This window comes from Lissotriton vulgaris, chromosome 4_1, assembly GCF_964263255.1.
Source record: "Lissotriton vulgaris chromosome 4_1, aLisVul1.2, whole genome shotgun sequence".
NCBI classification, from domain to species: domain Eukaryota; kingdom Metazoa; phylum Chordata; class Amphibia; order Caudata; family Salamandridae; genus Lissotriton; species Lissotriton vulgaris.
The window spans coordinates 1,405,735,950-1,405,857,845 of record NC_141691.1 but is presented as its reverse complement, the minus strand read 5'-3'; the positions used below and the strand labels follow the sequence as shown (position 1 = coordinate 1,405,857,845).

General features: G+C 40.8%; 1 protein-coding gene across 1 annotated transcript; it reads right to left on the bottom strand.

Annotated features, from left to right (window-relative positions):
• Positions 1-2,042: 2,042 nt before the first annotated feature.
• On the bottom strand, positions 2,043-84,073 carry LOC147724056 (histamine H3 receptor-like). Its single transcript, XM_086917983.1, has 4 exons — positions 83,812-84,073; positions 58,276-58,445; positions 8,857-9,232; positions 2,043-2,209 (listed from the first exon to the last, which is right to left on the bottom strand). The coding sequence occupies exons 1-4, from the start codon at positions 84,071-84,073 to the stop codon at positions 2,043-2,045; spliced, it is 975 nt and encodes a 324-aa protein (XP_086774109.1).
• Positions 84,074-121,896: the final 37,823 nt, after the last annotated feature.

The window sequence follows — 121,896 nt, the reverse complement described above, 5'->3', positions numbered from 1 at the left end:
GGCTTGCCTGCACGCGAGTCTCAGGAATGAGCAACCAATGCGTCACTTGTGAGTAAGTGAATCAGTCCTTATTTAGAAAAGAATAGTGAGTCTTAATCTGGTCAAAGAGGATGAGACCATCTTGGTCGAAGAGGTTACCCATTCTCTTGCAACCACCTGGGGATCCAATGCTTGGTGATACCTGGAGTCTTGCCCGGAGGGAAATCTGGGTTTGTGAACAGGGGCTTCATGGGAGAAGGGAAGTATGAGAGCCCTGCTGTCACAGCCACTGTATCCCACACCTTCATCACTAAGCTCGTCATGGGGTGAGTAGAGCCATCATTCACGATGAGTGCAAGGGAGCCAGGCTTCACTCCAGATGTGTGTATCCGCCACCATCTGGTCCATGAAGACCCAGTGTTTCTCCCACATATGGCGATTCCATTCAACCAGGTAGCGCAACTGTGCCACCTGATAATAACATAATACATTAGGCACCGAAGGCTCCCCTCCTGCTTTGAGCGCTGCAACAACAGTTTTTGCCATCTTGGCTTCGTTTTCCTCCAAATAACACAATCTATTTCCCTTTGGAGGGTGCCTAGAAGCCTAGACGGTGGAGCAAGGGGAGTTGTCTAAAACATGTACAGGGGATGGGAGAAGATATTCATTTTAACTGCAGCTATTGTACCCAGCGAGAAAAGGGATAATCTTTGCCAGTAGGCCAGATCTTTGCGAATTAGAGCTATTAGGTTAGAGTAGTTAGTCTGGGCAGTTTTAGGAAGGTTCTGTGCTGGAGCGAGTCCTAAGTAAGGGATGTTCATCTCAACCCATTAGAAGTCGAAATGTGATCCTAGTGTTTGCTCTGTGTTTGGTGTCATAGTAAGATTTAGGATTTGAGACTTCTGTAAGTTCACTTGGAAGCCTGATGGGGCCCCAAAGTCGTGTAGTTCTGCGATGATGGCTGCGAGAGAAGACCGGCGATCCGTGATAGAGTAAACAATACCATCTGCGTAGAGGCTGATTAAGTGCCGATCTGCTCCGAAAGGGATATTTGATGCATTAGCATTATCTCTTATTTTCTGCAGGAAAGGCTCGATGTACAGTGCAAAGAGGAGGAGTGGAGAGAGTGGGCAGCTTTGCCTAGTGCCTTGCTCAATGATGAAACTGCATGAGCTAATCCCATTCACCCGAACCGCAGCACTGGGGGAGCTGTACATGCTTTTGATCCACTTCTCAAACCGCCGCCCACCCCAAACTGTTCTAGGGTTGCAAATAAATAAGGCCAGTGAACCCGATCAAATGCATCCCGCGAGAGGCGCACTTTTTCAATTATGGCAAATGCTCTTGGTGTTATCTCAACACTGACGGGAGGGGATAAATCCAGCTGTTCCAGGTCATCGAGGCCTGGCATCTAAGGGTTGAGGCGTAGTGATAGGATGCCAGCAAACAGCCTTGCGTCCACATTTAGGATGGAGGCATTATGAGCTACACATTTTGGTATCCTGCCCTTGCTTAGGTATTACTGAGAATGTAGCCAGTAAAATGGATGCTGTAAGAGTGCGCTTTTCTCAAAGGAGGTAAGGAGGTAAAGAGGCGGGTTAGAAATGGGGCCAGCTCCACACAGAACGTTTTAGAAAAATTGCGCTAAACCTATCCGGGCCAGGTGATTTCAAAGGTTTCAGTCTTGCGATTGCTGATACCACTTCTTCTATTCAGATAGGTTGGTCTAGTCCCTCTGCTTCGGCAATGGGAAGAGAAGTGACCACTGCCGCCCAGATGTAAAGCTGAGGGTTTGGCTCCAGGTAGGGGTCCCTTGCACATAGCTCGGCATATTACGCCTGACATTTCTTGGCTATGCTAATGGCACTGGACACCTCGGGCCCAAAAGCAGCCCCCAACCTCATTTTTTGATAGTGGTTTGGACATGTTTTGTTTCTGTGCACAAATTCAGAACATGGTATTGTTTTATTTTCTGTGCTAATAAGGAGACAACTGTCCCGCTTTTAGTATATTTAAAACAATGTCTTGCAGCTTTGATACAGTGTGATTAGCTTGCTGCTTTGTTATTTAAACCGAGTCCAAGCTGAAGTTGATGAGAGTTTCACTTTCTCTGGAGTCATCACAGAATGCTGCTTAATGCAGTCCTGCTGTCCATCCGTCACAGAATGCTGCTTAATGCAGTCCATCCTTAATCCTGAAATGAAAGATAGCTGTACACTCAGAGGTCCATCTGTGGATGAACAGAGTCAGGTTTACTGACATATAGCAACAAGGTACAGGGTTAGGTCATTCAAACAGACCTGATAGACAGGGTACTCCCAATTTTAATTATCCTGCATGGAGACTATTAAAAGATAGGAGTAACTGCAGCAACATTATGATCAATTGGGAAATGGCCTTTACAATGTAGGTGAGCCACTTGTGTCATTTTCCTGCCAGCATAACTACGCTTGCCTGAACTATGAATCTGCCTCAACCACGCATCTGCCTCAACCACACATATGTGGTGTTAAGGCAGATAGTGGTTTAGTGTCCAGACGGGCTTGAAAATGAAGCTTCAGGACAGGAAGCTCCGGACGTGAACAAGTAAGTGGGGCTGGGGCCATGTTTGGGGGTATTTTTCATGGATGGGGCGGGGTAGTTTTTGGTATGGAGCTGGGATTTGTGGCTCAGGGCCGGGTGGTTTTAAGTCTAGGGCGGATTTGGGGGGTAGTTTTTAGGGGTGGATTGGTTTCAGCATTCAGGGCAGGGGGCTCAGACAGTCTTGAAAAGAGGGCAGGGTTTTAGGGATTAGGGTGGGGGGTTGTGGTAATTATAAGAGCTGGGGTTGGGATTGGAGGGGTTTAGAATTGAAGGTCAATTTTAGGGCTCATTGCAGGGTGGTCAGGGTAGTTTCCTTTAAAAGGGGCTTGTTTTTAGGCCTGTTTTTAGGCCTAGGGAGGGGAAGGGGTAGTTTTAAGGGCAGCGCAGGAGTACGTTTTAGGTCTCAGGGCGGAGGGGCGGAGGGGCTGGGTGCAAGGTAGGTATTGGTAGGGGGCAAGGTTTTAGGCCTCAAGACGGGGAGGGGAAGGGGTAGTTTTAATGGTAGGGCGGGTCAGATTTAGGGCTCAGGGTGGGTAGAGGTGAGGTAGGGGGATATGATTTTAGGGCTTATGGGGGGATAGGAAGATATAGTGGTAATTTACCATGCATATCCCTTCAGCAAACATGTCTTTACAATGAAATGCATTGCAAAGGCATGCATGGTTAAGATGCATTTGTGGTTGGGACCTCGTTGAAGAGGCACGCATGGTTCAGCCATGTGTGCTTCTATCAAACAACCTGATCAATTACCATGATTTGATTGTTTTTGTTTTTCACTATTCTAGTAATGCTTATTGTAAAAATATGTCTCCTTTTTCTTACAGCTACAGTTCATGTTTTACTCACTAACATTAGAGATTTTCAATAAATGTTTGAATATGCAATATTATGTATTTTCTTTGTGAACACTTTGGGCGTGTAAAACTGACAAATAAAAGGGTAGATCTGTTATCGTGATTTACTTGGAAATCAAAGAGTCTTGATCTAGGTTACTGACAACATCCATAACTCTGTAGATTTAGGAGTTTGGATGCAGTATTGTGAGGTAGCCAAAAAGACCAACATTTACTGATAATAAAAAGAAGACATTGGGCCTGATTACAAGTTTGTTGATAAGGGTACAACCGTTGAAACAGTGTCAGATGCCCCACCGACCAGTCGAGGTCCACCCACCCTATTACGATGCATGTGGTTCCATAGATGAAAGATAGGTGCGGGAAAAATTCCTAGGACATCTAGGTGTGTGAGTGGACAAATAGGTCAGACCAGTTATCAAGAAGGAACAGTTGAGAAAGGTTGTCAAAGTTATATAAAAAGTATATTTTTATTCAGTATGTTTAAAAATCATATTAGAAATGACCAGAAGGCCAAACAATATGATGGGTATTAAAATTTCTTGTCAAAATTACATACAGTTACAATAAAAAATTAACATAAAACTCATACTCCACAAAGTAAAAGAATATATCGACAAAAACATAGAAATAATCACAAAAATAATGAAACAAGCATAAAAACTCGACGCGCGTTTCGGCAGAGGACCGCCTTCTTCAGGAGACACAGTTTAATTCCTGAAACATAGTTATAAAAGAATATACATGTTATCTAAACGTTCATAAATTTGTATCAGCATATTAACCAAAATATAGTAGAATAGCGAAAAAACCTTTTTATTTGTTATTACTAACATATTCAGAACATTATTCCTAACTTAAAGACTGACCATGACTATTAATTTGAACACTCAAAGCCATTGATGAGCAAGGTAGCGTCTGGCGATTGTACAGTATCTGACTCAGAGAAAGATCATTGTGAATGAGTCATAGAGGGCAACCCCCTACATTAATGAGGCACACAATCGAGCTTCTATATTTAAGCTAAAGTTGAATCACTTCTCAGTACATAAAATTAAGACTGTATCTTTTGAAATGAAAGAGCATGATAAACATACATTGGTCACATGATTTCTTACTATTTGTTGGAATAGGGTCATAATGGACCTTAGCAATGTGCACAATTTACAATGGTATACTTACAACAGTGGAAGCTCTATCCATGTAGCAAAGACACTGAAGGTGAACTCTTCATGCAGTAGTTATGCGTGAAAGTATAATTATTGGATGAAGGGGATCCTATTAATAAAATTAACATTAGTAAATGGATGGACACATAAAGTTATTCATCTGCATTTAAACACAATGGCTCAAACGTCCTGCACACAGCATGTGGATAACACTGCAGTTATAGTTAGAGTCATAGTGGCGGTGGGCAAGAAATTCAAATGCTCAAACAAATATAGCCACCCTATGACCTCATCGTTATATACTGGTTATGTCACGGATGCATAACTATATTAGGCCCCCAAGGATCCCAAGCAATTTCTACCAACTTCTAGGTGAATTCCACCGACTACTGGAGGAATGAAGACGTTGAGAAAACGGGAAGGGGGGGGGAAAGGGGTAAGCGCTAACTATACTAGAAGATAGACTGATATTGTATAGCACAAGTCATAGAAATGATAGTGCCATCTCTGTACCTGAGGTTTCCACACAGTACGTGTGAATAATGTTGATGAAGGTTATTCTTTATACAGACATTGATGGCCGTGATGTGGATGTCCCATATCAATAGGTAAAATAAATGAACTAAAAGATAAACGGAAACAAAATATAGGCTTACTCATCATATAATGTGGCTATTGTCACAGCGTTGGTCTAAGATTTAGTCAGCTAATGATAGAAGATAGATATATTAATTACCTTAAATTGAAATACTATGGCGGTTGATGGACTTGACGCTGGAACCAGGTTAACTGATGATGGCGCCTTATTGTAAGAATTAAAAATGGGCTCTGAAAATAGGGTCATAATAGCGAATTAATATCATGAAGTCTCAATATTAATTAATAGCGAGACAGTCTGAAAAAATCTGGGCCTGTTTAGGTATGATAGCATGCCCCACATAACGGAACAGTTGAAATTACCTTGATGTGAAATAAAGTAGCGCTTGTGCTATACACACTTCAAGCAGGTCGACTCGGGATAGCGCCTTGTCATGGAGAAAAAAATAATAAACTCTGAAAATAGAGTCAAAATACCAATTTAGTCTGGTATAGTCTCAATATTGGTAAATAGTGGGACAATATTAAATCTGTTGGCGTCTTGGTGTGCTCAATATGCGCACCATAGCGGGGTTCTTACCGGAAATCGAGTAGTTGGGGACAGACAGCAAGATGTTGCTGCTCCGTGCTCCGTCGTGTGGGGACTCGTCCTCCGCGAAGATAGAAGATAGCCAGCGAGCGAATACTTCCGTATTTAAGGAGAAATTTTGGCGCGGAAAACCCCCGGTCACATTAATGGTGCTAGTGTGATCGAAGTAGGACTAATGAATCGGAAGCGATCCCGTTTCAAAATGGCGCTCGAAAGTGCGCGAGAATGATCGATCGCAGAAGGCTTACGGCGCATATCGTTATGGATAGAACGTGTGATGTATTCATCACCGTATTCGTGATAATCCCGCTCTGCTCAGACAAGGAGGGATTTTTTTAGGATATTGATTATGAACAGTGTAGCTATATCAGACACTGTTCAGTGCAAACTAGATCAGTATTAGGCATTGACCCTAAGAATGTGTGTATATAAAATATACTGCTTATGTAGAGGGGTGAACAATACGTAATATTATAATGGTGATATACTACATAATTCATAATATTAGAAGTTCTCTTTAGAGGTAGAACTAATTCGGTCTCGAAGTTTCAGCATTCATCCCATTTAGGTATCGTGCATATAATGATCAATTCCATAAGTTGTTCCAAAATCAAGTTGGTCCTTGTAAATACAGTACACATATGTATTCCTAATCTAGGAGGCATCAAAAATAATATCAATCATAGGGCATATATATGGTTTAGTATTTATTCATCGGAGAGTTCTAGTAGTTTATAATAATTGCTAAGTACTCCATAGATGAAAGACATCCACAGCAGCACCACCATTGCCAAGAACTTTTGACTGCGGTGGCAGAATAGGCCAATGTGTCTATCTGAGGGCAGACTACCAGTTTTTCCTTACTGTTAATGTACCTTCCCACCAACGTGACTGTGGTGGTCAAACCACCACATCGGAGCTGACCAAATGGCACGTAATGAGGCACAAACTCACAATTACTCACCTTCACACTTCTTGTTTCACCATGGAGCTGATCCTGCATGTCCTGCCTCTGCTGCTGCTGCTGGTTGAAAACGATGCCACAATTAAAGGTAACTCACTCTATTACCTGTCACCTGTCCACTTGGGTGTTAACATTATCTCTGGACTCATGCTATTTAAATCACTTACACAAGCAATAGCATTTCAATGCGAAATGCATATGTCTCTAATGTTGCTGGTTACAAAAAATTAAAGTAACAGAACTGTACAACCACATTGTGTCTCTAACTTTGGTGCTAGCTGCCATTAAAATAAGACACACTTACACAACAATTGTGAAAAAAATCTAAAACTAAAAGCTCAATAATGGACATCAGGTATCAAGGCAACTGTTATGGTGCTTTGCTGTGAGCGTACTGCAGTGGCCTACCGCCGTTGGGGAAGCGTTCTAATCGATCGGCGGAAGCCGCAGCCCTAATGGCGACAGAGTATGCATCGCCAACATTGCAGTCCGCTACGTCTGAGCAGGACACACTCCATTGAGGAGGCCGGAGGTCCAGGCTGCATGCATCATAATAGGGAGGGTAGAAGACTGCTGGCTCCGTAGTCTTCTGGGGACTTGGTATGGCGGTAAGACTGCCAAGCTCATAATCGAACTCCTAGAGCCATTTTCACAAAAGGTAATGTGAGACAAAAGTCTAACTTAATGCCTTTTGGCATACTCCTAAATGCCCTTTGTGAATACCAAAAGTTGAACTTTATGACTTTTGGTATTCACCAAGGTCATTTACGAGTAGTAAATGCTAGTGTGAATAGCAAAAGTCCTAAAGTTAGACTTTTGTCTCAATTTACCTTTGTGAATCTGGCCCCTTGTCTCTGTATTATGAAGTTTTGTTGTTACTAAATACATAGTCCTATTAAAGTCATGTCAATGTGAAATTAATACTAGTCAGCTTTGAGAATGAGACACAGAATACATTAAGTGAACAATGAAAGTGTAGCAAGTGGTTGTTTTTTTCCTGGAACTTTAAAAGGAAATGTAGCATTATATATTGCCATTGCTATAGTAACTACAGAACACAACGTAACAGCACACAAAGCAAAATAATAATAAAACATAAATAGTACATGGCACACCACAACAAAACTAAACAATTAAAACAGAATGCTGAGGCAGGAGTAAAACTGTTTAATGGAAGGACATGGGAAAAGGAACATTTACAAAATGTGGGCTTTATAAATGAAGTGATTTGTTCTTTCTCTCTCTCGCTCTCACTATTTTCAGGTAAAAAACAATATGCGAAGGCATTTTTCATTCACACTTTTTCCATTTCACAATTATGCATGTGCCACTACATTTTCAAACATTATCGGAAAGTCACAAGCATTTCATGGACTACTCCTGGAAGCCTGTGATTTCCAGGGTTCCTGGAGCACGGCCACCATGCAGGAGTGGAAACAAGGGCAGTCTCTTTTGCGAAAAGGCCAAATTAGGTACAGTATCTAGAGATGAGAAAGTGCCATGCAACTTGCAAATTTCCTTCTGCCATGCAAGAGTGAAATGTGGATTTGCTGTTCTATGAACCAGGTCCGTTGTCGCAGGATAAAGAAGTGCTGTTCTGATTACAAAATATCTTCTGCCATTTCTCACTACATTTGAAATTACTTCCATGATCGTGACGGTTGAGCGACACTTCTATTTCTTTCATTCATTCGTTGGCTTATGAATTTCGATTCAGACAAAGTAGTTTTGAAAATGCCTTTCTAAAACATGGGTGACACAGGGGATATAAGAAGGGGTTAATTAAAGAATTTAACCAGAGAAGCCAATTTGTTATATCATACCAGACCAAAGGAATGCTGGCATGCCCAAAAATTTCCCGGATGACCATGAGCCCAAAGAATGGAATCCAGCAGATAGTAAAAATGCACACAACAATGGACAAAGACTTGGCTATGTTTTTATCTGCAGCTAGCCGTGAATTTGCGAGTTTGCTGTGTGATATTGCGAATACGTTTTCTGTAGTCTTCTTAGAATGCAATGAAAAACACGTCAATCGTATTTTTCTGATTGATGAATTAATAAAGTTCTGTTTTAATTGATTTTTGCACTTGTCATATTCTGGCAGTACAGGTGCACTACCATATGTGTAATGATCTTTTTCTCCTTGAGTAATATTTGATTTTGTTTCTCTGTTTGTGTAGGAACTGTTTGCACAGGAAGCTGCTGCATGCTGAGCTTTGTTCCTGGTGCGAGCTCTTATGTTGCAGTAGATGCTCAAATCAAAATATACGATTGCAGTAAATGGTATGAAGACGTCAACAGCAACAGTACCAAGTCTATAGTATCTAATGTAGAAGAACTCAGGATTACATTCGCCATCCGGGACATTGGTGTAGCCAGCTATGTACTCCCAGCACGTAATCGTCGGTACGTAGAGAAGAAAAGCTAAAGACCACACAGCCACCATCCTAATAATGGCAGGTTTAGTTCTGTTCTGTTCAGCTCGATATAAAGCCTAAAAATCAAAACAGAGGCCACTATTAATTATTGAAATTATTCTACATGGAAAGTATTTTACAATTATTTTTCATTGCGTATTTGAGTAAATGCATCAACCATGCACATCAAGAAAGAACTTGTCTACATATGTAAACACACTTTACATTGGGTTCAAATATTCAAAATTAGGGCCTCATTAAGATCTTGGCAGTCGTACTGTCGTCCTGCTGCGGTGGTGGTCCCAAATACTCCATCCAGTCGACGGTCTCCCGCACACCTTATTTAAATGTATACGCTGTACAGAGAAGACCATGGCAGTCTTCTGCTTTGGTGATGGTCCTGCCACCACTGTTTTGGTGGCGGGGTACCGGCCGAGCTAATTTGAATGATCCAGATGGTATAGCTGTGTCCTGCGGCAAAGTACTGACGGGGGGAGACCACACCATCGGTAAACAGGTACATAATTTTTTTAATACGTAAAGCACATTATGTTGTGTCTGTGTCCATTAGTAAATGTATGATATGTGTAGAGAGCATTATGTGTTCATTCGGCTGTGCACCCCACCAACATATAGACACCATGTAATGTATACCAGCATATATCACGGACGCCTAACTTCGAGTCCATTAATACGAGGTGCTGGTCCATCACTGTCAAGGTGCAGCAGGATGGGAGGTACCTGGACGAAGGAGAAGACGACAAAACAACATCCTGTACCCAGAAAAAAGGTGAGTTTACACCACTTTTTGTCCCGTTCCACTAACTTGAAGTGGGAGGGATATCTGCTGCAATTTCCTTTGAAAAATCCCACATCCATATACCGATAGCGGGAGTCCTAGCTGGAGTCTTGCCGCCACCGCCTGCAGGGCATCCCACTTTCAGGGCAGGTAACAAAGTCCTGGCCGTGTCGGCAGGACTGCAGTGGTCTTTTTTCCTATATGAATCCAGCATCATAATTGAGTGGGTGGTCCACCAGGTAGCCAGTCCCAAAAATATCTAAATCAGGCCCTTAGTCTAACAATACTACCAGTGTTACCAGTGTTGTGAAATTGCAAATAAATACAGCTGAGTAAGCCATTGAAAGGAGAGGGCCACTACTGAAAAAAACAGGGAATACACTAGGCAGCACCAGTAAAGGGATGGGTTTGGTGATATATAGTGGCTAACAATGTGGGCCACACAGCACATCTTTAATCGAGTTCTAATTCCATCCAAGATCCAAGTGTAAGAAACAATGGTCTTACTTGTGGGTCTGACCACAATTGAGATACTGCATGTTGTTCACTCACTTGAAGCAATGAAGGAAACATTTTGAAAGACCTAAGCAAAAGGAATTATTTTTATCAACTTACAAAAGGATAACTTCTGAAATGCACCAGTAATCAAACGTAGTAGCCCTGCCTCTGTAATCTGAAAACAGGAGGTATCCACCTTGAAAACAGGAGGTATCCACCTTGAAAACACATAGAACATGGACTCCTTCTTCCTGGCCCCCTGTAATGTAAGGCTATTGGTGGCTGAGAATTAAAAGGAGTTAGGATCAACTATTGTTTACAAATACTGTGTAACCCATTTGGTCACACAGTAAAACTCTGTGTCAATAGAAAAGATTAAGTATGGATTTATTACAAATTCAAAACCAAGCTGATACAAATCAGTTGAAGAAACATAGTATCCACATATAGAATCACTAAAGGATAGCAGAAATGACACACATAATGTATTCTCAATAACAAAATGCAAATGAGTAATTCTGTAGCAGTTATACAAAGAATGAGAAACAAATCCTGGTGAGAAGATTGAAAGTTTTGATCCTCGTGACTATACATAAGGTTGTTTAAGAAGATCTCCTAAACCCTATTCTAAACTAGAAATCAGGTAAATCATATTAGTCATGAAAGCAGAGAACGTTGTTAGAATAGTAGAATCTCTGTATATGTTCCCTAAAGGTAAATAATATTATATAGCATAAATCCACACAACATAGATGTCACAAAGAGGTCAGAAACTCTCAGAGTCTTAAAGTTATTTAAACAAAGTTAAAGTGTTATCCTTAATTATACCCTCAACAGAATCTTGAAAATCATATGTCACATGTCTCCTTAATGTTCACCTTGAAACAACATAACTTGCCAACTTCCTACAAGATTTCTTTCTTTGGTTCACAAATAAGAATGTCCTTAGATTCCTCCTGTATTCCTATTCTGCTTGGACAGTAGCGCTACCATCGTTAAAACCTCTTATCCTTGTCTAAAGATACTCCTTGCGAGCTTCACTATCTCTTTCACACAATGTGCATTCCTTTAACCATGAGCCATGCTACTGCAGAGAAGAGAAAACATTGCATCCATAAGCAAACATTCATGTTCAAGTTAAAACATTAACAAATCCCAGTGCTTAAGGCCTTTGGTCAATTTAGTGCAGCAATCATCTCAATACACATTTAAAGGCAGATACACATACAGTTACAAGATAAATGTTAAGCACAATTCGAATGGATACATTTTCAGTTAAGAAAATACATGGAGAAAATTATTTAAATGAATACGCAGATATAAAAAAATTAACAATATTATTGAAACACACAAATTTAGATATATGTGCGAAATGCAACTCATTGTCACTGTAAAGAAAATAATAAAATGCTGAGACCACATTGCACTTGTGTAACTGTTCAAGTGCACTATATCTGATTAGTGATGTTCCAAATCACACAAATACAATGGAAAAGCCAACATTTTGCTGCTCTAGCCCTCCTCTGATGGATGGTGAATCAAGACATCACAGATTACAATCTGAGATTATAACACAGGCCATCTATAACCTTGTGGTTTTAAGCATCTTTCGCCTGGAATCCTCTAGACGTTTTATGTCATAGTAATAACCACTCTGATTCTCCTCTGACTACACATCTGTTCTCTTCCTCTTCTCTCCCTGTATAATGTGTGCTTACCTGTATCCCTTAAAGATCATGAAAAGGAATATTACACACAGAGTAATTATCAAAAGGGGTTTCAAGATGGCACTAAAAATTCCACTTCCCAGATTTCTAAACAATTTGCCTACAGCAGACTATCCACTTCAAATGGCTTCTCACGCTCCTGTCACTTCTAACTCATTCAAATCTATGTCAGTCCAGATATATTCTGAATATATTTCTCCAAATCCTGACTTTCATCTTGGATATAAATAGAGGATTGCTGAATCATTATCATTCTTGAAGCGTCACCCTCCTTTGCGAGTTAAAGGACTAATGCAAGTTCATTTTGTAAAACAATAGACATTATCACAACCATCTCAGTATTTACAAGCAATAAAGAAATTGCAGTACTACTAGACAGTTTTTACACCATTGTAGACACTTTTCAAATGTTTAGATCATTAAAATGACACCTACAGATGGGACTATAGCGCCAAAAATATCTCCTACTGCTTTCGCTGCATTAACCCATCATCTAGTTGCAGATTTTGTTTCCCATACCAGATCATTGACATTTTCCACATGGTAAGTCTTCTGGAAATTTATACCAAGATGACATCTACCATGCAATCTATGGGCAATTTAAAATATGCATACTGTCTAAAATTAAAGGTCCATCCTGGAAACACAGGATCCAGTCTCTCCAAGAAAAGGTAATTTTTCATTTTTGCCTCAAGAATATGTTCACAGTAACTCTGTTCTAAAAATAACAGGTCTATATAACTTTGAACAACATGGATCCACAGCTTTCCTTTATGTTGCCAATCTAAGGTCAAGGCAGGCCTATTACCATTCACCTGATGTTCAATTTCTTCACTACTCCACATGTGGTGTTTCTGAGGATCTATTCTCTATCAGTTTCAGATTGGGACTCTAGATCTCTCCTCCTATGTTCCACAAATTCAAAAATGTCTTCTCCACATCAGATATTAAACAAGTAAAAAAATATTTGCCTGCAATCTCTGCACCTTTGAAATAAGGATTCTTATTCAAATGTTTGAACATAGGGACTTCTGAAAGGACTAAATCATAGTTTAAAAAATAATATTGAAAAATACAATAGAATAGACTCAGTACAAGACTACAATAAATTCCATAGGTCTAAGGGATATGATGGTACATTACACCCTCTGCAACAGACGCAGACAACTGAGTGCACACTTAACAATCTCTCACATTCATAGTGTCAATGTATTCACAAAGCAATCTAAACTAAGCATTTGAAGCATAATCTCCCTCTGATAGATCTGTGTGTAGTTTCGTAACCCCCCCCGCATAACTATAGGCTAGTATGATCTGGTTGTGGTGTAGTATGAGCAACAATAGGCTAAACTACTACTGACTTTTATGTAGCTGGATATAACCCTATAGGCTCGATGATTAATACAACAACTACAGCAATTAGTGTGCCTGCTATAATATATCTACGCCTATTAGTATTAGAATTGTCTTCCATTTCTTCATTAGAATCCAAACTGTTGGGTGGAGTGTTACAGCTACAGAGTCTACTCTGTTGGTTCAAGGTCAAACGATGTTCAACAAAATGATGTAAAAAGTCTTCATGACTCTTCTTTCTTCCCTACAAAGTCTATTTAAATGTCTCTAATAATTAATGGTTCAAGTTCACTGACAATCAGTTCCAGAATGAAGTGTTTCAGTTCATCAACTAGGGAGAGGATGTGGCCTAATGACTAGAGTGGTTGACCTCGAAGATGGGCAACTGGGTTCACGTCTTTGCAGCGAAACTCAACATCCTGTGATTCTTGGCAAATCCCTTAATCTCTCAGTGCCCAACAAAATGAATGTGTCCATCTGTAAAACAACTGATGCTCATGTAAAGCGCTCTGGTACCTTCAGTCAAGTTTGCGCTAAAGGTAACTCCGACAACATTCCTGCTTCCCATGCCCCAACCTATTACAATAGTGGCACAGGTTTGAATTTTTCAATGTAGCTACATCAATTCCAGTACTCAGATCAATAAGCACACCAGACCCCTACCTTGTGACTGAAAACAAACTCCACTGTGCATGCAGGAGCTCAGTGCGGGTATACTCCATGCATAGGTGGTGCATTTCCTACAAAGGGAGTATTTTGCCTACACCTCTGAGCAGCTTTCATTTGAGCTGCCATGAGTTTTTCCATCAATTTCTTCTGCCTCATGTCAGTCTCATAATTGCAATACTTAGTGTACTGCAAAATCTCATAAACAGATTTATTCTGCCAACAAATCAACTGCTATTGAATCATCATGCTAATATCGGAGTTGAATCCTGTCACAAACCTAGACACATAATGTCTCATGTCCTTAGGCTTAAGGGTGGGTGGTAAACTCTGCTCTACAAGTGGAGCTCGCCGAGTTTTGCCAACTACACGCTCCACTTGGTGCGCGGAGTTCAGCAAAAACTCTAAATACCGCGAACAGAGCGGAGTTTACTGACATGCTCACCTTATTCCTGCAGGAGAGGGTGTCTGTTTTGTATACCAGTTGGAGTTTATTGGCAGCGAGGGGCCCTCAAACAGGCAATACTTTATTTTAGAGACAGCCTGACAGACAGTACTTAACGGGGTGGTCAGTATTGGAGCACAGAGGCTGGCTCCGGGCCCTCTCTGCAAGTACCTGTAAGGGCTGTTACCCCTGAAGCCAGCTGGCCGAGATGAGGAGGTCTCCAGATGTCACACCTACCCACCAACTGGAAGTACTTGAAGGCAGCAGGCCACATGACTCTCCCACCGTACCTCACACAATGAACACATCTGAAATCTGCAGTCCACTGCCTCATGTCAGCGTTTACTATTTTCAACCAAAACCTGAAACCTAGCTTTGGTGCATGTCTTCATATAATGTCACATGTGTAAGGAGCCAACGTACCAGGAGAAAAGTTTAACTTACCAGCGGGTACCAAGAGGTGCTGTAGCTTTCCGCTACCTCATGGCTCATGGATTTTGGGACACAGTAGAAGAATCAGGTGATTTTGTGCAGGGCCTTTTGAACATCATACCCAATTGCCATCACTACCCAGCAGTTTCACTATATAGGCACAGTCATAACCCAGTTGGTTGAGCATCAAGCTGCAGAGCTCAGGCAGGTGTCAGGTCCTAATCCTGGTGGATGCAAATCAGTATTTCATGCTTCCAAGATTAATGAACTGAGCATCATACAGATGACAATGGCTTAATATATAGCAACAATACTTGTCTAGGAGTAGAGGGACGGGGAGTGTGTGGCTGGCACCCTGTGTCATAATGTCTGTGCAGGGAGCCTCGCTGGCTCGGTACCAGCTGTCTCAGATACCCCTAGACACAAGACCCACCCCTCATGTCTCTGCATCCCCTCCTCCTGAGGCAATGTGTCTCCTTCTGCTGCTTCATTGGGCTGTATTAATAATAGACAATCTTGCGTCTGAAAGATGCAATCACATCTGAACTGTCCAAAAATAAAAATAACCGCCAACCCATTTCTTTAAGTCAGTAAAGAAGTTCAGCATGTTCATGCCCCTGCTGCAGGAATTTGTGAGCATACAACAGGTTCAAATACCAAATTCCTGTGGGGTGGGCACCGCTTTCCAGACATCTCTTGTTTTTCTAATTCAGATGTGAGTAACATTGTTTTTTGGTTTGTATTGTGGCTGTTGTTGTTTCCTTATCATGCAAGACTTTTCAGTACTAAGTAGTAATGATAAAGGTAGGGCAAAGAACTGGTCTAATCAAGATGTGTAGAAGCACTGTACAAAGGCAGGCATCACTGAATGGCACAACTGTTTCACAGAAGATTTTAAATGAAACTATGAAAGTGCTTTATCCAAGCCACTTTTTTGCTGAGAAAATGTGTCCCTTAGATTCTTTTGACTGAGATTCCATTCTTCAATTTTTTAAAGCAAATTTTTCTTTCATTTTCATTCCCTCACTCTACCAATTGTAAACATGCTATCTTCTTGATTGCGATGGAGAGGTCTGGGCCTCCCACGGCTGTCATTCAGTTGTGCAGGCCATTGTTTTGGTTGTTATGGCAGAGAGCACACAGTCCTCTCTCAGGTACAGCTACAGAGAAGTGGTTGGCAGGAGTTTTTCTTCTGTCCCACCGCAGTGGGCTCGGTCTGGCTTTCCAAGTTAGAAGGGTGGCCGGACCGGCATGGGACGTATACTCACTGCTCGGTAACCAATAGGGGCAATAAGGGCACTGAGCAGTTGGATGTAGCATCCCCAGGCCCAGGAGAGGGAGGCTAATTGCCTGTGCAGGAAGAGAAAGCAGGGCCAGGAGCAACAGTACCCATGCAAGAGTGACAGTGAGTACACAGGGAGCTGCTTGGCATTCTGTGGAGGTAAGCACACCAAAGTTTGTGAGCTTCTACTATGTATTCAATGCATTTAGTGAAGAACAATACAAATACTGGTCCACAAGAGATATGACCGTTATTGTAATGCGGGATCAGAGATCTGCTAGCCAGGACTAGGGGACCCAGCAGTGGCATTCCACTGCATGCGAAACTCCGTGAAATTTCATGGAGTTTCTAAAGAACTCAGCAGAATTCTGTGGAGTAGAACTCCTTGAGCTCTGCCCATGCCTATTAGGCTCCAACACTTTCATTCCACTACACTGTTTGAACACCTGCAACAGCCTCTCATAATATGTATGCATTATCTCTTTAGGTTCCTGGGTTGTACAATCAATCTTGATCCAGTCAACATCTTATTATTATTATTAGGCAGATTTATACCGTGCATAGCTGCCCCAGCAACAGGGCATCCCAGTGCAATCTCCGCATTACCCGTGCAGTGTAGCAACCAGGTAGAGAGAAGAGAATTACGCTGGGAAGAGCCAGGTCTTTATGGATTTTTGGAAAGCCAGATGATCTCTATGGCCTCTGATAGCCGTTCGGAGTGAATTCCAGAGTCTCGTCGCCTGAGCTTTCAAAGAACGTCCACCAGCTCTGGCTCTCACAACTCTAGGGGTACATGCCAAAGCTTGGTCCGCTGACCGTAGGCAGCGTCTTGGGACAAACTTCGGTAGCAGGTCAGATAAAACCGGGGGGCCTTTTCAGTTAGGATTTTATGGGCGACGCACAAGGTCTTAAAATGAATTCTTTTTCCCACTGGTAACCAGTGTTGTTTTGCCAGTGACCTAGACACAGAACTTGTTTTTGGCAGGGTCAATAGGGTGCGGGCTGCTGCGTTTTGTATTCTCTGGAGGTGCTGAATACAAGATTTTCTAGCACCCAGATAAAGGGAATTGCCATAATCCAATGTCGATAGGATTGTAGCCTGTATTTTAGTCTGCCGGACTTTTGACTCAAAGAGACCAAGTATGGGTTTTAGTCCTCTCAGGAGCCCAAAGCAGGTTGCTGCGACTACTTTGGATTGAGCATCAAAAGAAAGACCTCTATCAAACCAAAAGCCCAGGTTCTTAACTGCCTCCTTTGGCAGTGGTGCAGGTTTTAATTGATCTGGCCACCATTGTTCTGACCACATCTCACTATCACTTCCGAACAAAAGGATTTCTGATTTTCTGGCATTAAGCTCCAAGCATTTTGTTGTTAGCCAATTGGTGACTGCCAGCAGGTCCTCCTTAAATATGATAAGATTGTTTTTACAGTTCTTGGAGAAGGCGATGACTAATTGGGTATCTTTAGAATAGGAGACCAATGACAGCCCTCTACTTTTTGCCATCTCTGCCAAGGGTTGAACATAAATATTAAAGAGCACAGGGCTCAATGTAGATCGCTGTGGGACCCCAGGTCTCATTGCTGAAACCTGGGAGTGGTAAGGTGGGACAATGACCTGGAAGGTTCTGCGCTCTAAGAAGGAGCAAAACCAGTCCAGAGACAAGCCCTCAATCCCTATCGCCTGTAGCCTGCCTAGAAGTATTTCATGTGAGACAGTGTCAAAGGCAGCACTTAAATCCAGCAGGATTAAGGTCGCATGCTTTCCTTCATTAAGGTTGCTCCGGATTTCTTCCGTCACTGCTAGCAGGGCAGACTCCATACTTTGACGGGCTCTGAAACCATTACGCGAGGAATCCAGTATGGCATTTTCCTCTATGAACTTTGTCAAAATGGTATTGACATGGGATTTAGTAAAGTAACCTTGGCTAAGAAAGGAAGTTGGGAGATGGGGCGATAAATACACGGGTCAGATGGATCTAACGTTGCCTTTTTCAAAAGAGGTGTCACTTTATCATGCTTCCAAGCTAATGGAAGGCACACTGAGGTCAAAGATAAGTTAATCAGTTCCCTAGCCACTGGTAAAATGTGGTTGCGGAATAAACAGAATTGAGCTGGTCTCAGTGGATCAGCTAGGGAACCTGATTTAATTTTCCTGCAGAGGTGTTCGGTCTCTGTAAGGGATATTAAGGGAAAGGAGCACAGTGTGTTAATTGTTGTGAGACTATTCTCCTTATACCCACCCCTTTGGTCAATGTTAGTATTGATGGGTGAGATGTTCATATAGGTTTTTTCCACTTTTTCCACAAAATAACCGACAACTCCCTCGCACTGCTTCTTGGAAGTGACCGGCGAGTCTGTTTTTGAATTAGCACTTTTCATAATTTTAGGAAGGGAGAAGATTGTTTTGGGAGAATTATTGCTCACTGTGATTTTTTCGGCGATATACTCCACTCTTGCTCTCCGGACCAGCTCATGGTAGGCTTTTATGGATTTGTAATATATGATTTGTGCTTAAATGTCATACGCGTGCCTCCAAACCCACTCAAGTTGTTTACATTTTTTCTTGGCATTAATCAAGGATTCATCGAACCAAGGGTTCAACTGTTCTCTTTTTTGTTTAAAACACAATTTGGCCGGGATACAGCTGTCCAGGGCTAGGGTCAGCCAATCTTGGAAGCATGTATTCTCCAGCTCAACGTCTGATGCCAATTGAGGAGTGTGATTTGCCAGTGTATCTGAGAATTTTTGTACCTCTAATTTGTGCCAGGGTCGTGTCCACACTGGCAAGGAGCAGGTCGAGACTGGCTTACCTTGCCAGCAAAAACAGAACGGAACCAGAAAATGATCCAACCAGTCCATAGGAATAGGAGGGTCCGATGTTAGAGAGCCTAAGTTCGAAAATATGGGATCTAACAGATGCCCTGCTACATGTGTGATATTTGAGACCCCTTGAGATAACTGACATGCCTCCAGGTCAGCTAAGAAATTAGCAATGCCTGTCTTGCCACTGTCATCTAAGTGCAGGTTAAGATCTCCTAAGATAGTAAAGTTAGCTGCCCCATTCACAAACACAGCAGCTTTCTTTACTAAATCTTCTCTAAAAGCTTTTGATGGCCCTGGTGGTCGATAAATAAGAAATCCTGAGACCATAAGGTTATGATTAAGGAAAAATTTTGAAGAGTGCACTCTCACATTCTGCGATGTTCTCTCTAACTAGGCTACATGGGTATCGCTCCTTATGGATTATTGCAATTCCTCCACCTCTATTGCCGATTCTGTTCAGTTGTTTCATGACGTGGCCTCGAGGGAGTGCAGGCCAAGATTCCACTACGGAATCCTGCGTTTGCCAAGTCTCTGTCAGGAATAATCCATCTGGCGACTCTTCTGTTAGTAGATCGAATATCTCAGCATGATGCTTCGTCAGAGATCGGCAGTTCAGGCTAAGGAACCTGAACTTTATGTATTTAGAAGGGGTGTATTTACTGTAATGTCGGCCGACATTACAGTAATAGAAATTAGGGATGCCATCAAATCTTTAGCGATGGGCAAAGCTGTAGGGGAAGATCTTATTCCTCTGGAACTTTAACACCTTGGCTGCTAGAGCAATTTTCCTCCAGTGCTGAATTATTTAAAAGCCCCTTGTTCATGACGAGCTCAGCTCGTCATCAGCACAGCTCCACTGTGCCTCATGACGAGCTGAGCTCGTCATGAGCATCGAAGGGGTTATAAACACTGTATTGACGAACTGATACCATTATTTACTGACGTGATCTGTGCTATAGGTAAAGGGCAACAAGCACCCAGATCTTGGAATTTAACACAAATTATTTTCTTTTAAAAAAAAGGTAAGGTACCCCAAGAGAGAGGATCATACAGGCCAATTTCACTTATCAATAGTGATGCAAAAATTTTTGCCAAAATATTGGCTACTAGGTTAGCGCCATTCATGTCCCAGCTTGTTTCTCCCCAACAACACGGTTTTATTCCAAAGCGAGACACTACAGCGCATATCAATATGGCCATATCTGCCTTTGATGCTGCACGGACTAAACCCGCCCCACTCGGTATGATCTTATTAGATGCAGAAAAAGCATTTGACCAGGTGGGGTGGGGTTTCTTGTGGGCAGCTTTACAGGCATTTGGCATCAATGGTCAACTTTTACGATGGATTCAATCGATATACGATAACCCCATGGGTAAGATCTCGTATATGGGGAAATGCTCTACTATGTTTCCAATTAAAAGGGGGACAAGACAGGGGTGCCCTTTATCACCCCTGCTTTTTGCTTTAGGGATGGAACCTTTTTTAATCGCACTTCAACGCCAAGCTTTAATTTGTCCTTTTATTAATGGCTCAAATAAATTAGATATTACTGTATACGCGGACGACATTGCAGTTTTTTCCCCAGATGTTTCTAAAACCATGAAAGGAATTATAATAGAAGCAGGTATATACGGTTCTGTTTCTGGCTATAGACTTAATACTACAAAAACTCAAGTTGTTATGAATTATCAGTCAGCTGCCCCTATCTCTGGAACGTGTTGCGCTGCAACCTATCTCGGCGTTAAAATCTCTTCTGATATTGACTCTATTATAGCATTAAACTACGAACCTTTATTAAAAGAGACCGCTATGCAACTTAAGAAATGGCATAAATTGCCAATTAGCATGATTGGCCGAATAAATTTAAATAAAATGAAAATTCTGCCTAAGTTTTTATATTTGTTTCGAGCAATTCCCTTACGGGTTAACAATTCTTTTTTTCTTAGATTTGAAGGGATCATTAGCAGTTTTGTATGGGGATATAAAAAAAGCCCGACGCGCCGTATCATCACTTAAACTCCCCTTTAGCCAAGGGGGATTGGCGCTCCCGGACTTCAAATTCTATTATTGGTCAGCGTTTCTGATTCGGCTACGTAGTTTGACAGTCATTGATAAAAGTTTGTATTTTCATAGGTTCCTACTAGGACCGGATGCTAATATGTATCTTTATAGGCTGAATGACCCTAATTACTTCAAAAGGGTTAAATTCAAGACTATACGTGATACTGTGAGTATTTGGCGATCTATTATGGTTAAATGTAATACTTCTCCTCTACACTGTAAAACACCTTTATGGGGCAATCCTGGCTTTCCTTTAATTTTTCATGATCCAACCTGTCGATTATTTTTAGATTCTGGTATCAGATTTTTGGGAGATTTATATGACCATCAGGGTTTTATGGCATTTGATAAAATGAAACACTGTTATAATTTATCCGAACTGGCAAGGTTTAAATGTTATCAGATTAAAGACTTTTTGGTGAAGAAACTAGAACTCACTATGGTATTAGACTCCGAGTTATGGGACTGTATTTATAGAGATGTAGACAAATCAATGATTAGCTTAGGATACAAGCTTTTTTCTGACCTCAGGATTAGCGATGTCATAAATTTAACAGAGAAATGGAATAGAAAATTGGCTTTGACTGTACCAACTGATCTAATTACTACATCTCTTAAAAGTCTAAATTTATCTGTTCAATCTTCTAGTCTAAAACTGCAAATGTTTAAAACTGTTTGTCAATTATACCATACTCCTGAGAGGATCCTTAAATGGGCAACGAATAATAATTACTCTGATCGCACGAAATGCCCTAAATGTGACCTGAGTGACGCGGATATTACCCACATGTTTTTTTCTTGCCCACGCCTTAGTGAATATTGGGAAGGAATAATTAAGGTGATTGCTGATAGACTTGAGCAACCCATTTCATTTTCACATACTGATGTGTTGGTGGGCATCAATGGGGGTAATAGTTCGTTCAGAGATCTGCTGAATATTCTAATTACATGTGCAAGACTAACTATTGCTAGAGCCTGGATTCAAAAAAACCCACCAATAGTTTTGGAATGGTGGAGCCTAGTTAAGGAAACATATAATATGGAGACTGCTATTGCTGATTCAAGGGGTCTACAGGCTAAACGAAAAATTGATAGAATTTGGGGTTTATTTATGTCTTAATAATTTTCTTCTAAAAACTTATGTTTGTATGACCTTTTTATTTGCTATGGCCTATGCAATGTTTTATAATCGCTTATTGTAGTTATTGAAAATTTCTTTATTTCTTTTGTAAATCGAAATGTTTTATTTTTGACTTGTCTTGTGTGCCCATTCGATGCAAATAAAAAATTAAAAAAAAAAAAAAAAGAAGGGGTGTATTTGTCCCATGAGGTCTAAATTGAAATAAGCATTGTTTGCATTTGAATAGATCAACCGTTGAGGCCCAGGTGAATTTCATAGAAGTGGCGCATTTAGTATTATATGACAAAAGCTCAGCACGAGAATAGTGGCAACTATCTGCGGCGGTCCGTGCAGAATGTCTGGCATCTGGCGGCGGCCTGGCGTAGACAGGAGCAGATGGGCTTGCCTTTGGCACGCTGGCCGCGCCGGTCGCCTGGGCCGACGGCAAGCCATCTGTCTTAAGTGCCGATAACCCCCAGATGCGACACTGGCATGGGGAGGAGCTATGTCCCATCACTCAATCGACCCGAAAAGACCATGGTGGACCGGGGACCGTCTAAGCCCTAAAGTGGGATTCCGCTGAAGTTGACAGGTACATGCAAAATGTACAATCAGCAATTCATGATATTTAAAAGTTGCCCCAAACACAATAATTACAGTTTTAAAAAGATCGAAGTCTGTCCTTCCGGCACACAGCTGCTACCTCTCTTGGGTTGACACTTTGGACTTCAGCCACATCATCAATTAGTTGTATCTCCTCATTACTATTGGTGACGGGCCATTAGTCAAAAGATACCTCACTGGTTCTCTCTTGAGCCATTCTGAAGCTATCTTACATGCTATCCATAATTCACTTGGAACCTCAATATCAAATAGAGTATTCAAGTCATTCCACTAAACCTTCAAAATGTTCACAAACTGCTCAATTTGGTCATAGCATTCCACATGTTTCTCTCTTAGCCTAGCAAAATACTACTGCTGGACCTATCCGCGGCCTTCGACACGGTCGACCATGTCACCCTGGTCGATCGTGTCGAAAGCATGGGCGTTCTACGTAACGCCAAGAAACTTCTTGCTTCTTTTCTTGCGAACATGTCTCAGGTCGTCACTATTGGATCCTTTGAATCATCCCCCTTGTCACTGCCATGTGGAGTTCCCCAAGGCTCATCCCTTAGTCCGACACTATTTAACATTTACGTGTCGGACCTTGCCAAAGTCATCCGGGCACATGGGATGAGTCTTACATCCTACGCAGATGATACCCAGTTGGTCCTCGCCGTCAGGAATGATGGGCCTGAAATTGCCAACAATTTTAATCAAGGCATGCTGGCAATTGGGAGTTGGATGGCCTCAAACTGCCTGAAATTGAATTCCGACAAATCGGAAGTTATCATTTTTGGCAACTTATCCCCGGAATGGTCCTCCCTCTGGTGGCCGTTATCCATGGGCCAGCCCCCGACTCCGGTTAGCAAGGTGAGGAATTTAGGAGTCATGTTTGACAATCGCCTCAATTTTCTACCCCACGCAAATCAGATCTCCTCCTCAGCTTTCCACAAATTACGGCTCATAAAAAAAATCTTGCCATTTCTACCCGAGAATGCCGGAAAAACCCCGGTGAGCTCCCTGGTTTGGTCTACATTAGACTACTGTAATGCTCTGTTTTTGGGTGCCCAGGAGAGAGTGTTACAAAAAATGCAAATTATTCAAAATGCAGCTGCCAGGCTCCTTGGGCGCATTCCCAAACACCAATCTGTGTCAGAAACTATAAGACAGTTGCACTGGTTGCCGGTAAGAAAGAGAATTAAGTTCAAGTCCCTCTGCTTAGTATATAAGGCTCTACACAATGTCGGACCTGCATTTTTCACTCAAAATCTCATCCCCTATAGTCCCTCCAGACCGCTACGCTCATCCAGCTCACACGAACTGGTGGTACCACGCACTAAATCTGTCTCATGGGGAGACAGAAGATTCATTGTAGCCGCACCGAAACACTGGAACACCTTGCCACACTCGATTAAAACGAGTACCTCCCTCTGGTCTTTTCGCAAGCAACTCAAGACCTGGCTTTTTAATCAATAAACTCTAGCTCCCCTTGTTGGTTAAACATTGCAGAGACTTTCAGCGCCGAGATGCCCAAGGGCCTTCGTTCGCGCTTTATAAGTGTTTTAATAAATAAAAATAAATAAATAAAATCATTCGTGAATGAAGCAAGGTCACTCCAACTCCAAGCTACATGAACATAACATCCACTAGGTAACACTTGTAAAGATAAAATTGTGGCTCCCATTCCCCGCTCCCTTGAAGGAGATGGTTCCTCATGACCTTATAGGGCTTTTCCTCTCTAAATCTTGTTCATAAATACATAGTCAGTGGCTTTTCTGTAAAGCTTTTGTCTGCTGCAAATCTGCTTCATGTTTCTGAACTATTTCAGATAATTTATTATGAGCTTGCCTCGCATTCCTAGTAACATTCTTGTTCATAAACAGAAGATCATTTTTTGATAAGTGTCTATTTGAGCCAGTTCGAGACTTCCACCTATCATCTCATCTAATTCAAGTTTTAATTTAACTACATCCATCAAACTCACTTTTAATGATGACTTGATCATTCTTTGACCTGTTTCCGCGCTTTCATTTTCATTTGAGGTGGCCTTCAGACCATTCAGCCATTAGTTTAACTCCTGAGCATCAAGTTTATGTGAGTTCTCAGATGTTTTTGGTAATGGTCCTTCTTTTAGGGTGCTACTATGCACATTCAGGTGTAGCAACCAAGTGCGCAAACCCAAATCTGGCAACCTCCGAAATGACCTAAAAAGTCAACTCCTGTTTCATTTGCTGATGAGTGGGTAACACTCTCTGTGGAGCTGTGATTATATATGGGTCACTACATGGCCAATGGTGACCGGAACAGTGAAACCATTGGAAACACTCTCAGCTGTGGTAACATTTAGAACTGTGGAGAAGTTGGGGCCCAAATCCCCAAACTCCCCACGACAGAGGTTTAACTCATACTCACAGGGTCACAGATACTTGTGCTGTAGCAATTCCAGAATGTCAACTAGTATTAGCACTTCCAACTCATGTAGTTTGAGTCTCATTGTATGGAGGCAGACGCACTGACAACAACACATCTAAAAGACTATCACTAGTGTTGCTGTCACCATTTTCACCTCCTTCAGCTTACTCATTTGCTTCATTTTCTCTTTTTGTTCTCTTGTCTTCATTCTCAAACTTTTCACCAGGCATCGCCAGATAAAACTTATCTCCCTTTATCATGTCTGTATTGCACTTCTTCTGTTCTCCGTCCTACCTGGCATCAGCATGAGTGCAGACCGCCTTAGTAGCTCTCCCTTAATATTTCTCTTTCTCTCTGGCATGAGCCGCATGCTCCTAAGCATTCAGTGCTTCAAACTGTGTGGGTCTAGGCTGTGGTTACATTTAAAACTAAATCCTCTTCAAATTTTCAATGATTCTCACAATAAGTGTACCATAGCATGGAACCTTCATCCTCAGTCATTTTGTGCCATTGTTTAAGTTAGATACAAGTGTGCAGCCCTACATTTACTGCCATATAATGATCAGCGGTATATTTGGGTAACACGTCTTCTCCCTCCCTAACATGGCATGTCAAATCTTCCCTAATTAAATCTTGTATGACCTTAAAACAATCAATTTTTCAAGTAAAATGTCAATAGTCACAATTAGAATGGCTTATTTCATTACAAGCCCCGATAATTAACTCACAATTCTTATTCCAGATCGAAAACCAAAAAGAATGGGGCTTTACACCAACTGACCAATCCCAGCATGGCACACTGTGTCATCAGTCGCAATCCTTGCAGTGGTTTACCCTCCTTTACATTTTTCCACAAACTCACTCTCTTAAGCAATATGCATACAATCAAATACAATGCAATGGCAACAAATAACAATTGTCTGCTTCAGTAAAGAAATCGTCAGAATTTACTCACAGAAGAAATAATTCAGAACAACATGTTCTAATCGACTCTGACACACATTAGAATGAAACCTCAACCTACAGGGAATCACCCTGATCAGTATTGTTTTCATCTACACAAAAGGTTCACAAAACTGATCGTACCTCACTCTTACAGATAAAGATAAACATCCCTATCTAACTTATCAACGACGTCTCATGAAAGACCCCACAAAACTTTAGCACACAATTACAATACAGTGTCTTCTACACTTTTAATATCATCCCGGGATCCTAGGCCATGTGGTACTTGTTAACGACTTCAATTTCTTCATGTGAAACACCCCATTCACACAACAATCAAAATACTTTGCCAAGCATCATACAACTGTTACAGCACTGCATGGTAAACATAGGCCTTAACCATGCAACCCTTTTAATACTCACATCTCCACTGTTACCTCTCCACTACAAACCACTGGAGCTCTGACGATCCTCCAAATTGAACCATGGGCCCTGAAACTGGGACTCGGATTTTAAATATTCTCGTATAAAGTCTCCTAACTCCCTGTCTTAGAACTTAACAGTCCTCTGCTGAAAAATGAGAATGAATAGAACATGGACTCCTTCTTTCTGGCCTCCTACGATAGAAGGTGATATGTGCTTGGGAAATAAAAGGAGTTAAGATCAACTACAATATAAAAAATACAGTGTAACCCATTAAACATATAATTTCTCAATAATAGAAAACAAATGGGAAATTCTGTAACTGCTATACAAAGACTGAGGAACAAAACCTGGTGAGAAGATTGAAAGTCTCAATCCTCTTGCTTATGCATAAGGTTGTTTTAGAATATCTGCTAAATCCAATTAGTCAGGAAAGCAGAGAAGGTTCCGCATAGTAGACCCTTTGTAGACCTTCTCTAAAGGGAAAGAATATTGTATAGCATAAGGCCACTCAACAGAGATGTCACCAAGAGGTCTGTACCTCTAAGAGTCTTAAGGGAACCTGAACAATGCCAAAGTCTAATCCTCAGTTATACCTACAACAGAACTGTTGAGAATCGTATGTCAAACGTCTCCTTAATTTCCTGCTTCAAACAACAAACCTTGGCAACAACACTCGAGATTTATTTCCTTTGGTCCACAAGGTAGAACTTATTTTGATTCTTTCTGTCTCCCCAGTCGGCTCAGACAGTAGTTCTCTCTTCGTTTATTAAAACTTCTTATCATTGCCAAAAAATAATACTCCTTTAAAGCCTTACTATCTCTTTCACACAAAGTGACCTTCTTTAAACATGAGCTCATGCATTTGCACCTGCAGAGAAGAGAAAAAATTTGCATCCAAAGCAATCATTCATGTTAAAGTCAAAACATTAAGGAATCCCATTGCTGAAGTCCTTTAGTCAACTTAGTGCAGCAAGCATCTCAATGCACATTTAAATGCAGTTTCAAGATACATACATGGTTATAATATAGATGTAAAGCACTATCCACAATGATACATTTTCAGTTATAAAATATATGGAGAGTATTGTTTAAATGAATATGCAGATATATAAAAATTAGCAACATTATTCAAAGCACACAAATGTAGATATATGTGAGAAATGCTACTCGTTGTTACTGAAAATGTTAATATGCACATACAAGTGTTGAGATTACACAGTAGATGCACTTTCTGTAGCTGTTCAAATGGTCTACATTTCATTAATAATGTTACACATCACATAAATACAAAAGGCCGTACGTAAACATATATGTGACCTAGTCAAACATGAATGCGTGGGGCGAAAATTACACTGCTCCAACCTCTAAAAAGCTGGGCTGTTTTGGACCATGCAGAGTAGTGCATTGGTATCATGTGAGTCAGACTTACTTATGTTGTTTCCTCACATGTGTTGACTGTGCCAAACATTTTCTACACACATATTATGTTTCTGAACTCTCACTATGACTTAGAAGTGGTGTACGTTTATTAGTAAAATGGTTCAAATACCTACATGGTGGGGTGCGGTGTGCCTTGTGAGAAAGAGCAGATGTTTTTTTCTCCCTACTCTACTTACTCTTCTCTGAGTGGCCGAAAATTCTAACTCCTGGCATCCTGGCCTCCCATCACCTGAAAGGGACGGAGGTATGATGGAACCCTGCATGAATTTCGCATGCGTGCCTTTACACCACAGTCAGTATCCTGACTTGCGAGGTAAATGAACACATGCCAACGTGGCAGCTGTGGCAGTGACTGCGTTATAAAGGCATGTTGTGGTTCAGCATTTGTTGTAAAGGTTATTTCCTCAAAGGGACAGACATGTCATGTTTAAAGTTCATATGCATCTACATCCTTCAAAAGGTCGGTAGAGACAGGCCTGGGCTAGGCATGACTGTTATGTTTTTCATCCATCAAGGATATGGTGAGAAAGCGGATTATTAGTTGAGGTGTGCTCTAGCTCATCACAGGCAATAATGTCACTATTTTGTTATGTCCAGTACTAAAATATTTCAAAAACACATCACAATAAAAACTCAAATCCAATTTATAAAACCACAGAATAATTTAATGAACAAACTGACACCCAAAAAGAATTCTATTATGGGTAACCGAAGATATGAATATTTAAACGTTTAAATTAAAATAGAGTCCAAAAATACTAAGTATCAACCGCAGTTATGTTGTTATGGTATGGTATGTTTATTTAAGTTATAGGGTACATGAATCATCCCGGAAGGGGAATCTCAGCGCAGCAGTGACCTCGAACGAATAAGGCAGCATTAATTTAGAAATAGCTCGGTCTGAAGAAGCTTTCTAAATTGAAGGTAATCCATGCACTTTTATATGTGAGTGGGTAGTTTATTCTAGTAATAGAAAGCCATGTAGCCGAAATATCTACCCCCAGAGCGTGCTTTCCGAATGCGGGGAATAGTAAGAAATGATTTGCTCATGGATCTTAAAGGTCTGCCCTGCTGATAGGAGATAAGCTTCTCTGCCAGGTAACTAGGTCCTTTGCCATGCTGTGATTTATGCTCTATGCAACAGATCTTAAAATGTATTATTTTGCGCATGGGAAGCCAATGAAGTAAGCATAAAAGGGGAGTAGAGGCTCATTTGTGGTGGCTAAGGGCATTGCAGTAGTTAAGGCAGCTAATCACCAATGCTTCTATCAACGTTTTGCACCCCAAGAGTGCACATAGAGGAAAGACTGCGCGAAAGACTAAGCATATGAAATTTGAAGTTGATCTGTACCTACGTGGAAAGTACGACCTTCCACAATAGAGTGTGGGTCAGATACAGAACCTAGGTTTAATCCTGCTCAATAGTTGCACCTCCCAACTTAGGGTCTGATTTATACTTTGGCTCATGGGATATTCCATCACCTTTGCAATGGAGTATCCCAACCTCCAAAGTCTAAATTAGGCCCCTAGTCACTGAAATGAAATTCAAAAATTGTCTGCGGGCCAAGGCAGCAGGCTGTGCCAAGAAGGGTTCCACAAGGTTGGATAACCATCGGACGAGGTCCTGGTGAAAACCATTGACTATTGTCCAAACTCGAATTTTTAACCCTCCCCAGCCAGATTCTTTTGACGCCTTTGCCTGGTGAAGATTTCTATATTCAGTCTTAGCACCCGATTTATTTGTTTGAAGTAAGCATACTCTATCGCAATGACAATGGAGTATGCCTACCACCAACATAACAGTAGACGCATGCTCCGCTGTGATTAAACCTCTCCAACCTCCCTGTGGAGTAAGGGACAAGGGACGTTAGAGGCAGATCTCTAATTCTGCCTTCCTAATTTAGATGGGAGGAATTAGAGGTTAGTTTTCACTGTGTGTCACCACCAGGAAAACCCTTGTGGTAGCGGGCAGTGGAAACTGCGAAATGATCCCCCTGCCATGGAGAGGACTGCCATAGTAAGGGGAGAAGTACTGTTTTGTCATGAGTCTACTACTCCATGAGAACGTGAGAACGTAGGGGTCCCTTGCGCTCCCTTGCTGACTGTGAGGAATAAAGAGATTTACTGCCTTGCCCGGTACTCACATGTTCGAAGAGGCGGTAGGTTGGTTTTGCGTTTGCAATACTTACGAGTCTAAGAGGAGAATCCATCTTCGCTGCCCCTTACGCCGGCTCCGTTGGTTGTGCCGAGGTGCTGCCAAAAGCTCTTTTATACCGTTAGTGACTTGCCCATGATTGAATAATTGGTGATTGAGTTTACCGGATATGACCGTATTTGGTTTCCCGGTCATTGAGCACATCTCATCGCTCCTGCCTTGCCTACGCAAGCGCGGCCGTAGGGAAAAGGGGTGCGCATGCGTGTTTTGTTCAGAAGCGCTCTGATCAATCATGCATGCCTGGAATGGTTCGTGCTGACACTGATCTGACTGCCATTCGAAAAGAGTTCGTGCCAGCTGTCATGGTTCAATTTTGGTCCTGATATAATTCTGTTTTATCAGGTTTGTCTGATGTCAATCAAGTTGTTGCCACAGTTTTTCAATCAGGCATGTTAATGAAAAACGGGGAGGAGGTTGCTTATTGTTTAGTCTGGTAGGTCCATTAAAATCTTCCTGTTGACTAGATTTACTCGATTTGCTTTATAAGGACATATTCACTACGGAATGTTCTGGGATAGGGCTCAGCATTTTATTATTTTCTTTTTTATTTAAAATTAGTAATTAAAAATTAAAGAGGCAGTTTGTTCAAAAGGGACCCCATTTTTAGTTTATCAACATCAAATAAAGTATGGATTTCTTCTCCTATGTATGTGGTTCAAGTATTAAGTTGGCCCCAGGGAATGTTATCGTTCAGACCCGAGACGTGGGTCCCGAGGCGGAACACCCATCGTTGTTCTTTTACAAAGAGACCCTGTTCTGAGGGTAATTGTTCAGTTACCGTCCACTTGATGTCATTGACGCAGTGCTGCTTCTCTAGGAAATGAGCAGCCATCTTAGTGGTACTCTTTTTGCAGCGGATGTTACTCTTATGTTCATTGAGTCGTGTTTTCACGGCTCTGGTGGTCATGCCAATGTATTCGAGGTTGCAGGGGCACACAATCATGTAGATAACGTTCTTGCTGTTGCAATTCGTAAATTTATGTTGATCCCACTTTGTTCCATTGGCAAAAGTCAGTTGTTTGCTTTTTCTGGTCAAGTGACAGCTTGCACAGTTGCCACATGGAAAATGCCCTTGTACTCCATGTATTGAAAGTTATTGCTGTTGCTGGGAATTTGGGCGGGTGTGGACTAGTATGTCTTTAAGGTTTTTTCCGCGTTTGTGGGAAAACATTGGTTTTTCGATCTCCAGTGATCCACACGTCAAGATGCGCCAGTGTCTATTCACGATTTTTGACACTTCGTTTGAATGGGAGCTGTACGTAGTGACGCATATTGGTCTTGTTTGTTTGGCGATGGGTGTACTTCTGCCCTCGAGAAGGGCATCCCTATTATTGTTCCTAGCCCTTTTCATGGCTGCGTTGATGATCCTGTCCGGATACTGTCTTGCTTGCAGTTTGGTTTTGAGATCTTGGGCCTGTGATTTATAGTTGTCCACTTGGGTGCAATTTCTCCTCAGACTGAGAAATTGTCCGTATGGGAGGTTCATCCGTAAATGGCGTTGATGGAAACTGTTGTATCTGAGTAGACAGTTCCTTGCTGTCGGTCTGAAATGGGTAGTGGTTTCTAGTTTCCCATTCTGATGGAATATGTTGAGATCCAAAGAGACAAGTGTCTCGTTCGACACAGAGTGTGTAAATTTAAGAAAGCGGTCTTGGGTGTTGAGCCACTCCATGAACTTAATGACTGACTCGTGGTTTCCTTGCCAAATCACAAAGATATCATCGATGTATCTTTACCAGGTTAGTATGTGTTGTAGGTAGGGGTTGTTATGATGGAGAATTTTGTTTTATTTCCATATGGTGTACATACAGTCCAGCTAGACTAGGCGCAAATGTGCTTCCAATGCTTGTGCCATGGCTCTGCAGGTAGATGGTGTCATCAAATTAAAAAAAAAATGTTGTCAGGGCCAGAGCGATACATTCCATTACTACTCCTCTTGGTGTCTGGTATTGCCAGTGGGTGCTGTACAGGACTTCTTCGATTATTACTAATGTTTTGTCGTGTGGAAGGCTTGTATACAAGCTTTCTACATCTAGACTGAGTAGAAGTTGGTTCTGTGGATCGAAGGTGAGGTCCTTTAGCATTTGTAAAACCGATTTGGTATCTTTAAGATATGTGTCTGTCCCTTGGATCAGTGGGCGGAGAATGGCATCTGAAAACTTCGAGAGAGGTTCAAGGATGGAACCTATCCCAGAGACGATGGGTCTTCCTGGTGGACTGTCCAGGTTTTTGTGTATCTTTGAGATACAGTAGAAGTATGGTGTTCTAGGGCTTTTTGTATCAGGAACTCTGACTCCTTTTTGGAGAGCCAAATGTGTGCCAAAGCCTCTTCTACCATCCCCCAATGGTTATTCTCAGGGACTCAGTTGGTTCATCAGTCAGTATTGTGTTATTTTGTCTGTCTGACAACAGTCTTAGGCACTCCTGGTTGTATGCTGCTGTTGTTTGCACCACTGTGGCCCCGCCTTTGTCGGCGGGTTTTATGGTGATCTCTCGGTTGTTGGTTAGCTCACGGATGGCCTCTTGTTCCACTTTACTTGTATTGTGAAAGACCGTACGTGTAGATGGATCTAATCCTTTAAGAGCAGTCATTACTGCCTTCTTGAAAGCCAAAACCTTGATGGGTAGTGAAGCATCCGGTGGTGTAAAGGTCGACTTAAGTCTCAGTCCTGTGTCTGTCTCAGGGACACTATCTTTGATCTTGAAGAAGACCTGTAACTTGATTTTTCTCAAAAATTCTTGCATTTTGGTGTGGAGTTTGAAGGAGTCCAATTTATTAGTTGGAACAAAACTCAGGCCCTTATTGAGTACGGCCCTCTGGGTAGGAGTAAGTTCCCATGGTGTGATGTTTACCACTAGGTTCCCTTGCGGCCGGTTGATGGGTTGCTCTGCAAGGCTCCTGTCATGCTCCTGATGTTCATCCTGGGGTCTCCCTGGTTGGGGTCTTGCCACATCACTGTATTGCCTTTTCTGTTCCGTCATCTGCGCGTTCCTTGGCGTGTTCCTAATAAAGGCTGGTTGTTATAGAAGTTTGGGTCGAACTCTGAGCCCCAAGGTTGGTATATTGGCCCTGTTGGTGCTGGTCCAAAGGGGAATGGTGTGAAGGGTGTTGGTCCTGTGAATTGGGGAAAGTATGGTTGTGGTTGGTATCCTCGCCATCCTCATTGTCTTGGGTATTGTTGACCCTGTCTTCTTTGGTAACCCCTCTGTCGTTGATTGCACATGGCACCATTCATGGTGCCATGTGCAATGCGAAGTGTGTCTTGCATTGCAAATTTCACACAAACGTCACTATGTGGCTCTCATGTGCATCCTCGAGTTGGAAATCACCAGCAAATGACACCACATGGTTTGCATGGGCACGGCCATCATATTTTTCTACTATCTATTTTGGTGCTTAGCCTAATTTTCACATTCCTTCTTTAATCTCTTTAATCCCCCCCTTTAAAACGTATCTACCCCTCATTTTTATTTATTATATTAGTGTGTCTTTGAGTTTGTGTTTTTCTTTCTTTTTCCTTCTTTTCCACCCCACCGAGCACCATGACAGAGGATCGTCTTCATTGCGGGTGGCGCCGCTGCCCGGGTGTGAAGGCCCGGGATATCTTTAATGAGGAGGAGGTGAAGCACTTGTTTTTTTGTGCAGCGCTATCTTCCCTTCATGCTGGCAGCAGGCAGTAGGCCTGGCAGTGAATAAAACCCTACAGGAGCGTCGGCTGCACTGGGGGAGGGGTGCACCAGGGTGTTCAGTGCACCAGCCAGGTACGGCACACCATCCAGCAGCTGGCGCACCGCTCAGTGGATATGTTAGATCGGGATCAGGACCTGCTCAAACTGCTAAGTGTCAAGATTCCAGGGCTCTGTGAGTATTAATTATTTGTTGAGTTTGTGTACTGTAATGCTAAAAAAAAAATCTGAAGAATGCTGCTCACACTCGGAGGGAAGTTAAGATTAGCTTACGTTGGAAAATTATTATTATGTGATCCAGTTTCTAGTTTTTGCTAGGTAGGCGCGCAGCACCACCTAGTAGTGCTCATCATTGGCATACCGTTTGGCTGATTTATTAAGAAGCCATTGCAGACTGTTGTCCTGTCACTATAGTCAATCAATGATATCAGTGAGTAGTACGATCTTGCTGTGACTTTGTTTATGTTGGTTGTTCCAAGCTATTTCACAGCGATGAGTAGTATGTATCTATGCATTGCAAAAAAGGAAAAAAGAGGTGGTCCACCAAAGGGGTTGAGAAAAGAGAATAGAATCAAAGATCATTCACTGAAATGCATTGTTTGCACAGAGAATTATTTTCAATTTGTCTTTTTTCTTTTTGTTTTTATCAATATAGGTACTCCTGCTCGTCCTCCCTTTAGTACCCAACAGGCAGGAGATAGCAGCCTGTCTAGAGCAGCAGGGGCTGAAGTGTATCCTGCAAGAATACCTACAACTGGTGGTCCTATAAGAGGAGGAGGAGGAAATAAATACCTCTCAGACAGCCCTCAGTGCAGCCAGTCCCCCTCAGCCTCCTGGCTTACCCATCGCCGGCACAACGTAACATCAACTGCTGCCACCCAGCCACACTGACAACAACAAGCCATTTGTGCAGCGCATCCTAAAAAGGCTTGACACCATAGAGAGCCGGTTCACCACAATGGAGCAGAGCCTGGACCAACTCTGACCCAGATGCAGAATGCCCCTTTTTATCCCTTTTTTAAATTCCTTTTTTTTATGGGAGGGACATGTTGTGGCTGGGTGGTGAGGGTAGGACGAGAGTTGGGACTGTGGTTCTTTGGACATTACAGATTTTTGGACATCAGGGCTTGGACAGTTTTTTCGGGGAGAGGAGTGGGCATGTTGTGTGAGTGGAGAGTGTGGGTTTCTTTGTAAAAAAAATAAAGGAGAAACTGTATTTTATCGAACCTTATGCCTGAAGTAATTTGTTTTAGTTTTACTTTGCACAGCTTCCTTCAGTTTTTAATCAGTCTTATGTGCTTGTAAGAGATAGTGTACTGCTTAGTTATAGATTTATGCCTCTCTATCTTGACCAATAGGGAGGACGCTGCAATGACCTATATTGTCTACAACAATCTAGATAAACAACAATTACTTTGACTAGCAGTTAGTTACTTACTTACTAACTTGATTAGTTAACTTCACTCCATAGTTGTCTGACCTGAATATAGATGAAGCAATACAGGTAAGGCATCATAACTTCACAAGCGAAGTCCCACTTCCACCCAGGATTAATCAAATGGATTATCCATTTGGGGCAACTAAATGGAAATTAAAACACTACATTTGTGGGTTATATCAAAGCTTTACTGTAAATTGACACAAGACGACTAGATGATGACACAACAAAAATTTGTGATAGTTATCAAATAAGAAAAAATAGCAATAGTTGTAGTAGTTACTTGAGCAATGGGCAGCTACAAGTAGCTCATGAAATCCTCGAGTAAAAATAAATAAAAATAAAAGTCTGGGGTGGGCAAGCTTAGGTTAGGCATTTACAAGGCCTGAATGATGATGCTGACAATTTATATTCTTCGTTGTATATGTAAATTATAAATCAATTTTTATGCTTGGGTGGGTAAATGGGGCAAGTGTGTACTATTGCTTAAAAGATCTGTCCTACCAAGTGTTGGATCTACTGATCATGTAAATTAAGCCACACCTCAATAATTCACACAGCCCATGGAAAAGGGTTAGGGGTATGATGGATGGATATCAAAGAGGATTAGGGGAAAGTTTTTAAAAAGAAAAACACCACACAGGGACAACATTCATCTAGGCAATGAGTAGCACATCATTCGTCATCAATCCCTGGGTTGGAAGGAAACCAGGAATGAGAATAACACAGTACAGTTACAAATGCATTGCAAACAGTCCTTCTGCACCTGATACCCAAGTTATCAGTTATCTAATATTCTGTCTTCTAGGTTGGGAGTGAGCCCACCCACCCAGTTCTCCAAATTGTTGAAAGAAAAATTATACTATAGTGCAAAATTAGGTGGCACCTCTGCATTCTCCTAGGGAATGTCCATCACACTTGGGTGCCTGTCTGCACTGCTCCGATGGGTAAGCAGGAGTGTTGAGCTCAGCTTTTGGCTTTCCTTCATGTAGGAGACTAGAAGACCTGTGGATTGTAAAACAGAAACTATATTTTAGAGTCAAGGAGAAGGACAAGAGGAAGATAAGCTTCATGAGGAGCATATCATGAAGACCCTGAAGCAGGGCTCAAAAGAGAGGGGGACTCAGAGTTTTACTTTTACCACTAGTGCAAAATTCACAGCTGCATTTCACAAATCAACGCACTTTGCTCCATTCCACATACCTGAATACTAGGCCTCAGACTCATGGTTTAACTTTGAAATCGATAACTTATTGCTTCGAGCTGTTGATGAGATAGACCTGCGACTCCTAACCTGAGTTCTTCCATCCTCCTCCTCCTGACTCTGAGTAACTCCATCACAGACCAGTCATGACATGAGCAAAATAGGCGTGCAGAGCACTGCTTTGAAGTAGAAGTAGAGAAACAGAATTGCAGTATTTTGCATAGGTTTTTGTTTGTTAACTAAAGTGACTGTTCTTCTCTCTGAAGAACCAAAAAAAAAAAGAGAGGACTTCTAGGAAGTAGAGTTTATGCACAAACGCAGGTGGTTCATCCAGAAGTTGGTCAGCTACCACACTTGATTTTGACCAATCATCCTCCTCCTTCTCTGCTGTTTCAGTATTGACCTAATTGTTTCGTATGAAATATTGATTCATTTTGAATATAAGCAATCTATCCGCATTTAGAGGCAAGAGACTGGTCCTTCTCACTATACCAACCACACCAGCTGCACTGTACACATGCTCAGCAGACATACTGGTAAAAGGAGAAGCCATATACTATATTACCAGCCTGCTGAGCTCTGGCCATCTTCCCGTACCAATAGACACGTGGATTATGATCCAAATAAACTTCTGTTTAATCATCCAGATACTTCTGGAACATCCTGTAGATGGTCATTGTTGCTGCCACTTGCTCAACCTCTTTTGCTGTCGCCTCTGCACTGACCGTAAGCTCTGCCGATTGAAACCAATAGATTGACGGGGTTGGGTCAGGTCCTTTTGTTCCTGTTTTTGCTACTCTCTCTGGAAGTTGAAGCTGGCATCCCAGAACTGTAGGGTTTGACTTGAAGTTACAACCATTTTTCTTCCAGGTCTCTGGGTTGCTCTACATAAGCCACCTCTTGTATTTTGAAACATCCCCTTCAGAAAAAGGAATGAAAGTGGGCAGATTTGATTTTACTGTGGCTCAAGTCAAGCAAAGGGTGTAGCATCTGTGTGAGGCATTTGACTAGGCCCCATTTGTCTGCATCCATGGTCATAGTTTTCCCAACTGCGTCCCCTCCTCTTTGAATAACACAGTCATTGATCAGTTTGTACTGCCCAAACGGATGTTCCAACATGTAAAAGGTTGAGTTCCAACGTGTTGGTAACACCTGTATCAGCGTTTTAATTGGTGCTCTATTAGCATGCTGAATAATCTGCAACTTCTTCCAGGCTTTAAAAGAATGAGTGAAATGAGGACAGCTTCTTCTGCCGATGGTCAGTGTACTGCTGACTATGTCTTCTTTTTTAAGAAAATCGTGCACCCCCAGGTTGATGCAGAGGGCCAAACACAGGATTCTGAAATTGCAACCATCTGACATTACCATGACTTTGTTATTGCCATTGTCCGTGGCAACAAAACCAAGTCTGAGATCTCTAGGACACAGCCATTCATACACCTTGCTGTTAAATTTTTCCAAAATGATTATAGCTGTATGTGATTTCTCCATGGGGAAGGTGTCCACTGTTTCATACCGCTGACACAAAAGAGATCTAGTGTGCACATGTAACCAGTCGCCTGGCAACTGGTCCACATATATGTCAGCAGGTGGATAGCATGAGCAACACTCTGCTACAAAAGCAACGAACTGCAGCACATCATTATGCAGCGATTAAATAGCAGCTCTAGCAAAATAGGTCTGACTTGGTACCTTCCATTTTAGGCAGATGGCTGCCACTAATTCTAATATTCCCATTCCTTTCACAAACGAAAAAGGGAGGAGGTCCAGCACTAACATTTTTGCCAGCTTCCCATTGCGTTGGATGGTTCTGCTCATAGGGCCCCTCCTGCCTAAACATGCCCATTATAGTAGCCTGGATTTTCTATTTTCTGGGGCCACTGACACAGGTGTATTTCAAGAAGTAAATAGTGGTGGTTGACTCAATTTGCATTTTGGTGAGGCAATCACTTTATGCTGTGGTTTCTCTATCTCACTCCAATTCTTGAGTCATTGTGAAGTCGCAGAGGTGGGTCATTTTCCTGGCACACTGCTGGGGACAGTGATGCTTTGCGTGAGGATGTCACCTCTTCTTCTTCATTATCCCCTCCCATCATGATTAGACTTGTAGCTGATGTTCCCTGGCTCTCCTCGTCACTCCGACCATGTTCAGCATTTTTTTGAAGTTACTCCTCCTTCTTGATTGTGTGGTTATTTATATATAGGGCAATTGGCCTCCAGTATCAAAATTTGTACCAGGCTTACCTCAACAAACATTTGTGTTGCAAATGATGCATATTGCAATGTGCTCCCCCTCTTTGCTAACTGTAAAAAAGTTCCGAACTGGGGAGAAGTACTTTTTCACTGTGCAAATGCCAATGCCTGAAGAAGAACAGGAGGTAGGTGAGCATGTCGCTAATATCCTCTCTGTTTCTCCTGAGGTAGGGGTTGGTGCAGGTCACAGCTGGGGCTTTGAAAATATGGGAGCTAGCGGTGCTACCTGTGCCACACCCCTTGGAGGAGGTTGAATAGCAATGTCAGACTCCTCTGTATCACCTTCCACAATGACAGCCTTGGATGGGCTTGTAAATTTGTTTCCTTGCAGTACCTTTTGCTTGTACTTTCTTGCAGAGTTGGGACTTCATCCCTCAGCAAAAATAAGTGAAATAGGTGGCGGGCAATCCATGGTCATCGCTCTAAATGTGCTCAGTTGATCCAGTAGCGCGGGATGCCCTTACAACTTTGTTTCATTGCACGAACATTTGCCAGCATTTTCTCACTGGGGTGGGACTTTAATCTCCAACAAACACCAGTGAAACAGGAGGCCAGGAATCCCACGGTCTTTGAGCTAAAAGTGCTCAACTGATCTCACAGCACAGGACACGTGAGTCATGCCCTGTTGTGTGACCGGGCAAAGAGCAGACGAAGAGCAGGCCATCTGCACCCATCCGTGTTCGGGCGTCTTCTTTTGGCGCTATCATCTGAAACACCCATGTTAGGTACTGTGCAATTAGTAGGTGAAGATGTGTTCATGGCTAATGCAATCTGTCCTTACTCATTACGGATCTACTCTTAATGCCTTTATCGCCTGGGTCAGATTTTTTTTGTTAATTTTGTTAATTATGGGTAAGCGAAAAAATAACCCTTTCATTGTCCACCAGCACGGCTTTCGGTGCGTTTTTGCAGTGTGCCATGGGTGTTATAAGCAAAGAAATCGAATTGGCTGAGAGAAGACTATCTTTGTCCTCGCCCCCACCTTCTCATATGACTTTGATAAAGTAACTGGTGCCTAGTAATGCAGAAAACCGACGGGAGTGCCAATCAACAGTTGACTTGATTGACTTTTTTCATAACCCTTCAAAAATGCCCTCTCAAGCAAAACTTATTATTAGATTGGCTCATTCTTCAAGTCCATGTTTGCACCACCAGCAGTTTCCGAGTCAGCAGATATCATTGTGTTTTGTAAATGTTAGTGTATTGAGTCTCCAGCCATAATTCTATCGCACCTTTCTTATGAATCCACAATACAGATTTTGTCTTACCAGGTTTTGTTTGGGCACTGTGCATTTTTGAGTAGCTTTTCTGCAGCAATGCGGTTGGTCTGATAATCCTATTCCATGTCCATGAAATACTATGGCTAAACAAACTACCTTGCATTTTGTTTTGTTTTGCGCCCTATATCAGTTTTTGAAAGTAAAATTATTGTTCTCGTTATAAAGAGGGTTTTAGTTATTTGCTTTCACTGGATTCTATTGATATCTGTTCTGCTGGTTTACATTTTATAAGAGGAGCACTCGCAATCAGAAAACGGTATGGAAAAAGTTATATGAGGAGATTTTAGTATTCTCTGGTTTCAGAAATTTATATTTGCATATATATTTTAGATATATTAATAAGTGACATGTGATATTATAAAGTTTGTGTGAGTAATGATAAGAAATGACATGCAGGATCAGCATTTGGATTTTTTGCTTTTATGATTTGTGAACTGCACTGAATGCCTTTCTGTCGTCATCCTCCTCATCATCCCCTTCTATTAGTCTAAGTCTTTCAGGAACTTTTCTTTACCTTTGCCTCTCCTCTTCTCTCCTGGACTCTGCCAGGGTCCACTTCATGTCCCTATCATTACCATCAGAAGTGGTACTTGGAGAAGATGGTGGAGCAGTGCCATTCCTTTTCCTTGCAGGAGATCTGAAGACAATGATTCTGAAAGAGAAGGTTCTTGCTCCGAAGGAAGCTCAACCTCCTGTTCTGCTCCAACATCAGACTTAGGCTCTGTTTCCTGAAATGATTGTGTACTACTTTGTGATAAGGACACGTCCAATTCAACGTCTGTACTCTTAGGCGTTGACATGATTGTAGTGGCTGCCTCACTAACAGACATGGTCCTGGGATTAGGGTGGGGTGGTGCTGTTGATGCAGGAGTTCTGCTCTCAGCTTGCTCCCCGGAGTCAGGTGCAGCAGGCACACATTGTCAAATAAAGGTTTCAACCAACACTCCACTGATTTTCTGGGCAACAACTTTCGTGTGGGCCATCTTAAAACTCTCAGTTGGCAGTTTAACAAAGCTGCACAAGCGGAAGTGACTGGAGGACTGATGTGTGACTTCACAGGCCTTCTGTTTAGCAATACTGCAGGTAATGTTTTATGCAACTAAAACAAACAATCACAAAAACATTTGCGGCATGATTGTGACTTTTAGCAGTCCAAGAATGGGTGTCTCGCCACCACCATGCCCCCGCACCGCCAGAAGTTGTCGATGCCTACCAACTTACAAGTTTTTTGTAGTCAGGTCGGTGGCATTGTGGGATTGCCAGTACACATTCCTGCACAGGAAGAAATGCAACATGTTGCAAAAAGAATTGTGTAGGAACTGGGGGTGCAGAAATACAGGTGGACAAAACATGTGCCCCCTCCATGTACCCTCGTGCAAAGGGGCAAGAGGGATCCTGTAGGGTCCTATTTCTTTCCTCCCTACCAGCCTTTTCCTGGAAGAAGAACCTCCCTGACTGTGCTGGCAGTGAAGAAAGTCCTAATTTGCTTGGCAGTGCCTCAGGGCACCACCAAGCATATTGCGCTATCAGACCCCATGAGACCACCAGGGAATGGCAGTTCCCTGGCAGCTGTGGAGGTGCAATGGTAATCTGATCGCCGAAGTCCAAGAGCGTAAAACTTAAATAAAAAAGAAATTAAATAAAAAAAATACATATTTTTTACAATAAGTGAAATTATCCTCTAGCATATTAATAAACTGATATCTCTTCCTTCCATGCATGCCTATGGCAAAGAAACGCTAGCTGAATGCACAAAATGGCTGCCAGCCAATGCCTCAACACAGCTCAAGCGATGTAAAATGATCATACAGAGAAACAAGACCATATAAAATACATGATGCCATAAAAGAAATAAAGTGGGTAGACTGGTTAATGATGACTAAGCCTAAACCTGAAGGCAGATTTTATAAAGTTGAGCACGTAAAAAGGAGTGCTACCCAAGAGCATTTGTAGAAAAATAAAAGCTCAGCGCACTTGCCTAAAATTGGCCTTTTTAAGAATAGAAAAGACTTTCTGGGGGTATCATAAAAACAGCAAAACATTGTGAAGTGGACCATGTCCTGTGGAGATTGACTACCGCAGCCACAGGACGGCACACTTTGGCCCTTACCCTGACCCCTGGGGTGGGCAAAGAGGAGGTGAAAAAGTTCAAACCGGAACCTGGTCAACAAGAATCTATCATATAAGTTTATGAACCGCAGTAAATACAGCTCCGCCATCTGAGTGATCTTTTTTAAATTTTTTTATTATAAACAAAAAACTGTCACAGTTTGGAAATAGGTCCAAGGCAAATAGCATGAAAATCAATAATACATTACATACAGTACCATATTCTCATATACACATTTTACAGTGAACTTTGAAATGTTAGGGTGTTGACTCTTCTAGGGCATCCGAGTGGTTTTTAGCATGATGAAGTGACGTACACCGGATTTCAAAAGCTCCTTCTCTTCCCTTGCCATGGTCTGATGCACCAAAAAAGGCCACCTGTGTGAGGTTCGAATCTCTCTTGGTTGTCTAAAATGCCACGCTGGTTTGGGAAAGAGACAGGTTAGGTTATGTGATCAGGAGGAAGAGGAGGAAATGCCGCTAGGAAACATAAAAATAGTAGCAAATAACTCAGAGGTTGAACACTGGTGGGGAAACTGGAGTAAGGAGTCTGGCCAGACAGGACCCTCATTGAAAAATGTTAAAAACCGGGGGGAGGAAGGTTGGCGAGATGATATTGAATAGGAAAAAGGTATGCCACATAGCATAAGACTAGCCTCCTGGAATATAAATGGCCTAGGAAATGATCTGAAACAAAATAATATAAGGGAATTGGGAGAAAATATAAAGATCATGTGTATCCAGGAGACTTGGCTATGTGGCAAGACCCCGATTTATGATGGTTTCTACCAGCTAAATCGACCAGCAAAGAAATGTAGATTTGGGCAACCTGCTGGTGGAATAATGACCCTGGTATCGACTAAGATCATGAAGAAAATATTCGAAATAACTGTGAAATGTAAATGGCTGTTGGCCTGCAGAATACTGTTACCAGGGGGCATACAAATGGATACAATTTTGATGATAAATGTGTACATGCAATGGGCCACTACAGAGCAATATGCAGAGGAAATGGCTCTCTTCAAGGAGGATATGGATTATCTTTGTGAAAAATACTGCAGGGATATAATTATTTTAATGGGTGATTTTAATCAAAAACTACACCCCAAGAATGTAGACTGCTGGTTTCAAGATATATTGGAGGCCTATGAAATACCACAAGCTACCTTCCCTGAATGTATAACTAGTGCTAAGGACATGCAGCTGGGAAACCTCTTGGGAACTAAAAACCTGTTTTGTTTAAATGGAAGATGCCATTTCGATTGCCCGCCAAAAGAACATTTAAACTGGGCTCACAAATATGCTCTATGGATTATGCCTTTATCACACCCTGGAATTTCCAATCAATCTCCGGGTTTAAGATCTTGAATAGAGAAGGAAGTGATCATAATGTGGTACTTTTGGAGATCGCCGATGTGCAATTGGAATCTAGCCCACAGGTAATGGAACAAGAGGTGGACTTTCCAAGACGTTGCACAACTAGGCTTACGGAAGAATATGTTGCCAGATTAATAAAATTACAACAGAACCTAGACCTGAAGACAACAAGGGGTCAGAGCCTTGAATGGTACGTAAGACAAATTAAGGAAGCAGTCCAAACTCTTAGTAAAGGACTAAATAGGGGCAAAAACAAAAAAGTGAGAAGTCTAAAGACAGAGAAACTCACAGGCTGGTTCACAAGGGAACGCCAGGAGAAAAGAAGAGAAGTTAGTAGAATGACCCGCCGTAATCATTTAAAGAGAGACCATGGTAGTGTTAACACCCTAGTGGGCTTAAAAAGAGAATATAACATGCTTATTTGAAGGGCAAAAAGGGAATTTAAAGAGGGATGCTGGTTAAAATTACTTGAGGCAATTGAAACTAAGAACTTACGCCAATTCTGGAAGGTAGTTCACTCCGCAGCAGATCGCCAGCCAGGGGCAATGAATTGCATAGTAGAAGAGTCAGCATGGGAGGCTTATTTACAGGACCTGTATAGCCCAGGGAAAGACTGGGAAGAAAATCTGTACACAGACTGGAGCGGTCTGGTAGCAGATATAAAACCCATTTTTTCTGTCCAAGATAAAGGGTTTGAACCTCACAAGAGCGGCAGACGCGGATAACCTCCAGGCTCAGATAATTAAAACTCATGTAGACTGGTGGGCGGAATTTTTTGCTGACATGTTTTAAGTTATCCTAGACACTGGGAAACTCCCGAATAAGTGGAATGGGGCTATAATAAGGCCCATGCATAAGAAAGGGGAGATGAACAACTCCAAAAATTATAGATTAATTAATCTACTGGACATTGGGGAGAAGATATTTGCTAAAATAGTGCTAGGCAATTTAAAGAATTGGGTAGAAGAGAACTCAATTATCCCGGTGGAACAGGGGGGTTTTAAAGAAGGGCACTCCACTGTGGATCATTGTTATGCTCTCTGGGCTCTTGCCCGAAAGTCGATAGAACAAAAGGGGAACTTGATTTATTGTTTCATCGACTTCCGGGCAGTCTTTGATTCAGTGGATCGGGGGAAATTATGGGATTGCCTGATTAAATATGAAACCCGGTTTGCTTACTTGAAATCTTGAAGGAATTGCATAGAGGGAACTGGGCCCAAGTCATTGAAGACACACAAGGGGCATTGACGAGGAAAATAGAAATAGAGAACGGACTGAGACAGGGCTGCGTCCTAGCCCCCCTCCTCTTTTCAATATTTTTAGCTGACCTGCCTGCAGCACTAGAGGTGGAAAAGAGTGCCAGTCCTAGAATGAATGGTAGAAAGGTCTCATGCTTGCTGTACGCAGATGACCTTGTGGTTACTGCCCAGACGGAGCTCGGGCTACAGAGAAAATTAAACGCATTCAATGAATACTGTAAGGATAAACTGTTGATAGTAAACTTGGAAAAAACAAAGATCCTGTGCTTTGGAAAAGGGAGCAAGAGCTTTAGCTGTTATCTAGATAAAATAAAAGTAGAAACGGTAAAAGAATATAAATACCTTGGTCTATGGTTCGAATCCTCTTTAAAATGGGACATACACTTGGAACACCAAATCACAAAAGCATCTTCCTCCATTTGTGGTTTGAAAAAATTCAATAAAAACTATGGGGATATGTCACACAAACCCATGCTAAAAGTGTATGAGGCCATGATTCCGCCCCAAGTACTGTATGGTGCAGAGGTGCTCCTCTTAAGCGGTAAAGGAGGTTGGGATCGGGAGGAAGGTAAGGCCTTAAAAATGCTACTGTCATTGCCAAAGTCAGCAATGATACAGGCAATTAGACTGGAAAAAGGTATGATAGGATGGAATACCCAGGCAAAAATGGTGGTGGTAAGATTCTGGAAACGCCAATCCCAAGGGGAAGCCGAAAAGATCTCACATTGGTGTAGCAAAGAAATTCATCACAGAAACCTAAGGTGGGCGTTAGAGGCAAAAAGAAAAATAAAGGAAATAATTTGGAGTCTAAATGTGGGAGTAAATCAAAATTCTTTAGACGTGGAGTTCACGAAGAGTGCACTCAGGGCACAAGAAAGGGAGTTCTCCAGAAGGCAGGATATAGGATACCTGAGAAATAAAAAATTAGTCCAATATATGATATAAGCCTGGGAAAACGAGGCAGGGTATTCGTATTTAGAAACCCAGCCAAACTACGGATTTAGGTGGGAGATTCTGAAAATCCAAATTGGTACCATCCCTTGGCTAATGGGGGGGAGAGTTAAGGCAGAAATGTTATATCCGGATGGTACATGTAAGTGTGGCCTGGGGGTCAAGTGTGAAATGTTGCACATATGACTTGATTGCTTGACATGTCTAGAAGTGAGAAAACGGTTCTTACGACCTTTATTCACAAAATATGGCATGAGACAACACATTCAAGCAATGAGCCTACTGATAGGAACGGAACATCTGGATATAGCAATTGCACTCAGTAACTATCTGAAAGGGGTGAATCGCTTAGCGCAGGAACAGTTAAAGAAATTATACTGAGGAACCTACTTGTATTCCATTGCCAAAAATAATCAAATGTTAAAATGCGAGGGGCTGCAAGCTCATAAGATACTAATAGTACTGTAAGTAAATAATGAGAAACGTAATGAATTTGCCTCGTTTTAAAATGTAATAATCATCAGTTTTATTATGTATAGCTTGTTTTTTAAAATCCTTTTTAACGATTTTATATATTAGCTACCCATGGAATGTCTTTTTAATACAGTATAAGACATAGGGAGCGGCATAGAGAGTAACTGGCTGATTTTATAAACTTTGTATGGTTGTGATACTGATTAATTTTGTATAATGAGCAGCATTTTATTCGATCTCAAGGTTTAAAGACTACGGTCTAAATAAACAGAGTTTCTCTCTCTCTCTCTCTCTCTTGGTTGTCAAATCGGGGTTAGTGAAGTCTCAAGAACGTATTTTCCGTGACTTGAAGGTTATCTGTGGTAGTGTACCCCCAATTTACACTGCCATGTAGTGCTTTTGAAAGACGCTTGGCACTGTAAAGCTTTAGCGAGGCTCCCATTGGTCTTTTTCCCAATCTAGAAGCAAAGCTGAATATGGCTGCGGACACCCTTGTAAAGTCGTTTTTCTTATAAATAGGTTTACACCACCATTTCATTTTTATCATACATCAATATCCCCAGGTATGTGAAGATACTCTGCCTTGAGATAGGAGTAGACCCTATACCAAGGTAGAGTAATGATGGACTTAGAGTTGTTGACCTTCAGGTCCTGATCCCCCATTAATTAGACAAAAGAGTTTAAAACCTCTTGTAAACCCTGTTCAGTCTGAGCCACGAACACAGCATTGTCTGCGTACAGCAGAACTGGAAGACCATGCCGTCCTGCCTGAGGAATGTCCGCCTTGGTCACCAGAAGGGTCCTCTCCTGGTCATTGATATATACATTTAAAGGCCATCTTGTTTTAGGGCATAGAGGTTTGCTTTAATAGAAAAATCTATTATCAAATAAGAAAAAGTGTTGGAGACGAGGATAAAATCAATAAAAGAGCAACTGCCATGCTTTTTAAAAGTGGGAATGTTGTCCCTCTGAGCTGGGTCCAGTTTGTCCATCACTGATTGGAGGTCAAAGCTGCATAATAGGGTATTTAAGTGGTCCCCCTGCCCACAATGTTCGAAATGCATGCCAGAATGGCGAAGACAGGACGAACCCCCTACACCCTGTACACTTGGGTACAAACAAAGGTGAACATTGAAATCACCTAAAAAATAATGTCAGGGGGGTGGTGAGTAAAAGCATTTAAGCTATTCAAGAATGTACCCATATGCAATAAATTGTATACCTAGGGGAGGGATGAGACAGCATTATAGAAATTTAAAAGCAATAATCTACTGGACCCTCATGGAAAAAGCAAGGCCTGCAGTCAGTGATTATCCGTATTCAGCTCAACATTGCCACCTTCTATCCTAAGTGAAACATAGACCGCAAGTCCCCTCTTGGATCGGCCAGATCTCACGGGGCTTGCAAGCACCTTAAAAGACTTGTACCCTTCCACTAAAAGGGGTTGTCGATAGCCCAAGTCCCCTGCCGACAGATAATGTCAAACATTTGAGCAAAACTATCCCGCTCCGAAACTGAAAAGTTGCTTGCCAGGCGGCTATATTCCAAGAGATGACTTTGTGATAATGTATGTCCCTGAAGTCTGGGGTTGCCTTGGTCTGACTGGTGCATGGTGTCTGGTCGCAAAGAAGGGGACATCGGATCGTGGTCACGGGCCCTTCCAGTCAATCACAATTATCAAGGAGCCCCAGGGGAGCAAAGGCATTGGAAACAGACTGATGACGGGGCCTGATACCACTCGTGAAATGCTGTGCAGAAAGGTCTCCTGGATACCACACATTTTGTGATGGTAATGGAGACAAGGGTCTATAGAAATAGCCCAAAGTAAGGGCCGTGTTGGTAGGGACAGGGCCAATGGTAGTGTGAGAGCTGGCAGCATGAAGGATTCTCTCTACCAAATGTGGCCAATAAAATGGATTATTACGCAATCTCCATTACGGCTCTTTTTAAATCCTCCAATCCAGACCAACTCCGGACAATGATAATGTGCTTCTCCAGTCTGTATCCCTGGATTGTGTTGTTATTTAGCCAATGCAAAACTTTATTCTTTAACTGGAAAAAATCTTCGGTAGAGCCTGACTTTAACACTGGTACGTTGCCCAGAACCACAACATACGGTGTTTCTTCCAAAGGTAAATCGATTGTGTTTGGGCACAGGGGCTGCGTAACCGTCTCCCCAAATGACGAGTCATAGGCCTCTCCTCCTCCAGGCTCTCTCCCTATGGTCAGGTTGCTGCCTCGACTATGCTTTATCCTTGTAGGCTCCACCTGTAAACCTTCCTTTGCAGGTGAGCGAGAACAGGGCCGGGGCTTGGAGACAATAGGGGGAATGATGTTCTCTTGCGGGGAAGTACGAATTGTGCAAACCTCCCCAATTTCAAGTTGCAGGGCAAACTGGCCCTAGGCCTTGTTTCCACCACTGGTCGGATGGGCCATTTGGTCAGTGTTGGCTATATTGCTGGCCTTCTTGTTATGTTGGTACCAATAGGAGAGTTCCCTCCCAATTGTGGCATGACGTTGCTTAATTGGTTCCAGTTTGGAGTCCAGTTCATCCAAGAGGGAGCCCACACAAGCTTCCAGCATGGCTGCCATCTCGTCCTTTGAGGGGGATACTACGTCTGGATTAGTTAAGGTTAAGGAGTTTGCCTTATGTCGTTATGCACTGGCTTCCAGCATGGTGCATTTACACTTGGCCCTGGGTCCAGATCCCTCCAGAGCTCTCCCTCCTGGGCATTCAATCGATTTACTGCCACTGCTGGGTTGGTAACCATCGACCCACGACCAGGCACAAACCCAGGAGCTGGATGTGCCTTACTGGATCCCCCCAACTTCCTGGGTTTTGACATTCCTGCTTTGGCCTGGATCCTGACCAGAGAGAGGTGAAGGAAGTTCTGCCATTTGCACAATTTTCGTGGTGCATAACATAGGGGCCTGACCACTTACCTGACTAAAAGAGCGAGGGGACAGATGATTTACCGGTGAGCAATAGAGCTGCTGAGCCACCAACTCAATTTCCTTATAAAGGACTCCTGCTGCTCTCTGCAAGAAGCAGTTGTAGGAATGTAGGATCTGCTTCTTATGGTTACCCCCACTTTTTGCTTCATGTGAGACTGTTTTTGACTAGTCTGACTGAGATCCTGCTAATCAGGACCCCAGTGTTTCTCAGCTTTCTCCTTAAACTGTTATGTCATGTACTTAGGTTCCCTTCAGATTGGATAATGGGGAACCCTTATCAGTTCCTAATATATGGTACCCATGTACCCAGGGCATAGGGACCCTGGAGGCCTCCCATGGGCTTAAGCATGTATTATGCCACCCATGAGAGGCAATGCAAAATAGAACTACAGGTCTGCCATTACAGCCTGTGTAAGATGGTGCATGCACCTCTTACTTTAGATATAGGTTTCCTATAGCAAAGGGACACTGCACTTAAAACGTATAAGTCACCCCTATAGCAGGCCTTAACAATCCTGATGGCAGGGTGCTTGGTTCTAAGTGAGAGGTTACCCCTGCATGAGCATGACACCCCTGCAGCCTATGGAGTCCATTCTACGGGGTTGTGGTGTATCAGCCATTTATAACATATAGAGTGGCATTATGTGACTGTGCAATGACCAACACTAAAACAGCTGAAAGTAACCCTATCGTGTTTGGTGTCAAACACTGTTGATTCATACCCCACACCGGTAACCAGTTGGGAGTTATGATTCCAGCACTCAGAAGCAAGCTTTGTTGGGTCCCTGGTGTTCCTAATACCAGCATTTTGCGGCAACATTTTTCCTTATATATAATTCTCTTACCTCATTCGTATATCTATAATCAAGTGTGTTTACAGTTTACTTTTTCAATTAACTGTTTTCTAAATTAAAATAACTATTTGACTAACAATGTTTCGAAAATTCATGCAACATTTTATGTCTAATCGTCCCCTAGCTGTGTTTAGTTACCAGATCATTTATGAACTTGTTATTGTTTCTATAAAATGTGGGCATATATGGGGGGCGTGGCTTGCGCGCCGCTACGTGATGGCGGTCGGCGCTTGAGCTCCAGGGAGGCAGCGGCTATCGGGACGATTTTGGAGTCCCTTCCTGAGACCCCTTCTCTTCCGAACTCGGCATTTTCAGTCGGAGGGTGCAGGGAACGTGGTGGAATGTGCGGACTTCGCTAACGACGGCAGAAACGGCATTTTTCAGTGATCTGCAGCCCCTCTCACTGGATTTCACGAGCGGCCGCCATTTTCCTTCCTATGTGGCGTCGCTCGTGTTTTTCTACCTCAGGCACTATGGCGCATTCCTGGGGGCCGATCTTCGGAGGCTTTTGAGGTGACATTTAACATATTTATCATTTCTTCCCAAGTGGCTGTTTTTTTTCCCCCACCGTTTTCTTCACCTGCTGCTGTTTCCATGCCTCTCTTTGCCTGGTGGTTCCTCATATACAGCGTCAGTGGTCTCCCTCTGCTATTTTGATTCTGCCTTGTGGTTTTTTGACATGGGGTCCGTTCAACCTGATTGCGAGGTTGTCGGCTACCTGGAGTCTTGTTTTTCCACGACTCTCTGAGGTATATTCCATGTCTTTTCTTTCCACATATGATATCAATAGCCATTACAATTTTCCTACTACGGCCAGTGGTTTCTAATTTAACACTTCTCCTGCTGTCTCTCTGGGGAACTCTTGTGAATCGTCATTTTTTGCTATTTCTTTTTATTTTTCCTACACCTGCTTTGCTCACTTTGTCTCCGCATACTTATCCAGGGGCTTTTTTGACCTTTCAACGTAGGCGGCATTTATGGCGGACAACATGGGTCCTCCTGTTACTACTAAGGATTCCAAAGGTGCCCTTAAGAGGTCCAAACAACAATCTCCTACTCCAGAATCTTCTCAGAAGGACCCTACTACCACTCTGGATACCATTCTCTCGCGTCTCAATGCGGTTCATTATATCGCCCAATCTACTAAGACTAACACTGATCTCCTACAAGTTGAAGTAGCGGCTATTAGGAATGACTTTAAGGCGTTATCTGTTAGAGTCAGTGCTGCGGAGTCTCGGATTAGTGGTGTGGAGGATGTTGGCCATCAACATTCACGGTCTCTTCAACAGATGGAACGTTCTAAGGCTGCTCTACGGAGAGACCTCACGGAGCAGGAAGATCGTAACCGAAGAAGTAATCTACGAATTTTTGGTCTCCCTGAAGATGCAGAGAAGTCAGCTTCCTTGATGGTTGACTTTATTTCCCAATGGCTTCCTGCTACTCTACAGATTTCATTTTTGAGAGACTTTGAGATTGAGAGAGCTCATCGTGTTCCTTCCTTCAGGTCTAAATCCGCGACAAGTCCAAGAGCGGTAATTTTTAAACCGCTACGTCACCAGCTTTCGGAACAAATTCTGGCTCACATGAGGAAGGTCAAATCCGTGACTTGGGAGGGTCATCGCATCTCCATTTCTCAGGATTTTGCCAGAGATACTGTGATTCGTCGCAAGAGGTTTCTTAACCTGCGGAAACGTCTTTTAGACATGAACATCCCTTTCTCTTTTGCTGGACCTTCTAAATTTCGCATCACATTCAAAGGCCGCTCTAAGATTTTTGATGAACCTTTTGATCTTTCCACTTTTTTGGATAATCAGTCTGAATCGCAGATGGATTCTTCTTCTGTTCCTGGTCCTTCTGGTTCTTGATTCTGATTGCATCTTGTTCCTGTAACTTATTATATCTTTCCTTCCGATATGTGCCACTGTTTCAGTGTTACATGTTGTTTTTGGCTCTTCCCATCTCCTCAGATGTCGTGTTTTCTTATATCTTGACGTCTTGAGTCATGGTCTTTAGACACATATGTTGTCTTTTGTTACCTATCGTCCGTGTTGAACGTTTTCTCGTTTTATCTTCACTTTGCCGTGCTGTTAGCTGTTCTCTGCGTTTCTCTGTTTTACGTATTCTTTTCTTTTTCCTCACATTTGGTTTGTTCTATTTGCTCATTCAAATATGTCACTATTTTATCCTCGTGATTGTTTTCAGGTCGCTGCTCAACATGCTCTTTGTCTTTGGCAGCTCTTTGTGATGTTTCGTTTATAGGTGAATTCCTTGAGGTCTCTCTCATCTTCCTTTTCAGTTCTGTTGTTTTCGTCACTCGGAGGATGTTCTTTCCCTCCCTTGATTGATTCCTTGTTCTGTGGGTTCCGCTCATTATTTCTCTGTCTTTTCCTCATTTTCAATTGGTATTATGTGATTCTATTTTGTCTTTCTTGCCCATTGTCACTTTTTTGGATATTTTGTGTCTTTGCATTGTAGCATGGTATTGTTTGCTCTTTTTGTTTGTCTCGCTATTTTCTGTAAAGAGTTTTCATTTTTCATGTATATTCTAATGATCCTTTCATCATTCATGTGGTATATATAATGCATTATTGTTATTATTGTACTGCTTATTTAACTACAATTTTTACCTTGGTTGGTTATTTATACAAGTTATTAGGTATTATTCCATTTTTCATATGCTGTTACTGCTGACTTTGCTTCCTTTACTTGGTTTTTCCTTTCCATATTTATTTATATAGTTCTTATGTAATATATACCTCTGTTATTACAATTGATTGAGGATGATTCTTGTATTCTTTTTAGACACTTATTATTGCTCTTAGGCAGTTTTACTGTCTGATCCTTGAAAGGTGCTGTTTTATTTCTATTGGCAACCTACTATATTGTATGCTTCTTTGCCTTGTTCTTTATATTACACTTTTTGGGGGTTTCAAAGCTTCACCATGTGAGTTCTCCCGGTGGTCTCTTGCTTCCCTTCCCATGTTCCCCTTGGTATGAATTTGGTCTCTTCTAGACCTCCCCTGGTGGGTCTTCTTTTCTCTCTTTTCTTCTTCCCCTCTCTGCCTTTCTTCTCTTTCTCCTGGTTCTTCTGGGGGGGCTCTCCCTTCCTTCTTTTTCAGAGTTGGTCTTTGCCTGTTTGTTTTGTTCTATTATTTCTCCCTCTTTCACCCATTTTTACTGGATTTTATGTTGTTGCCCACTTATGCCTGATTTGAATGTTGTGTCCCTTAATGTTAAGGGATTAAATCACCCTGTAAAGAGATCAAAAATCTTGGATTATTGTAAATCTCTTTCTTCTGATTTGGTTTTGTTACAAGAAACAAAGATTTCCTACAAGGAGGCTTTGTGTCTGAGGAAGGAGTGGGTGCTTGATGTTACATGTTCTGATGCCTATGGTAAAAGAAATGGGGTGATTACATTGATCTCTAAAACTTCTGGATTATCAGTGATCTCTGCTGAACATGACTCTGAGGGCCGTTGGTTATTGTCTAGACTTTCTAATGGTACTAATGACTTATTTGTTTTCAATATTTATGCTCCGAATTCTGATGACCCGGTGTTCTGGCGCACGATAACGAAAAAGCTGGCAGATACTCCTCATCAGGGCAATTTAATTGTTGGTGGTGATTTCAATTTACCTATGGACCCTCTGTTGGATAGAAATTCTGCCTTTCAGTTTCGTTCTTCTAAAGCACATAAACAATTATTAAACATGTGTTCTATTCTTCAGCTTCAAGATCTTTGGCGGCTTCATAACCCTACTGGTAGTGATTTCTCTTTCTTTTCTTCTCCACACTCTAGCTTCTCTCGTATTGATTATCTCTTAGTTCATTCGTCTCTTGTTCAGACTTCATCTTCCCTACTCATTCATCCTATTCTTGTTTCTGATCATGCAGCTGTCTCCTTCTCTCTTTCCTCCTTTGGTACAAAAAAGGTCCTAGTTCTTGGAGATTAAACACAGAAATTCTTCATGATGAGTCCCAGGTGCTGGCGTTAATGACTGAAATTGAGGACTTCTTTGCTAATAATGATGGATCGGTTAGTTCTCCAATAGTTTTATGGGATGCGTTTAAATGCTCTCTTCAGGGTTCCATTATTCAATGCATGGCTAGAGGAATGCTGCTGCTAAAAAAGACCTAAAGGTTTTAGCTGACGAAATTAAACAACAGGAACTTCTCTTCCGTAGTTCTAAAGATAGAGGTCATCTGCAAATCATTAAGAATCTGAAATATTCCTACAACACCATTGTTACTAAGCGGGCTCACATTGGGGTTCAGGCCCAGAAATCCAAACGCTTATTGTTAAAGAACCGTGCAGGTAAACTATTGGCGGCAACATTGAAATATCAAGACTCTAATTTCAAATCATTGCAAATCTTCTCAATTAAAGATAGCTCCGGCACTACAAAATTCCAGACCAAGGAGATTCTTGATGTTTTTAGAGATTTCTACAGTAAATTATATATTCCCACCAATCAATCCTCTTTTGATCAATGCCAGGAGTTTCTTAAAACGATTCCTCTTCAATCGATCTCTACTGAAGATAGTCAGAAGTTAGGTGGTGCGATTTCCTCTGAGGAAATCATTTCTGCCATTAAAGCTACTCGGTCGGGGAAAGCTCCGGGGCCAGACGGTTTTCCTATCCTGTTTTATAAAACCTTTCTTTCTGCAGTTGTCCCTCGTCTTAAGGTGGTCTTTGATTCTTTTATTCAACAAGGGTCGGTCTCAGGTTCGGCAGCGGATGCCACCATTGTTGTAATCCCAAAAGAGGGCAAAGATCATTCAGACCCCAAAAATTTTCGTCCCATTTCTCTCCTTAATAAGGAAGCAAAAATCTTCCCCAAAATTTTGGCTAAGCGTTTAGAATCATTTATTCCTAAGATTGTTCACCCTTCTCAGACTGGTTTTGTTAAGGGCTTCTTAGCAAGGGACAATATTCGTACCTTTTGTCATATTCTGGGTGCTGCTAAACGCTCTTCCCTTCCAGCTGCGGCCTTAGCCTTAGACGCCGAGAAGGCTTTTGACAAGGTTTCATGGCCTTTTTTACATGCGATCCTTTGTGCACATAATTTTGGCGATTCGTTTGTTAATATGGTTATGTCTTTATATGCCCAGCCTAGGGCAAATATTAGAGTCAATGGCACCACTTCTTCTTTTTTCAATCTTCGCCAAGGCACCAGACAAGGCTGTCCCTTGTCCCCTCTTTTGTTTTTACTTTCTATTGATCCATTGCTTCGCTTGATTGACATCCATCCAGACATCAAAGGATTTACTTTTGGCTCACATCGTATTAAAACTGCTGCATATGCAGATGATGTTCTTATTTTTTCAGAAGATATTGAACGAGCCATTCCCGCGATTTCGGATACCATCTCCCTTTTTTCAGGTGTTTCTGGGTATACCCTTAATAAGGACAAAACGGAAATGTTTCCTTTAAACGCCTATTGTTTTCCGGCTCATATGGGCTCTGCAGGGTTTAAATGGCAATCTAAACAACTTAAATACTTGGGGATCTGGTTTTGCAGTACTCTTTATGATACTGTTGCGTACAATGAGGCTCAAACTATTACTAAAGTACGCCAACTCTTAGAGACTTGGTCTCCTAAACATATTTCATGGTGGGGCCGTTTTCAAACTATAAAAATGATGATTACCCCTATTATTAATTTTGTTTCTTCTATGCTCCCTGTGAAACTGTCCTTTTCTTTTTTTCATACGATGAATTCCCTCACTTCCAAGTTTCTTTGGAATGAGAAGAGGGCTCGAATTGCTCATAAATTTTTGAAGAAGCCTTATGAGTTGGGTGGTTGCAACTTTCCTGATTGGGAGAAGTATCAAACTGTTTGTTTGGCCTCGCAGGGGGCTCTTTGGCTTGCCTCGCTTCCTGACCATGTTCCTTCTTGGCTCCTAATTGAACAGAATATGGCTTCTCCCCTACCACTCTTATCTTTTTTAACTACATCTACTCTATCTTTCTCGCGCTCAATCATCTTAGATACCATTGCAGCGATCAAACAAGTTGATAAACGAGTTGTTATTCCTATTCATAAATCAAGATGGTCCTCGTTGTGGCACAATCCTCGTATTAAAATTCTTATTGACCCTGTGTTGATCGTGTATTGGGCTAACAAAGGGATAACTTTAGTGCGACATCTGTATGATTCTAATGGGGATCCACTTCCTTTTTCTACTTTATCTCAACAGTTCTCCCTCACTAATTTAGACTTCTACACTTTCCTGAAAATAAAGGTGGCGATAGCTAAAACTCGTCTGATTCCAAACTCTCCTACTATTAATTTATTTCAAGTGTGGCTTCGTTTAGGTCATGTGGCTTCCAAAATCTATAAATTTCTTTCTTTCGCTTCTTCTGCCGACTGTACTGTCACCCAACAGAAATGGATATCTCATTTTGAGCAGAATATGATTGCCCATATTTCTGAGGATGACTGGCGTTTGATTGGGACGCTTTCTCTCCGGCATAAGGTTGCTCCTTCTTTAATCCAATCTAAATTTTTCTCTATTAATTTGCTCCACTGGACTCCAGTACGTTTACACTCTCTTCAGTTGAAGGATGATGATCTATGTTGGAGTTGTGGTCTATGTGCAGGCGATTACTTACACATGTTTTTTGAATGTTCGCTTCTTAAACCCTTTTGGGATTTAATACACAAACATCTTCAATTGATTTTTAACCTCCGGTTCCAGCTTTCTTTCCCCATGATTTTGTTAGGCCCACTTGCGTCTCGGACTCCACTACCCTTAGATTCCTCGGACTCCCAATTACTAGATTTGTTACTAACTATTGCGGTGAAAGTAATTCTTATGGAATGGAAATCTTTTTCTTCAATTTCTTATCACACTTGGTAGGCATGGGTATCCTTTTTGAGAGGTGCACACACCTCAGTTGATAACGCTCATCTCTCCCCTTCAATTTCTACTGGTGTCTGGAGAACTTTAGATTCGTATATGGATTTAGCTTCTAAGGGTTTGGTTGCTCAATATCCTTTTGATTCGTTTGCGTGAGTGTTGTCCTTTTGTTCAGGAGTAGCTCCCCAGAAGATCCTTTACTTCCTTTCCTTCCTCTCCTTTCCCTTCTTTTCTTCCGCTCCCTATCTTCACCTTCCTTTTGTCTCTTCCTCCTTCCTTCCCACTCCTTTCTCTTTCTTTCTGCTCTCTTTTTTTCCTTCTCTTAAATCTCTCGTTTAACCCATGGTGATACCATTGTTCTGGGTCATGGTTTACTGGTTTCCATATTATATTTTATCTCAAGTAGTAATTCCTGCTGAATATGTATATTTTTTCCTCATATGTATCACCTATATGCTATTCAAGTTATTATATACTCTTGTAATCCTAATAAACTTATTGAACTAAAAAAAAAAAAATGTGGGCATATATTTTAAGACTCAAGAAATACCATGACCTGTTCTTGGTTCATAATTTTTTTCTTTCAATTGAAAGCACCCACATTTTAAAAGAAATACCTGTGAAAATAAGGCTACCTGCCTCGTTTAGTAGTTTACCGATTTACTTCTACGAGCGACTTCAGACCAATTAATAATGGCAATGTGTGGCAGCTACCCATAGATTTGCAACACCTGCTCTTCGTGCAAGAGTGTTAAACATATAGAGAAAGGTGTAAATACTACATTGAATGCAGCAGGGCAGCAGTCTGAACAGTTACAAGTTAAATGAAAAATGTTTGCCGATGTCAAACGAGTCACTCTAAGCTCATTTAAATGTAAAGCTGACTTATTCCATTCAGGGAATCCTCACTCAGTTCATTTTATTGAATTTGCATTCACGAAAGTCAGATTTTTCTTCAAAGAAACCTCTTCCCATAGCTGCAAAGGAAAGTTATTCAAATTCGTGCTTGACATCCGCAATATAAAGCAAAATAGGGCCATATTTTCAGAAAGACCTCAGCAGAGGCACAGTGTGTTCCATGATCTATCCAAGTTGACCCATTTTAACCTATAATTCATGCATGAAATCTGTATTTAAAGAGTGCACATTTATCTTGACTACTTACAGCTCTTGTTACAGCCAGGAAACGGTCATAACTGACCAAAACGATGCTGTATAATGACGATTGAGAAAAAACATAATCCATGGCTAACCACAGCTTGCAGGCAGTCCTGCCAAGAATCCATTTTCCATTCATGACATAGTTTACCATGTAGATTGGCAATGAAACAGTACCTGCGAATATAAGGTTTTAATTAGAAATGCATAATCTATAAGGTCTATTTTTGCTCATAGAATAACATATTTCTAACGATGGGCTCGAAAAGGAATTGAATAATAAGGCCTGAAACACATTTGTAGCTCATGCTGTTCTGAATTCATACAAAATAATGTCCTAAGTCAGTTGTGAAGAAACTATTGGGCACATGCATCAAAGGAAATTGCATTCGCAAACGGTGCGAATCGCAAAATTCGGTCGTTTGCGAATGCAATTCCCATTTTTGTGATGCAGTAACATTTTTGCAATTTGCGCAATTTAAGAAATCGCAAAAATGCGATTTCTTAAATTGCGATTGCATTTAAGGAATCTCAAATTGAGATTGCTTAAATGCAATGCATCAAACTTAAAAAATTTGCGAATTCACAAATAAGGGGAGCAAATTACCATGAAGTTGCATTTTTCAAAATTCCATTTTACACACACACATGCCCTTGGGGCATGTGAGTGTGCAAAATATACTTCTAAGCAGATTTCAGGGGTGTAGCAGGGTGTCCATTGGACACCCCTGCACCCTTGAAATTACATTCTTAATTTGCGAATTTCTAATGGTGAATTGCAAATTAAGAACGTCTTTCAATTCATTCCTATGGGCCTCTAGGCCCATAGTAATGAATGGGGAGGTATTCCTTAATTGCGATTCTCAATTGGAGAATCGCAATTAAGGAATTTTAAGAGATCGCTATTTTTATAGTGATTTCTTGATGCATTGCAGTTTGCGATTCCTTGTTTACGTTTACTTATTTTTCGCAATTAAGGAATCGCAAAATGCAATATTGATGCATGTGCCCGTATAACCCCAGAAAAGCTGAAGACAGACATCAAAACAAGAGCCACATATTACACCTGGAGTAGGGCACTGATCAGATGGACAAAGACTGCTTCTGGAGAACATTTGGTGACGGTTGTGAGCTTTTTATTTACAATAATCGCCTCATTAAATATTTGCATAGCCTCTGGATGTAAGAAATGTTGGGATCCTGTAGCATTAACAAACTTTTGGTGCAAGTGGAATTCACATAGAGTTTCTCATCACTTCTTTGAGAATGCACTGAGCATCTCCTTACTTTGTAGTTATTCCCCTTTTAGGCCCACTTTGGTTCTCCCTTAGTTTTGCACATTAGATGTTTTAGGCTCCCTTTGCTTGCCCTGCCACACATACTACATTTGTTTTTGTGACATTATTTTTTCAATACGCTGTACGTGTTGCTTGGTATTCAGCTATTCTTCCAGGATTCAGTCTGGACATTTCATATATGGTTGCCTAGAATACGTAACAACATTGTATACTGTTTTCTTTACTGGAGTCAGAAACAGCTCCTAATGTTTTAGACATAACACAGTAGCACAGCTAAAACGAGTAGTAATGTAGTTCGCAATAGAAATGAACTGTGTCAATTGCAAATTAAGATCTGTTTATTGGTATGTATGTGGGTTCATTAATTAGAGTCCTTTAAAAGTTTGGACTTGAGTAGAAATGTACTTCACAAATTAGTATATGTAAAACAACAGTGAACTTTGTGAATTAAGATGTGTCTCTATATGCTGCACAGGGGACTGGATTAAAGGGGGGAGTTGGGGTAAGTAGTAACAGTTATTGTATTGCTGTGTATGTTTTATTAAAATACCAATAAAATTATGTGTTCAACAAATAAAAACATGGGGGCACATGCATCAATGTAAGGAATAGTGATTCCTTAATAGCGATTTTTAGGGAATCGTTATTAGGGACTCGCAATTCCCTATGCATACAGGAATCGTTAAATAAATTGTGAATCCTACACATTCCCTATTAGCACATCGCAAATTATGATTTGCCATTAGGGAATGCCTTTTCTTGCCTTCCGATTCATACCTATGGGCCTATGGCCTAGAGGCCCATAGGAATAAACGGGAAACCACTCGCAATTTGCAATTAACAAAAAGGTAATCTCAAACTGATCATGCAAATTCAAGTGTGAAAGGGGGGTAAAAGTTCACCCTGATTCACCCCAAAACTGGCATGTATGTGCACCACAGAGCACTTAGAAAAATGCAATTACTAGCATTATCAAAGGAATTGCAGATTACCACGAACTTGGTGGTAATTTGAGATTCCTTAATGCTTATTTGCAATCTCAGATTGCTTCTTGCATTGCATTTAAAGAATTACGCAAATTGTAATTCTCTAAATGCATTCGCAACATTTTGTGATTACCTATTTGTGCTTGGGTTTGGGCTTGATGAATCCCAAATGGCTAATTACTGGTTGCAAAGGAGCCGATTTGCAGAAGACCGGTAATTAGCTTGATGCATGTTTCCCATAGTAGCACGGCAGCAGCTTTCCAACACTGTGGATCCTATATAAACTGTATCTCATCCCCTTGGGAACAGAGAAGGAAATTCTTGCAAAGACACTGACCCTGGAATGAATGCCTGCATGGCATGACATGCAGCCTTGGTTAACTGAGTTTACACTAGCGATGTGATCACCTAACTATATGCACCAGGAATGGGGTCTTTTTCCAATCCCAGAGAGCACTAATATAACCCTTTGCTCACATTTTCCATGATAGGAATGTTTCTTTTTTACATCCTGATAGTAATGCTACTTACTTTGTTTAGTTTCATCTGCCTAGTGATCACAGCACATTAGCTTCAAAATAGACCACAATAGTCTCAATAAAGGTATTGGAAACGTTGTGTCTTTCTTATGGTTACTAAGGGCATACATGAGTGCAAGATGGAAGGTGATTATCTGTTTCCACAATTTCCATGAGGACTAGAGGGTCATGTTCTAGATTTCCAAATTCACCTGCTACTCTGGGAAGGTTAGAAGTTCAGATGAGGCACTGTAAGCTAGCCAGGATTTGGGTCGACAGATATTGAATTTCAGTATCTCAGAAAAAGAAGGTTGCGTCCATTATGTCAAAGTATGACACAAACACTGGGAAATCTCCTTCTGAAAAGGAGGTGGGTGATGACTCTCCTTGACAGCATAGCAGAGGTCACTATAGTGTGCCAGTAGCTCCATGAGTTTTTGGCAGTGAAAGTAACTGATCAATATGCAACAGTTGAAACCCCAGAGAGGACTGTAGCCCCTCCAGACAGATTATCCCATCATTTTCTATGCTAGTCCCTGCTTGTATGCAGCAGAATGGGTCTTGTACAAGCCTGAGTTTTATATCACAATCTATACGTTGGGAAAAGGATTCTCCTTATCAGGTTATATCCTTAGGGTCACATCCATGAGTGCAACCACAATACTCAATAAAACAGGATGCTAAAGCTCATGTTAAAGAAATACTTTCACAGTTACAATACCAGGGAGTAATTGCACCCTGTGTCTCTCAAATGAACAGTTCCCTTTTTCCTGTTTTAAAACTGGATCAATAATATTGCAAAGTCTATGAGTATAGACATTTAAATAGTGATACACACACATTTACAATGCAAACATCACACTCTACAGCACTTATAAATAATATAGTTCGTAACAAATGTAAAAAAAATTGGATATTTCCCATTCTTTTTTCTGCCACAATACGGCCCCTGAAAACAGGGATTGTACTGCCTTTTTTGGTGCTAAACTTTTAACGTTGCTTTACTTGACTCAACATGGGATATAAGAACAGCCCAGGACTGTTTGCAGCCCACATTGTGTCAGTTCTGCATGATATTGACCCAGATGCATTGACCTATGGAGTATGGAGATGATATCTACCTGATGGGTGATGAGTTAAACACACATTGGGCCAGAGTGGATCGCATAATATAAGGATTTACTCAATCTGGCTACAAGTTTAACTTTCAGAAATCTAATATAGCATTTCTGAGTGTTCTATTTCTATAATGCAAACTTATCCATGAAGGACAAAAAGCCTTACACCACACTTCCTAGAAAAATAAGCTCTGTCACAACCAGCAAAAACCTTAAAGAGACTGCTATCCTTATCAGGATTTCTTAAAGTTTATACCTGAATATTCACAGCACATTAAATCATTACATGAATGAATTCATCCTGATTTTTCCAGTTCACATTGGACAACAAAAAGGTCTCTATGTTACAATTCCAGGGGTTGGTGATTGTTTGATTCCTGCACATGAAGGAGGTGCTTCTGCCCATGCAGGTGTGGAGGACACAATATTATTACCACTTCAGCCTTATTGTTGGCATGGCTTATATAAACAGGTCAAGAAGTATGACCTTTGTTGTGACATTTGTTACAGATTGTAAGTTGTACCTCAGACACACCTTTTGATCATCCACCAAAGACACACCTGTTGATTTCCCCCAAAAAACATTCTGCTGAATTTATTTGGACCATTGTGGCCCTCTTAGTTCAGTTGGAGAATTTAAATGTATCCTATGTACTGCTAATTCTTACTCAAGGTTCCTCTAGATGTTGCCAAAACATTCAACTGACACTCGCACTATTATTAAAGCTTTGAAAGTTTTTATTAAAACACCTGCATGCACTACATTCCAGTTTGACCAGGGCCCTCTTTTTGACTCTAAGACATACAGGAATACTATGGTTTTCCTGGGTGTAGAGGTGCATTACTCTTTCCCCTATCATCCTGAGGGAAATTCATCAGTTTAGAGGATGAACCGTGACGTAAAGCAATCCTTAACTAACACAGTATTAGGTTCAGGGCATGGCTGGATCCATCAACTATATGGGTTACAAAGAGAGCTTAATAATCTCCCTAATGATCTCTGGGTGGCCAGACACCATGCAATGTATTTTTGGGCATCAACATGTATGTTCCAGATGGTCAGAAATCATGGCAGCAGCTATGCCCTTTAATATAAATGATCATTTTGCGGTCCTACAGGATTTGCAACACTTCTGTGATGAAAATCAAATGTACGGTTCAAGACGTCTGCCTCTTCCGGAATCAAGGAGCAATCAGCACCTTCAGGATGGATTCCACAACCTGGAGAAAAAGTTGTGGTGAAAAAGGAATTTGGCCCATTATACTGTGCATTGGTGCCAGTCCTTGGCATTCAAGGTACAAGAACAGTAATATTGCCAATGCTTGCTAGTTATAAAGATAATTGTTTTGTCTCTATTTATCACACATTAAGCTATATCATGTGGCTTATTCTAAACAGTAGGCTACGAGGACTCTATGGTAGTTCCCTAACTCTGCTCGCTGCCATACAGGAAATTCCTCTACAGCTTGTGAGCAACATTGAAGCTGTTTTTCCTCTGCTGGGGAGTGTTGCAGAGAATTAACTTCAGTTAATTCCTAATGCTTATTCTAATGCCAGTCGTACGATGGAAGTGAGTACTGGACTTGCTGCTGAGTCTAATGCAGATGATGTCATTTTTACTGCTTCACCTCTTGTTGTAGCTTCCAGTTCTTTTGATACAGATGTAACTCCTCTTTTTCAACAAACTGCATCTGGTTATTATATGGGAACAGATGATTTTTTAACCAACTCTTTTGATAGTTCCACCATTCTAGAAACACAGGCCTGTGTTTTCCTTTCATAGTAGAAAAACAGTTATCCAGTCCCTCCTGGGCTACAGGGCTAGTATAGGTTCTGCAGCAGGGCGTAGGTTTTGCAGGGGTATGTTATCAAGGGAATGTGTGAGCCATTCATGGAAGCAGCTATTAGCTGCTTCAACATCATCACCCACTTGGGGTGTTTGGGAGCGCAGAGTGTCTACGAGAAGGTTGGCATCCAACTTATGCCAAGGGCATTTTAAGATGAGCCTAGGATAAGTGAGTGAGGGTGGCCAAAAAGTGCCATGGCAATGAGATAGTTGTTCATCCATGCCATAGGGAGGGAAAAAAGGACCTTAACAGGACGTATGTTAGAGAACACAGGATCGAGTAGGTGGCCGGCAAAGTGTGTTAAGCTGGGAACGGATTCTAGTAGTTGACAGGCTGCCAGGTCCACCAGAAAATTGGTAATCTCACCACCCTGGCTGTCTTTCAAGTGGAGGTTAAGATCCCCCACATTATTAAAATTAGAGGATATAGTTGCCAGAATGGTAATTTACTGGGTAAGCGCTTCTGTAAACATTTTTGATTGTCCGGGGGGGATAGAGGACCAGCCCTGTCAGAATGAAATTGTGATTCAGAGAGATTTTAAAGAGTCCACCATCACAATTCGAGATTAACTATTTAGTGACATGATAGGCATATTTAGTTTTTACAGATGATCACTATATCTCCTCCCGAGCCGTTCTCTCTATTCAGTTTCTTTATTGAATAGCCCTGAGGTAACACCATCTGGGGCTCAGCAACCGTTGCATGACGGAGGTAGGCCAAGTCTCAGTCAGAAATAGAACATCAGGTCCTTCCTCCTGAATCAGGTCAAACACATCAGTGTGGTGCTTTACTGAAGAGCGACAGTTCAAGCTGAGAAGTTTGAAAGAATGAGAGGTGGACTTGCAGCATGACCCTAAATTCTGATTTTGTAGCTGCAGTGTTCACAACAGAACACACTATCAACTGGGTCTCAGACCTGATTTATTGTGGTTCTCAGTGACAATAACTGTCAGTGGGTGTCTGAATAAACTGGGTACCTGGTGCCGTCCTGGCACAGACGGGGTTCCCTTTGGTGTGGTTTCAGCGCTCCAGCAGCGTGTCCGCGCTGTGACCGGCCTGAGATGACTGGGAGGCACTACTGGCTCCTCCTGATCTCACGTCTGATTGGGCAAGGCCACCCAATCAGTGCAAGTAGTGCCGCAGGCAGAGTTTAACCAAAGGAAAGCACAAACAGTAAAATCAGCTTGTTTTTTTTAAACACATTGCGAACAAGATGGCAGTCCACACAAGCAGAGACTCCCATGCACTATAGTGAGGTAAAAATTAGATAACTGTGTCGGCGCTGCAACCAGCCTGAAATGGCCGGGGGCGCAACTTGCTCCTCCAGACCTCGCATCTGATTGGGCAAGGTCACCCAATCTGTGCGAGCAGTGCTGCAGGCAGAATTTAAAGGAAAGTACAAACAGTAAAATCAGGAAAATATAGTTTCTTCTTTTTTAAAACAAATTGCAAACAGGACCGCAGTCTACACAAGCAGAGAATTCCATTCACTAAAGTGACGTGAAATGCATATTACCATGTCCGTGCTGCGACCAGCCTGAAATGGCCAGGGGGCACAGTTGGCTCCTCTCGACCTCGCATCTGATTAGGCAAGGCCACCCAATCAGTGCAAGCATTTTCACATACGAAGTTTAACCAAAGGAAACACAAACAGTAAAATCATGAAAAAATAGTGTTTTTTAAAAAACAAATAGCAAACGCGACCGCAGTCCACACAAGAGGAGAATCCCACACACTAAAGGGAGGTAAAATGCAGATTGCCGTGTCCACGATGCGACCGGCCTGAAATTGGCTGGGGGCACAACTGGCTCCTCGTGACCTTGCATCTGATTGAGCAAGGCCACCCAATCAGTGCCAGCAGGGCTGCAAGCGGAGTTTAACCAAATGAAAGCACAAATAGTAAAACAAGGAAAATATTAAGTTTAAAAAAAAACAAATTGCAAAAGGGACTGCAGTCCACACAAGCGTACAATCCCACGCAATATAGTTAAGTAAAATGCAGATTACTGCGTCCGTGCTGCGACCAGGCCTGAAATGGCTGGGCGGCACAACTGGCTCCTCCCGACCTCCTATCTGATTGGGCAAGGCCACCCAATTAGTGCAAGCAGTGCCGCAGGCGAAGTTTAACCAAAGGAAACACGAACAGTAAAATCAGGAAAAGATAGTGTTTTTAAAAATAAACAAAATAGCAAACTCGACCGCAGGCCACACAAGAGGAGAAACCCACACACTAAAGGGAGGTAAAATGCAGATTACCGTGTCCACGCTGCGACCGGCCTGAATTGGCCGGGGGCACAACTGGCTCCTCATGAACTTGCATCTGATTGAGCAAGTCCACCCAATCAGTGCAAGCAGGGCTGTAAGCGGAGTTTAACCAAAGGAAAGTAGAAAGAGTAAAATGAGGAAAAGATTGAGTTATTTTTTTAAACAAATTGCAAAAGGGACCGCAGTCCACACAAGTGGAGAATCTCATGCAATAAAGTAAAATGCAGATTACTGCATCCGCGCTGCGACCAGGCCTGAAATGGCTGGGGGGCACAACTGGCTCCTCCTGACCTCCCATCTTATTGGTCAAGGCCACCCAATCAGTGCAAGTAGTGCCACAGCCGAAGTATAACCAAAGGAAAACACAAACAGTAAAATTAGGATAAAATTGTGTTTTTTTTTACATCAAATTGCAAACGCAACCTCAGTCCACACAAACAGAGAATACCACATAATAAAGGGAGGTAAAATGCAGACAACCGTGTCCGTGCTGCCACTGGCCTGAAATGGCCAGGGGGAACAACTGGCTCCTCCCGGTCTCGCATCTGATTGGGCAAGGCCACCCAATCAGTGCAAGCAGTGTCACAGGCAAAATTTAACCAAGGGAAACACAAATAGTCAAATCAGAAAAAGATAGTGTTTTTTTAAAAACAAATAGCAAACGTGACCGCAGTCCACACAAGAGGAGACTCCTACACACTAAAAGGAGGTAAAATGCAGTTTACCGTGTCCGCGCTGCAACCGGCCTGAAATGGCCGGGGGGCACAACTGGCTCCTCGTGAACTAGCATCGGATTGGGCAAGGCCACCCAATAAGTGCAAGCAGGGCTTCAAGCGGAGTTTGACCAAAGGAAAGCAGAAAGAGTAAAATGGGAAAAGCTCATGTTTTTTTAAAAACAAATTGCAAACGGGACCGCAGTCCACACAAGTGGAGAATCCAACACACTAAATTTAAGTAAAATGCAGATTACCATGTCCACGCTGCGACCAGGCTTGAATAGACGGTGGGCACAACGGGCTCCTCCTGACCTCGCATCTGATTGGGCAAGGCCACTCAATCAGTGTGAGCAGTGCTGCAGACAGAGTTTACCCAAAGGAAAGCACAAACAGTAAAATCAGGAAAAGATCGTTTAAAAAAAAAAAATGCAAACAGGACCGCAGTCTACACAAGCAGAGAATTCCATGCACTAAAGTTAAGTAAAATGCAGATTACCGCGTTCGTGCTGCGACCAGGCCTGAAGTGGCCTGAGGGCATAACTGGCTCATCCCAACCTTGCATCGGATTGGGCAAGGCCACCCAATCAGTGCAAGCAGTGCCTCAGGTGAAGTTTGACCAATGGAAAGCAAAAAAAGTAAAATTAGGATAAAATAGTGTTTTTAAAAAACAAAAACAAATTGCAAATGCGACCTCAGTCCACACAAGTGGAGAATCCCACATACTAAAGGGAGGTAAAATTCAGATAACCGTGTCCACGCTGCGACCGGCCTGAAATGGCTAGGGGGGACAACTGGCTCTTCCTGACCCTGCATCTGAATGGGCAAGGCCACCCAATCAGTGCAAGCAGTGTCAAAGGCGAAGTTTCACCAAAGAAAACACAAACAGTAAAATCAGGAAAAGATAGTGTTTTTAAAAAAAACAAATAGCAAACACAACCTCAGTCCACACAAAAGGAGAATCCCACACACTAAAGAGAGGTAAAATGCAGATTACCATATCCACAATGTGACCGGCCTGAAATGGCCGATGGGGGGGGGGGGGGGGGGGGGGCAAAACTGACTCCTCCCGACCTTGTATCTTATTGAGAAAGGCCACCCAATCAGTGCAAGCAGCGCCACTGACAAATTAACCAAAGGAAAGCACAAACAGTAAAATCAGGAAAAGATTTTGTTTTTTTAAAAACAATTAGCAAACTCAACCGCAGTTCACAAAAGAGTAGAATCCCACACGCTAAAGGGAGGTAAAATGCATATTACTGTGTGCACCCTGCAACCGGCCTGAAATGGCTGGGCAGCACAACTGGCTCCGCATGAACTCGCATCTGATCGGGAAAGAACAAAGAGTAAAATGAAGAAAAAAACGTGTTTTTTTTTAAAAGAACTTGCAAACGGGACCGCAGCCCACACAAGCGGAGAATCCAACACACTAAAGTCAAGTAAAATGGAGATTACCGTGTCCGCGCTGCGATCAGGCCTGAAATGTCCGGGGGGCACAACTGGCTTCTCCCGACCTCGCATCTGATTGGGCAAAGCAACCCAATCAGTGTAAGCAGTAGCGCAGGCAGAGTTTAACCAAAGGAAAGCACAAACAGTAAAATCAGGAAAAGATTGTTTTGAAAAAATAATTAATTACAAACGGGACTGCAGTCTACACAAGTGGAGATTCTCATGCTCTAAAGTGAGGTAAAATGCAGATTACTGTGTCCACACTGCAACCGGCCTGAAATGACCAGGGGGACAACTGGCCCTTCTGACCGCACATCTGATTGGGCAAGGCCACCCAATCAGTGCAAACAGTGCTGCTGGCATAGTTTAACCAAAGGACAACACAAACAGTGAAGTCAGGAAAATATTGTGCTTTTATAAAAACAAATTGCAAATAGGACCGCAGTCCAGACAAGCGGAAAATCTCATGCACTAAAGTGAGGTAAAATGTAGATAAATGTGTCGGCACTGCAACCGGCCTGAAATGGCCACAGGGAACAAATAACTCCTCCTGACATTGCATCTGATTGGGCAAGGCCACCCAATCCGTGCGAGCAGTGCCGAAGGCAGAGTTTAACCAAAGGAAACCATAAACAGTAAAATCAGGAAAAGATTGAGGTGCGAGTGATTGTCCAATCTTTGCAGGTTCCAAACTGAAGTCTTCCAAAGAAGCGCTTGAGCCAGACGTTGGGCTCTCTGCTGTTGTCGCCCCGCTGCCAAGAATGTCTTGCCACGCCACGATGCTATGACACCATAAGGCCTTGTGAGCGCCGCCCCCAGGAGCTTTCGGACGAGGATACGGACTCGAGCAGACTGCCGCACCGCACCTTAACAAAAGCGAAAAATGCTAAGTGCATGGACCATATCGAACCGGTGGATCAGGCAGGCATTTGGGACCCCTGGAGTGCCAATTAAAGTCTGCCGGTAATCGCCCATTCCAAAAAACAGCGGGGGAGCAGGAACAGGAGAAGAAGGGGCAGCCAGCCCCGGGAACTCCCGGGTGCTGGAAGGAAGGAGGAAGTAAAGGCGGCAAAGGAACTTTTGAATAAGATGCTGCACTGCTGAACTTCCTCTGCCCTCGAAGTCACCAAGGAAGGTGAGGAGGCCCCAGGCATACTAACCAGGGAATAGTACACTGGAAGCAAGTAAAAAGTGGCAGTCACGGTAGGCATGGCGGGCTGAGGCACAGCAGAGGTAAGTGTGTGTATGTTGTAGAGTTTTAATATTTTTTTTTAAAAAATCTCCAGTATTACTAAATACGTCTGAGTAAGGCATCATAAATTGGAACTTTTATGCAAGCAAAAGTCTACTGTTTATATCTTCGATACGCCTCTTATATGAGTATAATGGCACCAAAAAGGAAATAGAAAAATCGCAAGGAGCCCATAGAGCAAATCCCTGAAAGGAGAGAGCCCTCTATGGAGAGTAGAACCCTAGAAGAGAACCAGGAGAGTTTGGAAAGCCCCCAAAAAGGGACAAAAGAAGTAGCTCAAAAGAGAAAAAAACAAAAAAGGTATAAACGTCACAAAAGAATCTATGCAAGATAATAAAGGAAGTACAGCAGCCTCCAAATTAATAAAGGACTTTGTAGGCAAACACTACAAAAAAGTAGTTCCACCTACTAAGCCTATGGAAGGTGAAGCAGAGCAGCAGAATGAGAACGACTCAGTAGAACTCTGCGAAGAATTATTGGAGGCATCACAGTCATTAAGTCATTACCTTTTCAGTCAAAATGAATACACAACAGGTCCACGGCTGTCTTAGTCACCTAAGTTGTTCTCGCTGCAGGTGCAGGAACTGGAAGCATCTGGCTTAACGAAGATTGACAGTGAAGGGCCGAGATCTGACTGGGGGGATGTATCGGTCCCAAAAGCACCATGACCACAAATGAACATAATTCAAATGCACCAGCAGACACTGAGATCTGAGAGAAGAGACAATTTAGAGAGGAACAGTTTACAGGACCCCGATATCTCCTCAACTCCCTCTTCCTCAATGATGGACTTACTGTTAATGCTTCAAAAAACCCTTCAGGGGATATTAGAAGTCACAATGTTAAATAATGGGTTGTTCAAAACCCAAAAGGTACATTTACAAAAGATTGAAGATGAATTGCAAGGAATCAGAGGGCAAATGCCAACTATGACGAGGCCTGTTTTGTACCCACAGTCGACAGAAAAGAATGGGGGTATAGAAACAATAGAAACTCCACATAGTGTATATGTATCCAAATGCCCAATGCTGATAAAAAAAAGAGACAATCTGAGATACAGTCTCTTGAGGCTGAGGGGTCTACTAAAAATAAAGTTATATAGAAAGAGGAAAGAAAAAGTAGATAAAAAGGGAAAGTAAAAGGGAAACGGTGGAAGAATCTAACTTAATAATAACCCCACAGCAAATGTCACCTCTTAAGAACGTGAGAGAAGAGAATAAGAGAAAGGGACTAAATACCCAAGCAAAGGAAAGCGTTAGCAAGGGACTAAGTAAGGAGCTATCAAAATCAAAACCTACTTCAAAACCAACTAATTTGGGTTATAATGTACAAATTCAGAAGAATCAAAATCAAGATAAATTAGACCAATGGCAAGGGAAAATAGAAGTAAACAGTAAACAAGGCGGGATAGAATGGAAGAAAATTGTGCGGTCAGGTATAGAATCCCCTAAGCTAGAAATGGAAATTGGATGTAATAGGTGGCTGTACTTTGAACCCGCCCAACCAGAAAAAAAGGGGAAAAAAACAAGAAAGGTTGTACCTTTAAATAGATCCCAACTCTTATACTCATTCTCAAAATGTCTAAGCCTGAGAGGTATTGGAACAAAATATCTGAGACAGGTGGGATTTATAGAAAACATACAACGAAAGGAAATCTCAAGCGTGCTAGTTTACTCAGAACTAGTAAGATAGGCAATTTGGAAAGCAGAGAGGGAGATACAGCAGGAAAGCATACAGTTAATACCAGAGAAAGAATTAGAGAAAAATATTAATCCAGGTAGTGGCTTTCTAAACTGCCATGCAGGGCTCGGTAAGAGACAAGTGAGGTTATGGGAGGAGATTGAAGGGGGTGCAGGCAATTTGAATATAGTAGTGAATAACTCAGCACTTGATCATTCTTGGGGTAATTGGAGTCAAAGAAGTAGCCCTGCAGGCCCCTCTCAGTGGCATAAGTAAAGCATGGAAGAAGATGGTGGTTTAAGTGAGGTAAAATAGGATGATGGGGTGTTGAATAGCCTTAAGTTCATATCGTGGAATATAAATGACCTAAAAGAAATAATAAAAAAAGAAAATATAAATCAGTAAGCAAAGAATGTGGGAATTTTATGTTTGCAAGAAACTTGGCTATCCGACGAAACCCCAACCTTTGACGGTTTCATCCAGCTCAACAGACCAGCAAAGAAAAAAAGGTTTGGGCGCCCTGCAGGAGGAATCATGACCCTCCTGTCTACAAAAGTTGCAAAGAACGTGATATTATTAAATGTAAAATGTAGATGGGTACTTGCATGTAGGTTATCTTTGTTGATTTTAGACAAAACATATGAAAATGTAACTGTCATAAATGTGTATATGCAATGGGGGGACACCAAGGAATATGAAATTGAGCTGGAGTATTTTAAAGAAGACTTAGACTTTTTATGTGAAAGGTATGGGTCGGATATATTGTTTATTATGGGGGATTTTTATCACAAATTGTTCCCAAAGAAGGTAGATCTCTGGCATAGCGAAATTTTGGAGGCATATGAAATAATACAAGCACGCTTTCTAGCCTGTGAACCTTTAAGTCAGGACAATGCATTAGGAAACTATCTAGGGACAAAGGATCTGTTCTGCCTGAACGGAAGATTAGAAAAGGATATCCCTGCACAGAAAACCTTTAAACTAGGCAATCAAAACTGTTCAATAGATTATATGTTCATGTTTGCTTGGAATTTTTCTCTCATTAAGGGGTTTGAGATACTTCAAAGGGAAGGTAGCAACCATAACCCCCAGCTTTTGTAGATGCATGGGGGCCTTCCCCATCCCCGAGATAAAGTAATCCCACAGCAAATTGAGTACCCTAAAAGAGTGACCACCAGATTAACGGCTGAATATATATAGAAAAATTAGGGAATTTACAGCAGAAGGTAGTTTTGGGGCAAAATCTAGAATGGTATGAAGAAAACATAGATCAAGTGGTGCAATGCCTTAGAATTGAATGAACAAAAGATAAAATAAATCAACATTCATTAACAAGAAAACAACATAAATGGTTTTCTATGGAATGCCTAAATAAAAAAGAGAGATAAGGAAAGTAACTATAAGCATTAAAGTAAAACGTTATGAGATGAGACTAATATATCTTAAAAAACTGAAAAGAGAATATAAAAAGCTAATTACCAAAGCAACAAGAGTGTATAAGGATAAATGTTGGGAAAATCTTCTGGAAGCTATTGAAACAGAGAATACATAACAGTTCTGGAAACTGGTACAAGCTGGTGCCGACCACACAGTTTGGGCAATGAACTGTGTAGTAGAGGAGGCTACATGGGAGAAATATTTGAAGGAACTCTATAGCCCTTGTAGAGTACTTGATAAAGGAGGGCCTGAACCCTGGCAAGGGCTAATGGAAGAATTAAAAGCAGACTTCACAGAATCAAACGTAAAAAATACAATAGCGAAATCAAAGTTAACTAGCTACCATATTTAAAACACAGTTGAATTGGTGGGCGAGTTTTTTCTCCCACATGTTTTTGGCTATCCTTTTTTTAGGCAAAATACCTAAGAACTGGAAAGGGGCAGTAATAAGACCCATGCATAAAAAGATTAATATGACTGCACCACCAAATTATAGGTTAATTAATCTATTGGATATAGGGGAAAAGGATTTTGCGAAAATAATATTGCATAGACTGAAGGACTGGGTGGAGCAGTTTTCGATCATACCAGTGGAACAGGGGGGCTTTAAAGAAGGCCACTCTATGATCGATCACTGCTTTGCCCTTTGGGCAGTGGCCCGTAAGTCAGTTGAACAAAACGGCAAATTGTGCTGCTGCTTCGTTGACTTTCGAGCTGCGTTCGATTCAGTCAACAGGAACTGTCTCTGGCAGACATTAGTCAATAAAAACATACCAGAAAATTTGTTGGCCATTATAAAAGAACTACATACCGGAAACTGGGAACAGGTAATTAGAGATACAGGAGCCGCTTTGACGCCAAACATAGCAATCAAGAATGTCTTAGGCAGTGCTGTGTACTGGGCCCTTTGCTCTTTGCAATCTTTTTGGCAGATTTACCTGCAACCCTAGAAGTTGATAGAAGCGCTAGCCCAAGAATGGACGGTAAGAAAGTGTCTTGTCTATTGTATGCAGACGATCTGGTGATACTGGACCAGACCGAAATTCGCCTTCGAAGGAAGCAAGAGGCCTTCAGACAGTACTGTGAAGGGAAATTTTTAACCATAAATATGGACAAAACAAAAATGTTATGTTTTGGGAAAAAGGCTACCAGTTTTACTTGGTCTTTAGGAGACGTGCAATTGGAAACAGTTAAGGAATATCGGTATCTTGGACTGTGGTTTGATAGTACTCTTAAGTGGCACACTCTTCTCGAAGCACAGAAAGATAAAGCCTTTGCATCAATCTTTGGACTGAAAAAATGTATGCGAGACTATGGAGACATGTCCATAAACCTTTATTAAAAGTCTTTAGCGTGATTATACCTCCGCAAGTCCTCTAAGGAGATTTTAAGATTAATAATTGGCATTAATCCTTGGCTGGTAAACAAAGAAGTAAAAGCTGAAATGTTACTTCGCGATGGATCATGTAAATGTACACTGGGTACTAAAGGTGACATAATGCACATTTTGTTAGACTGCCCAACAGTATTAGACCAGCGTAAACAATACCTTAGCCCAATATTTTTAAAATATGATACAAGGTTATGGCCTCAAGCGGCAGCTTTACTTACAGAATTGCCCAATCTCGAGATAGCAATTGCACTGAGTAATTACATGAAAGCAATTAAAAGCTCTCCTAGGCAGGTTTAGTTAGCTTCTTTTAGAGTTTTAAATCTGTGTTGATTTTTATGTTAGATTTTATGAATATTAGATACATGAATTGAGTGGCTTTTTAGAGAATGTATTAAGTTAGATACAAATTTTATAAGGAGTTGAACGGCTTTCCCCAATAATTGGTATTTTATTTCCATGATGATAGTGTGTTAATTTCCTTGGCGTGCTGAGAATGTATAACTTGTGCTGCTTTATGAATAGTAAAATTGTGTTTAAAAAAAAATGTATTGCAAAGAGAGACTGCAGTCCACTCAAGCGGAGAATCCCACACACTAAAGTGAGGTAATATGCAGATTGTATCATCTTGCGATCTCCCAGAACTACACATGTGTAACACACAAATACATTGCATTCTGTAGGTTGTAAAATCTATGAAAAACACAGCAGGGGGACAATCTTAAGGATCCTAACTTTAGGATTCCTAACTTTACTACTCCTAAATGTCTTTTGTGAATACAGAAAGTTGTAAAGTTAGGATTTTTCTCAGTTTAGGACTAGTAAAGTTAGGAATCCTAACTTTACTACTCCTAAATGCCTCTTGCGAATACTGAAAGTCGTAAAGCTAGGATTTTGTCTCAGTTTAGGAGTAGTGAAGTTAGGAATCTTAACTTTACAACTCCTAAATGCCTTTTGTGAATACAGAAGTGTTGTGAAGTTAGGATTTTGTCTCAGTTGAGGAGTAGTAAAGTTAGGAATCATAACTTTACTACTCCTAAATGACTTTTGTGAATACCCAAAGTCATAAAGTTAGGATTTTGTCTCAGATTACTTTTGTGAATCGAGCCCACCATCAGTAAATGTGCTATTTGGTAAGCAAGCAATAGAAACCTCAGCACAAAGACACTTAGGAAAGAACAGTCATTGTTATATCTCTACAAAGCCATCTGGAGTGTGGAATACACCTGTGGATGGCAATCTTTTCAACTAATAAAAACGTATCGCAATACAACTAATCCACTCCCATAATGCCCAGATCTCTTGGAATACTTGAATACCACATAGATTTCTCATGATTATCACTGAGCTCTTATCCTATGTAGAAACAATAGGTTAAAAGTCATGTTTTTATTAGCAAACAGTTCATTTCGAATCTCACATGTATTTTGCAAAGTTTAAATGTTAAAATGTTGTATACTTGTAAAGCGCACACCTGCCCCAGCAAAGGGGCGTCCCGGCGCTGTATACCGCTGGGGAACCCATCCTGGCTTTCCCTGTGAGATGGTTCCTCCTGGGCATCTCCAAGGTGAAGACAAGCATCCCCGGCGCTGATGGGGCCGTTAGTAGAGATTAAGCAAGCTATTGCCCAGAGTTGCTGAGTGGGACCCATGGTTGGAGTAGGCACCGAGGCGAGAATTATCGAGTCCACTGACCATGGCCCAAGACCCTGCCGCGTCGGGAATTGAACCCTGGTCCCGGGCCGACCTCTGCTTCTGAGTCTGCCACCTCTAACCAGTGAGCCACACCACTCTACATTAGGGCATAGGAATACAATCTTCCATCAAACACTTAAACACATGGACAACACATGGACAAAAAAAAACTACAAGTAATGATGAACATCAGCATTTTGCATTTAACAATGCCTCATCTGTAGCCAGTATTGCAAGAGGTGAACAAGGAAAGCTCAGGAATCCCTAAATTAGGGGCCTCCACAAAAAGCGGAGCCCTGGGCCAGACACCAACTTACCTGTTCCTTGAAACATACTTAGCAAGCAGTCCAAAGAAAGTTAAGGAAATGGTGAGTGGCAGAATTTCCATACCACGCCAGGATTCAAGATGCCTGTCCCAATTGGTTTAGGTGGTTTACCAAAGTCAATATAGAGGGCATGTTTCTCCAAAGATGCTGGATTCAGCATATGTTTTCAGATCTGACATTAGCCAATATCTTTTGATTTTACTAAAGGTATATGTATAATATACTTACTTAAAGAGGCCAGTTTCCTTCATCCATTGGTCAGTTGTTGTGTCATTCACATTTTGTTTGCAGCATACAGCACAGGACAATGAGTCTACCTATTTCAGCCACTTGTTAACAGCACTTTGAGTGACTGCATTTAGATCTTTCCCCACAAGCACATCTGCAAGTCAGTTTCCTTTAGTGCCAGTATTTTTGTTTTCAGATTATTGTTGAGTGTTCACTTTGTGTTTACAGCCTGATGTGTTACAGCCCCCAATCAGATGTAAGCACAGGGCACATTCCAACGTTATCAGTTCCTGTCTCTGCTAATGCTGCTTTGAATTCCTTAACATTGACCTTTCTTTATCTGACTGCCGCTGTTTCAAAGCATACCAGATTGTGTTAATTTGAACATTTTCTCTGTCCTCCTTTTATTATTCACTCAGTGAAGTACATCTTTTACTGCTCTCCTGTATGTCATGCAGGTATACATCTTAATTGAAGACTACAATTGTGCTGGTACACACATTTAGCCAGGTTGTTATGCTTATATTGCTTTCTAATATGCTTTAAGTCAGCTTGTATATCGTGCTTACATAGATATTTAAATATTATTTTAGAAATTAAAGCTGTGTTTATACCAAATATATATTCTCACAACCCTATCTATCTTCACAACCTTATTGATCTATATTTACCTTTGTAACCCTATCATATCTCTAATCAATCTTTTTACCCTACCGCTTAGAAAATCTATCCGCTCTCTATGTCTTTGCAAGCCTCTCTATCTGTCTTTACCTTCGAGCCTCTCTACATCTCTGTCTTTGGAAACCTTTGCCTTCAACTTATGACTTTTTTAGATTGCCAAACAATAACGTTTTCCCAAAAACGCTGAGAAAGCAAAAAAAGAATTGTCAAAAGACTGGTGGCTAACTTTAGACCAACCGGCTTTGCCAATGCTTGTAAATTGTGCTCTCTACAAGCCTCTCTGTTTCATGAGAGAGGGACGAACAAAGGCCATGCACAGCAAGAGTATGATTTGCAAACTGTCTGCCTCATTAATGTTACTGGAGCGTGAATTTGCGTTTTCTTGCTATCTGCTTCTAATGCTGAGTTGAATGCCTGCATGCGGCAGGCGATCATGGGCGTCCGCAGACAATTTTCCAGGGGGGGGGGGGGGGGGAAATGTTAACATCATCACCATCCTCCTACATGATGTGTGCCAGGTGGGGCACAAGAAACACTGGGGCGCAGAACTGGGATAGACTCAATTACATCCCAGGAATCCAGGATATGTGACTGACCCTGCCACAGGCCAACAAACACCACCTGTAGGGAAAATGCTAAACTTTCTGACAAGGTGCTTTATCTCTGTGTGCTAGGTGTGAAGACTTCCGGGTCCTCAATCCAACACCAATCAAGGCTGCCTTCAGCGCGATTCGATTTTTATCAGAATACTTTAAAACAGCCTATGATTAAAGCACCAGATTAAATATATTGTATGCACAGTGTATGTTAGGAATTATTTGTAGCACACATATTTACCAATATTGGCTTCTTGGTGCTAGAATTCATGATAACTTTTATCCAAAGTTAAAGCACAACGTCAAAGTTAGTAATAAATAATTCAGCAATCACACACGCTAGTGATTCGCCAATGGGTGCTTCCTTTACTAGAATTCCCCTGGCATTGCTAAATTTTACACACAATCAATTAATTTATGCAAAATAAAATGTATAGGTCCAAATGTTAGCTATATTTTTTAAAAGAAACTTAGAGTCCCTCTACATGTAGTCAATGTCAAACTGACACGTTTAGGGATTCAATAATGGCCATCTCCCTTACGCGGAAGCCTGACACCGTAAATGTGTGGCACATGTGGTGCCCGCAGTGGCGGCACATCACTGGTCCAGGGATGCTGAGTCTTACACAGTGGTCGAAGTGGGGGAAAAAAAGTAGGGGAACAGTGGGCGGAGAATCAAAGGGCGGGAATAACCCAAGGATTGGATCTGTGGGTGGAGCTAGAGGTGTGGCCAGAATGCGCAGACATCCCATTTTTTTGTATTTGTTTGGCATTTCATTGCCCAGTTTAATCAACCAATGGATACATATGATTATTTAAGGTTATAATGAGGTATTGACATTAAAATATATTCACAAAGTGGGATATGCCTCTAATCACAGAATGTACCAAATACGATAAAATGTGGAAAGACAAGCCATTTGTCTCTGAGCCATGGCGTTTCTGTCATCAGCACTACTCCCTTTTTCCACAACAGCAGTTCAAACATTAATGGCAAAATATCCTAGTTTTCAAATGTTTTCTCTAAAATTATGGCTCTGCCATATTTGCCTCATAATGAAAAACCTGCTGCATGATCTGACCATTTAAACTAATAAATTGTTTGCAGCTCAATCATATCAAAAGTTAATATAAAATGTGACTTGTGTTGCTGCGGAGTGGATGGCCTATTGTAAAGGTTGACTGGTCACCTTTCTTACTGCTGCCTTCGTATGTTACACTGGTACAAATAAGGCAAAATCTTTCCAGAGACTGTTGGCATGTGTACACATGTCAAAATAATAAAATATCTGAAAATATAGTGCATTACGCTGCCGACTTTTTTTTAATGCATAATTTAGTCAACATTATGGCATAATGTTGTCATCCTTTGCTGCATAATTAATCCAAGTGTCCCCACAGCAGGCAGCACATGTTAATAGTGCTTGTGAATGAAGCCGGTGACTGTAATTTGCGAACTTAGTTTGGTGTGCGTGCAAATCCTGCATTGCCAATCCCTGGTGAGTTGCAGCTACTATTACTGAAACAAGGCCATTGGAGGTACCTATGGGGGAGGCAGACTGGCCTCAAGGATAGGGCCAGCCACAGCACTGGTGGTGTCCTGTGCATTAATGTTTGTTAGTGCCCCCCAATGACCACCTCTGCCATGGATTCCCTCACTACCACCCTTTAACTGTGCCCCCCATTTTCCATAACCACTCTCTCTCAGATGCATTTAATTTGATTTACAGCGGCACTCTTACCATTGTAGAGTGTCAGAGCACTTTACATCACACACATTACACAGAGACAATCAATATATGTGTAAATCACTGTATAGAAAATGTTACATAAGACTAAGGACTTCAAGGTGTAGGAGTCACATGACAAACATACTAGTAGCCCGCATAGTTTTATAGTGATTGGTCTGGAGAAACACCATACCCGGAATTTAAAACGTAATACCATGGTGGGGGTTCTCCTTCATAATCAGAATTCATTTCTGTCCAAAAGAACACTTTTTGGGACATTAGGATAATCAAAGACTGGAGGGAGAGGGGGGTGGGGAACATAACGCTCTAATTTATACTTTGCAGTTTGTATGCAGCTCTTAGATGCCAGTTAATAGCTCACTGTTCTAAGTTAGGATTTTAACTTATAAACTGCAAGTAACAAAAGGATCTCTCTGACAAAAGGAGTAGCCCACTGACCTATTTACATTATGTGCACTTTGTGATCTGCAAGGCGCATGTTCTTTGCAGCCGGTACATTAACCCTCTGAGCTACCTTTCCATGAGTCAAAACTTCCACTAGACAAAATTCTGATCTCTCTCCAGGAAGAACATTAATCACCAGAGTCATCATGACATTTTTATTGTTGCTGAAAATTGGAGGCCAGGAAGGAGGCAGCAAGCGTTTTTAAACCATAATATACCTGAAAACATGATGCCTCCACCTAAAGTCAGCACCTGGTGTGGTCACACTGGTTGCACTGCCCTAGAGCTGTCCCTTCTCAAGGGTCCTGTGACCTCAGTGACTGTTGTTCAAGGGTGTGCTGCTTCATAGGCCTGCACGCAAGACTGGAGGTGAACTTCAGTAGGGATAGTGGTGGACAAGCCTTGAAGGTTAACCTACACTTGTCATGCTGGGGTCCACCTGCTGGTGCGAAGACACCAGGACTTCTAAGGTGTTGCGAAGCCTTCTAAGGTTTAGCATGTGATTGTGCTCTCGCAGGAGAGTGGTCTGGTGGACTGGTTATTAAGGCTGAACCAGGTTCCCAGTTCCAAATTCAGCAGCTCTGACCATAGTGTCACATCCTCTCCCCCACTGAACACCGTACTGCCCCACTGAGAAAAACTCCCACTGTCTCCAACTACAACCCAATCGTTGTCCGCTCAATTTAAATTCCGCACTAGTCAAGAGCAATATGCGTCCTACAAAAAAAATAAGTAATAACATCCTGGAAAAAGCAAACACTTATAGGGAATGCAAAATTTAGCAAACCATGGAAAAATGTAAGCAGGAACAACATGGTTACCGTAATGCTTTTACACTCACTATTCAGAAATCAGTGAGTGCTTTTGCCTGAAAAGTTAAGGACACGACTACAGGGCCCTGAATGGACCCATTTCAATCGCCATTGCTTATATCCTTACTAAACGTAAGCAGTATGGTAAAAAGACCACATCCCTGGACGCAGAGCCGCAGCACACATTTTGTTTTCCAATCCACAGATTGCAGTACCTCCAGGATTGGTGCACTAGTTCCAAGTCCAGGGAAAACAAAGACAAGCAAACAAAAATAGCGCTTCACTGGCAAACTCTGTACTTCACTGGCAAACTCTGTAAAAGTGGCGCTACTGTGTTTCAGTGTGAATACAATCAGTTTGGTCAGTTTTCTACCACTCTGTCTTACTTTATTTAGTTATTTATCTATTTTTCATGTTTTTAGTGTTTTATTCCCAATGCTGCACTTTGGAATAAAAATGTCAGAAAAATATGACATTTCCAGCAAAAGGGTCTTTCTTTTTTGGATCCATTTCACAGGGAAGCAAATAAAAGAAAGGAGAGGAAAGAGTGAGAACCCCGTCTTGATGTGACGGTTTTCATGGGCGTCCGCAGGGGGGACAAGGAGGGTCGCTCCAGGGGGGGGCAAGCTCCCCTCCTTGCCCCTCCCTGCGGACGCCCATGCAGGCGATCTCCATCCCAAATTTGGAACTCGCACAGTGCTGGTATTGTAATAATTGTCCTTTACAGAAATAAAGGTTACAGTGCCTCAACACATGGAATTCCGCGGCTTTGGCTTCCGGGAGCGCATGCGGTGGTAGCACTGATTCTGCGAATGCAAGTCATAATGAACCTCCTAAAGGAAAACTACCGACCTTAACCCTGACTGAAAATTGAGGCTGATGAGTAATAGTCAATCTGGTAATCTTTACAAAGTGTACCTAAAAAAATATTGATGATTACAGTATTCATCAGTCACAGGAAGATTAACTTGAAGTATTATATAAAACTATGGGACATATTATCATTAAACGGGGTATACATTATCGCCGCTTTAGCGGCAGAAAACTGCCGCTAAAGTGACGATAATCGGCTTGATAATATGCCCTTGTGAATTCCCATAGAAGCCCATGTTCTGGTGTGAACATGGGCTTCTATGGGAATTCTCTACGGTGTATTATCAAGCCCATTATCGCCGTTTTAGCGGCAGTTTTCTGCAGCTAAAACGGCGATATTGTTAACGCCGTGCTTGATAATATGCCCCCATATCTTCAGCCCAAGATTCTGAAAGTTGCCACTCAATGCAGCATAGCACCCAAAGAGGCTGCACTGCATTGCATGACAGGGAAAGAGCAGGAGAGCGCCATGTTCACAGAGACATGGCACTCTCCTTTCATCTCCCTAGTGCTGGCACTGATTTCAGCTGCTGTGGACTAGGCACACAACTTAGCGCTGTAGTGCTATGCTGCATGCCTGAGTCTACCATAGGTTTTGTACAAGAAATGTATCCTTCCTGTACCAAGTACTATGGCTCGAAAAGTTTGAAAACTTTTCCTACTTTGTATGTGTACATCACAGTGCAGCAGGCATGCAAAGTAGAAAAAGAAAGGAGAAATTAACACATTTCTCCTTTTAACACCTGCATTCCAGCGGCGTTCATCTTTAACGTTAAACCCTGTGTACTAAATAAAGTAGAAAGGGTTCAGCGTCAAGAAGCATGAGTATGCCCATGTACCACCTATGTAACGCCCATTAATTCAAAGTAAAGCGAAGAAGCATTTCTTGCTACTTTCCATTACTTTTCCGCACAAACAAATACTAATGGCAATTAGCGTTGGTCTGTTAATCCTGTAGCTAAACCTGTGTGGATCTGGTCCTTCGTTTGAGCTTAGAATAATTGTTTTAATGAATGTTAGCATAGGGAATTCAGAGACGGGAGTTAAAACATTGGGGCCCCAATTTGCTAGTTCCTCATGCAGTGCAGAACCTGAAAAATCTGCACCATGTGAGAAGGAGAGAGCAAAAGAGAACCATATTTACAGAAATATGGTACTCTTCTCCCGTCTCCTGAGCGCTGGGGCAGAAATGTGTTGTTGTGCGTCACGGACGCACCTTTTCACCGTACAGCAAGGGTGTCTCTGTGAGTCAAGCATAGGTATTGTACTGGAGGGATACCCTTCCAGTGCAAACTACTGTGCTGAGACTCCCTTTAATTCTTTTCCCGCCTTGCTATATAGTGCTGCACACATTCAAAGTCAGAAAAGAAAGGAGAACCAGGTTGCATGGGAATACCCGTGCACCACCCATGGTACACTCCCTTTGCGCTAAGTGATGCAAAGCAGTACAATGCGCTGCTTTGTGCTACTTTCTGGTGTTTTCCACCACTAAACAAGTTTAGCTCTAGAAAGCAAATTAGTATACCTTTGTGATGCAAACACAGTGCTTAAACTTAATAAATAGACCCTTGGGTGGCATAAACAGTTTCACTTTTAATAATGAAATTTAATTGAGGAAGGCTAGTCCTGTTCACACATACAGTACCACTCTGGACTTTACAAAAGACTGCAGGGACTGGATCACAAAAAAATTTTTTGTCAGTGTTATTATGTGTCATTGGTGAGGAACAGTGTAGTGTTCAGAAAGAAAACCTGTGTCACAATATTATGAAAGTTTGTTTGCAGTCAAGGTAATATATGACAATAACTTGTATGTATGTTTCAGCAGACTGGTTGTAGTTGAGTGTAATAAACCCAACAACTGATAAACCCAACAACTGAGCCCATTAATACCAAAAACAACGCCACAGCACTATAACAAAACAGTAGTTGCAGAACTGTAAGCCAATATAGACACAAATCCCCAAGACAGTGGTTCAGCAAGACAACCACAACACCTACACAAAAAAAACAATCCAAATCACACCGGCAAAATGCAAAATACCGACAACAAAAGAACACAGAATTGAAGTGGAAATGAAGTGTAAGACAGATTGGATACCAAGTCAATCATAAAGGAAATGGGGATAGAATTTATATATAGATATAATCCTGGTCAGTGATTATTTTACAATGTTTCTTTACCTATGAAGAAATCACAGATAGACAAGTTGAGAAGGAAATAATTACTCTGAATCCTTAGACTCTGGTCTACCAGAAAACACAGCATCACCAGAGCATTTGAAACCGCAGTCACTGCTATACAAACGGACATGATCACAGTTGGCATTATGATGTTATTCTTTGCATACTCCTGTTGTCCTGGGTTTGGTGACAGAGAGACGGAGTTAAACTGCAAATGGTCGTTCCTGAATCCATTAAATTGAGTCCTTGCAAAGGCAAACATAGCGTTGAGGAGAAATATATGATTTCAAATAGAAATCTCAATAGTCAAGGGGCTCCTGTAAAAAATATAATTTAATAAAAGAATGTAATATTCATTTACGTTTTTTAAATTTCTAAACATGCAGTTTAATTTGTCAACATATGAACCGAGCAGATAAATGAAAGACTCTAATACTTTTAATTTATGTAATTAGTGGTTCCGAACTATTTTTAAGTAACCCACTATGGAGAGCTTATTAAAAACCACATGCTCCTTATTATTTGCTATTTAATTTAGAGTTGCTTGATTTGGAAGAAACACTTTCCGTGCTCACGGTTTATCTTAATAGCTTCTCTCATTTATTTTTGCAAAGTTTATCTATTGAATCTCAGCTTATGCATGGATTATAGCGTGAATCAATTAAGTTTTCAGGAGTATCTATTTGTCATTCAACAATATGAGATTTTAGTTTTCTAAATTTAGTGTATTTACAAAATTAGAAACCCTGAAGACAAATACTATAAACTTTTTCTCGAGTAGCATCCCTTACCATTGCACTTTAGATGCACCATCTAATGGATAATGTAGCCTTATTCTTCCATGAGAAAGTACACCAGAGAGTAACATGCTGTCCAATACATTCGCATCTCCAAGATCACCTTGCTTTTATAGCGTTCAGGTAAACGCATTTTCTCTATGGAAATGCATAATTGAGAACTGAATTAGGATCATTTAAACACATAATAAGCGGCACATACAAACATATGTTCATATGATATACGTTTTTCCATGTAATCACTCCATAGGAAAATTAGCATGTGCTTTTCTGAAAAAAACGCAAATACAAGAGACCTATATATTCAATAGCTTTTCAGTGTTGCTCGCTGATTATGTTTCATCTAAAAAATGTCAACCTTAAGAGCATACAGATATTTCATTATGAGAAAAGGCATAAAGAGCTGGTAAAATTGCCACTACTTTTTAAATTTGTGTCAGAACAAGGGGGACACGTTTAATTGCCCTCTTTAGATTGGACATCCAGACTTATTGTGAGAAACTGAAGTATGTCCTGGGAGAGATATAGTCCACAAACTTAATAAAATAATATTGTGAGACCTGGAATCCTTAGTGTGGTTTTCCCCTAACTATTTTGCCTTCATACCTCATGTTTTTGCTGACTTTGTCTTTGCTGGCGCTTTAGGACTCTACTCACTTTACAACTGCTAACCAGTGTCCACGTGCTCCGTTCTTAAAACATGTTGGCTATATGCCAAATGGTTTATATCCATTTGGCATATTTAATTTACTATTAAGTACCTAGTGAATTGGTGCAACCTGTGCCAAAGGCCTGTAAATTAAATGTTACTAGGGGTCTGCAACACCGATTGTGCCACCCACTTAAGTAGCATTTTAAATATGTTTCAGTCTTCCTATTGCACCCTGAGTGTGTGAAGTTGTAAACTGCCATTTCGACCAGGTAAAATAGACCGTTTAATAATATTTACACTGGGGATCTAGGGATTGGCCCCACCATGTATGCACTAATCCCATTGTTTCATGTAACTCACACTAATGTAACCCTAGTGTTATCATACAGAGCTGGCTAGAGGGAGGCTAGTCCATAGCCCGGAACTGTTACCTGTATTGATCAATTTGTGCAAAATCGATTTGCACAAACGGAAGATATCCTTTTTAGGACGAGAATCATCACTCACCTGAAGGAGACATGCTTCATTATTGGGTCCCCTCCTCACACCCGGACTGTGAAGTCCAGGGAGTGGGCCACAACTCCCCTAGTTGGGAGGAGCAGAGGTGTTTTGATGAGCAATGGTAATGAGATCAGTGAGGGACAGAGTGGTAGTGAAAATGTAGTGTTTGCTAAAACTACCTACAGAGGGACAAAATAACTTTATTCAGTAGGTCCACTGGAGTAGGAAAAAAAAGAGGACTGGGGTTGCAAACCAAATATACTCCTTTTATTGGTCAACATGTTTCTGCCTGCAGGTGGAACCCAGATGGGGTTCCAGGGTATTCATCAGGACCCAAGGTGTTAGTCACTCTGTTAGCAGTTATCGTAGAATAGAAAAAGTTTTTTATACTCGCCAGTCAAGTATCAAGATGGCCAAAAAGGTGGTGGGCTGCGCGTGTGATGGGTCCACCATCGTTCTAACTAAAGAGAAGAAAGAAAGAGACACATCGATTAACATTTTAGGATTTACACATCTTCTTCTGGATTTCAAGGATAATTGACTGAGTGTATTTAAATGGTGACTAGTATCTATGTCGTACTCATGATCTAATAATACTCAGTAAACACACAACTACGTATTAGAAAAGTAATCTGTGTATTATTCTTTTTATATATAGGATACCTTACCTTCTCAAAAAGTAAGTTATATCCACCCTCAAGCCACTGGGTACATCCAGGAGCACCCAACTGAAAAAGAAACCATGACAGACACATAGAACCAGACAATACTTCATACAAAGCATATGTGTAAAGGGTATCTTCCCACTAAATTGTCGTTTTAATAAGTGAATAGTTAGTTTCCACCAATTGAGTGGCTAGCAATATGGCAGGAAATAAAGGAATTGCTGAATTACTGCTTGTCACCATACATGGGTAAAACAGAAACAAAAGTGTTTAAAAAACTGAAGAGTCAAATAAACTAAACTAAAAGAGGGAAATGAACCGAATCAAACAGCAGAGCACGCAATCTGGACTGTAAGGTTAAAAGACAGCCATCATGGTCTGCCATAAGCTGCACCATGTGCTGCTAGAAAAACTCTGAAGGTTAAATAGAGTGATTCACGTAATTTTTAATCAGGGAATGAAGAAAGAGTGAAGAAAGAACAAACTACCCAGCTCATAGTAAAAAAAGAAAACGAAACAGTGAGCGGGCACTCCCACAAAGCCTTGCAATGTTTTTAAAATATTTTCCAAAGCCTGTGTGTCCCATCTGGGTAGGGTAGTATATAAGGTACCCGCTGTGTAGAGGGGATGACAAATGTCTGTAGTAGGCAGCTATCGTTTTGTCTGGCGCATAGCCAGTGTGAGAAGAAAGTCTCTTGGTGCCCTGACAATAGCGAAAAGTCCTACAGGAGGTAGCGCAGCCAGGGTAATTGGATTTGCAGTGACAGCAAAAAAGGAGGAGAAGAAGCAAACAAATCCGTGCTTAACTGTTGTGTGCTGCTGACTTCCCGGCTGGAGTCCCGGCGAGGGTGAAACTAACCGCTGCCGGCAGCCATATGTTATCGCACAGAGTGAAGTGCATCCCTGTCACGGGGTACATGTCAAGTGCGTCCATATATGGCTGGTAAATGTAGTCACTGAAAGGTGTGGAAAGTAAACACCAGAGTACCTGCATAGACATAATTTGTTATGAGTCAGTACTGCAGCCGGTAGAAAACAAATTGAAATAAATAAAAAATAGACAAAGTGAGATGAATCAGACTACCTACATAGGCTTTTAGTGGCCAGGATGAGTACTTCAGTGCCAGATAATGACCTAAGCTTGAAGACAAGAAATGTCTCTCAAACCTACCACCCTGTCACATGGTACGCGTAAAGGTGCATCCATGTGACAAAATTGAACTTTTGCCAGACCCAAACTTTCATTTGGTGCCTCCAGCCTGTTACTGGGACACATGATTGGGTGACAAACCAAAAACCCACACCCACTCTGAACTGTATGTGTGTGCGTGTATATATATATTTGTAAATGTATATATATATAGCTGCTTTCTGTGTACCGAAAATAAAAATCGATATGCTGAAGTTTTGTGGTCCGTCTCCCTTCTGTTTGCTGGTGTGCTGAGCAGGCGCTGGAAACACCGAGAGATCCAGAGGAGTCACGTGGTTCATATATATATATATATATATATATATATATATATATATATATATATATTACCTACTGGCGGTCGCCAGTAGGTAGTTATAGTTAGGATTTTTTTCAATGCAAAATCTCAAAATTCTATTTGGAATAACTTTGGCGCCGGTTAACGAATCTGCCTGAAAATTTCCTTAAATTTGCCTCGTCGAGCTCCGGCCCTTCCCTGAAAGTTTGGGGGGGATTCTTCAAGTGGGGTCCGAGATAAAAGGGGGTCCCAAAACGTGTTTTCCCCATGTTAATTTCCATAGGGCGGTCGAACTCACTTTTAGCCCGAACGGCTGAATGGATTTTCACGAAACTTGGCAAAATTGTAGGGACTGGTAGCCCTATGTGCCTTTGCTATGTCTCAAGATATGTGCTCCAGTGGATTTTGAGTAATTTAGGTTAAAAAATATATATATATCTATGGCAGCGCCCCGGTACGCACACCGGGGCGCGCACCGGCGCGCCATGCGACTTGCGCACGGAAAGCTGATTGGCTCTTGGTGTCTGTAAACATTCGAAACAGTCCGGAGTGGCTGCCATCTTGTGTCTCGGTAGTCTCGAGACACAAGAGGTGGCCAAAACAAAGGGGGAAATTACCATAAGGGGGCAGGGATAGACCCCCCTGACCCCCTAGGTTTGATGTGGGGGCTATTAAAGGGCCCGCGGGGCTAACATTTTTTTATTTTTTTTCGTTTTGCGCGGGGGGAGCGCCCGGTATGCGCACCGGGGAGCGTACTATGGGGAAAAAAGAATGACAGACTTTTCAAAAATTGTATGTTTATTAATTGATTTTTTTTTTTTTCATTAAGTACCAACATGTAGGTACTAATGCAGAGTCTAAAATGTAATATACACCGTCTCCTTTGTAGATATCTTGCATGTTGTTACAGAAGTTATTGTGGTATATGGTATTTATACCATAGTCTGTCAGGAAAGCAGAAACAACATGGAGGCAGGAGATGATAAAGAAATGTTAAATACACATTGGAGATAATATAGTGGGAGAAAGGAAGTAACTATGAGCAAACTTACTATGTAACACAAAAAAGTTGCACAGTATACTACAAGTCTCACTTTATATTATAAACATTTTGGAACTACTTGATGAATTACATATAAAAATGAATAATGGCTCGAACAATTTTTGATTATTAAATATACATTTATTCTTCTGATTCTTTTTCATAATTTAATAAAACTTCTAATAATATATTGTCTGGAATGTCCTCATTTTCATTCTGTGATTCCATTGATTCCACACACTGAACTAATTCATGGTCCAGAGACTCATCCATAAAATCAAAGTTATAATTTTCAGCAATTTTTTCTTCATGGTTGTTGTCAAAACAATTTCAAAAGAAATATTCTTTTCTCCTTCCATTTTGTTGCTGTAAATTGCATAAAAAATAAATATATCAGTAGAGATAGGGCACTGTTGGGTTTAAGTTCAGACAGGTAGTTTGGATATTTTAACAGTGAAGTTATCTTTGGGCAGTGTATGGTAGCAGGCTGGAATTAGAAATATAAAAAAGTGTATGTGATAAAGCCTAAGTAAATTTATAATTATACAAGAGAAGCCTAACTTATTCTATAACTATAACAGAGAAGCCTATCTCAATCTATAACTATTACAGAGGGATAGTACATAACTATCATAAAAAATTTTCTCAAATTAACTTAAACTGCACAACATACTTCACTTTCCAAAATAACAACTTACCTTTGATTTAGCAGTTGCAGTTCTCAGTGTAATTCCTTTTCAAATGTACTTCAGGAAGTAGTAGTCAAAATGGCTGTGTTTCCCTCTCTTTTTTTATATATATTTATGTACATAACCAATCAAATGTCAGGAAATAATCGTAGAAAATGAAAGAAACTTTTTAATTGGTTGTAAATTCTAACACTTCATATGTGTTTTTGTCATATAATTTACCTCAGGATATTTAGGCAGGCCTACAGCCTAAATGTCTCAAAGGAAGTCCACCAAATTTGGGTAAATGGTAGGGACTGCTATGTAGTAGGGCCTATTCTATATTTGATGAAAGTGTCTCCAGTGGTTTTTCTGTAAATTACTTTCCCGCCTTTTTTTAGGGAGCGCTTACCGGTACGCTCCCCGGTACGCGCACCGGCAGCGTTACGGGAGTCTTCCATTTTGTGTTTCGGTACAATCGAGACACAAGATGGAGGACAAACAATGTTGGGAATAGGTAGAAGGGGGCACGGTAGACAGCTCCTGACCCCCTAGGTTTTCTGAGGGGGGCTTAGGAGGCTCATATAGGCCAAAAAAATAAAAAAAAATTACAAATTTTGCGGGGGGAGCGCCCGATACGCGCACCGGGACACGTACCGGGGAGCGTACTTTGGTGAAAAATAGTGAAAAACGTTAGAAACAGAAAATCATTATGAGTGATCAGAGGTAGGGTAGCCCCGAAAAGGGCTTTTGGGTTCTGTGGCTGATTTAAGTACCTACAAGTAGGTTCCAATGCACAGTCTTAAATTCAGGAGGAATATTCTATTCCCCTCATCTGAGAAGTGTACACCATCTCCTCTGTAGATGTCTTGCATGTTGTAACACAAGTTATTATTGTATATTGAAGCCATTCCACAGTCTCTCATGTAAGCAGAACCAGATTTATTCACATGTTTCCGTGCTTTCTCAAATTGTAGACAAAATTGGTTGGACCAGTTCCATTTCTGTCTTTGGCATATATTGGAATATACCAAGGCAGTTTGTGGAAAAAGTGTCATCAATTGATCAAAGGAGTCCTTTAAAAGCATTTCCAGACCTACCGCAGTTAAAGTGCCCAAGTCATTTCCTCCACAGTGCACTATTAAGAGGTCAGGTTTGGCAGATGCAAAAAGGTTTTCACCAATGGTATCAATTGGTGACATCTCAATCCTCTCTGGCCAATCCACTTGATTTCCACATTTGGTAAATCAAGGTTGTGAAATTTTCTGCAAGCTGCATACCTTTGAGCCCAGTGGATGTAGCTATGTCCAATAATCCAAACAGAATACATGGAGAGAGAAGGTTCTGGTTCAGTCAGATGAAGTGTGGGAATGAAATGGCAATTGGAACAGTAGGAGTTTACAAAAAAAATATTGTGGAGTTTCTCTGCTCTTGAATCACAAGCAATGATTGGTGGATTCAGATAGTTGAAAACTGAAAGTTAGGATGCATGGTTGTGTTGTGTGAAAGAAGCAATTTGAATGGTTAAGAAAAAGTTACTAAAAGCAATATTGCCCTGCATAAGCTGGTGTATTGAGAGGTCAAACATCCTTGCTGACTTAATTTGCAACATTGTAGAATAAACTTTTGAACCTAAGAGTTCAGTTAGGAGGGAGTTGCTATGGTAACAGATAGAAAGGTCTGAGAGGGGAAAGGGTGTTGGTTTGAAAAAAGTGAGGGAGGAGAGTCGCGCGAGCGTGTCGACAAGATGGCCACCGCCACCGGAGCTCCGTAACTTCGTCAGCCTAATGAGCTGAATTACGACGATTTCCTCACAAGGTTTGCTCAATTCTGGCAGCGCTTGCCTCCTATGCCGACCCCCTACCTTATTTGCGATTTTTAGGCGTTTTCAACATACGGGGATCCCTCTGCCTGCTTCCTGGCTCCTCTCCCCTGCCTCTGCTCTGCTTCTGCCGATTTCCTCAGCACAGGGGGCGGTGCATTTACGAAGAAAGGGCCTGGCTTGGGCCTAGCCACTCCCACCGCTCACCTTAACTCTTACACTGCCTTTTTCTCAAGAGCTTCTGGAGCTTTTAATACCCTTTTCCCTCATATTTATTAAATTTTGAGGTGGATTTTGATTATTTACATTTTTCTGACGCAAAAAGTTGTTTTTTCTCCTCAAGATGGACAACAAAAATTCTGCTAACAACAAAAGGAAGCAGCAGGTGTCTCCTCCCCCAAATAAATCTAAGGTTGTTGAAACTTCTGAACCCTCACTTACTCTGATACTGGAAGAAATTAAAGCGCTGCGCATGAATACTGATACTATTGCAAACGAAGTGAAAAATGTTCGCAAAGATATGGCGTCCATGTCCATGAAAGTTTCTGATAATACTATTAAAATTCAGGACAATAAAACCAAACTCGACGCTTTTACACCTTTGATGGCTCAGATAGTACCAATGCATAACCAATTACTGGAATTGGAGAACCGTAATAGACAATATAATCTCTGCATTTTCAATTTGCCTGAGGAAGTTGAGGGCTCCGACTGTCGCTTGTACTTGGAATCTTTGCTGCCTGGTCTTCTAAATATCAAATTTCTGGAAAAATGTGAGGTGGACAAAGCGCATAGAATTCCCTCACACAGGAATATTCGCCATACTAAACCCAGGCAAATGATTTTCAAGGTCTTGCGTCACCATCACTTGGTCCTCATAAGGAAAGCAGCCAGAGACATTCCTTCGCTTCTGGTAAATGGTTCCAAAATATTTATCCATCAAGACTTTGCTAAGGAAACAGTTGCTATTCGCAAGGAATTTTCCTCTGTGCGTCCACAATTGAGAAGCCTTGGTTTTAAGTATGGTCTATTTGATCCGTCTACAATGCGAGTTTGGAAAGACACCTTCTCAAAATCTTTTCATCGTCCTGAAGACTTAAGACTTTTTCTGGACCAACAAGCTTCGTCATCAATGAATACTCAAGCTCCTATTACTTGAATGCATTTAATTTGAGCATTCCTGGCGATTCTTCTTTCTTCATGGGCTCCAACGGTTTCTGGCCATGCTTGTGGAACGGGTGTGCGTCTCTGTGTCCTTATTTATGTGCCCTGTTTGTAGCTTTTTCTTCCTTTTCTGTTTCTTCCTTTTGTGTCTCTCCCTACCTTTTCTGGCTTTCTACTTTTCTTCCATGGCTGTTCTCCCTCTTCTCTTCCTTTAACTTCTTTCTTCATCCTCATTTTACTTCTTCATGGCTGCTACTCATGATGTTAAAATTGTTTCTCTTAATGTTAAAGGTCTGCGACATCCAGTTAAAAGTACGAAAATTTTAGACTACTTGGGTGTTTCTAAAGCTGGCATATGTTTTCTTCAAGAAACACATGTAGATGACAACATTTTACAATATATGAAAAAAAAGTGGGTGGACACTATTGTCTCGTCACCTGCCCTTGGTAAGAAAAATGGGGTTGCGATTTTCTTTGCAAAGAGATTACACTGTCAGATTATTAATAAATTCACATATACAGAAGGTAGATTTATTGTTGTTAAAGTTAAAATTCATGACTCCACCTTCTTTTGCTTAATATCTATGGCCCCACAGCCGATGATCCTTCGTTTTGGTCTAACTTATCTACAGAAGTTCTAAAGTTGGGACAAGTTCCTTTGATTGTTGGAGGGGATTTTAATGTGATCATTGATCCACTACTTGATAGACTTTCTACTACCAAGTTTAGACCCCCCAAAGTTTTTCATGCTTTTAAATCTTTCCTTAGTACAACCAAACTGGCTGATATATGAAGACTACACTTTCCCACTGAAAAATGGTTTTCTTTTTTCTCTAATCCCCATAATTCTCATTCAAGGATTGATTCTTTTTTGATTTCACCTTCCCTACTTCAGTCAGCTACAAATCCTTTTACTAAACAAAATAGGTGGCGTATGAACTCGAGCATTGTCCTTACTGATAAGCATAAACCTAAACTATTGCAGGCTATACAAGACTATTTTTTGTTCAACCCTGAAGATTCCACATCAATTGTCACCAGATGGGATGCATTTAAGGCCTACATTAGAGGTACCACTATTTCTATTATGGCTCATGAGAACAAACAATGTAACGCTAACATTAAGCATTTGGAAAAGCAAATTGCTAAATTTGAGCGTTTGTTTATATCTTCTAATGACCCTCAGTACAAACTTACACTTCAAAAACTCCGCTATGAATTTAATGCCATCCTTAGTCAGAGAGCAGGAGTCCAACTTACAAAATCCAATGCTAAATTTCGTTTTAATACCAATAGATCTGGAAAACTCCTTGCTAACTACTTACGAATTAAAAGAGATAAGACTCAGATTACCTCAATACGAGGATCTCAAGGCAAAGTGGCTATTTCTCATAACGATATTGTGCAAGAATTTTTACGTTTTTATTCTACCCTTTATAGTAAACCTGACACCTGCCCTGATTCTTTAATCGATTCTTTTTTAAATAAGTGCAACTTACCCCATATTTCTTTATCAGATAGAAAAGGTCTAGATTCACCAATTACATCTGAGGAAATTTTGCTTGCCATCAAGTCACTTCCCAAGAATAAATCTCCAGGTCCGGATGGTATCCCAGCAGAATTTTACAAAGAATTTCAATCTCATCTCCTCCCTTATTTGAATACCCTTTTCTCTCATTTTGGCTCCTCTGGTACTATCTCGGGCTCTTTTACAGACGCCTTAATCATTGTTCTGCCCAAGCCTGATAAAGATCCTACCTTGGTATCTAATTATCGCCCCATCTCCCTAATAAACCAGGATTGTAAGCTTTATGCGAAAATCCTTGCTACTAGATTAGCTCCTGTCCTCCATTCCATTATTCACCCAGATCAATCTGGTTTCATGAAAAATAGATATTCTGCTAATAATACTAGAACTCTACTACACATTATTGAACAAAGTTCTCACCTTACTTCTCCTGCGGGAGTGATGGCCTTAGATGCAGAAAAAGCATTTGACAAGATTCACTGGCAATTTTTATTTAAAACTTTATTGTCCTTTGATTTTGGTGCCCCTTTTATTCGTATGATTTCTGCTTTGTATTTTGCCCCTACTGCTCGTTTGTTTATTAATGGTCAAATTTCTAGTCAATTTCCTCTCTTTAGAGGAACTAGGCAAGGTTGTCCCCTTTCTCCACTGTTATTTCTCTTAGGTATTGAACCTTTTCTTAATTATATTCGCCTTTGTGATGACATTCAAGGTATTGTGATCAATGATGTAACTGTTAAAACTTTAGCCTATGCAGATGATGTTTTATTATTTATTAATAACCCTCTTTCTTCTGTTCCTTCCCTATTAGACATTATTGCTCAATAGTCTATGGTTTCAGGTTACAAATTGAATGTAAGCAAGACTCAATTTTTTCCTTTGAATATGTCTTGTAACTCAGAGATGCTCCCGAACACAGATATTCTTCGGCAAACAACCAAAATTAAGTATTTGGGTATTCTATTTGCTTCATCGCTGCCAGCTACATTAAAACTTAACTCTGATTTCATAATTGACAACATTAAAAACAAAACGTCCAAGTGGCCTGCCCTTCATCTCACTTGGTGGGGAAGAATGGAATCTATAAAAATGAATATAGCGCCTAAAGTCTTTTATTCTTTAGCTATGATCCCCACCCAATTTCCTCTCAGTTTTTATAAAACTGTTGACACACTCTTATCTAAATTCCTTTGGTCTAACAAAGTCCCTCGTATTGCTTATAAAAAGTTAAAAACTCTTAAGTCCCAGGCTGGTTTTTCCCTGCCAGACTTTCACCTTTACCATAAAGCTTTTATCTTAAAGCAGAGTTCCCTTTGGTTTAATACTTCACATATGGTAAAACCTCCAATTTGGTTGGATATTGAAGCATCCATTGTGAGGCCCTTTTCTTTACCCTCATTGATGTTGATGTCATCCACAGCGAAGGTTGTTCATCTTTCCTCTATCATTAAGTCCTCCAGATTGATAATTAATGATTTAGATTCTAATTTTGAATTACCCCTACTCTCCACAGTCCACTTGTCTTTATGGCACAGTGCACTACTTAAATTGAACAGAAACATTACCTTTTGGTCCTCTTGGATTTCAAGAGGGATTTTATATCTTAAAGATGTATTTAATGGTAATGCTTTTATTCCTTTTGAACAGCTACAGTTAAAGTTTGGTATCCCAGCTACTGACCTTTTGAAATATCAATTTTTATGTACCTCTATTTTGGATTCCTTCCCCAATGGTATTCTCTCTTCCACCACAAATGACCTATTAATTTACCTCACAGCTGTAACATCGTCCCCTAAAGCTGTCTCTGTTTTTTATAAAAAAACGTACCACCTCACAGGGCTCCAATGTTCAGATTATTTCGTCGTTCTGGAACAATGAACTTTCCATCTCCCTGTCAGATGACTCATGGTCCTCTATATGGCTTAACAGTATCTCTGGCTGGCTCCCAGTGTCCCTTTACCAAACTAATGCTTATATTTTATTTAACACTTTGTGGACTCCATCACGTCTATGTCGTGCAAAACTGTTACCTTCTGATGTTTGTTGGCACTGCAATGCTAGCCCCGGTTCACTTCGCCATATGTTATTTGATTGTCCAGTTATTATGAAATTTTGGTTGGCAGTATGGAGTGTAATTTTGAAAATTTACCTTTACAAGATGATATTTCCTTTACTTTATTAATTTGCAAATCGATTGCCCTAACTTATCCCCTTACAGAGACAGAGGCAAAATTGTTTAATTTTCTAATCACAGCTGCCTTAAAATCCATTACTTTCTGTTGGAAAGATGCTTCTTCTCTTTCAGTCCATGCTTGGTGGTCATGGATCACCTTGACTAGGTGCGCAGCTATCTCTTAAAGGCGTCACTCATAATCCACAATCATTTCAGTCGTTTTGATCTCCTATTGATTCAAATGTTATGCAATGATACTGTTATATATTTTCTTATGTTCTATTTTTACATTACATTTTAACTGTAACTCTGTAGTTTATAAATTTATGATCCTATGACATGTTCTTTCCTTCCCCTCTCCCCCCTTTTTTATCCTTCTCCTTCCTCTTTAATTGCGATTCTCTTTTATTATTATATGTCAATATTGCATATTTTGGTTTAATGCATTTCATATTGATTGTTTGATCACTTACGCTTGTAACTTCCTTCCTCTTTTTTGTATTGTACTTGTTCTTTTTCATTTTGTCTTCAAACTCAATAAAATCTTTCTGAACACATGAAAAAAGTGAGGGAAGAGTTTTGATTGGTTGAAATGAGGCATATGTGTGTAGAATTAGAGGTTTTCTCTGCCAGTCTTAGTTTCAGTGTATTGAGTGTACACCTTTTGCTCTGCTTAAGAAAAAATGGTGTGTGTGTCTGACACTGTTCTTAATCTCCCAAAGCATTTGTAAACGTAAGTAATGATTCATTTAATTTAGATAGAGACTTATTTGCTCTATGGAGAAGATTTGGAAGCAGATAGTGAAGTTTCAATAGTAAAATTGAATGCTTGTACATAGGACTTGCGCTGTGTTTGTAAAAAGTTATTTAAAAAACGATTTTGGGGTTTAAGAATGGCTTTTATTTTTTTGAGAAGCAATTAATAGTGTCTGCCTCTGTAAAGAAATATATTTGAATGTTTTAGATTTATGTGACTTGCGTTACCTCAAATTAGGAAGCAGATTGACTTTTTTTCTTGTTGGTTTGTGGCATGTTGTTTGGAAATGCTAGATATTAAAATATGCAACGACAGTGAGGTTTCAGTAGTGAAATTGAATGCTTGTACATAGGTCCTGCGCTGTGTTTCTAAAATGTTATTCAAAAAACGATTTGGGGGGAAAATCAATGGTATTTACATTTGGGCTTATTTATGATTGCCTTGTGGCGCCAGTGCGTCACTTTTAGCATGGGACAAAAGTGACGTACCGGTGGCGCAAGGCCTCCATAAATAAGGCCCTGAGTTTCATTGCTGTTGGTTTGTGTCTTGCTTTTTGATAATGCTTGCTATGTCTATTTGCAAGATAGGGGATTTGTATTTTGTGAAACAGTGAGGTTTCAGTAGTGAAATTGAATGCTTGTATATAGGTCCTGCGCTTTTTTTAAAAAATGTTATTCCAAAAACGATTTTGGTGTCAAATCAATGGTATTTACATTTATGCCTTATTTATGATTGCCTTGTGGCGCCAGTGCATCACTTTTAGCATGGGACAAAAGTGACGTACCTGTGGCGCAAGGCCTCCATAAATAAGGCCCTGAGTTTCTTTGCTGTTGGTTTGTGTCTTGCTTTTTTATAATGCTTGCTAAGTATATTTGCTAGATAGGGGATTTGTATTTTGTGAAACAGTGAGATTTCAGAAGTGAAATTGAATGCTTGTACATAGGTCCTGCTCTGTGTTTTTAAAATGTTATTCAAAAAACGATTTTGGGGGCAAATCAATGGTATTTACATTTGGGCCTTATTCATGATTGCCTTGTGGCGCCAGTGCGTCACTTTTAACATGGGACAAAAGTGAAGTACCGGTGATGCAAGGCCTCAATAAATAAGGCCCTGAGTTTCTTTGCTGTTGGTTTGTGTCTTGCTTTTTTATAATGCTTGCTATGTATATTTGCTAGATAGGGGATTTGTATATTGTGAAACAGTGAGGTTTCAGTAGTGAAATTGAATGCTTGTACATAGGTCCTGTGCTGTGTTTTTTAAATGTTATTCCAAAAACGATTTTGGTGGCAAATCAATGGTATTTACATTTGGGCCTTTTTTATGATTGCCTTGTGGTGCCGGTGCATCACTTTTAACACGGGAAAAAAGTGACGCACCGGTGGCGGAAGGCCTTCATAAATAAGGCCCTGAGTTTCTTTGCTGTTGGTTTGTGTCTTGCTTTTTGATAATGCTTGCTATGAACATTTGTAAGATAGGGGATTTGTATTTTGTGAAACAGTGATGTTTCAGTAGTGAAATTGAATGCTTGTACATAGGTCCTGCGCTGTGTTTTTTAAATGTTATTCCAAAAATGATTTTGGTGGCAAATCAATGGTATTTACATGTGGGCCTTATTTATGATTGCGTTGTGGCGCTGGAGCGTCACTTGTAACATGGGAAAAAAGTGATGCACCGGTGGTGGAAGTCCTTCATAGATAAGGTCCTGAGTTTCTTTGCTGTTGATTTCTGTCTTGCTTTTTGATAATGCTTGCTATGAACATTTGCAAGATAGAGGATTTGTATTTTGTGAAACAGTGAGGTTTCAGTAGTGAAATTGAATGCTTGTACATAGGTTCTGCGCTGTGTTTCTAAAATGTTATTCAAAAAACGATTTTGGGGGCAAATCAATGGTATTTACATTTGGGTGTTATTTATGATTGCCTTGTGGCGCCAGTGCGTCACTTTTAACATGGGACAAAAGTGACGCACCGGTGGCGCAAGGCCTTCATAAATAAGGCCCTGAGTTTCTTTGCTGTTGGTTTGTGTCTTGCTTTTTGATAATGCTTGCTATGTATATTTGCAAGATAGGGGATTTGTATTTTGTGAAACAGTGAGGTTTCAGTAGTGAAATTGAATGCTTCTACATAGGTCCTGCGCTGTGTTTTTTAAATGTTATTCCAAAAACGATTTTGGTGGCAAATCAATGGTATTTACATTTGGGCCCTATTTATGATTGCCTTGTGGCGCCAGTGCGTCACTTTTAACATGGGACAAAAGTGACGTACCGGTGGCGCAAGGCCTCCATAAATAAGGCCCTGAGTTTCTTTGCTGTTGGTTTGTGTCTTGCTTTTTGATAATGCTTGCTATGTATATTTGCAAGATAGGGGATTTGTATTTTGTGAAACAGTGAGGTTTCAGAAGTGAAATTGAATGCTTGTACATAGGTCCTGCGCTGTGTTTCTAAAATGTTATTCAAAAAACGATTTTGGGGGCAAATCAATGGTATTTACAATTGGGCCTTATTCATGATTGCCTTGTGGCGCCAGTGCGTCACTTTTAACATGGGACAAAAGTGAAGTACCGGTGGCGCAAGGCCTCAATAAATAAGGCCCTGAGTTTCTTTGCTGTTGGTTTGTGTCTTGCTTTTTGATAATGCTTGCTATGTATATTTGCAAGATAGAGGATTTGTATTTTGTGAAACAGTGATGTTTCAGTAGTGAAATTGAATGCTTGTACGAAGGTCCTGCGCTGTGTTTTTTAAATGCTATTCCAAAAACGATTTTGGTGGCAAATCAATGGTATTTACATGTGGGCCTTATTTATGATTGCGTTGTGGCGCTGGAGCGTCACTTTTAACATGGGGAAAAAAGTGATGCACCGGTGGTGGAAGTCCTTCATAAATAAGGTCCTGAGTTTCTTTGCTGTTGATTTCTGTCTTGCTTTTTGATAATGCTTGCTATGAACATTTGCAAGATAGAGGATTTGTATTTTGTGAAACAGTGAGGTTTCAGTAGTGAAATTGAATGCTTGTACATAGGTTCTGCGCTGTGTTTCTAAAATGTTATTCAAAAAACGATTTTGGGGGCAAATCAATGGTATTTACATTTGGGTGTTATTTATGATTTCCTTGTGGCGCCAGTGCGTCACTTTTAACATGGGACAAAAGTGACGCACCGGTGGCGCAAGGCCTCCATAAATAAGGCCCTGAGTTTCTTTGCTGTTGGTTTGTGTCTTGCTTTTTGATAATGCTTGCTATGTATATTTGCAAGATAGGGGATTTGTATTTTGATAATGCTTGCTATGAACATTTATAAGATAGGGGATTTCTATTTTGTGAAACAGTGATGTTTCAGTAGTGAAATTGAATGCTTGTACATAGGTCCTGCGCTGTGTTTTTTAAATGTTATTCCAAAAAAAAACGATTTTGGTGGCAAATCAAATGGTATTTGCATTTGGGCCTTATTTATAATTACGTTGTGGCGCCAGAGCGTCACTTTTAACATGATAGAGAAACTAAGTGTCTCCCCACGGACACATGCTTTAAACGTGTCCCACACCGTTCTAGCTGAAGCAGACCCAATATTAAACTCAGAAAATTCTGGAATCCACTTATTCATATGCTCTAGATACGACTGATCTACCAAAAGCTGCCGCTCAAAAGTCCATGGCTTCCTTTAATTTTGCATCTGGGTTGGTATTTTTAATTCAAATATAAGGGGATTGTGATCCGATATAATCTTAGGTAGGATATCTATTTTAGCTTTAGATAACAATTCCATGGGGGCAAAAAAGTAGTCAATTCGCACATGCTTCTGATGTGGCACTGAATAATACGTGAATCCCGGAAGGTGCGAGTTCTTATAGCACCATACATCCACCAACCCAAACTCCTTAGCAATACCCTTGACTGCCTTAAAAACCTTATGTTTTCTCCCGACATAAGACGCATTATTACACAAATCGAAATCTCCACTTAAGTGTAGATTAAAATCGCCACACAATATAAGTGGGGCAGGCCACAAAGCGAGCTCAATGCTAAGCTCGTTAATCATATCTGCATCATCTAAGTTGGATCCGTATAGTGTACAAATTGTACCATGAAAGCATGCAGCCCTTAGTTCTAGTGCGTCACTTTTAACATGGGAAAAAAGTGACGCACCGGTGGCGCAAGGTCTTCATAAATAAAGCCCTGAGTTTCTTTGCTGTTGGTTTGTGTCTTACTCCTAGTTATATAGTTGCTGTGGTATAAACTTAGATATGTTGCAAATTAGTGTTTATATTGTTTGCTTATTGTGATTGCTTTGTTGTTTGCTAATATTGGTCTATAATGTGTTATTTTTTTCTTTACAACAGATTGAAATCAACATTTACAAAGTAAGAAAAAATGCCGTCAAGGCAAAGGAGAAGAAAAAATACCATACGGAATATTACAAAATTAGCAACAGAAGTAAAGGAATCCTCTACAACAAGTACTTCAAAAAACACCCAAAAAGGTCCTGGTAAGACAACTAAATCTTTTTTTCGCAACATATATAAATGTTAACGGTAATGTGAAGATCCAGAAGGAAAGAGCAAATTTGAAAAGGAAGGAGAGGCCCTCAAAAAATGTCTCTATTGGAGCAGGAGAAAGGAATATGGATAGCAATAGAAGGTTACATCAATTTAGGGACATTCGTAGACAAATGTTTCGCAATAGGGTAGTTTTAAATTTGCTAAAAAATGAAAAGAAAGGTAAACAGATAGCTGCTTTTTACAAGAAAAAGAAAAGTGTAGAGAAGATTGTTGATCAGGCTTTTGAAGTTAAGAAAAAATTATTTATTTTAGTAATCAATAGAATTAGGATACTTAATAAGGCAATTGATGTTTTCAAATCGAACAGTAGATGGAAAATAATTATTAATCGGACTAATTTTTGTGAAGTATTTTGTGGAGAATGGATGCATAGTTCAAGTTCTGAGCCATTTTTTAATGAGGAGAGTTACTTTCAGGAAAATGATTTGGTGCATGCAGTTCACACCAGTGGTCGAGCATATGAGGTGAAAGATGGTTGTGTGATGGAAAAATAGAAACTTGTGTCTAGAGATGCAGAAGAGGTGTTAGCTGCTAAAGTTTTAGGGAGACGTACTAAGGGTCCAGTGTACACATGGAAGTGCAGTAGTATTTGTAGTGTGCGACAGGATTCAATCGATTTGCTTAGAAATTTCTTACGTACATATAGTAAGAAAAGTCTAAAACAAAAAATTAAGATCTTGCAAGAGTTAGATCCTTGCAGAGTGAGAGAAAACACAGGGTTGCATGGGCATTCACTGGCTTGTCTTTCTAGAAAAGTATGTCAGAGTGTTTTTCATCATTTTAGGATGTTAGCAGTGCATCATAATAAGGTGAGGAAATTAGTGAGAAGGTTGTATTATGCAAAAAGTCCAGCACTTAAGCTTAAACAATTAAACAGTGCTCTTTTGCATGGATCTGAAGTAGATGTGAAGACTATTTGGGAAAAAATTGAGTTTTGTTATTTTGGGAACAAAGAGGACAGTGTAGAAATGGATATAGTAATAGATGGCAATGTGGAAGACAATGTACATATTTCAAGTACAGAAAAGTTTGACGAGGAAATTACCAAGTTTAAGGTGAAATCAAGTGAAAGGCCTAATTTAACTTGTGTGTGTTGTCGACGGACTCATTATACGATTCAGACTAGGTTAGTTGATTTATATGCAAAATGTGAATTGGAAAATAATAGTGAATGGAAGGATTTTGTAACTTATTTGTTGGTGGAGAATTCTTTTGATTTGAGTTTTGATCAGCGTATTTGTAATTATTGTTTAAAAAAATTAAATGAAAATAGGAAGACTACTATTGACAAAATCCCTTTAAGGAAGTGGATGGAGGCTAAAGGACTAGTCAAAAATATGACCTTAAGGCTCTCAGGGGGCAGCCCTACAGATTGTGACAATGGGATACCGCAGCGACAGGAAAACGGGTCCAACTCAATGATGCAAACTCCGATTCTTATCATTAACAAACAGGATAACGAACAAATTAAAGGGGGGGATGAAGTCCTGGTGGGTGCATCTTCATTGGATTCAGCAGCTACAGCGGACCTGGGCTCGGACTCTGAACCAAACCAATCTAATGCTGAAAACAAGCAGGGTGAATCAAGGGAAGAGCTCAAGCTGGGTAATACCGACCACCCTCAGCTAGATGCTATCTTAAATCTTCTCGTGAATCAGAGGGCAGAGTCGGAGGCACACTATCAGCAGCTAAAAAATGATAACATAAGACTGCAAACATCAATAACTGACATAGCCTCCATACTAAAGGGAGTCACACAGGAAATAACAGAGCTGCAGCAGCGTACAGTATTGGTTGAAGAAAGAACGCAAAGGGTTGATGCCACTGTGGAGCGACATGACTCAGTACTAACCCAGCTACAGGGGAAAGTGGATGACCTGGAAAATCGCTTAAGAAGATCAAATCTCAAACTGTATGGTATTCCGGAAGGGGCAGAGGGGTCCGACCCTAGGGCCTTCTTGGTGAAACTGATGCCCCGAGCATTTCCTGAACTCTCTGACTGGGACTGGGACTCCCAAATCCAACGAGCACATCGGCTTCCCCTGGGTCAAAAACGCCTCAACAGTAAATTTCTGCGCCCGTTTTTGATCTACTTTGGAAACTTTCTGCTACGGCAAGCGGTATGGCAAAAAGCTAAACCCAATACTCCAATAATCATTGATAACTTTACCATCTTTGCGCGCTCAGATCTAAGCAAAGCTACGATAGACAAGAGATGGGAAATGCGCAAATTAATTGATCCAATCAACAAACTGGGTGGCTCAGCATATTTGCAGGAACCGGCTCGACTCAAAGTGACCTTGAAAGGACACACAAACCTCTTTTATGAAGTACAAGAAGCGCAGGCATTCTTAACCAATGTTAAGCGTCAATAAGAGTAAATAATTACAGAGTTGAAATGAAAGGCGGTAGTATATACCAAAAAAAAAAAAAAAAAAAGGAGGGGAAATCGATCCAACACTATTAGCAGATGTAAAATCATTAAGGAAGGAGGGGGGGGCGGCCCTAGGTTCTTCGCCGCAAGCGCTGCCCTATCAACGGCAGCAGTAGGTAAGGGGGGGAGGGGGAGGGTAGTTCTTCGCAGTTTGGGGGGGTTGTGTGTGGGGTGGACAGGTGGAGAAAGGGTTGGGGAAAAAGGGGGGAAGAAAAAAATATTTTCAACCTGGTAGAAAAATTTAAGAAGAGATTTAAGTTTGTAAAGTACTTTCTTTCATACGTGAGAAAATGTCAAACTACGTTGTTAATAGGTACTATTGTTTATTCTTATTATTTCAAAGATGCAAAGTATTAGATGTTTAGCATGGAACGTGTCAGGACTAAACAATAAGCGCAAAAGACACTTAGTCGCTGAAGAATTACATCTATATAACCCACAGCTAGTATTTTTGTCAGAAACCCATATCATAGATAGCGATAAGAAGCTGCTGAATCAACTGGGCTTCGAGATGATAACATATTCAGCAGCCGCTTCACATGTCAGAGGGGTGGCCATATTAAAAGATAAAAGATTTAGGGTAGAGATAATTAAGACGCAACATGACAAACGGGGGAGGTGGGCAATCACTCAACTATGTCATAGTAATATGAAGCTTGTGGTTTGTGTTGTATATGGACCAAACAAAGAAGATCCAAGAATATATGAAGAATTAAATATAGCTTTATTAGACTGGGAAGGAGAAATTATAATAATGGGTGATTTTAATTGTATCATGAACCGTCAGTCGGACACAACACGCCCTGGTAACCATATTCGAATGCCCAGAACTAGAACATCTATCCTAAACTTGTGTAAGTTGCATAATGTTAGAGATGTTTGGAGCTCATTATATTCTAATGCTCCAGGATATACTTACTACTCTGCTCCTCACAAGCTATGCTCACGTATAGATATGGCTCTAATATCAGACTCCTTGATGAGCTCTATCACAACAATGGTCATATACCCACGTATCACATCTGACCACAACCCCATAATGGTGGAACTAACTACCCTTCAAAAACGCAATCCCCCTAGAGCCTTTACGTTTCCAAGGAATTTAATTTTGAAAATGATTTTTACTTCACAACTGAAACAACATATTATAGAATTTCTGACTTTTAATAGAAATACTGCTTCCTGTCTAACAGTCTGGGACACATGTAAAGCTAGTATTAGAGGGTTCGTACAGACGTATGTCTTAAAACAAAATCAAGAAAGACGTAAATATAACTTAACCCTGACATCGGATATAGTTGTAGAAGAGGCAAAATTAGTGGAGGCTTTAAGAGGAAACCTTCCAACTTTGGCTATCAATACCAATCTTAGTCGGTTAAAATGTAAGACCAAAGAAACTTTGATTAAAAAAAGAAGCGCACAGATTCATAAATATAAATTCGCACAATATGAAGGGGGTGACAAAATTGGCAAAATTCTAGCATTTAAGGTAGCAGAGGATAGAGCAGAATCCACGATTTCACAAATTATAGGAGTTGACAACAAGAGATATAATCAGACAGACAACATAATACAACAGTTTGCCAAATATTACGAAATTTTATATACTCCGGAAAACACTCCCAATAGTGAAACAATTGATAACTACTTAAAAGAGAACTTAACGAATAAAATAACAACCTATGAAGCAGAGAACTTGGCTCTAGAAATAACCAGACAAGAACTTAGAGAAGCTATAAAATCATTACCATCAGGCAAAGCTGCTGGGGAAGACACTATTCCTCTGGAATTGTATAAAACATGTATGGAAGAGCTAACACCCCTTCTCTTAGAAGTAATCAACCATATAAGTAGAACAGGGTCCGCTCCGAGCTCTTGGAATAAGGCGAAAATTATCTTCTTCCACAAAAAAGGTAAACCCAAAGAGGAGATGGGTTCATACAGACCTATATCTTTAATTAACGCCGACGCAAAGATATTCGCAAAATGCTTAGCAAGAAGACTAGCACCGCTATTGCCTAAAATAGTAAGTACACAACAACACGGATTTGTGACGGGGAGGGACACATCAGCTCACGTAAACACGGCAATAACAGCTTTTGACATAGCAGAAGTAGAGTCCACTCCCTTAGCAATGATAATGCTCGACGCTGAAAAAGCATTTGATCGGGTGGGGTGGGATTATTTATGGCATACAATGGGATATATGGGGTTCAGCGGAAACTTTTTAAATGGGATCCAGGCACTTTATGATAATCCGTCTGCATATATCAGCTATTGCGGCCTCACGTCAAACTACTTCACAATTCGGAGAGGCACACGTCAAGGGTGCCCCTTATCTCCTTTATTATTTGCCTTATCATTAGAACCTTTTTTAAAGGCATTGGATAATCAACCAGAGATAACACCTTTCAAAACAGATAGGCAGAGCTTAAAAATAACCGCATACGCGGACGACATAGCCATTTATACAACTGAGGTTATCGATTCTTTGAAAACAATTAATATAGAAGCATCCAAATTTGGCAATGTATCTGGCTAAAAACTAAACACTCACAAAACTCAAATAATAGCTAACTTTGTTCCCCCCCAAATAATGCCTGGAATCTGTAGGACTGCGACATATTTAGGAGTACAAATCACCTCAAATATCAAAGAGATAAACAAGATCAATTATAATAAATTAATGAAAACCACCACCTCGAATCTAAAAAAATGGCACCGACTTCCATTAAACTTAATCGGCAGAAAAAATCTAATAAAAATGAAAATTATACCCAAATACTTATATCTATTCAGATCAATTCCTCTGGCACAAAATAGGCTTTTTTTCAAACAATTAGACAGCGTTTTTTGCAACTTTATCTGGGGTTATAAGAGAGCTAGGAGATCGCTAAAGATGTTAAAAAACCAAATCGGATCAGGTAGTCTCAATTTTCCTGATTTAACACTTTATTTTTGGGCCTCATTTATAAGGCGTATTAGATCCTTATTAGATCCAGAGAATCTGCTTTTTTACCACCATTTACTTTTAAAAGAAGATTCTAAACAGTTTCTACTTCGTATTACAGACCCGAACTTCTACAAAAGGGTTAAATTTAAGACAGCACGGGACCTAGTAAAGATATGGAAAGATATACAAATACATTGTAAAAGCAACATAGATCACACCCAACTAACCTTATGGGATAGTCCTGGATTACCTAACATATTTAGTGACGGGGAATCCCGAAGATGGCAATCGAAAGGAATCGAGGTACTAGGGGACTTATATACCACTCAAGGCATGATGGATTTCCGCACCTTAAAACAAATATATGGATTACTCGACACACACGAGTTTAAATATAGGCAAATTTACGATTTTCTAGTGCGGAAGAACAAAATTAAAGTCTTATCGAGCGGGGGTATCTGGGATATCCTAAACTCAAAAAAGGAGAAATCAATAATCAGTTTGGCATATAAGATATTGACAGATTTAAGAACGAATGATAACGAAATAATAGCAAGCAAATGGAATGTAAAACTAGGAACTAATATAACAGGAAAACAGATAACCAATGCGTACACTAACATTCATCACTATGTAAGATCCTCTAGTTTACGTCTACAGCAATATAGAACCATATATATGCTATACTACACACCAGAAAAGATTTCTAAATGGGCCTCAAATAATAATCTGGGTGAAAAAAACAAGTGTCCAAAATGTGACGAATATGCAGCAGATCTAATACATATGCTGTTCACATGTCCAAAACTTGGGAAGTTCTGGGAAGAAGTGGGGAAAATTTTAGCTATAAAAAACGTTACCAGCACATCAATAACAGCCCCTATGGTAATATTAGGTTTATATACTGCAAATCAACCACATCCCGTATTATTATCTATCCAATTATCCTGCGCTAAATTAACTCTAGCTAGAGCTTGGGTCAGTCCTAACCCACCTAACGCCTTGGAATGGTGGTATTTAGTTAATGAAATCAACACCATGGAATGTACGTTGGCAGAACTTAGAGGTGTCAAATCATTGCAGAAATATGAGAAAATATGGGGGAAACTAGAATTGAATTGAATTAACATTAAGTCTTGATTTATGTACATTAATGATTTTTTTTCTAATTTTTGTTTTCCATTTTTTATTTTCTTTTTGGGAGCAGATCATGTCTGTATGTGACAAACTTGTTTAATCTGAAATAATATTTGAATGTTTTTGTAACTTAATACCAGGTGAAAATAATAAAATATAAAAAAAAAGAAAATAGAATGCCTGCTAGAGCTGCTCATAATAATCTTCAGTTGATAAATATTCCTTCTGAATTGATGGATTTAAATACTTATGAATTAATTTTGATTCAATGTGTCCATCCGTTTCAAGCTATTGTTCGCATGGAGCCTAAGATGGGGAAATTACCTCCTACAGATTTACAAAGAGGATTAAAGGGAAGAGTTGTTTATTTGCCTCTAGACGTCAAGAAAAATATTGATACAATTGGTGTAGAAAGAGTAGAAGAGGATCCTCTGGTTATTCTAGTTAATGGGGTTCCGACAAAGAGTAAGAAAATCTGGCAAGATTTAGTGGATGTTAGAAAAGTCAAAAAGGCAACTTTGTATTTGGTCAAAAACAATGAGTACTACAAAGATGTAAGTGTTGGAGCAGAGGAAACAGCTACAGAAGAAGACAGTGATTGTTCAGTTGGCCAAATTGAAAAAGATGATGTGTCTAGAAGTGAAGAAATATATGAACATTATACAGTTCATCCTTTGCATTCCAAAGAAGTAATCGGGAATGCAATTGACTTGTTTCAAATGAAAGCAGCAAAAGGAAGTCCTATTAGTGTATGGGAAGAAAGTTTGGAAGCTCGTTGTTTTCCACAGTTATTTCCAACAGGTCGAGGTGGACGATATGATGATTGACTAGTTCAAATTCCTGCAGCTGAATACCGGACTTTAAGATTATATGCTGAAGATCCAAGGTTTCATCAATGCATTCCGTATTTGTTTCATCTACTGTATGAAAGTGATTTGTCTGGGCTTTCTTATGCAGTTTATCATATACTGAAAAGTGGAGCACATCTGCAAAATGTTTCGGCGAGGGACTTTATGGAGAAAGTCAATCTGCAAGACAGTATTTTGGAATCTCAGCTAATCAATCTCATGGCATGTCAGCGGGAACAAACGAGTATTGGTTCCGTCATCATGAGGAATTGAAATGTATGCTAAGAAACTTAGGAACTCCTACATGGTTCCTCACTCTTAGCTGTGCTGAGTATGCATGGGACGACTTACTTCAATTTCTACGAGAGGCAAATGGAAACATACAAAATAGAGAATTGAAAACACCCGGAGAACTGTGTTCTTTGGATCCAGTGAATGTTTGCAGATATTTTAATCATAGATTTGAAGCTATGATGTCTTTTATTACCAACAAAAAAAATCATCCCATTGGAGAGGATTTGGATTTCTTTTGGAGGAAGGAATATCAAGCGAGAGGTGCTCCTCATATATATATGTTGTTATGGATTAAAGATGCACCCAAATTTGGATCAGATTCGGATGAAACAGTGATGAGTTTCATTGAAGAGTATTCAACATGTGCTGTTCTGAAAACTACTGAAGAAAACAGTTTAAGGCAACAAGTTTTACGTTTTCAATCTCATCGTTGTGGAAAGTACTGTCGTTGAAAATTCAAAAACAAGGAAAAGTACTACACGAAATGTCGTTTCGCGTTTCCACGACCAGTGATTTCTAAGGGAAGAGTAAATAATTTGATGTCATCTCTACGACATACTGTGACGAGGAAGTCACCCAAAAATACATATAATTTAAAAAGAAATGAAGAGTCCAAGTACATCAACGACTACAACCCAGTGATTTTGTCCATGTGGAATGCTAACATGGATATTCAGTTCTTTGCTGACAACTCTATTGCTGTGGCTCAATATGTGACATCTTACATCACAAAAAAAGAAAAGACAGAACTGAAGGAAATGTGGGAGGACATTTCACATGTAAAGAGTCTAAGCAAGAAATTATACAGTTTCAGTCTGAAGATGTTGTCGCATCGAGAAATTGGAGCATATGAATGTTCTGATCGGTTATCATCAGCAAGTCTCTATGCCAAATCAAGAACAATCATTTGGGTGAGTATAGGTCTTGCTGCAACACGAAACCGAGTTTTGAAATCTGTACAAGAAATTGAATATTTGGCGGAGAAAGAACCAAACAGTACAGATATTTTGAAGACAAACATGTTGGATACATACTATCCAAATAGAAGTGCTCACCTTGAGAACACTTGTTTGTATGAAGTTCTACAAAACTACAGTTATAAGAGGAACATCACAGAAGATATCAATAATGGAAAATATGCTGTCATTGGGTATGAAGGATGTCTAGTGAAGCAGAGAAAAGGCCATTTGATTAATCATCGAAAATTGAGTTGCGAAGCTCCAGACGAAAGAGAATTTTACTATTTAGCTCTTTTGCAACTCTTTAAGCCATGGCGTTTAGAAGAGGAACTACTTGGAGATTTTCTCTGTTATGAAGACTCTTTTAATGCAACTAAGGATACCATAGAATGTCCTGTTTTTCCAAATTATCTGCAAATGTTGAACGAAGAAATAGAACAAGAAACCACAATTGCTGAAGAGATTGCTAGAGACAGTTCTCAAGACAGTCAGAGTTCTACTTCATTGAGTCAGGATCCACTAGGAGGGCCAATTATCCAAAATGAAGCTGCAACTGCCATGGATGAGGTGGAAAGAGCTATGGAACAAGCACAAGAGGATGGAGTTAACTTAAAAGATTTGGTAAAGCAACTAAACGTTGAGCAGAAAAAGATATATGACGAAGTTACAGAACAGATTGAACATGGATTCAGACATGAGAAGAAAGTATGCTCATGTACATCATTTAAGCCTGTTAGACTGTTTGTAAGTGGAGAAGCGGGAACAGGAAAAAGTTTTCTGATTAAAGCCATTGCAACTTATTTGCAGAAAAGGACTGAATCACCGCTGTCTTGTGTTGTAACTGCTCCAACTGGACTGGTCCTCGGATGCTTGATTCCGTTCTGGGAAGGACATGGCTTTTGTAGTTCGGACTGGACTGTTCCCATGGGGCACAGGGTCAGAGCTGATTTGCATATCGCCATTGTCTAACCCAGGGTGGTGTGGAGCGCAAAAAAAAACGATGGATTTGGGCCCAGATCTTTGGACTGGGGTGAATGTGTGACATTGATCCACATTCGGTCCATCACCTGTTTTGTTTGCAATACCGCCATAAGTGCGCTGGGGATGCTCAGACGTGGGTCCCAGGCACTCCACACCACTGGAGTCAAGCTAGCCGGGCTGATGAGAGGTGTTACCTCGAAACCGGTCCGGTCCTCGGATGCTTGATTCCGTTCTGGGAAGGACATGGCTTTTGTAGTTCGGACTGGACTGTTCCCATGGGGCACAGGGTCAGAGCTGATTTGCATATCGCCATTGTCTAACCCAGGGTGGTGTGGAGTGCAAAAAAACGATGGATTTGGGCCCAGATCTTTGGACTGGGGTGAATGTGTGACATTGATCCACATTCGGTCCATCACCTGTTTTGTTTCCAACTGGACTGGCAGCACATAACATTAAAGGGATTACTTTACATCGTTTACTGATGCTGCCAGTTGAGCATGATAATGAATTGCATTACAACAAGCTATCTTGAGATGCGTGTTCTGAAGTTTCCAGAGTCTTGAAGAAAATGAAACTTCTTATCATTGATGAAGTAAGCATGGTCTCAAATCTAATGCTTGCTTTTCTGCATTTGAGAATGCAAGAAATTCTTAGAACAGAGTATGATGTGTTATTTGGAGGAAAACACATTATTGTTTTTGGAGATCTACTGCAGTTGACTCCAGTAAAAGGACAACCAGTGTTTAAAATGCTCACGCATGAAGATACCAGGAAGTCCCTTGGAAGCATTGGAAACGTTAATATATGGTTACAATTTAAATATGCTGAACTGCTTCAAAATATGTGCTTCAAAAAAAGTATCCAAATGAAAACATTCTTCCAGAGAATATTTTTTTTAAAAATGACTGAGAAGAAATCTGGATATGTTTGATGCCAACTCTGCAAGAATGTTCCATCTTCAACAACAAAATGTTAAAGTTAGAAAATGAAGAAATTGTGAAACTGGAAGCAATAGATAAAATAGAGCATATGGGTGCAACAATTGTTTTGTCAGAAAATTTGAAAACAAAATTGGATACATTAGAGAAAAGTATTTCTAAAACAGCTGGTTTTGAAAAAACTCTGAATGTGTGTTTAAATTGTCGTATCATTTTGAGAAGGAACTTAAATGTTGAAAGAGGTCTGGTAAATGGAGCAATGGGTCATGTTGTTGATTTTGTGAATTATAGAAATAGAGATGGAATTGAATTTTTAAAAATAAAATTTGATGGCATTGAGCAAGTACAACAAATTAGTTGTTGTTCTGCTAGATTTTTGCTTGTAAAAGACTTATATGTTCGCTGAAAACAGTTTCCTGTTTGTTTGGCATATGCCAAACAATTCATAAATCTCAAGGTTTAAGTGTAGATAGTGCTTTGGTGAACATTGGAAGATCTGTGTTTAAAGAGGGTATGGCATATGTGGCATTATCACGAGTCAGAACTTTATCAGGATTGTACTTGTTTGAGTGTGATGAGACAAAGATTTGTGCAGATCTAGATTGTGTTAAAGAATACAATAGGTTAAGAAGAGAGTATGCTCCACATTTGCCTCAATATCCTCTGTTTGAAAAACGTGTGGTAGGCCGAAAAAGAAGAAATGAGAATAATTGCAGTGAGGTGGTAGCAAAAAGGCAAAAAGTAGATGAAAATGTATTTGAAAACAGAAAGAAAAAGGATTCTGATGAAAATGTTGTTGGATTTCAGTTTGAAAACAGTTCTGGTGTAAACTGCTATGCTAATGTAGTGGTTAATGTTGTTTTTTTTCTTCAAACTTTACAAGAACAGATTGTTGAAAATCGGGATCAAAGATTGTGTGGTTTATTGAATTCTATGTTTGAGAAATGTAGCAGTGATAGAACAAAAATAGAAAGTGTAACAGAAATTCGAAATATTTTAGATATGTGTTCTGGTCAAGATAAATTTTCACAGAACATTCAGCAGGATTGTCAGGAATTTTTAATGTATATGTTTGGTGTTTTGGAAGATGAAGGTGTCGATGTAGATAATCTTTTTAGCCTTTCTTATCAATGGCAGCATGACTTCCACAACTGTAGTTCATCAAGTACTACTAGAATAGACACTGAAAGACTTATATATTTGACTTTACCAGACTGTAAATCAGTGTCATTTAAAAATCTAGTTAAAGCAGCAGATCATAATATGGTGTGTACCCAATGTAAGTGTCCAATGCTATCCACAATATTTATACAAAGTTATGGTCAGTATTTCATTTTTGTTTTCCAAAGATGTAGACCTGATGGAACTAAATTGACAACTTGTATCAAAAATGTTGTGGCTTCTCAGTTATCAATTTCAGGAAGAACCTTTACAACTGTAGCTAATATTTATCATGACGGTCCTTCGACAACATCAGGACTTTATACATGCTACTTAAAATGTCAAAAAGGTTGGAGTTACTGCAATGATTCTCATTTGACTTATAAACAACGTTTGCCTTATGACTTTAAAAATTATTACCTAGTGTTTTTAAAACCAAAGTTTTAGTAAAGGTAATTGGCCTTTGAAGACGGGAGTAGGTAATTAAAGTTAGTTAGTTAGTTAGTCTAATGTTTAAAATTATTTATCTCATATAGGTACTGTAAGTGGATCTCATAGTAAAAAATACTCATATATCTGACACTATTTGGCCGTAAGGAAAGTGTAAGGTATGATGTTCTTAGATCTTTTTTCATAGAAAATCAATGACATGGAAGTTGTAAAGAACAGCAGACTTTTTTCCATTAAAAGGACCTTCACTATCTACTATTTGGCCTCAAGGAAAAGTAAGTGAATCAAAGATTAGTGTACAAATATGATTTGTAAGTTTTTATGGTTTTTTTAAACACAATCTTTTACATTGTGTTTTTTTTTTCCCGCTGTTATATGATGAAGAGTTTGAACTCACTAATTTAAGTGAAATTCAATATATTCTGAGAACAGCAAAAATAAACAATGTAACATATTGTATAAGTTATTCTATAGTTTGCATTGTGTAATTTATATTGTATTCCCATTGTCTCACACTCATTTTCATTTTTCCACCCTTATTTAGCTCTCTTTACTCACTTACACTGCCTTTCTTTCACTTTGTTTCATCGCTGTTCCTTTACTCTACTTCTTTCACAAATCCTCAATCCAATTTCAACTGTCTGCATTTCCTCTCTCCCTTGTACCACTTTTCAGCTTCTCACATTCTCTCAGTACCACTGCTTTAGTTCTCTTCCCCTCTCTTTCCTTCTTTTGCTCGTTTACTCTTTTTCCTTTCTTCACTCATTGTACTGCAGTTCACTCAGTCCTTCCCTTTGTCTTTCTGTGTACTTACTTTCTCACTCCTTTTTCCTCTATCGTTCTATATTAACCTCATTCCTTTCATCCCTTCACTCTGTGACTCCCCTTCACTCACTCTCAGTCATCTTCCCTTCCTCTTTCTTATTAATGGATCCTCATTTAGACTCCTTTCCTTTTCACTCATTTTCCTTTTACTTTCTTCTCTTTCCTGATTTCGTTTTGTTATCTCACATTCTTTTAGTATCTTGCTTATCTTCAGTAATTTGTTCTCCTTCTATTTCTTTTTCCCTCTTTTTTGTCTTTCTACCTTACTTTATTTCTGTTTTTGTATCCTTCACTATTGCTTTATTTCTTAGTACACTTTTTTGATTTTTTACCTCTTGACCTGTTTCTTCTATTTTAAAATATATATTTTACTAATTAAAACTTTTTTTTCTTTTGTCTTTCACAGATATAAAGTGTAGTTTAAACATGCAAGTAAGTTTTCATTAATTATATGGTAAGTGTGATTAAAACATGTAGTTTGTCATCACCCTTTGCTTTAACCTCACTACTTTTGTCACACCCTACCTCACCTCTGTTTGCTTAATCTGCTTCCCTCACTTATTCTTATCCTCCATGTTTATTTCCCTTTTCCTTACTTTCCTAACACATTCAACTTCTTTCCGTCTTCCTGCTCACCCACACTCCCTCACTTTCCTTTCTTTTCTGGTTCACTCAGTCCCTTTCTATCCTTCCTTCCTTTACTATCTCTGTTCTTTCTCTCTGTCACTCCCCATATCTTACCCTTATTCACTTTTATCCACTCTCTTTCACTTCTCTTTACTTACACTCACTGCTCTTTTCTTTCCCTCTGTTACCGCTGTTACTTTTCACTGGTTCCGTCACTAGCCGGCATTCCCCATCCTTTACATTCCTTCCTTTTACTTTCATCACCCATTCACATTCTCCCAAAATCTCGGCTTTAGTCTTCTTCCTCTTTCTTCTCTTCTTTTGCTCCATTATTCATTTTCCTTTTATCAGTTACCTTGACTTATACCTTTTCTCTGTTTAACTATCTATTACACAGTCCCTTTGTGTTCTTCCTTCTAGCTCTCTTTCTCTTTACACCACTATCTCTGTCCCCTTTGCTCATGCTCACTCCTTCATTACTTTTTTTTTTCTTTTTTTTTGTGGTACGCTCCCGGGATGCGCCCCGGTACGCCCCCCCCTGGTACATGCACCGGGCCACACACCGGAAGCGCTCCAGGATGAAACATAAAAAAAAAATGAATATACTTTGAAAAATAGGTATTATATTAATATACATATATATTCACTGAAAAAAGCATAGGTTTGACACCAGTTATAGATAGGAATTAGCATTTAAAAAACCTATGAAATTCACTGAAAAAACCATAGGTTTGACACCAGTTATAGTTAGGAATTAGCATTTTAAAAACCTATGAAATTCACTGAAAAAACCATAGGTTTCACACCAGTTATAGTTAGGAATTAGCATTTAAAAAACCTTTGAAATTCACTGACAAAACCATAGGTTTCACACCAGTTATAGTTAGGAATTAGCATTTAAAAAACCTATGAAATTCACTGAAAACACCATAGGTTTCACAACAGTTATAGTTAGCTGGACATTTTACTGACATAAACCATTGAAATTCCACGTTATAGTTAGTGGGACTCACTATAACTTGCGCGTGTAATGCACTGCTGATGACGTCACATATTACATCACTCATGACATGGTCAGTGACATCAATCATGACATCACTGATGACACCATCCTTGTGACAGAGTGACAGACCTCCTTTCACTGTAAAGTAACCCTTGAAACATATATTCAAAAATAGAAACTAACATTTTCAAAAAAGTGGAGATACCCATACCAGTTACAACAACCAATTCAGTAATACCACCATCTATATACACATCCACTCATTCACCAACAGTTCTACATAGTCACTCATACATATATTCACTCATCATATGTAGTGAAACACCTATACATCCTGTTACACACCGACAGTCATCCAAAAGTTACTCACACACATAATCACACATGCAAATAAACTATTGAGCATCCATTAATTTGCATATACAGCTATACACACACTACCACTTTACTTTTAAGGAAACTTACACATACTTACTCACTTAAACAATCACTTATAGAAACACATACTTATTTAAACAGGAACTCTTACAATCTCTCACTCTCTCATATACTCACTTATATAGATCAATACTCACATATACTAGATTAAAACATATATTGTTACTGATAAAGACACTAGTGAGACAGTCAATCACTCACTAACACACACATATACACACTCATCCACCCATACAGTCCTGCACATATGCTGTCTTCAAAACACATACAAACAATGAGTCAGTCACCAACCCATGCAGCCACTTATACACAAAGTGAAACACTGATACATATATTTAAATATTTAAACATTACTCGCTAATATATGTATTCACTAAGATACACTTAATAAGCCAGTTAACCAATCAATTTTTTTTTAAAAAACATCCATTTAGACACTTATCTAAACATTTATTCTTCCATCTACCTTTACATATACATATATAAAACATATTTATTTTTCAGAAAGACACACATTCACTGGATGGTGTCATCAGTGATGTCATGAGTGATGTCTCTGACCATGTCATGAGTGATGTAATATGTGACGTCATCAGCAAGTTATAGTGAGTCCAACTAACTATAACGTGGAATTTCAATGGTTTTATGTCAGTAAAATTTCCAGCTAACTATAACTGTTGTGAAACCTATGGTTTTTTCAGTGAATTTAATAGGTTTTTTAAATGCTAATTCCTAACTATAACTGGTGTGAAACCTATGTTTTTTTCAGTGAATATATATATATATTCTGCTCAAATCCTCCACGTTGCAAAGTATTACCCACACTCTCTGGATTTTCAATCTCCAAAGTTTGCTTTATTTTCAACAGACAAAGACAGACGCCCTCGCATTTCGGCACACAGCCTTTCTCGATGTCGGTAGCCACCGGGCATCGGCATGTTCTTAAACTGATTCCCCACAATCGAGGAAGGACTACTGGCCAGCTGACATTAACCAGCACCATCTTGGAGTGGTGTATTATTGATATTGATGTAATCATCTTTGTACATGTTCTGGTATCGTTGACCATGTAAACCACTCAATCAGTACAAGTACATTGGGATGTGAGATGTATATAATTCATAACCACCTCACATATACAATTTTTGGATACTAGATCAAATCCCTTACTTGTTGTTCAAATACAATTAATCCGTGGATCGGCTATTATCCTTCCTACGATGTTATTCGAGTCTGTTTATCAAAATAAATCAACCAATAACAGTTCCTTAAATTCTATACATTCTGTATATTGATATACTTTTTTTGCCATGTATATATTTCAAACTGCGTTATTTCATCTTTTCATTTTTTCATTTTGTCATTTCATTAAACAAGATCATGTTTTACGTTTAGCGGACACACCTAGGTATATCTCTTGACTCCTAGTTCAAATCAAATTTCATCTTTCAAGGAGTCATGAATCTATCAAAACCCAAAAACAAAGGAAAGTACAGGAGGTAATCTATCCAAAACAACTCTGAAATCTCAATCCTATGTACACATATACAATTATATACATATATAAATGTTGCGAGATATAGCAATTATCTCTTTGCTATTTCATCAACCGTTTTTAACATTCATGTACCAATATGGACCATCAGGTCTTCGCCACTATTCCTTCCCCAAGGTGTTTTTGTATGAAGGTCTATGATATACCTTGATTCGAGTCTGCGAAGTTTCTTCAATCTATCCCCTCCTCTGATATTGTCAGGAACTAAATCTAATCCATAACACAACAACTCATTTCGGTCACTATGATGATTTTCTGCAAAGTGTCTAGCGACTGGGTAGGCTTGGTCCACCTAATCAATTGCTCTCATGTGCTCTAGAATTCTGATATTGAAAGGGTGCACTGTGCTGCCTATATGCTTGAGCCCGCATGGACAGACAAGACAGTACTCCACATGTGGTGTACTGCAATTGATAAACTTGCTAATTTTCCTGACCATACCTGTATCTTGGATGGTATATGTAAGCGTCCTTTTGCTGTTACAGCACGCTTTGTATTTATGGCAGGGGTAAAAACCTTTCATGCTTCTCAGGGTGTTACTTTTCGACTGTATTTTTTCTAAGTGGCTCCGTACCAGGTGGTCACGGATGGACCTAGCCTTTTTAAATGTGAGCAGAGGATACGCAGGGACATCCTCACCTATAACATTCTCTGCTTTTAGAATATGCCAGTTTTTCTTGAGCATTTGTTTGAGGTGATTAGCTTCCGCTGAAAATGGGGTAATTATTCGAAATTTTCCTCCATCAGGTTTTTTGCCTCTGCTTTGTTCCAATAAACTATCCCTGGTCATGGCTCTCACTTTGTAAAGCGTTTTGTTCAGAGTGGTAGGATTGTAACCTCTTACAATGGAAAGGGAAGACCACTCGGTCCCCCCGAACGTATGGATGGGTGCCCCGATCCCCCCGGGAAACCATTTTGGGCGGGGGTCGTGGTTCGGCTGGTATGCCCAAAGTGGCGTAGCCGGAGCACGCCCTTCCCGCCCAGAAGGGGTTGTCCTAGACACCCGCCCGGAAGACCGCGCCCAGTGGGCGTACCTGAGGAGGGTCCCCGCCCTCCCGCAGACGGATAAATAGAGCGGGAATCCAAAGAAGCGTCCTCTTGTTCCAGTGCTCTGAAGGCTGCACCACTCGTTGCTCGTGAGCCCTCGACGGAACAAGCGCCAATTTTTGAACTAGTAATCTTGTTGTTTCTCTTTCAGTACCAGGAGTGCCAAGGATCTGGGACCTCGTCGATCGACTAGAGCGGATTAAACGAAGCTATGGCCGGCAAAAAAGCGGGAAAGGGCTCCGAACTGGAGAAGGTTCTGCGCACCTTGTCGAACCGAATGGCGATCATGGACCGAAAATTGGGTAAAGTAGATTCGATCGGTCGAGGTTTGGCCGAGGTTAAGAAGCAGTTAGCGGCCCAGAACAATCCCTCGGGCTGTCCGAAGAAGGTGATAGGCCCGGCCTTGCCGGGAGTCGGCCCTGAGGGTAGGGGGAAGCGTAGCAAGAGGAGGGCGGGTCCCGGGGAGGATCAGGTCCCGGAGGTGCCCCCAGCTGCCCCCATCACGCCGGCGGACAGCCCGGTACCGAGTCCGGATATAGGTTTACCAATCCCTGTTGTAATTACCCCGGTTAATGATGATCAAATGCCCCCAGAACTGGCCCTCCAGTTAGCTGCAGTGTTGCCCTGGCTTAAAAAGAAAGCAGGGGGGGCAGTGGCTGCGGGGGATCCGGCCGAGGAAGCTAGATTAATAATCGAGCAGTTACGGCAGTCGAGAGAAGCCGGGACGGCGAATGTTCCTTCTGTTTCCCCACAGGTGGCGCCAGGAGTACCTACGGTTGGACGGGAAAAGACAGCAGACACAGCGGTTGAACCCGGTAAGAACCCATTGCCAATGGCGGGGGAAAGTTCAGTGCCTTCAAGGCGCGAAAGGGTGGCCCAGCACATCCCAGCGGCCACAAAGGAAATGATATGGGGGGACAAGTATGTGAATATGTTTTCGTTGTTGACCGACCATCGTGAGATGGAATATGCAAAGACCCAGAAAGATTTATGGCACCCCAGCGTATGGCGGGCCAAGATGGCGGAATTTAGGGTCGACGAGACCGTAGCAAACTGGGTGAAGGCCTTCTCGATATTTACGGCAGTAATGGGGGAACGTAAGCCTGAAGTGTTGCCCGAGCTATCCTGTTACCAGAATAGGATCATGGATTTTTATAACATGTATGGGGGAACGAGTGGAAAGGATATGACATGCAATTCCGAAAATCTAAGGAGTTTGATGCAATTTTGACCCGGGATTGCCTCGACACGGTTTCGTGGCACAAGCAGCTCTTGCCTGGGTCGGCGGGTACGTCCTCGCCGGGCGGGAGCGGGCCTGGGACAGTTCACCAAAAGCCTGTGCAGCCCTTTCGAGCAGGCGCCGGTGGGGAATCACAGCTCAAGACTGGCGGAAATGGGGGCAAGAACGGGGTTTGTTGGGGCTTCAACAGAGGCAACTGTAACAGGCCCCAGGGAACATGTAGGTTCCGGCATGCGTGTGCGGGCTGTGGGAACTCCTCACACCCGGAGAGTAGCTGTAGATCAAAGAACGGTGGTTCGGGAGGAAAGGGGGGTCCAAGCAAGAGTGAGGTGATGCTTGGGAAACAATTGTCTTCACCTGTCGACATCATGGCTTTGACTCCCTGGTTGAACAAATACCCTGATCATGTATCCGCCGGGATTTTAAGGAACGGATTCCTATATGGCTTCAACATCCCGGCGGGGGATTTACGGGGGAGCTCCTTTTGTAAAAATCAGCAATCTGTCCAACACAACCCAGCTGTGGCAGCAAATAAAATTTCCAAAGAAGTCAGCTTGGGGCGGGTAGCGGGGCCTTTTCCATGCCCGCCGGTGGCGGACTTCGTGTGTTCACCACTAGGAGTGGTTCCAAAGAAAGACCCTGGGGAGTATAGACTCATTCACAACCTGTCGGCCCGGAGGGGCTCCTCGGTGAATGAAGCCATTGATCCGGATGTCTGTTCAGTTCGGCACGCATCGTTCGACGATGCCGTTGCCCTACTGAATCACCTGGGCTCCGGGGCGCTGATGGCGAAATCGGACATCGAATCGGCATTCAGGTTGCTCCCGGTACACCCGCGGGACCAGCGCTTGCTAGGTTTTACGTTCCAAGGAAGTTATTACATGGATTAATGCATGCCTATGGGTTGCTCCATTTCTTGTGCTTATTTTGAGATGTTCAGCTGTTTTTTAGAGTGGGCATTCATCGAGGCCACAGGGCATAGACAAGTAATGCACTATCTAGATGACTTCCTGTTCTTAGGACCGGCCGGCAATGCGAAATGTGCACAGGCGCTGCAGGACTTCTGCATCCTCATGCAGGAGTTTGGAGTCCCATTGGCACCAGGTAAGACGGTGGGGCCATCTACTTCACTGGAGTTTCTGGGAATTGAGCTCGATTCAGTGGAGGGATGTTTCCGTTTGCCAATGGAAAAGGTGGCCAAGTTCAGGGCTTCCTTAACACAATGCCTGGGCAAAGAGAAAGTGACCCTGCACCTGTTACAGCAAACAGTGGGTCAGCTTAACTTTGCCTTGAGAGTCATACCGATGGCCCGCCCCTTCTCACGCTCTATTGCACAAGCTATGGTCGGCCTCAAGGAGAGACACCACCGTACGAGACTGTCGGCAGAG

Excerpts from the sequence above, each read along its gene's own strand:
- LOC147724056 (XM_086917983.1), bottom strand. The coding sequence starts at position 84,073 with ATGTTTGCCTTTGCAAGGACTCAATTTAATGGATTCAGGAACGACCAT. Across the intron at positions 58,446-83,811 it reads TATCTGTGATTTCTTCATAG|GTACTGTTTCATTGCCAATC; the intron begins GTAAAGAAACAT and ends TTATATTCGCAG. Across the intron at positions 2,210-8,856 it reads AAAAGATCATTACACATATG|ATGGACCTCTGAGTGTACAG; the intron begins GTAGTGCACCTG and ends GTTCATCCACAG.